At 41.3% G+C, this 144,179-nt stretch overlaps 1 protein-coding gene across 1 annotated transcript; it reads right to left on the reverse strand.

Moving 5' to 3' along the window:
* Nucleotides 1-33,831: 33,831 nt before the first annotated feature.
* On the reverse strand, nucleotides 33,832-113,393 carry LOC308116520 (solute carrier family 23 member 1; the record flags this gene model as incomplete). The annotated part of the gene is made up of 13 exons (XM_080474769.1): nucleotides 33,832-34,019; nucleotides 34,100-34,195; nucleotides 45,597-45,705; nucleotides 48,187-48,351; nucleotides 55,941-56,194; nucleotides 63,439-63,595; nucleotides 68,846-68,963; nucleotides 73,097-73,278; nucleotides 75,185-75,368; nucleotides 79,426-79,583; nucleotides 84,678-84,881; nucleotides 93,899-94,054; nucleotides 113,322-113,393. 13 exons carry the CDS (start codon nucleotides 113,391-113,393, stop codon nucleotides 33,832-33,834), a joined length of 2,043 nt encoding a protein of 680 aa, XP_080330895.1.
* Nucleotides 113,394-144,179: the final 30,786 nt, after the last annotated feature.

Raw genomic sequence — 144,179 nt, forward strand, 5'->3', positions numbered from 1 at the left:
GAGCCCAATTATCAAATTTTTGGTTCCAGATGTTCAGAAGTTGGAAGAGGCGAAGAGTGAACATTGTGGTTCCAGCATAGAGGGACTGAGTGTGCAAAACTACTTTTCCAGTTGGACTATTGGCAATTAGCACAAAATTCAATACTTCACGGACATGGCGAGGTATGACAGATCTGGTTTAACCCTTACAGTAACTCTTGTCTTTTGCTTGACTGCATACAGTCGTATCGATCAAAGAATATGATGGAATAATGTCAGTAAAACATTTCAGACAACCGTCCAATTGAGGGATAGTGGGCCAAACCGTTGTTGACGCAGGGTGGCTACGTCACAGAATCTAGACGTTCAACAGAGTCCACACAAGCGTTCCATACAATGCACGGATGGTTCATTAGCAGGCTTTTGTAGAGTTTGATGGTAGCTCATTTATTCAAAGCAGGTGTGGTGAGTCTCCAATACCAGGTGTGTGAAACATTGAGTATGAAAGAGGCCTCTACTAAAGTTTAGCATGTAAAAAAAAAAAAAAAAAAAAAAAAAGGTTGCGCACGTGATCTACTAATGGGGCACAATGAGGATTGTATCTGACAGATGAGGAAAATAACACACACTATTGATTTAGCCCGCTTGGTCTCGTGGATATTGGGCGTAGGTTCGAGATCATGCAAAATCCTGGGAAGAGTTTATGGAAATCGATTAATGTACAACCACTTGTGCGAAATGGATTTCACTTTCACATGTAGTGCTTTTCCACCGCGTGAGCATTCCTCATAGCGCTTAATCACATTCACCCACTCACACGCCAATGGAGCTAGCTGCCACACAAGGTGCTCAAATCCGTCCATTCGGAGCACTTTGAGGTTCAGTATCTTGCTCAAGGACACTTGACATGCTGACGGCCGGAGATGGGGCATTCAACCTGTAACCTTCCGTTTCTGAAAAAATAGGCATTATCTGAGCTGACCCCCTATGGCTTTTATATGACAACTTTATATTCAATATTTTCTGTCGTACCCTTTGTTAGATCTTCTTTTGGATCTCTTTTGTTGCTCTTATTTTTTCCTCAACTTACATATTTGCTGTAGTAGTGTTTGATAACTTCCTCCATCAGCACATCCAGCCTCATCACATCACATCTAGTGCTAAGGGGGGCACGGCTCATCATTCCCTGCAACGAATAATGGAGACTTGAGGGCTTAAACAGGAAACTGTTTTACATCAGCATAATCAAGGCTGTTTCTTTTCATACTTGTTTTACCCTCACTGAGTTTGACAGTTCTGGAGTTTTCTGAGATGACACCATTAACTCGGGCAGCCTTGCATGATACATCCACCCTCCACGTACTAATACACATAATATAGTCGTTTGCATTGCCTTTCTAATTAATCAAAGGGGAACCTTGAAGCCAATTTTTCCTATTTTCATGCCTACCATAAGCATAATAGTGCACAGATGTCTTGACTTGCCACACGTGAGGATTTAAATAGAGCATAATGAAAACGTAATCTGAATTGGTGTGCTTTAACTGGCTGTGCTGGAACGACATGTAGAGAAATGGAAAGTATTCGAGATAACGATAAATCAATCGGCTTGTGCCACATGACAGATATCCTACTTGCTCTTCAACGTGAGCGCTATCTCTTCTGCATCTCAGATCCATTTTTTTTTTTTTGTGCCATCTTGGCAGTGTTGCTCCTTTGATCATGAGCCAAAACAAAGAATACACTGCACATGGCTTGTCATTATTTATATTGTGATTAATTTTTTTTTTTTTAATTTTTCATTGCGATTCAGTGAATGGAGCGTTTGGCTGTTCTACTTGTAACCAAGCAACACTTTTGGAAATCAATCATCACAACGATATCAAAAAGGGTGCAGAGCTTCACAGAGCTATGATGGTTCCAAGTCAGTTTTTTTTTAGATACAGCTGATGCAGTTCATAAGCTTATTGTTAATAAAGGAACCTTCATCAATAGTGAACAAGCCAACACATGCTCTTACCTGTGTATATTGCTAAAAATTGTCATCTTGAAATGGTACGACAGGTTGATTTCCTTTCAGTCTTACTAAATAAAAATAACCCAAAAATGCCTGCGCTGCATTGAATAGGTCTTTACACTGACAATAACATTGTTCGGGGGAATGTCGAGACGTTGGAGAAGCAGGTTTGTTATTCAGGGGTGTGAAGGTTTGAGTCCCACTGTGGGTCCCTGAGAAAGGCCCTTGAATCCCAGTAGCTCTCTGGATGCTGCACTGCAGAGGGTTAGCTATGACTGTGATTGGTTGAATACTGAAAGTTCATTCATGCATCAAAATGCAACAAGAGGATTTTTTCTAAACATAATTTATAGCCAAATCCCATGCACATGGAAAAAAGTAATAATGATTATTTGTTGCAGAACAACTTAGTTTCGGTTAATAGAAGATTAGTTGTATCAGTTACTTTTCATGCAACGCAAGCTTGGTATAATAGGACATGTATACTTTGAGCTTGTAATACATACCAAAATAGGGCAAGACTTCACCAACCTCCATCGGGAACTTTTGTCCCTTTTTAGGTCTGGTATTCCTTCCCTTTTCCTCTCTTGAATGGTAAACTAACCTCCAGTGGGAGCACGGAGCAGCAGTAGAAATTATAACTAAATTGGACGAACACAAACTCTACCAACTGAACTCCAATCACAAAGATTTGATATATTCCCAAAAAGATGAAAGAAAGTGAATATGTATTTTTACACCAGAAGACATATTGAGGCCCTGAGGCCCACTGTAATTAAAGAAAATGTCATATACCCAAAAAGTAATAATTGATCAATAATGTAACAAGATTTTAAAGAGTTTAATAATACATGATGGGGCAGGACAAATATTATTCCCCTACTAGTATAATAATTTTATTAGGTCATAAAGTGAGTCAATGATTTATGGTGTGGACTTGAACTTGAACTGCTTCAATTTGAATAACAGTGAAAGAATGAGTCCAAAAAGTTTGGACTATTTGTTTATGCGTATCTCTTTATACAGTTTATGGTAGTTATGTATGATTGCTGTTGCCCATGTCATTTATAGTCTTCTGTTCTCTATAATCTGTAATTAATGATTACAGATTATTATCCGTCTATCTATATCTATTTCTACAATCATCAGTACAAAATAATGTATAAGCCTTAATCATGTTAAAATCTTATTTAAATTCTTGTTAAATCTTGTTACGTTATGTTATCGACCAGTTATTATACTTTGAGTTTGATTAAAATCATTTTATTACATTTGTTTTGTTACATTATCAACCAGTTATTACATTTCAGGTTTTATTACATTATATTTTATAACAATTCGGGTAGTTGATACATTTTGGGCTCTAACAGGCCCCATTTACACAAAAATATTTCAGGTGAAAAATGTGTCGTTTTTCTTTTTTTTGTTTCAGGAAAACCTTTGCATTTACATGGCAACTTTTTTAAACAAACGAAAAAACTGTGAAAACAATGTAGTTTTCATGTAGGACCACTAGTTGGCACTGTTGCTTTTATAATGACGCCACACATTTCCAAGACCATTGTGCAGCACCAGTGTTTGTTTTCAACTCATTAATAGCAAAGCACAAACAATTACATTAATTTCTGAAATGAGTTTAACAAACTTGGGAAGAAAAAATCTTCATAGTTTGGCTGACTTTGACAATAGAATAAATCCTTTACCCTAAAAGATGGCTTATGATGATAATCCTACATGTTGTTTGACTGAAATTTATTCAAAGTCTAAAATCTTGACCCTGAAGGAAAGCAGTGTCTGTGGAAAATAGGTAACAAACCTGAATGGCTGATTAGACCACAGTCACAGCAGACTTTCCACGAAGGGTTAAATAGTATCCAACAATAAAAGAAAAACAGAAAGGTTCCTATCTCAAGCTGGTCATTATCTAATAAAAGACAATTACACTTTGGTATTTATATGTTTGATAATGACACCACCAAAAGCACCCTGTTGCTCCTCCCACTGCTATTTCCTGGGAAATGTACCTCTCTCTGATTACATAATCATGTTTGATGGGAAAAAAGAAAACCAACAGTGCCTTGAAAGTTTGAGCGTAATGTTTTCACAAGCAGCAGAGATGCCGGCTGAAGTGCGGCTCTCCACCTGTAAGACTTGTCTAATCAGCACCCGGTCAGGGGATCAGGATAGGAGGCTAGGAACGGATGATCCCCTGTTGGAAATGGCCCAGCTCTGGGGCAACGAGTTCGCCCCTCATAGAAAATAGAAAGTGATCTAATCCCGGCATGCACTTTGTCACTTGTGAGGTCTCAACCCATTATTATACTATGTCAGGGGTTGTCGACTGCTAAAGAGACCAGGAAGACCAGTTCTAAGCCTGGCATATGGCTGTGTATATGTGAGGAAATCAGGTCAGTAAATCTAGTGCTTGGCAATGTGGGCAGTGGTTCCTCTGCAAAATCTCACCCAGGCCGTTTGACTCCACCAGCCCTGGCATTACCGGTAGCTGTCAGCTTTCCGCTAAAAATATGGTGCGATCGTGGAGTTAGGAGATCAGAAAGATGCAATTTGGGAAACACCGTCAAGTAATATCGAGCTTTTTCTTTTCTTTAAAACCAACTGTTACAAGTTAAATTAAAGCCACAAGCAGCATTGGACGGGTCCACGCTTCTCACGGGTCTCCGATTGAGAATGTCTGTGAGAATATATTTGTCATCTAATGAAACATGTAAAATTTGGTTTGTCAGTCGGAGCAGGGACAGGTTATGTAGAGAGTACTTCCTGTTCCTAGCAGGTGGTACTATGGGCGATGGCAATACTCGTCATACGGCAGTGATCAGATCTGGACTCTGATGCTATGTGTAAAGGTTGAGCCAAATCTGAGCATTTACAATCCACTTCTTGTTTCCAGCAGGCGGCGCTGTGGCCGATGGTTGTTATCGTCATTTGGCTGTGGTCAGATCTGGACTCTGGGCATGTCAAGTTTGAGGGACAACATTGAGGGTATTTACAGTATACTTCCTGTTTGATGACATATATTAAAGTTTGTGGCGTGGCCCACGTCCACGCCTTCAAGTGGAGCTACGGCTGAGAGTCATGTGATGATGACCCGATTGTGATGCAACGATTTGAGGCAGAACGGAGCACGTTCAGGTTATTTTCACTCCACTTCCTCACATTCATACCCCTTGAACTTTTCCACATTTTGTCACATTACACGCCACAAACATAAATATATTTTATTGGAATTTTATGTGAAAGATCAACACAAAGTGTCACACAATTGTGAAGTACAAAGAAAATTATATATGAGTTAAAAGATATTCCACAAATAAAAAAACTGAAAAGTGCAGCGTGCAAAGGTATTCAGCCCCCTTTTCTCTGAGTGCAACCAATTGCCTTCAGAAGTTGCCTGATGACTGCTGAATGATTGAATGTTGACCTAATGACTAAATAGAGTCCACCTGTGTGTAATCTAATCTCAGTACAAATACAGCTGTTCTGTGACGGCCTCAGAGGTTTGTTAAGAGAATATTGGGGAGCAAACAGGACCATGATGTCCAAGGAACAAGTCCACAAGTTGTGGAGAAGTTTAAAGCAGGGTTAGGCTATAAAAAGATTTCCCAAGCTTTGAACATCTCACGGAGCACTGTTCAATCCATTATCCGGAAATGGAACGAGTATGGCACAACTGCAAACCTACCAAGACACGGCCGTCCACCTAAACTTACAGGCCGAACAAGGAGAGCACTGACAAGACATAGAGCCAAGAGGCCCGTGGTGACTCTGGACCAACTGCAGAGATCCACAGCTCAGGTGGGGGAATCGGTCCACAGGACAACAATTGGGCGTGCACTCCACAAATCTGACCTTTATGGAAGAGTGGCAAGAAGAACGCCATTGTTAAAAGAAAACCATAAGAAGTCCCATTTGCAGTTTGCCAGAAACCATGTGGGGGACACAGCAAACATGTGGAAGAAGGTGCTCTGGTCAGATGAGACCAAAATTGAACTTTTTGGCCTAAATGCAAAACGTTATGTGAGTCGGAAACCTACCACTGCACATCACCCTGAACACACCATCCCCACTGTCAGACATGGTGGTGGTAGCATCATGCTCTGGGGGTGCCTCTCTTCAGCAGCGACAGGGAAGTTGGTCAGAGTTGATGGGAAGATGGATGGAGCCAAATACACGGCAATCTTGGAAGACAACCTGTTGGAGTCTGCAAAAAGACTTGAGACTGGGGCGGAAGTTCACCTTCCAGCAGGACAAACCATCCTAAACATAAAGCCAGGGCTACAATGGGATGGTTTAAAACAAAACATATTCATGTGTTAGAATGGCCCAGTCAAAGTCCAGACCTAAATCCCATCTCGAATCTGTGGCAAGATCTGAAAACCGCCGTTCACAAACGCTCGCCATCTAATGTGACGGAGCTTGAGCTGTTTTGCAAAGAAGAATGGGCAAAAATCTCCGTCTCTAGATGTGCAAAGCTGCTAGAGACATACCCCAAAAGACTTGCAGCTGTAATTGCAGCAAAAGGCGGTTCCACAAAGTATTGACTCGGGGGGGCTGAATACTTTTGCACGCTGCACTTTTCAGTTTTTTATTTGTGAAATTTTTTTTTTAAGTCATGTATAATTTTCTTTGTACTTCACAATTGTGTGACACTTTGTGTTGGTCTTTCACATAAAATTCCAATAAAATATATGTATGTTTGTGGCGTGTAATGTGACAAAATGTGGAAAAGTTCAAGGGGTATGAATACTTTTGCAAGCCACTGTGTACCCCACCTGAGGTCACGAAGGGGACATCTGGGATTCGCTCGTTGACACACACATTTGCTCAAAAGTGGAGCAAGCAAGTGAGGGAGATGACAGACAGACTTTCTTCACTTTTGCGGCCTCATTCGCCTGTACGGGGAAGCACATTAAGTTTTCCGCAAATGCATTTGCAGAACTGTATACTGTATTTATATGTGTCTTTTCTACCTCTGCAGCGACCACTCACACTGCTACTGGCAGCAGGCCTGCCACTGGATATAATCGGAACAAAATCTGTTCATAAGGCACAATTTGTTTTTCTTCTTTTTACTGTGCCACTCTTGCCCACCTAATTGCTTTTCAGGGTGAATAGATTTATTTATTTTTACTCATTCTGAAAGAAAATAAACAGGGTTAAACTAACCTCTCCAAACTAACCGAGGAACAGGATCACACTACTTTTGGCAAACAACTTACTCTGGGTTACTGCTTTGTAGTTGTTTTTATTAAATCATAACCGACAAAAGTTAGTTCACAAGTGAATCAGTAAGAAAACTTGTTCATGAAGATCATGCTGAGTCATGTCAATTTTAATAATCAAATTCCAGAGAAATCCATTGAAAATGAAAGTTTTTCTTTCAATTTTTTTTTTTAATTATTATTATTTTTACCTCCTAAGGCCAAAACACAAATTAACTTAACCATAGAAACTCATGAAGACAAGTAGGCAAACAGTGATACACATGTATCCACTGATGAGTCCAAACATGTCAACAGTGATAAATTACACTGTCAAAGGACTGAAACATTCTTGTGACGCATATGTTTATCAATTCTGTCATGCAGGATGTTTGAAATCTTTGCTCTACAAACCTGGAATGTAACGAGTTGTGATTTCACACATTAATGTCTGATCTGATGGGAAACTACTCCACTAAAGGCATGATTTAGAGGGAGAGTCTGTATGAAACGTAAGTAGCCTGCTTTTGGTTTGGGTGTGTTTTGCAAGCAACGGGAACTGTTTTAACTAAAAACGAATTAATCATACTTTATTAATTACCTTGAGGAAATTCATTTTTCTGCATTTACCTATACTATAAACGGGATGCAGTGGGCAGCCACACATTGGAGCAAGTTGGGGTTTACTGTGTTTTCTCAAGGACACCTGGACATGTGGGGATGGGAAATTGAACCTGCAACCTTCCAATGAAGAGGCGGCCACTCTATCAACTGAGCCGCAGCCGTCCCAATCATGGTACGTGGTAATGATCTGCTGGAAACTCTGTCATTGCTGGCTTCACGGAAGAGATTGAGAAAGATTGACAACTTTGTATTGCAGGGTTGTGGGTTCAAATACTGTCTGGGTCGGTCTATATGCACGGGTTTGCTCCAGGTTCTCCAGTTTCCTCCCTCAGTCCAAAAACATGCATTAAGTGGTGACCCTAAATTGCCCCCCCGGTGTGAGTGTGTGTGTGGTTGTCTGTCTCTGTGTTGGACTGGTGACCGGTCCAGGGTGTCTCCAGCTCTCGACCACAGTCGGCTGCATTCTCACTCAGCAGATATGACGTTGACAACTGACCCCGAGATGTGTCGCATTCCTCAATGTTTTAAACTGAGGGAAATGAGCCTTGACATAGATGCAGATGCCCCAGACAGATAAAAAGGCCGTTTTTCTTCTGTTGATAAAATCAACTGCACACCATGTAGTTTACATGGCCCGTCAAATAGTAACTCATTATGTTTGCATTTTAACGTGTTTCTGCTGACGCATTAACGCTGACGGCCTTCATAATAATGCCTGTTATTGTTTGGAGGTGAGTAGTTTAGAACAAGATTAGGCAAGGTAGGCAAATTGAACGTTAGTTGTATTTCAAAGTTGTTCAAGCCGCCATTAGCTGTGGACTTCATTCTGCTTCCTCTGGCAGTAATAGAATTTAGCCTGAGGGGACAGGTAAAAGCTAAAGCAACAGTTTCAAAATGTAAAAAGTAACCAAAAGCAACCAATGGAATTAACTGTGGAAAGACGCATCAGGTTTGACTCTCTCTGGCCTTGATCCTCCATAAAACATGGTGATTTGCATGCTAATGCCAGTAGATAGTGATTTTGGGGCGATCATTAAGAATATGACCATCTATGACTTTAACATAGTGTGCATTCTGTTGATATGAGAACGATCTATTGGAAACAGTATTGTTTCCATGTTTGCGTTCACCAGAGAGCGATCCAATGTGCTGTGCACTAAGGATTGAATAGGACCCACAATGAGGCGATTCACACTCCAAGACAAAAAGATGCAAAAGTTAACAAACGTTCATGTGGATTGATCCACGTGCAGATTTACATCAAACTGTATATTTAGCAGAGCAGAGCACATGTGTCAAACTCGAGGCCCGCAGGCCAAATGTGGCCCACGAGAGCTTAAAAGTCTGATTGTCTTAAAATGAATACCGTATTGTTCCCAATTGAGTGCAAGCCTTGGGGTGTGAGCACAGTGTCAAACATTGGATAAAATATGGTAATAGCATGTGCCTTTGTTGACACGGAAGTAGTTCTGCACTTGCGCATATTCAAATTAACCCCAACCCCACCCCCGCCGCCCCGCGTTCCACCCGACAGAAAGACAACCCCCCGGCCGGAGCAGAGTTAAGACTAAAAGAAAGCTTAAAAAAATGTAATTGACTGTTGTTTATGCACTTTTGCACCCACTGAAAATATATCATATTTTATCAAGTAGTGAGGTTCGTTTCTTCGAGCTCGCCGCAGCTTTGGAAAAGTGCGTTGACCATAAACTACATTTCCCACAATGCATGGCGATTAGATTACCGGCGAAGTAACGACACCCCGCCACTGGATCGCAGCGTATAAACATCAATGCAATTTTCAACAAGCAGAATTGAGAAATACAAATGATCTCCAAAAGTCCAGGAAGAGAAAACTTGATGCAGATGAAAAGGCGAATACATGTTTGTGCATCAAGGAGTAAAAACGGTGTGTCTTTTGTGATATGTCATTTGTCCCTCGTTGAAAATGATTTTCACGCCCCTTGAGTAGAGAGTGTATTGGCAGAAAAGTCTGGGTTTCCTTCCAAACACACAATCTTCACAGATGATGGATGGACAAAAAGCAGGACGAGGCTGGCTTATGACTGCGACAGCGGTCATGAACAAAGCTGCCTGCAAGGCGAAGAAACAGGCAGCAGAAGAAAATCCTCCGCGTCTTCAAAGACAGTTGTCACCATGGTGGGAAATGGACGATTTGAAGCTGCGAAGGGCCACTAGTGGGTGCTGTTGTTTGCAAGCACAGAGAACTACGTGCTACAAAACATTAACAATGGGAGTACATGGACATTGGTACTTACAGACGATGGAGTTGGATTGCTGCTCTGGGTGACTCTCAACTATAAGTCTACCAATTAACAAGGAGAATTTGTACTGGGAGTCATGACACTGAAGGCTGCCATTTTTGTTGCTGTGCTAAAGAACTACTTACCAAACTACGGAACTACTTGCACATGCACAGTAGCAGCGTTTCTGCCTTCTACATGGAGACAGAGCCTGGGCGATTTCAAAACTTGTGTTTTCCAGGAAAACTTCCTCCTTGGGAGCCATTTTAAAAAGCTGCATTTTCCGTGGTTCTAAGAACTGTCGTCATGTAAACGGACCACCCCCCCCCCCACAACACAACACAACAAAGGTTTTGCTTTTTCACTTGGAAATGTTGTATAATTGGGGCCTTATCTTCTAAATGGATTGCAAGGAAAAGTAGAATTGTTATGGAGAAATGAACCACAAACCAACTTCAATTCTGCTCAACGTAAATTAGTGATTGGGGCTTGTCTGGCAATGGTGATTTAAATTTTAATTACATTTCATGGTGATCTATTCTCCACGAAATAAGTCCTTTACCTATGAATGGAAAAGTTTCTTGTTAAAATCTGAGGTTCTATATAAAACCTACCTTTTTATTGAACTCACAAGTTTGTGACTTGATTGCTAAATGTAACTGGGTTAATAATGTGATTACTTTACTTTATTTTTTTATCTGATGAAATTCCATCAAAACTATTTCTGAAAATGTTTGTTACTTTTTTGATTAGTTTATGTATATTCTTTTCATGAATTATTTTATTACTGTACTACCCACGCCTTCACCGTCTATTTACTGTGTTACTCCATCATCCATGCAATGAAAAAGTCGTGCTGTCAGGGTAAGTATGTAAAAAAAGTGCATAATCCAACAGCTATAGAATTTTTTATAGTCATTTCACAGTATTTTGCACCAAACGGTTTATTTTATTCTGCCCTTTGGACTTTAGTGTATTCAAAAGAACAAAGAACAAAAGTGAAACATTTGAATTGCCCACATCAGGTACAGACATTTTAATTCTATTTATTATTTGTCACTGATGTTCTGCACGTAGCTTGCAGACTATACCCAGGTCTGGACCTTAAAATTTAGCGTGTAACAAAAAGCTCTCTGTCGACAGTAACAAAGTACACAGCACTGAATTTTCATGTCCGTGCTTCTCTGATTAGGACTGAAATTGGGCGTAAATATTATGGTTTTTTTTCGCCTTAATGCTCAAACAAGCTCAAGCTATTGGCCATTTCTCAAAAGACTTTCTGCTGTTTGGCACTGAGCGTACATTGTTGGACAGTCTTACCAGCATAAATGTCACAGCTGAAAATTTGACGGGCAACATCTGGTATGGTTTGTACGTATGGTTTCCATGCAGGTGATTATATTTTTTTTATTTTTTTCACTCTGCAACTGGTTTGTATGAGGAACAGGCAGAATGACTGATTGATTCACATTAGGTGCTGTTGTAAAACTGCCAAATGTAACTTTGGCCATATCCACTGAAGAAAAATTCAGTTTGTAGATTTCACCATTTGAAAAACAGAGAAGTCAGTGCAACTCATTTTTTTCATAATTATTGAATTTGAAGGAAACCCGCGAAATATCGCCATCCTGAAAGTTTTAATCTGGACCTACAGTTCTGAAAGTAGTGTGCCTCTTTAACTCTGTTGTGCAAATGATATCTGAAGGAGAAACTAAACCACGATAGAACAATGGGCTGGCAGCAATTAGACATAGACGGTCTGATTTATTAATTTACAGTGAATTCTCTACTCTGCCGAGAAGTTGATCGGCTGCAACCTCCCAGTTCTCCAAGAGCTGAACATCCCTAGGACAGGGAGCATGCGGCCTGGACTCCCTCTGCCCTGGTGGACCAGCCTGGGCCTGGTCCGTCAGAACCAAGACCTCATGCTACCGGAACAGTTTGTTCCTCACTGCAGTCTGTCTGCTGAACAGTGGTCCAACTCCCTCAAGCTGATACCCCCACCACCCATCAACCCATAACTTATTCATAGGGATACATCAATTTCACTTTTTTTATTTTTTGTTATTTTTTCTCAGTCTGATTGCCAAATAAACAATGTGGTCATTTTTAGAGTCTGCCCTAAGTGTTAGTAGATCAGCTTTTATATGACGGTACATGTCTGCAATGCAATGCTTCTCAGCTTTCAATTTGACGGTTTGCAAACAGCGAGAGGGAAGCCGATCTGATCCAGCAGCACAGAGAAAGCAGAGATGTTCTGGCCAGGCCAGGCAGCTGGCTCTCAACATTAAAACCATTGTTAAAAAGTAAAGACAAATTTGAATTATATATGACACATCACAAATGTGCCCCCCGGAGGGGGGGGGGGGGTCGTTACAACCACACAATACCCTCTATTCTTGGATTTCCAATTTTGAGAAGGAAAAACTCCCCAAAAACCTTTTAATGTCGAAAAAGGCAAAAAAAAAAAACTCCAAAAAGAGAACAGATGGAGATTTTTCCTCTAAGGAGAGGCATGTATCGGATGATTTATTTCAGGGATTTTACAGTGAAAGGACATCCTTTTCATGTGTGAGTTTGAGGGACTGATAAGCAGACCTGAGAACCAGCGAACTTGTGCTTAGCTTATAAAAAATATTCTGCTTTTGAGTTTATTCTTACACGTTTAAAAGGCGACATGGGCTTCCAACATTAGGTCAGAGGTCAGAGAAGTGGACTTCGGATCAGGAGTTTGCCGGTTTGAATCCCACAGCTGACGTGTCACCACCGTGTGTCGCTGAGCAAGACGCTTGACCCCCATCAGCTCCCTGGAGCGCAGTAATGTGGCTGCGCCTAAGCATCCTAAAGATAAAGGAAGGAATTTCCCCAATGGGATTAATAAAGCTTCCTTAGTTTTAGTGTGGTCATCTTTGTTTCAGTTACAAATCAGGTTTCGTGTGTCCAAGTATGCGCGATGCTTTATCTGTTGTGTGACGAAGTGAAGACGGCCTTATTAGGGACGTCAGTCGAGATAAGACTGGTTTCGGTGCCCAGTGACAGTATCTCAATTGTCTGTGGGTTCATGTTTAGCCCACATGATGCATCACTAAACGTTAGTGGTAAATTTTGGAACGGCTTAAAAAAAAAAAACGAAGACCCACTTCATTTGCCATTGGAATCAAATTCTTGAATTATTGACCAACAAAGCGGCAGTTCTTGCAAGCTGCTTTATCTAATCACTCCTGGCTCCAGAGCACTGGGATTCCTATGATATCTTCGAATTACCTGCCAGTATCCTCTGGATCACATGCCTGGTTGTCCGGCAGACTGACGGCAGGACATCAGATATGGATCCAGTTCCAGGAAATTTTCCTCCTGAGGGAATCATTTTTGCGTTGGAATCCTTGACAGTTCAACAGACATTTGAAAGAGAGAAAGGAAATCTGTATTTAAATTTGTACTATTGTGTAAATCTTATTATTATTATTCTGGTGCAAATCAAATTTTGATGTTGTCGTATGTATGTATGTATGTATGTATGTATGTATGTATGTATGTATGTATGTATTTCTAATGACTTAATGACTGACTTTTTTTTCCAGCGGTCATTGAGCAAAGTCAATCATCAAACAGATGACACTTTCTTCATGCGTTATTAGAAAATAACCGATCAAACACGTTGACAAGGAGGTGCAAATGCTCCAGTTATCGCGCCTTAAAACCATCAGATTCGACGCAGATGTTTCAGATTAGGTCACCGGAGGGACAGATACTGTAGATCTGGTCTTATCTACACCTTTGACATGTCGGCTGAGCGGTTCTCTTTGTTTGACAGGCATGTGCTGTCACTGACGTCTAAAGAGCCGAGTCAGGCCCGCCAAAGAGAGGTTGGTGACTTTCTAACCTTCTCGGTGATTTCCAAAAGACGTGATTTGAAGTATTTCTGTTCTAAGTCAATTATCTTCAACTGGTGAAAGACTGACTGGTGGCGGGAACCTAAACCATGCAGTGTCTGGTGCAAAACATCTTTAATCATCTGAAGTTGCCTCCTATAAATGTTAAAGCCAGCATGCTGAACCCATGATCAGAGGGGAATTATCCAAATTTGTCCAGCATGATAGGAATACCAGAGAGAAAAGATTATTCTCTGTCCAAATATTGACAGTGACAATAAAAGAAAATAGAATTTGGGGGAATGATGTGCTTTGAATAGATGAGTCAGAGAACTACCAGGCTGCAGCAGCAACAGCCAGCTGATGTGTCGCACACCAAAGGTGAAGCTTTAGTTTAGCGGACGGAGGGTCGGTCTTGGCCCACAGGCTTTATGTTTGACACCTCTGGCGCCGACCTCATACAATGTTAGCTTTTAGGGGTTGTTTTGTCAGGGATTGGGAAGTTCAGTGATTCGGGAAATCAAAAGCTTGTGGATAATATGAGCACATCTGTCCAGAAGATTAAGTTAAACAATAGGAGAGCTTTAAACAGCTTAACGCTTCCTTGAAACTTCAAGAAAACCTCCCCGGGCTGGTTCAAATAGAAGGAAAGGGAGGGGGGGAGGGGGGGGGGGGGTTAAAAAAGGACTTGTTGCAGTCGAAACAGCTCAGATGTGCAGTGTTGTGCAGAGGAGTTGAAACAAGCACTGCATGCATGAAACATATTTTGCGGCTGAAGAAGTCCTCCATGTAAGAAAGTTGGAAAAAAGTAAGCAACAGACATATCTACAACAGGCCACGCTTGTTCTCAACATTTTGGTAAAGGTATAAAGTATTACATTTTCATTAGTAGCTGAGCTTCATCCAGTGCAGTATTCTGGAGAAAATCCCAGCTGACAACATGCAAAGGTACCATGACGGGTTACTAGTACGTCACAGAATCTACATAGCGCTCGTCTTTCTAAACACTGTTGGTCTCCTTTGTTGGTTTACTCTTGTGTGGATGTGAGCTCGTGCTGAGACAGTTACACGTTGAGGGTTTTACCTTTGAACTAGAAATACAGTTGGCCAATTATTTGGCTGGAGTTGTAAACGCACTATACATTTTATATCATATAAATTTGGTTGTTGACATGATAAACAGGAATCTTGGAAGATATTTCTTTCCATTTCTTCACGAATACTAAATGTTGCTCAATTGTCAGAGTGGGTCGTCATACGATCACAAGTTTTTTGATCCGATCCCCATTTCGTCCTGTCCTTAAGGCCCCGAAAGGGACAGCCATGGCTCTCTTAGTTTCCCATCGAAAGGTTGCAGGTTCGGTCCCCATCTCCACCTGTCCACATGCCGTAGTGTCCTTGCGCAAGACACTGAACTCCAAATTTCTCCCATTGGATTGACAGGGTCTTGCATGGCAGCAGCCTTCATTGTTGTGTGAATGTGACTAACGATGTAAAGTACTTTGGGACTGTTGAAAAGCACTATATAAGTGAAATCCATTTACTGTTCACACGGCAGTTCTTCTGCACATGTGCAAGGAGATGTACAATAACAACGTTTGGCCCCCAGAGTGTCATGACTCCCACGCCATCTTGACCTGTAATGTAGTTTTATAGTTGAGAGTCACCGTAATGACAATCCAACTTGGTCGTCTGTCCGTCAACGCATGACGTGAGGCCTATACTACATATTGGGATTGTCTATTATGGAGGTAACTTCGGAGAGGAACCCTTGTTTTTCCACACTGGGAAGCTGGTTCACTTCTTCGCTGGCAAATCACCCTGATAACTTACTCTCAATGTCTAATGTGCTGCAGAGCCGGTTACATTCTGGATGAGATCACAGTGAGTATAAAAGCTCGGCCTCCTGACCGATCATATCTCTTGGAAAAGGACCTGCACATTCTTAGACGGTCCTGATTGGTGCACAGATTGTCCGAGGAACGCTTAGAAGAGAAAGTTTTTAGAGCAGTCTTTTTGACATAATAAAATAAAGCACTCAGGCATGAAGGATGTTTTTGTTTTTGTTATTGACTTGTTCCCAAATCTGTTTAGCTCCACGAGGGTGCTTTCCTGAAACAATGAGGTTAGTGATATTGGTCACACCTGACAACTGCAGAAACCCATATTCATGGAATGCACCACAACTTGTGCCGTGACTGTGAGGAATAGATATTCCAAAACAAAACACATACACGGGGAAACTTGGCCTCAAAACAACTAGATGGAAAATATAAATTAAATGAAGAGCTGCCAAACACGTTTGTGCATTAATAAAATGAGATTGAGTGGTCAACACTGACATGCAGTCCATTTATATTCTCCAATGTAGTAATATCGTATAATGTCACCAGTTTTCTGGCTTTGGATGCAGCAACAGGGTTACTTTTAGCCCTGTGGATGTTCATTAATTCTTCATATTTTCAGAGAGTAACTGCTCCTCTATGGTAAAGTCAGCAGCTCAGCCCGGCTTCTCCGTGTGTGATTGGTCAGATGAACTTGTAGTATAGGCCTCTGGCATGCCAACCATAGCATTTTCAGTGTTTCTGCTATTTCTGTGCAAATGGCCATTGTTTTCAGAATATTGCGTACAAGCCATACAAATATGGACGACACCAAGCAGGAAGCCAGCTTCTCGCTCCAAGATACAGACTGTCAATCTTTGTGTGAAATTGCTCATTATGACCAGAAAATAAACACTACGGATGAGTTTCACGCCGTTTCCACCAATCTTTCTGCGCCCGAAGCAGTGAGCTACGTTGCAGCACGTAGAACCTCGAAGCAGAACGTCCAGGGGTGAAGGGACGGCGTGGACGCCGTGCAGTTTCCTGTCATCGCAGTAGTATATAATAGCTCTCAGTTCACATAGCAAAGAAGCCCCTGCCCCTGGGCTTCTCTGGAACGTTGACCCCACTGATGTTATTATTGGTTCTATGAGGATGACTAATGATTACCCTGTCAGTCACAGTCTCTGTTTTTTATTCCTTTAAGTCTTTTTAGTCACTCTAATACTAAACTGCATCATTGTAGAGTTTCAGAAAGCAACTCTAAACATGTTCAAATCACAAAATGGTGTTTTTGTTTTTTTAACAGCAGAAGTATTTCAAATGCCAAAAAGAGGCCGATTTCGTATGACCGATCCCAATCGGATGGCGTCACACGTTGTTTTCATTGTCATATGCCACTCCTAACCTTAAAACGCAACTTTTCCCTTTGGCCTTCACCACCATGTCAGTTATTAACTTTATATTCTATGTGGTGTATAACTCCTCTTTTAATGTATTTTAGATTACCCTCGCTTTTACCCCTTTTAGTTTGTTTTAACGGCATTTGTTTTATTGTAGTGTCTGTTTTCTTTATGGCTTTGATAGAAACGTGTGGACCGTGCACCTTTGCATTTTATTTATTCTTTGTACAGCACTTTAGTCCAGTGTGGTGCTTTAAGTGTGGCTTAGAAATAAAGTTGTATTGGATTGTTTTCCGGTTGCTACAATCCAGCGATTTCATTTATACTAAATCAAAACCTGTTTTGATAACCAAGGTAAAAAAAAAAAAAACAGTATTTATGTCAGGGCAGTGAGAAAAATGATGGAGGATGCTCGTTTGGACATGGTTCAACACCTACTTTGTCAGATATTATCTCTGTTGATGAATCTCGCAGTAACGCCCTGTTCCATGTCGGTTTCATCCCAGTGCTTTGCAAGGCATTTGAAGACAAGGGTGTTGGTTCTTGCCTTTATATTAATTGTTTTTTTTTTTGTTGGCAAAAACAAGCTGTGAGTCAGGTAGATCATCACACCCAATACGTCAATCAATGTTAGTCTTATTCCAAAAGGAGTGTACATTTTTTTAAGCTCAACATATCCTAGCAGATACCAAAACAAACAAAAAAACAGAGTATGGTGGAAGATTGAATGGCGAATGAGCCAGATGGTCATCTATTGAACTAGAATCAAAAAATAAATGATGATGACGGGAAGAAGCACCAGGTGACATTGGTGGTGCAGGTTTAGGAGTTTTAAGGTTGTCATCCCACCACGCTCTAGCTGGCTGATGTAGTACCGGTCAAATCAGCCAACTCACTAGCAGATGTAATAATTTCATGGGAAGAAGTGAGCTCCTGAGATGTAATCTGGTTATGGGGGACTGAGCCAAACTTACAAAATCACATTTGGTACACAAGTTATCCATATGTGTTCCACATGTACTTTCTGTGTATCCATTGTAGAGACGGAAAGGCCAAAATGGCTCTTGCAATATCTGATGCACATTTTTTGCAGCATTAACCCATTTAGAAGTGGAGCTACGTTCCAAAGATCTTCAGGGTCTTTTGTCGACTGTTTTCCCTTGTCACTTCGCTGTTACAAGATAGTCAACTTGAGAATGTGTTGGTCATTAATCTCTTCCATTCTGTCGACAGCTCTAGAGTTTCTTGTTGTGTCCTTTGCAGCTCCTTAAGGAGAAGCATGCAAATTTTGCCTCGGGTCCTGATGAGTTCTTGGGGTTTAAGCAAAGTTCAGCTGCACAATAGGTTTTTCTCAAAGTATCAATGGTGCATCAAATGGAAAAGTAATGTGATTACTCACTGAAAGTCATTAGAGGTGTGTAGGTCCCATGTTCGCCACGTAATTAATTTGTAGTTTAATGCCACAGTGCTTGTGAATGGTACTGATAACTTCTAAGGATATTTGAAACAAATTGTTTGAGTTGGCCTCCAGCACAGGGATCATCAACCAACAGCTCTGCAGCAGCATATAGATCTCAAACCCATTTTCAGAAGTTCAGAAATCAGAATTTGAAATACTTTACTTATCCCTGGGGGAAGCAAGGGGCCAAATCCTGACCCCTGACATCAACTACCTCAAGTTACCTGCATTCAAGACGACCTGCAGTCGCCTGTAGCAAGACAAAGAGTCTGATCTACTGAAGGGCTGCGTGTACACAAACAGGTACTAACTGGATATTGTGCTCAGACACACATGGAAACGGATGTAGACTCACTGAGGTTCATTTCAGGCAGAAATTATGCAATCGATTAGCGCGTCTACCTTCACGAACATGGAATATCAAATGCGTGTCTCAGGTGGTGCAAAAGAACTGTGAGGAGTTTATGCTGAACAACATGCAACATGATGTACTGCGTAGAGTATTGGGTCCGATACAGCATGGAGTACTCATCCCCGATACAACCCGCTGAGTCCTATGTGACGTCGTGCGTCACCAATGTCGCCAGCGGGTAGACGAGAGAGGACAAGCGATGTCGGTTTGGAGATTCTTTACAATGAATGGGAATGACAAAAGTAAGACGGACAGTGAACGATAGTTTGTGCAACACCAGCAACATAATCACCAGAGATATTTGAACCAGCAAAGTTAGCCTGGTGTCACTCATTAGTTGAACTGCTCAGTTGGAGGCGTGTGTAGTGTTGATACAGACGGTGTGCCAAGGTGATTCGCAGCAGCGCTGAGCCTTCGCATATTGTTTGCCTGTGGAGTATGATTTAGGCTTAATAGCATTTGATAAGTACTCGTATCAGTACTCGGTATCAGCAAATAGCTAAAGGTTCCCATCGGTACTTAGACTCGTCCTAAATAAGTGGTTTTAGTGGATCCCTGCTGCTGTTCTTGGGACGAGAGTCATCAAAATTAAACTTTAGTTCACAACTTATAATAATAGAAAAGATCTCTAAATAGAATAAACTCTTACAAGATGTATTTAAAAAGCTTATACAATCCTGTTGTTTCATCTTAGTCACATTGTAAAAGTGCCTGGTTAAAAAAAACAAAACATGATTTTATCAGAAAAGTGAAGCATTCTGAAATTGTCATTAATGGTTAGTTCTGAAGAAAAATCAAATGGCCGGAAGGGACTGTTATCGTCCCCATAAAGGACTAAATAAACCACTCACCAAATCAAAGCCCATTACCATGTGCAAAACAAGAAACTATTATCAAATAACGTTTGGTCACCACGTTTTGGTTTCAGGGCATGCTTCCTGTCCTGCCCCCGTGTCTGCCCGCACATGTGCGTCCATCATTTGTGGCGCCGCTGCTCGATACTAATGAAAGCAGTATGTTTTGAGGAGTGACGCACAGTGAGGAGACATATTTTGTGCAATGACCTTTTACTGCATCCTTACATCCAGGGTAGATACACATTCCCTTTCCCCCCCCACACCAAATATATCAGTAAGTCAGTGAATGAATCAGAGTGGTCTGCGAGTACGCATGCTCACACCTAAATGTCAGTATTTTGGCAAAACCAAACAATTACTACAGAAAATGACTGCAATCCAGAAATAAAGCCAATTTTAATGAAACCATCTGGGGTGAAATGGAGCAAAGTGTCCAAACAGCTGTTTATCTGTGCTTTATAGGAGCTTTTATAAAACAGCATGGCTTTGAGGCTAAAGCAAGATTGCGATCTTTCATGGCAGCGTCACTGATATCTCAGCTTGGGTTTCCATGTTGCGCTGTGTTAGTTGTGTTTTATTTTGAAAAGAAAAAAATCTATGTTTTCTTTGAAATTTTACAATTTGCTTGGTGGTTTAGGGGGGTTGGAGCCTCTTGCAGGCCGGTTTGGGTCCATGGATCTTATGTTTGACAACCCTGGCTTACACAGTCATCTTCATCACTTGAGCAGGAGTCTGAAGCTTTCAGAGAATGTCCAATGAACATTTGTCATCAATCACAATGAAATTAAGTTACATTTAAAAAAAAAATGCATATAAATGAATGAGAATATAAAAAAAAAAAAAAAAAGCAAATATGGTTCCACTCATTTTTTTCTGATTTTTGTAGATTTGTAGAACATTTGTCTGAGGTTCATGAACGCAACACTCAGTGGTCCGTTCTTAAGTGTCCTCATCCTGTCATCCATGCTGTCAGGATAGCAGCTAAGGGGAAGGTTAATGGGGTTAATGTAAATGATGGAATTAGGCTTCTACTGGGAGAAGTTAAGTTGAGATTTAAGCGGCGCTGCCAAGAGACCCTCGCAAGTGTTGTAATGAGAGGATGGGCTGGTGTTCATACACGTGTAGGCTGGTATATAACACAACATGGAGGTATAGTCTGGCAAAAAAACTTGCTTTTAAGTCAATAACGTACTGGTGTTTTGTCTTCTGTCACGTACCGTAAACCGAGGACCCCTCAAATCTCTTCCTTTGTCAAGATAAGGATCTACAGTACATCCAACAATAAAGATTAGCCCTGCAGACAGTTGGGGAAATTTAGATTTTTCTGATCGGGAGACCAAAGAGACCCTTTGATCACTCACAGATGCCACAGGTTTAATCCCCTGTGGTATTCACTGTTTGTCTGTAAATTCTGCCTGTGACTTCACAGACCCACTCTGGAAGGAACAGCTAAGGAACAATGTAACTCATCCAAATCCACAATGTTCAGGGTTAAATCCCACAGGACAGGTTCTCAAGGTTGAAAACTAACAAACAAATGCTGTTTATTTTTCAGTTGGAGCTGTGCTTCCATAAGATCGATGGGTTTCTAGCAGACTCTAATTTAGTTGATGCGGGCAATGAAGATGCAGGGGCGGGTGTATGGACTCCCAGGTGGGGCCTTCACACGACAACGTTTTCGAGGGAAAACGGAAAACTTGTTGCATTTTGGGAGTCAGCTTACATGGCAACGGTGGTTGGATCCAGCAACTTTTTGAAAATGACTCCCAAGGTTAGAACTTTTTGAAAATCTTTGGACTATGTTTCCCCGCAAATGGAGGAAAACACCATTTTTTGAAAATGCTCCCACTTCATCTCCATTTCCATGACAGTGGAAACGTTGCTACTGCACATGTGCACCACGACCGTGGTAAATAGCCCTTCTGCACACGCATGAGTAAATGATCAAAAACAACAACGTTTCCTCCAGAGTGTCATGACTCCCAGTACATATTTTCCTGGGATTTGGTCATTTTATAGTTGACAGTCACCTGGAATAACAATCCAACTTGGTCGTCTTTCCATACGAATGTCTGTGTACTCGCCATTGTTATTGTTTATAGTGTATTCTCTGTGCGAATGTGTGTGTGTGTGTGTGAGTGGTTTATTTACAAAAATAAACAACAACATGCAGTAGTGGCCCAACATGAAACTTTCATTGTTTTCAGCTTTTCTTCTGTTTCCGTGGATTTGGACGTAGTTTTTAAAACCTTGTTGTGTAAATGCAAAAGGAGTTTTCAAAGCGTTGTGGTGTAAACAAGGGTTCTTAGTGAAAACAAATTAAATCAAGCTCCCTAATCACGTTATTGAGACATAGGTCACTAATTCAGCTACACTTTAAATTAGTTTTTGCTTTTTTTTTAATTCTTGAAAGATTTAGATCTACATTCGGTCAGCATAATATCACTTTTCCCAACAGCATCCTTTTGTATCGATTCGACAATTCTTGACATTTCAATGTGCACCGTGAAGCTGGCCAACATTGCGTTTTTTTGTTTTTTTCATTATGTTCTAATGGAAAAGCAAAGCTGCCAAAGTATTAATGCTCACAGATAAAGACTCACCAGTCACCGGTCAGAAAGAGATCAGCAACAACACCCAGGACGACAACAGAGTTTAAACCAGCCCCATTTGATACTACGGTGCCCCATGTGTGCCGAGAAAACACCCACTACACCAGCAGCAGGAGCTTGAACTGCTGCTACTAGGCAGGATGGATCCATGTTTTCATGTTGTTTACGCCAAATTCTGAACCGCCAATCTGAACGAGGCAGCTGACTCGTCAGTCTGTCCACCCTTTTCTGACTTCTGGCACCACGAAAGCATATTCGCCCAGAGAACAGCAGTTCACTGCATATCTTCTCCTTTCTAAACCATTCCAAACATTCTCTGAAAACAGTAGAGATGGTCAAGTAGAAGAATCTTAGTCGAACAGTAGTTCATGAAATACTCACTTTTCTACCTCATTCTCGTGCTTGGTTTGAACTTCAACAGCTCATCTCGACCTTGTCTGCATGCCTGGATACACTGAAGTGGCTGGTGAGATGCTACGAGACGCTACAGTGCATCTTCATCGATTTATTTAACTGGTAGGTTTTAATTGGGTCAGTGGCCTTCATCCTGCAAGCATTCAATGCCTAATTTATGAGAGCAGTTTTTGTAGATGGATATAATTCAGCTTAAATGTCTCAGGATTTGCAGGAGAAACATTGTCTTGATGAATAATAGAGCTTGCATTTAAATATATAAATCTATAAGGCCCAGTTTACACGACATCGTTTCAAGGGAAACTGTGTAATTTGTTTGTTTTTCTTTCACAAAAAGGTTTGATGTTTACACAATAATGCTGTGAAAACGATGTCCGTTTACACGTGAACAGCAGAAACACTGAAAATGATGTTGTTTGCATGCCAGGCCACGAGTTGGCGCCGTTATGTTGTGTTTGTAATGAAAGCACACACATGCGTGCAAAGAACAATATTCTATAAACATAACAATGGGAGTACACACACAATTGTTATGGCTATACCACAGATTGGATGATATTATGGGTGACTAGAATATGGACTGTGAGTCATGACACTCTGGTGGCCGCCATGTTTGTTAATGTTAATGTTAATGTTAATGAAGTGTTTCTCCCACCAAAGAAATGTTTCCATAAAGTCTTGTTTTCTCCGGTATTATCTGTGTGCTTGTGTGTGAGGTTTCGTTACAAAAACAAAACAACAGCACCCACTAGTGGCCCTTTGTGTTGACTGCACTGCTTCCTTGTGAATGAACATAGTTTTCAGAACTTTGCCGTATAAACGTGAAACTTTTCTGAAACAAAAACACAAAAAAAACGATGCGTCTTCACATGAAAAGATTATCGCGTAAACGTGGCCTAACAGTATGTTAATAAACACAAAAACAAGATGAATGATGAACAAAATGTGCAGCAAGAAAACGGAAGAGGAAAATATTGTCTTTTATCCTGATTTATTTATGCTAATTTATTCATATTTTTTGGGGAGTAATTCTATTTGTCCAGGCAAACAAATGGGCCATCACCAATCTTTTGGGCTCCACGATCGACTACACATATAAATACGAAAAACTAGGTCAAGGCGTCAAAAGAGGGTTTTATCATCTACAGCCAGGGAATCATCGTCATTCATGTGCTTTTTTATTGATTAAAAAATAAATAAATATGAGCACACTTTTAACTTTCTCTCCAAGGAAGATTGGAACAGTCTCAATTAAAATCATTTTTTCACTGATCCAGAACCAGAACTGCATCGCTTAACTTTGTCCAAGAGTCCGTATTAGTGAAGGCAGTCGAATGTTCAGTAATGACGTAACTTTCTCAACAGCCGTGGTGATGCCACAAGTGGGCCACACACACACACACACACACACACACACACACACACACACACACACACACACACACACACACACACACACACACACACACACACACACACACACACACACACACACACACACACACGCACACTGAACACCATATGTGAAGTCCATGTGGCTTGGGGGAAAGCCAAAGTTCGACACCGAGGGTGTCACCGGGTGACGGAACAGGCCAATTTGCGCCGATAGAAAAAAAATGAAGATGGCCGTCTCGCCTTGCACAAATCTAACAGGATTAGCAAATGCTAATCAGGATTAAGTTGTATCGACAGATGTGGGCATTCATTAAGTGGAGAGGCACCTTCAGCCACAATGTTCTGAACGTGAGGTATTAGAGAGGCTGTCAGGGCTTTACCTGCCCCGGGGTTTATCATCCTGTGGAAACGTGACTTTACTTTGGAGAACTTTTCTCTGTCCACGCAGACCAACTTTCAGCTCAGAGATTCAAAGGCCTAGACTGGCCTGTTGAGAATCCTGCTGCTCCATCTGGTGCGAAAACAAAGATTCTCTTTTATAAAACAGTTTAAAAGTCATTAATTTGCCTTGTGACTTTATTTCCTCTGATCCCAAAAGTTGCTCACAACGCCAACATTGCAAACAGTGGAGCATGATGACGCTTCAATGCACGGTAAGAAATTTTGCTCCTAATGCAACTGAGACCAACAGATCAGGGATTAAAGCGAAAGATGGTGCAGGTTGGTTTCTTCTCGGTTAAGCTACTTTGTACAGCTTTGCTCAAAGGTACAAAACACTGAAGTAATCCATAGAGGGTGCAAAGCTGGATGCTGTTATTTCTTAGTTTTAATTGGGCCACGGTCCTTCTGGACAGTCCCATAGTTGGTCACTGCCCCCCCCCAAAAAAAACAAAGTTAAAGAAATGGGATGAAAACATGTGCTGTAAGAACTTTTCTCTCAATGTTATTGAGGTAAAAAAAAAATTGGATTTTGCACTGATATTTTCTAGTAAATTAAAAGGTTATCTGTTCTTCACGGTTTTGTGCAGTGCAACCGAACTTGGTGTCCTAATGACTTACGTATGGAACTTATCTGCATTGGCGAAGAGGTTTTGGGGCGGACGTGTACCGCGGCTCGGATTACACTCACTGGCGGAGGGTTTTTTCCTGGGGAAAAGTGTAAGTTTCCCTTCGGTGGGGTGACAGCGACAGGTCAGGGTTGACCACTAAAACCCGGTGCCCGTGCCAATCATCTCATTGCCTCGTTATGCCTGAAAGAACCTCCCGCAATCCCTGTCCCTGTGGGGAGAACCCACTTTGAGAGGCCTTGACACCCAGCAGGCTCATTTCCAACAACGATGGCAGCGACATAAAGCACACGAGCTCCCATGAAACTCGACGCACGCTTACTTACCCTTGAAGTGCCAGAGCGGTAGAATTTGTTGCCGTTTAATGGCGCTTGAAGCCTGTTTGGATGACTTTTCCTCGTAAAAATAAATACATAACGACCACTTTAACTTCACTTTCTGCAATATGAAAAAGACCACAATGTGATTTGGAGGGATTAGTTGAGATGTTTTATGATGCCCGGAATTCTCACTACTCGAGGAAATGTGAATGTCAGGTGGATCCACTTGAGCACATTTTCTGAGAGGTGATCAGCATAACAACCTTGTAAATATATATATTTTTTTGGAAAAATTTTGAGTACTTTATTAAAAATCTTTTTTTTTTTTACAATCAGTTGAATTCAGTTAAATTTATAAAGTGAAGTGAGATGATTTGAACATTATGTCATGTAGTGATGACTTCTCGTACACATTCCACAAAATCAAGTCCTCTGTTTTCAGCCTTTTTAAGCCTTCGTGCACGTTCTTACAGATTAACCCTCACAGTGGCTTTGATGCTGATGATACTTCACATGTGCAATAAGTACGCTACACAGTAAGTTCGCTTTCTCTGTGTCACTTATCTCTCAGCTTTGCTCTCAGTGTTGTGCGATGTCTCTTTGAAATCATCCATTAGTAATAGCACAACTACGACGGACCACCTGGTTACCGAGGTAACCGTCATTGCTTCTTGTAGGTCAACAATTGCGATTTCAAAAAAACCCAAAAAAAAACTTTGGATGCAAACTGAAAGATTATGAAAAATAACATACTAATAAATATTATGTTACAGTGATAAACATTTGACTTTAATAGAATGAATGTAAATGGATCATACATCAATAAACCTGATTAAGAAATAACAATGTCCTAAACATTTGATTTGTATGTTTTGTCACAATCTGGACAGTAAGCAGTTTTTCATGTATTTTGTTTTGTTTAGCATTTTGTTGCAAAACGTACCAAAAAAAACCCTAAATCTATTCCCTTATTTCAAAGTAAGCAAAATACTGAAATCTAAAACTTTAAATTGTGGTCTCATGAAGAAATGGACATATAATCTTTGGGTCAATTCTCGGACAGGCAGTGTGACAGCAGACAGTAAATAATTGATATGTGTCCCCTGGGACCTTCAAACATACCAACAATGTAATCATGCATTGTTGGTTCATGATTACTTTGGATCTCTGTCCTCTTACAAAAACATGTTGTGCTGCTGAACTTTGTATAATCTCTCAGGAAACTTTTTTTTTTGGTTCAAACCACCAAAAAATGTCTTGAGAAACTGATGTCAGGTCAAGAAATAACGGCCCAGTATTTTATGATTCAGCCCAAGAGAGCACGCCACACAAATAATACAGGATTATTTAACCATCTCATCTACAAAGAGCAAATTACATCCACATCCAAAGCCTGATGCATTAATTGAAATGTATGGGAAGGTTGGATTACTCTGACTCACTAATTCTCAATTTAATAGTCACATTGATAAAAGCTTTGTTGTAATTTATATATTGATATTTTAATCAATTTCTTGGATTTTTGGGGAAAATCTTGAGTGAAATGTGTTATACTTTGGGAAAAAAAAAGAGCACGTATCTTACAAGAAATAAAGTTTAAATTAAAGCTACAAGCAGCGTGGAACGGGCCCTCGCGCACCCGCGCACGTGTCGCATGTCGAGGTTTTGTGCACGTCACCCCACTTCCTGTAACCAGCTGGTGGCGCTGTTCCCGATTGTTGTAACCGTCTTCGGGCTGCAGCTTTTATTCTTTGGTATTGGTGCATCCCCAATAGTTTAATGCAATTTCTTTTGGTAAAATGCAACGTTGCTTTGAAGTGACACTGTACCATTATGGAACCGCCGTTGTTCAAGATGACTTTCATGTTGGTTGCAGTGAAGTTCAGACTATTACTATACGCTGCACTTTTAATGAACTTTGATTTACATACATTTTCTGTTTGAAGAATGGGTTCAGCCTCAATCTAAATGGCTGTAATCAAATTGCTCAAACAGTTTTAACAATTGAAAAACTTTGAAAACTTCCATTGAAACCAGCCACAATGGTCCAATAGCTGTAAAAGAAAATTTGCCAAATTCCATTTCAAATATTTATTTGAAATGGCAATAACAGCTGACGTGACTAAAAAATATTTTGAATAAAAAAAAACAACATATCGTTAAACAATGAAAATGTCTAAATATAAATTAATTGTATTTGTTGGAGAGTTGGCAGAAATGTCTCTTCGTGATGACTTAAGCCCATTAAACTTACCCAGAATGTTATCCAGCTTCAAGTGTGTAAGGCCTTTCCTGGAACATGTGGGGTCAAGAGAGAACAATAAGTCCTAACAATTACAACCCACAGCTTTTTTTTTTTTTCTCAGACGCAATAAGAAAGTAGACAAAGACACAGATGTCGATGGTGAAGGAATGAGGCCGGGGGATGTCAGACATAAGGCCCGTGGGCCAAGACCGGCCCGAAAGAGGCAACCTGACCCGTCAAGCCCACAAAGCAAATCAAGTCAAGACCTTTATTTGTCACAGGCATAATTTGACAGAGAATAACATGCAGTGAAATGTGTTCAGCACCTGTTCCAGGCAGCGGTAACGCCGCCCTGATGGCAACAGAGAGAACAGTTTGTAGCTGTGTTTGGTTGGCTGACTCAGAATCCCCCTGGCTTTTAGGCTGCACCATTTGTTGTGAATGTCTTGCAGGTTGGTGGGGCGGGGGGGGGGGGGGGGGGGGGGGGCACTCTTTTCAGAACAAAGAGGTCCTATAAGGTGATAATACTCCCAGTCAAAACAGTCTCAATGGTACACAACGGTAAACCCGAGCTCAGATATTGTTAATGCTGCCATGAAAGATAGCGACTGCTGTCAAACTAGACACGCCGTGCTGTCAGCATGAGTTTGTAAAAGCGTGCATAATGCAACAGCCATAGAAGAAAGGTTTTTTTTGGACCTTTCACTGTATTTAAACCAGATTAAATTAAGTGTTATGTTGACATTATAGTCGTTTTTATTAAAGTCTTTTGCTTGCGCGGATGAGTTTTAAATGGCCATTGCACAACTGAGGTATTTTGACGCACAGCAAGTTTTCAAAAGTGTTCCTGAGCTCCTGTGGGGATTTTCATTGCAGGATCATGTCTGTTTCTAATGCAGTGCAACCTTTAGGGTCTGAAGATCACAGTCATCCACTTCTCTGGATTTACCAAAACTCTTAGTGCCGGAATCCACATTTCATCGTGAAATCTTTCCATTCGTTGCAGTTTTATGGAAGGTAGAAGGTGTTAATGCTGCCACGATCGATTTTCTTCTATTTTGAAATGGCCCAGTAAAGATATGGTATTTGTGTTATGGTTGTTGTTCATTCATTCATTCATTCATTTTCTTCCGCTTATCCGTTTCCGGGTCGCGGGGGTGACAATCTGAGCTGTCACCCAGATCACAATGCACCATTTAAGAACCTTCCTGCAGGTGGTGAGCCCACGGGAAGGTGGCGCCCGGCGTGGGACACGAACCCACTACCCTGAGATTGTGAGTCTCATGCTCTACCAACTGAGCTAGCCGGGTGCATGGTTGTTGTTGGTTTTTTTTAAGGAGAATTACTGCCTCGGTGTCTTTTTCCTTGCAGTGAAGACAGACACTGACTGGTCGTCTTCTGTAGTTCTGAAATATTTCCAACTCAAGCATGAATCTCACTGTGTGTCGTAACGCTTTCGGTATATGTGTTGTTGACAATACTTAATGAATCCCTGTAGGTAAATTGATCCTCTGCATTTAACCCATACTGTGCGATCGCTGATCCTGTTAGCTTTGTGCCAATTGAGTGGCAAAGCCAGACAACTTTCGTAATTTTTTTATCTGCGCAAAGTGGCTTGCTTCTTGACCCGGCGTTGGCCTTGGTGGCAAACTTGGCTCCCGTCCCAGACACATGGCTTCCACATACGGTCCTCGGTGTGTAAGTGTGTGTGGGTGTGTGACCCAGCTTCAACTGCTCTATATGTTACACTGATTCTAATAGCGACTACTATTAAGTTTCACAAGTTGGTAGAAAACTATGTAAAGTAAATCTGCTCGAGAAAAGTATTTTTTTAAGGAATTCCTTCAAAGTTTACTCAAAGATGAGTAATGATTTTAAAATATTCAAGATATGCTTTCTTCTGTATAAATAGAAAATGCAGTTATATAGTAGAAATACCCCCCCCCCCCCAACCAGAGAAATAAATTCAAATAGGGCTCTCAGAGGTTAGTCAACATAATTTATGATGCCTAAAATAATCATTTCAATGGAGAAAAAAAAATCACTGGAATGAAATTACATAAGTCAATTTGTTTTTAACTGTGACAAACAAGCGGCCTGTCACCCAAGTAAACGCTCGCAGCACATTGAATATTCACAAAGCCTTTTTGATTTGCGCACGATTGTCATTTTTTTACTACTTTATTGAAGCTTCTGTTGCTACCTGCAGGTCGGGTCGGTGGTGCGTCACCTTCAGTGAAGGCCGCGGCCGGTCTGTGGAGGCAACATGACAATTAACATTTGAGCATCGTGGAATGCAAGTGATATTTTGAGAGTACGCGTTTGTTTGTTTTTCAGGTGTTGGTGTGCCATGCTGTGAACGTTTCAAGGTGTGGTTGAGATTGTACGTTGTTGTTTCAGCTGCTTTCTCCTCCTTATCCAGTTGTTATGAACCTCTGCACGGAGCATTGCTGCACACAACTAGCCACGGTTAGCCATGGAGCAGCGACAAACACAGCTGGCCGCGGCCAACCATGGAGCACTGGAGCAGCGACACACAGCTATTGGCGGTTAGCCATTGAGCACCAACAGACAAAGTTAGCCACGGCTCGCTACAGAGCACTGGAGCATCAACCCACACAGCTAGCCGTCGCTAGACACGGTGCACCGATCCACACACGGCCAGCCGGCGAGCCATGGAGCGTCGATCCACATGAGCCATGTTTAAAACTCTTAATTCAGAGATAGATTGTCAATCCAGTTCACCGTACAAAGCAAGCTGCTCGTACGAGCAACGGCACAGCTACGTACCACAAAACAGAACTTGTCAGACAAAATTATGCAATATGGCGGCGTCCTAGGTTTCGGCAGGTATAAGGTCAATACAAAGGACATATACGCTTAATAATCCCCATACAAGATTAAAAGTGGGCATGTTCTGACTGAGAAGGACATGTCCCTCTGAGGCTCCGTCTCTACAACAACGTTTCAAGTGAAAAAGATGTCATTTTGATATTGGGCCACGAGTAGGGGCTTGCAGTTGTTTTTGTAATGAAACAACATGCAAGCAGAGAAGAAAACATTAACAATGGCGAGTACAAAGGCATTCCTATGGAAAGATGATGAAGTTAGATTACCATTACAGGTGACTCTCAACCATAAAACTGCCAGTGTCCATGTAAACAGAAATCGTTTTCAAAATGTTGCCATGTGAACCTGAAACATTTCTCAAACCATCAGCGTTTTCACTTGAAAACGTAGTCATGTAAATGGGGCCTCAGTGTCCCTATCTAAAGGATTGCATGTTCTCTCTGTTCATACATCGGTTCTGCATGGGTTCCATGACTTAATCCCAAAATACAACAACACATGCAACCACACGCAACCCTTAGTGAATGACAAAATATTAATCTAATGAAAACTGGTATACTAAATGAATGCATCTGCTTTGCCTTAATTTCTAAGGTGGACGCTTTCTCTTATTTCCCACCCGTCTGGACTGTCTTAACAAGAAAGAATTTTCACAAATAATATCAGCTTATCGTCAAAAAGAAAAGAAAAATAACTTGGGCAGGGTGTTGTGTTTTTATAAAGGGGCTGACATCTAAATACTTACATGCTGAAGTCAGAGGCAAAGTTTGGTTTGTGAAAAACTGTGGCCACAGATTAGAATCCCCTGAGGGTAATGAATTTCACCCTCCTGCTCTGAATTGTCAGTGGGTGTGAGTTTATGTCTGAGATTCTCTCAGTGATGGATTAGTAACTGACCCAGTGTGTAACCTGCTGCTTGTCCAATAGCAGTGGGCATCAGCTCAATCCCCCTACAACCATATATCGCAAATACAGATGAGCCACTACTACAACTGTCTGTCTACTTTAACCACATACACCAAGCAAGGATGACAAGTATTTAGTAAGATCAGAATTTATTCATCGATAACCGTTAAGTCTCACAGTTTACTAAGTTTTCATAAGTAGTGTACAAAAATGAGTCAAATCAAACACATTGTCTTGAAAAGGGGAAAAGGCACTTCTGTACAACAGGAGACAGAACGACAAAAACCAATCAGGAAGTGTGAAAGTCATGTTCAGTTCTTGATGAGGTAGTAATGATCCTACGGGTTACATTCCCAACAAAACAAAGCACAATGATGAGTATGGACTGTGTTTGATTCTCCACTGCCCCCGGTGGGCAGGTAGTGAACTGAACGCCGGGACCTCAGTTCATGTTTAATGCATGTTTGGACATTGCTGCTTCTCTTTGCTGGCTCAGGCACTATGACCTCAAGAACTATGGTGAATTGACTTCCACACACTTAAATTAAAATAACTTGATTTAATGTTAGATAATAATAAAAAAAAATTTTTTTAAAAACATTGATCCCCAAGGATGCGTAGTAGGAGAAAGATAAGAAACACCTTTACGTGTACAGAGACTATCCAGTTGAAGTGGTGCGTTCGGTTCCAAGCTCTGAGGTGGAAGGCACAGCTGCCTGACCCCGGATCAAACAAGGATACCTTATAATCTGACCTATGGTTAGAAATAGGACTCACTTGTTTCTATTTCAGTAATTGACAAGTTTAGATTCTGTCTCAAGACATTCAGTGAGACGTCACAAGAGAGTTCTTGACTCAAAACATTCGATTCAATTCATTGTTGAGAATAATGTCTTCAAAATGTCAAAGTTTGCAGCCTATTCTACCTAGACCAGTTCATTAGTTCCTGCAACGCTCAGCAAGAAAATAAATACTTCAAACTCTTCTTTTATTCAGGATTTGTTCAATATAACCAGGTGTTTTCATTCACAGCTACATATTTGCATGATTTGAATACAGAAAAGAATTATTTTCCAGGATTTGGATTATCTGGTTCTCACACTTAACTCCATCAGACGTCTATCATTTCACTCCACAGCACTTATTTTATCACAGATCAAGATTACGTGAAGAAAGATGTGTATTTTTGTATCACTGCCTTTGTTGGTTTTCTTTTTGGGTAGTGAAATGACAATTTGTACTTTGGCTGGCGACATTATGCGGGCGGACCCTTCCAAAGGACGCCCGGGATCTGTCCCTCCTCCCATCACCCAAATCAGATCAAAGCATAGAGGAACTGATCGATTCCTTAGTCGATTGTAATAACGAATAGTCCCCAGGGAATCGATGGGCTCAATAAAAAGAAGAGGCTTAAATTCAAGGATTGACCAAATGTGACTTTTGAGGTTTGTTATTTTCTCGGTGGCAAATTTCAGCTTAATAACTAACTTCATTTAGATTATTTAAACCATTAAATTGAAGAGTTGGAGCAACACTGATATTCTTTTGTAACTCTACCAACCATTTGATATAAGTGATCAAGGATTTTCAGAGTAAGAGCGCAAAAAGGAATCCAAAAGATGAGAATTGTTCTGGACCACATTGGTTGAATGAGAGGGAATGTTATGATAGAAAAGAGTCAAATGACAAAACTGTTGTTGAAAATTTCCCTTTGAAGTGTTGACTTGATGAACCATTATAGAAAATTTCTGAAAGATGAAAGATGGAAACTTGGCATTAAGACATTAAGAATATTGACATTAGTACAATAAACTATGGTGAGTGGAATTTAATTACATTTTTTTCTAAAAACTTTCTGATTTGACACAAACTGACCCTTTAAACTGTTGGGGGGGGGAGAAAAAGGCAATTCTATCAAAACTCTGTCAGCTCAGTGATAAATAACATTAAACAAACAATACAAAAACATTAAGTTGAATCTACTTGTGTGAAAACTGGGTTGTGGGTGTGGAGAGAAGCTGATTGAACATAGGTTCAGCACCACCTACTACCTGGCTTCCCGGGGGCCAGCATCAATACATCTGGAATGTACCACTTTATTGCATGGGTGTCTCTTCCTGGGTGGTCCTATAAGATGGGAGGAAGGGTAGGTACTGGAAACATCTAAATCGTTTCAAAATGCCACTGCAGAAGGGAATATCGTAGCACGACTGGTCACACATGTTTTTGCTTTCCACCTGCACCTTGTCCCGCCAGCTCTTGATGCCTCGCTCCTTTTCAGTGCCTGGGGGGAGAAAGATGAGTTCAGCCAAGGTTGATAACGAGTCGGAGGATTTATTGTTGCTGATATCTATGTCGGCATACCCGGAATGGTGTTATCCAGGATGAACCCAAAAAAGCCCCCAATGAACATGTGAGTGGTGAAGAGGACCACGATCACCTGGTCCAGCTCTTTAACGCCTGCATTTGGAGAAAAGACAATAAACAAAGCTGCCTTGTTAGTCCTTAATAGTTTGTGAAAGTGTGACAGCTATAAATCTGCCGCGGAGACTTCTCTTTGCTCTTGCCTTCTCCAGATGGAGGCCAGAGGTCATGTTTAAGGCTACCAAAGCTGAAAGAAAAAAAAAATACAAGCACCCACGAAACTGAACCCAAGCAGCTCCAAAGATCTGGCAGTAAATCTTGCAGGACAGGATAATAACCAATCCACACACAGTTCGGCTCCGCTACGTCTGTTGGATGGAGCTCATACCTGCAAATTTGTTGGCAAATGACCCACGACTCTGTGCGCCTGAACCCTTCAACCGCTCCTAGTCCAAATCTTAACCCCCTTCATATGTCCCAAAAAATAATATTGTGCTTTATGCAAAAGAGGCCCATTTTATGTAAAAAAACTCTTAAAATTAGATGCTCTACTGAACAAAAGTTCTTTTCAAAACCATGAATCACAAACATTATTCCATCCACACACCACATACATTCTAACATGATTTGACGTTTCTGTAAGAACCCATCAAATATCAAAACATAGTGCCACAATTAGAAAATATGATAATCTAAAAAAAACAAAGGATGGATGGATGAATGGATGGATAAATTATATCTTTTATATATTTTGAGCCACAGACATAAAATCCTAAAAAAAAAAAAGTATAAATTCTCAACCCTTTAAACTTCATGTTTTAAAATGTTGCTTCAAGATTTTTGCATAAAAAAATTAAAAAATCTATTTTCTACAAATGTTAATTACAATTTAATTTACAGGCAATGATTTGAAACAATATTGGTTCATTTGAATAATTAGCACATTATTTTTGGTACTGGGTCAAATATTAGTCGGCATTGAAGCGTGTAATTTCGTCCCAGTCGAAGCACCGACATGAGAAAATGCACAATTTTGCCTTTGAATGGGGGTCAATATACATTGTTCACTCTCAGAAAAGTCTAAGAATTAAACAATAAATTTCATTGACGAAGATGAGGTGATTGAAGACTTTTGAAAATCTCTGGTAATTTTAATTGTCAGCGTGAGCAAATGAAAGTCATTAATATTAGAATCAGAAAAACCCCAACTATATTTAAACCTGAGGGGCAAAAAGGTGGGCAAAGAGCGGCACAATAAAAAAGAGTGGTAGAGTAACAGTAACAGTAACAGTATGAGTAGTTGCTGCAGAGGTTGTAAGCGCAGTATTGTACATATAAAACATCAAGTATATGAAAAGCAACAGTTTTAGAATAGCAGAATGAGCAGCATCATTTGCAGAATTATTGCACTTTGTAAAGTAAAAGTAAGACTAACAGTGATACTGTAAAACTACACAATATAATGGCGCTGTAAATAAATTTTAAAAACAAGATAAAAAAAAGAATAAGCTGAAGCAATAAATAGATGAACTAACAAATATATAAAGTTTTTCTTTCACTTTATAAATCTGTAGTTTTAGGCTTAACCAGTGAGGCGAATATTTATATTTAAAATACACAGCTACCTTAGCTATTACAAATCTTGACCTAAATGAGGTTGCGAAAACTCTAAATTCTACAAACAACAAAAACAGATCAACAAGACTGCATTGCTCTTGCAACAGTGATCGATTTACTTGGGACGAGCCACAAACCTCAATGTGAAAAGTTTTTAACGTAACTTTTATTTTTATTTTCTTAAAGTTTCAAATGTGAAGACAAACTGCACCACAAACTGAATCCGATCAACCTCCATTAGGCAATAACTTCAGCGGATATCTCAGACCCTGCCAGGTAAAAATACCACTGGCTAAAAAGATGAATACCAGCAATGAAAAGTGAGAGATCCATCTTCTCTCATGGGAAAGAAGTGAACATTTCACCTTAACCCTCTTGAATAATAGATGTTCTGTCTGACTTTAGAAGGTTGCGGCATCTGAGATGAAGCTGAGCTGCCAAAGGGAAACATTTGACCAAAAGGTTTCTGCTTGTGCTCAAAGAAACACAGCCTGGCAGAGTGAATACTTCTCCATGACGGTGGGCAGCGTGTCAGCAGAATGTCTCACGAGAGCCAAGACGAGAGTGTTTTGACATTTTTCAAATCGATTTTTAAATTGTTTAGGAAAGTAGAATTTTGTGATGGCTGAAGGATTCGGACACCCTTCCATTGGGTTTAGTGAAACACTGCCTGGTGCTTAAATAGCATTACTGAATATACCCACTGAGCAAAAAGTGGTCCAAAACACGTCTAAAAGACGTCATCTCTATACATCCAGAAGACGTCCTTAGGGGGCCAGAATATAAGTTTTCTATACGTCTTTCTTGGACGTTGTTTTTATGTGTTTTCTGGACGTCATATGGACGTCAACGAAAATATGTTTAGAAAGAATGAGGACAGGTCATCAGCCTTACAAAGGACACACAGAGCCACACATTGGGGCAATTTAGCATTACCAATTGCAATCACATGCATGTTTTTGGAATGTGGGAAGAAACCAGAGTACACCGAGGAAACCCATGTACACACGAACAAGCCCCAAAAAAACCTCAAGCTGGATTTGAACCCGCAGCCTTCCGTCAGTGAGGCCAGAGCACTAACCTCATGTACCCCAACTAAAATTGGCTCCTAAGGGTTTACATTTTTCTTGTGTGGATTCTGGTAGAGGAACTTTAATTGTTGACTCGAAGGCTCTGTTTACCAGCAGCATTTTCAAGTGAAAACTCAAATCCTTCGTTGCGTTTTGGGTGTTTGTTTACATGAAAATGGTACCCTGAGACATCGAAAACGCAACTTTTTGAAAATGGCTTCCAAGGTGGAACTTTTTTTAAATGGTAGAAAACGGTGGAAATGCTGCTGCTGCTTATGCACCACAGCCGTGGTAGATAGTCCTTCTGCACATGGACGAGTAGATGTCCAATAACAACAATGTTTCCTCCAGAGTGTCATGACTCCCAGTCTATATGCTTCTGGGACTTGGCAGTTTTATAGTTGAGAGTCTCCTGTAATAGCAATTCAACTTGTTCGTCTGTTCATACGTGTGTCTGTATACTCGCCATTGAAGTATATTATTCTCTGCGCACGTGTAGTTTCAATACAAAAAACAACCAACAGCACCCACTAGTGGCCGAACATGAAAACGACATGCATTTTCTGCCATTTCTGTGTAAACGGATGTCGTTTATAAAATGCAAAAAAACCTTGCGTCTTCACTTGAAACGTTGTCGTGTAAATGGGCTAAGCTCTTGTGCATGTATTTTTCGGTCCATGTGAGCTTTGTGAAGGAACTGTGTCCTTTGCAGCTCTTCACCGGGGATCAGCCCCAGTTCCACTGCAACCCTGAACTGATTCAAAAGATTTATAAAGGAGAGAGGATTTATATACTTGACAGCCGTGTGCGGGATGTCCAGGAGCAGTGAGACAATGACACTGTGGTGATTCTAGGAACTGTCCCCATTCATTGGTCTCCTGTGTTTTTACAACCTCCATCACCATCGTTCCAACACGGAGCCTCGAGGAGAGGGTTACTAAAAAAAGGTAATTCGAAATCATTGTCCAATGGAAAACTTAAAAAAAAGGCAGGAACAGTGAAGAAGATTTGCAACGTGTGCTGAGCTGTGTTTTTACAACCTCAGTTGTGAAAGTCAAGTCAACTTTCTTGGAAACTCAAAAACAGCCATCAAGGCATTGGAAACCAAAGGGAGGCGAAGGGGTACACTTTCCAGAATTTGAGCTGGCTGGGCAAATAGAGATGTCCCACTGAATGTATGGATGCCTGCCAAAAGGCCAAAAACCTCCAAAATGCCCCTCAGCCATGCAAGCGCCTCATGAAGTCGCATCGAATTGAATCAAGATCTGCAAATGGCACTGACGTAGTTTGACTTTGAACAATACTCTTGTTCAATAACCCGGCCAAAAGAAGCACCAGTCAAAAGTTCAGAGCACCCACTGAGTTGATTTTAAGTCCCCGCAGCCTGTAACGTGTCAGGATGTCTGGATGAGCAGCACTTTGTTTACAAAGAGCGCTGACAGGCCTCCTCTTGTCTGGCACTCTCGGCTGAGTGTTGAGGCTGGGAAACGACTCGGGGGGGCAAGAGTGCTTTATCTGAGCTGGGCAGATTACAGCCAGTGACATGAGGGCTAGCCAATAGGATTGGGAGGTAAGCAGCCTAGACCTGAGAGAACCAGACAAGCCCTCATGCCCAATGTTGAACTCTGGATTAGCACTTTCCTGGGAGACACGAGCATCACATGACTCATGGGATCAAGGTCTTATGTCTGCAGAGAGGAGCTGTTTAATCTGGAGGATTGCTCTTTTGATGGCGCTTCATAGAAGATGACGCTAAGATTCCACACCCCCACACCCCACCCCCGCAGGCAATCGATGTGTCATCAAACGATACGAATCAATAGCATACAGGCTGCAACTGATCTTTGCTTTTTAGATCTCTGATTGATCATACCTCACTTCATCTAATTTCATCCTATTGGATTAATGCTTCATAAAAGGATTAGTGTAATTGGGATCACCCTGTTGTGTATGAATGCAGTATGTTTATGTAATACAGAGGACAATTGCCCTTCTTTCGTCATTTAACTTTTCGACTTTGAAGCGTTTTCTTCTACATAAGTGTTTTCTTTCCCACTCTTCTCCTCTCAGTACACGACAAAGCAGAAGTGACACTAATGAAGTCACAAATACATAATCCATCCGCTTTTCATCCACAGGCACTGCCAGTAGTGTAAACGGACACACATTTAATCCGGATTAAACCTTGTGAAATGCGTTCAAGTCTTGACTTCTGTCGCTTGACACCGAGGTCAAAGTTTCATACTTGAACGTTCTATATTTCAGTCTGGACTGAGAGGCGTAGCACATGACAAATTGTAGCACAATACATTTTGATTTTGATACATTTTCACCACTAAAAGATCTAATTACATGTTTTCTCCATTTTTAAGAGTTCAAGGTACAAATCGTCCCGGCTGCTGATGACTTCTATAATGACGACAAGCCTGGTCAAGCAGCTTTTACAGATACCGTCTCAAAGGAGCAACAACACCCAAATGATTTAACTGGAAACCTCGAGACTTGTTTTTCCCCAACGATGACAAGTAAAAGGTCATGTGTGAGTGTGAAAACCTTCCAGATCAAGAGTTTAAAAACCTAACCAGCACCTCCAACAGGCTGAAGTGCAACTTGCATCCAAACTCATGTTGTCTTGTTGTTCACGTTTCAAAGGCAACACTGATGCTCAGGGTCATGGGGATACTCTGTGTAGCTGTATCGGCTCAGGTGTTGGCTGTGAATCTCATGACTGACAGCTTGGTCACACACGTGTCCTTTAGCAACTAGGTCTGAATGATATTAGAGAGACATGCAATAATGTTGAGTAGTTCAATCTCAACATGACTTGTGAACACAACATGAGATGTGAATGTCTTCCAAATGACATTACTTTCTCTTCTTGGACCACGTGAGTCCGTAGAGCTTTAGAAGCACGGCAGATTGTTGACTCTGTTGTTTTTAGTCCTTGACTTTCCTAGTTTTGGCTTCTGTTCAGTGGCAACCAGCGAAGTGAAATACGATCTGTTTCCCAAAGAATCTCGTGCAGTGGGACTTCATCTGATCGGCCAAATATGTTGACCCGCAACATGGAAGCATAATTCAGCGCGGTGTTGTCAGCTACGTATTTTGCAAATGTTGATGATGGTGATAAAATTGCAAGACATCACACGGCCCTACTTTGCACCGTACGTTTCCCCTGCGAGTTGTCAAACACACTGCATTGCAGTCGGATGTGTGCGTGAATATGTGCATGAGGACAAAGAGTGTATCAAGTACCTTCAGGCAACAAAGACAGTGATGAAATGCGCTGAACAAGTCTATTTTACAATTTTTTTTTTTTTATCAGGTCTGAGGATGACACATTGGTATCAGAGCGGATCGTCCTTATCCTGGGATCTTCATAGGAGATAAAAATCAAAAAAGTAAAAGGTGGAACACTCAAACATCAGATGTGGGTGAAAATAAACACTGAGCTCAGGTATGAAGCTGTTTGCAATTCCGTGGAAGGGCTGAGGCTGCACCTTGGCAAGGCATGTTGGTGTGACATTAAACTGTAGGTGCGGGTGTTTTGGCATTTTCTAGTGGCTTGTCTGAGCGGGTCAGTAATTATTACGACACACAGTTTACGGTTCATCTCACCCCCGAAGTGGTTTGATCCCCTTGTGCTCATGTGCAATGCGATGAAGTGCAGGACGCCCAGATGTGTGCGACCACCTTGCACGGCAGCCGTCGCCACGAGTGTGGAAAGTAAGACAGCTTCTCGTCTAAAGATGGAATGCTTCCCTCTACTGCACGATCTTGTGCACTGTGTACAGCGCTATAGGAATGAACATTAAAATGTATTCAGGAATACGTACTGTCACATTTCTTTCCCCTTGGTTGACCGTGCTTCACCAGTGAGGGTTCAGTTTTGTAGTCTGGCTCCGCAGGTTTTGAGAGATCACTGACAGTGAGTAAGACCTTTTATTGTATTTTGGTTCGTTGGAACCGATTTCGCAACAGCTCATTGCGACGTATTGTGTTTTAAAGTTGCATTTTGGTTCTTTGGAACAGATTTCGCAACAGCTCATTGCACAGTATCGTGTTATAAAGTTGCATTTTGGTATTAAACGGATTAGGGTAAATTGGGATTCTAACTAAGTTGTGACCTTTGATTTGTTATGTTTATTACCTTCTGATTACCACTATTGCTGTTATGTGCTATCTTTAATTGCGTCAAACAAAAATAGTATTTGTTTTTGGCCTCTGAACTAGTTTTAGTTCAGCGAACTAAAATAAGAATCCTACAACCAGCTTTACCCGGAAGCCCGCCATTATCAAAAGTGGAATTAACCAGGATTTACTATGTTTGCTGTGCTTCTTTTTTCACTAATTTTGACACTGCGACATCAAAAAAACCTTGTCTTTGGTCAAAGTATAATCAGGAAGAGACGAACACGGGATACTTTTGTGCGCGATTTGGCTCGGATTGTGCTGCTGCATATGCCACATATGCCCTTCAGTGTTTTTTTTTGTTTTTTTCAAGAGACAGTCGTGTGTACGTGGTCACGTCTTGACGTTAGTTGAATTGACGTCACAGACATGCACACAAGTCTCTGACTGGAGGAAAGAACCTGATGGGCTGTTTACACACGGACCATGATCAAAACTACACCACCTCCTCCGAGCCGATCAGATTGTGCAAATATGATCAGACTGAGATGTTCATATGGTGCATATTTATTCTGATCTGCATATAATTTGATGCATTTTGGTCCATGAAACAAGATCTAGTGTCTCTTGTGGATAACGCTTTCTTTGATCTTATGGAATTTTGTCGTGTTTTTTTTTTTTTTTTACTTTTGGTTTTACCTTTTTGAAAATATAAAGAGTTTCGTGGTGAACAGTCGCAGTATCTGACAATTTGAAGCCAAACCTTCTGTTGCAAAATCCAGTGAAATGTCCAGAAAACTTCTCCTATAATTGTTGCATTACGGACATTTTTACAAACTCACGCTGACAGCATTGCTTTGAGGCTAATGCTAGTTTGCTAGCTTTCATGACAACATCACTGATAGCTCAGGTCTCAGCGTTGTCTTCGCTTACGGCAAAGATTTTTTTATTTTTTTAAATAAATGTTTTATTATTTGGAATTTGCTTGGTGGTTTGGATGAATTCGAGCCTGATGCAGGTCGGTTTTGGCCGACGGGCCTTTTGTTTGATAACCCATTCCCCCCGCTCTAATCTCAGAATCTATCACCGCAGGTTTATGTTTTGATTCTTTTTTCTTTCTTTCTTTAATTTGCTATAAGTTGGATGCCTGAAAGGTGGTCTGTGTTTTGACCTGGCGCTACATAAATACATTTCTCTCCGAAGTGATTTTCTACTGTGATAACAGAAACATTCTCAAACATTTTTAATCTGCACTAGGAAACACCTCGGTTTATATCTAACTTATGATTTTGATCATGTTTTAGAAAAGCCACCGGGTCTCTACATGAGATGACAGATATTATGTTATCACTGTGAACAGTTGACAGTCTGTCTGCAAAACCTTGTTGAAAACTACTTTCACTCAAACTGTCCAAATTGTGGATTCAGAAGGTTTCAATGTGTTTTTGAAGTAATGCTAAAAGGAAATAATTGAATTAGAAACCAAATCACAAGTTGGGTACTGTTGAAGTTAGAAAACCTATGCTTAGTTGAGTATGAATGAATGAATGAATATTTTTATTTAAGTGTCATGCACACATGTGCCCCACCCACATGGGCTTATACGACATTATAAACATTAATAGGAAGATGTCAGTCATGCTATGTGTTCAATATAACATAAACATTTCAAGGGAATCAAGAGTCTGGATACAAAGCTTTCAGTCTCATTGTCCAGGCTTTTTCGACATATCTTGCCAAATAAAGAATTTAATTTCTAAATAACCAACTCAGCATATCACCTTCTGCCAACCAAAGGAGATCAGGATTATTATGTTCAAAGCAATTCTTAAATCATTATGCATTGGAAAGTAAAACATGAAATGAAATTCATCCAACAAACATTAGTAACAAACAATACAGCGCGTGTTCTCTTGAGAGACCCCTTTGCAATTACTCACCTTCACCTCTAGAGGCAGCACTCCTGCCCTGAGCTGAGCACACACATAGACCTCTGTCCTCTTTTTAAATTACAAATTACATGAAGCTCTGTGGAAAAACACTATTTAAAATGAAGGTAACTTCTCAATTTAGGTTTATTTAACAGTTTCAGCTTCCACTGCTCTTTGTAATTATCAAATAATATCTGCCTGTGGTTTGTTATTTGACACCGTAAATTATTCAAAAACAATGGTTGTAAATTCATTTTTGTAAACATTTGAAGGACCTCATGAGACCAAGGGTATTTATGGGCTTTATCCCAGTTAAAGACTTTAATGGTGAGTCTATCCTCTGGTAAGTATACAAGGCGTAACATTTCAGCCCACTGCTTCACCACACAGGGTTCCCAGCCCATGTCTCCCTCTATGGCTGCTGTAGGGGTGAACTTATGGACCCCGAGGAAATTCATCATAGGTGTGCTATGGACAGAGTTGCTCTCTGAGTAAATGATCTTGCTTTATAAAATGAAGTACTGCAGACTTTCCCTTGTTTAAGGTTTAAATATCTGCTTGTTTTCTGACCCACAACCTGTAATTTCCAAAGAATTTGTGTAATTTACAGATTGAGATTAACTTTACGCATCATTTTAGAACAATTTTAGAACTAACCTTGAAAAATACATAATCCCAGGAGAGACAATGATAAATGTGATTTACACGACTCAAGCAAACAACGTCATTTTCAGTGTTTGTACCATTTCCGTGGAAATGGACATTTTGTTCAATATGTGACACTTTTCTGAGACGAAAACCCAAAACGGCTGTGTTTTGACTTGAAATGACCTAAATCTGGAACACAAAGAAACATAAAATGACACTTAAAAAACACAGTGAAAGAGAGTAGTTCAATAATAATGATAATGCAATAAATGTCATTATTATTATTAACCTGAAGTGAAACTAAAGAAATACACATGTTCCTAAAGTTGTTATAAATGTTCTCAGTATCTTTCCAGGGCGAGTTTTTTTTTATTTTTTATTTAGCACCAAAAGTAAATTTATTGAAGGGTAAATATATATTCTCTGGGTGTTTGATAGTAAATGTAAGTATTAAAACAAAATGCTTTACAAATGATCCAACTGAAGTAAAAGAAGTGATCAAAGAGTAAAAAAAAAAAAAAAAACATTTTCTCAAGTAACATTTGTCTTTTTGCCAGTATATATTACGTCTTTTGAGATTATAGTGCTTCACAATCATTACGTATAAATGAACCACTCTGAAAGGTGTTATATTATTACACGCTCTGATGAGTACTTGCTACGTAGCAGCCTTTAACCAAGCGTCTCCACCGGATTTTTCTCAATTACTCCCAGAGGATGAAACTATTTTTTTTACTGGAGCACATTCTCTCAACGCTTTTTTTTTTCATCCTCACTTAATTTTTCAACACTTTTCTTCCGTAACAGCAGCAGCAGCAGCAGCTCGAGTGACTCCACTATGGAGGCCCTTGACATGTCGATGCAGGTGTGAGCGGGCTTCACGGTGATGTGGACCAAATGTGAGACGTCTCTGGGGGTCCGCCGTCACAACTCGAATGTCCGGGCTAAAAGCCTACCTTGCCTGTCTTTTACCAAACTTTCTGATTGCTTTTGCACTTCTGCTCTCGCAGCTGAATGTGCGCCTTGTTGCTGAAATGTCCACTGAAAATACAGTTGATATTGCTTATAATGCGTCCCTAAGACCAAAGAAATCAATGCAGACATGGTCGTTATCCATGTTGTTTTTGTAAAAACACTCAAGCGGGAGTCTTAAGGCCCCTCCATACTCTCATTTAGAACCCATAAGAACAAGAAGAAAATTCGACAGTGAAGTCAGCCAGCGGACTGATAAGAAGCTGTCGAACTCATAGCCAACGCCCCCTCATAGCAGGCACACGCCTGTGAAGCAGCGTTTTAACTTTTTAACTGCACAGTTTATTTCTCGCCTCCAATGCTTTCTGAATACATTTCTCTGAATTGTTTCAGTGATAAGAAAGAAAGTGTTGGTCGCGATGTTGGTCCAGTTTTAACTGCAGGAGCTGACAGCTTTTAGTGATGCGTTCAGGTGCGTCACGTAAGTCCGCCTCCAACATGTTAACGAGCTGCGGGACTCGCACAGTGTGGCGATGTTACAAGCTAAAAATGATTCAAACGTGACTGATAGTCATTAGCGAGCTGGAACACGCATGCGCACGCACCCGGCAGTGTCAAAGTTTCAGCAGTGTGGCACCGACACAGTTCGGCCAGGACAGTTGGCACAGCCGAAACAAATTTCTTCAGCCGGAGAGAGCTGGCCGAGGGAAATGACGTCATTTTGTTCGGCAGGACCCCGCACTGCCGAACTCGCTTCTTGTTCTTATGGAGTATGAATGAGCCTTTAGGCCCTGTTCACACGACATTCTGAATGAATGTGCATTGTCAAAAAAGTGTTGCGTTGACATGGCAACATTCTGAAAACGATGTCCATTCACTCAGTAACGACCAGTAAAGTGATTCTTTGAAACATGAACGTGTGAATGTTTTTGCCATTCCTGAAAAGCTAAAAATAAAATGTGTACGCGTATCTATGCATTCGTATTTTAACTGTTGCGTGCCTTCAGATATAGGAGGACCTGAAATGCTTCAACTAAGCATTGAAGAATGAGAAAGTTTTTTGCTTATCAGACATGTATTTTTACGTTTGAGTCGGAGAGCGCTGTGCTGAGTCTGAGCTGGAGTTACCCGTGTCAATGATGCCGGGATTGGAGTGAAACCAGGTCGGCAGCACGAGCCCGCTGAAGGTGGAGAAGCCGAGGATGAGGAGGTTCCTGGAGGAGTTCAGATCAACGTACTGGAAAGAGAAGAGAGGAGAGATGTGAAACAGTTCAGCGCGGTTCAGTTACGTGACGCTCTGATGAATCCCATTAGCTTGTTGTTCTGTCTACAGCTGGATGACATTTCTGTTTTGGAACTTCACTGAAATGTGATTATGTGCGAGTCTTTTGGAAAATCGGAAAAAGGACTCAAATCCTATTTCGGTATCTAATTCAGATTTTTGTTGCCACGACATAGCGGGGTCAACCCGGCCTATAAATACCCTCCGAGAGGCTGAATACTTTTTCCCAGAGAGGTTCTTTCCTCTCATGGGGGAGATCAACACTCACACTAAGTCTTGCTCCACTTTTAGCAACTGTCCCTTCAGCTTTCATGTGTTTTCCCATTAAGTGTTGTGACAAAGTGAAACACGATACTGGAGGTTTCGGCCCACGTTCTGAGCACTTTGTTACTGTACTCATTTTGTATACTCTGTACATTACACTTTAGTTTTTCAAACCTGTGACTCAGACTCCAGGGAGCTGTCGTTTTTCAATGAAAACAGAATAGTTGCGAGAGAATATAGGAGGGAGCACGGTATAGCGTTTCATCCTTGCACAAAGGCTGACAGAGGAAACCCTTCAGGAGGCGAGACTTTCTAGAACAGTGATTCAGCGCTGGGAAGGGTTAGTTCTACATCAGAGGTGTTTCCTTCCAACACGTTTGCTTTTTACTCCTGATCATTAAGTGCATGATTAGGAATTTTAGTAAATTGCAGTTTTTGGACCGTTGCGTCTGTTATGGCAGAAGGGGGATGTAATACATTTATTCTCAAAGATTATATGCTTTTTGTTTATCCTTGGATCTCTACATGTCTTTAGGAACATCAAAAATAAGCTAGACAATGAAGAAGAGTACAAATTGTGACTGTCTTTTCAATCACATAAAGTCACATGGTTACTTTCGTATTTAGTCGCGATACATTGAAACTCTTCAGACTGGGCTCATTCTTCCTGACACTGAGATTTGTACTGTGACTTTGTTGTCCGTCAAGCGGGAAGATTGAAGAAACTTTGAGCAATTTACCATCAAAACTCAGTTAAAGGGAAGGTTGAAGGTCCGTGCAAGGCATGCCAGGACTTTGATATGTTAATCACTGAACATTGCAAACATATGACATTAGGTCAACACATAAAAGACTGCCGTGAAAAAAACACAAAGTACTTCAGGAGACTGCTTGTTGCAAATTAAAGACGTCATTGGATAAGCAAATGAAATTATGACTTTATTATTGTAATCTGTTGCTTTTTGTTTGTGCCACCCCCTTCTTGAAGCATGGTCCGACAGAAAGTCTTCATCTCTGAGTCTGGTTCTGCAGGTTTCTTCCTCTTAAAATTGAGTTTTTCCTTTCCACTGTCTCCTCTACTTGTTCATGTGGAACTGTTGGTTTGTCGCTGTAAAAGTGCCTTAAAAAGTCTGTTGACAATTATTTCTTACATAAAACAGCTATTGGGCCTCGAGTCTTTAATCTCTAATGTGGTCCTTGTTGAAAAGAGTTTGGCTGCTTTAGTGGACCCAACCTGACTGGTTGAAGCCGACATTGAATGTGTCGAGTTGGTCAATTTATTCATCCACGTATCGAAATATGAATTTTTGATTTGAACCGGGTCTTTATGCAATTTCAACTATGATACATCTGAAAACTCTGTATTCTAATGGCAATCTTGTCAGCACATCTTTGTGGGTGGTTTTAATGCCCAACAGTGATAAAGACCTTCCCCGGTACTCCTGCTTTAATCACATTCAGATGTCTTTTGCCAGGAAAGAAGATTACATTTGACCCAGGTTCACTTGCTCGCCTGTCGATTGGACCGGTTCCAAGCTTCGCTGCCCACTCAAAGCTCATCGCAACGCCCACATTGAGCTGGTCCATGTGGGCCTTCAATCGGCGGGCGGGATCTGTTTTTCGAGACTTCTCATCAAGATGAAATCACGGTATTTAAAACTATTTGACCTATTTTACAAATTCTATGCATTGCACCGTTTTACACAAATTCTCCTCTTCTTTTCTATTGAGAGTTTTCTGCTCTGCTCAATTTGTCTGATTCAGTGTTTTCCATATTATGGGACAAAACAGGTCCAAAAAAACGAATTTTTTGGGGGGCGAAATAGTTTTACTACAGTATCAAAGTGATCCGTATTTTACAGAGGAAAGATACTATTCCAATAAAGTTTGTATTAATGGCACTGCAACTGTCCATGGTTGCTTGTATTTTGCTTATGTACTAGTATTGTACAGGGTCGGCGACGGGGTAACGCCGCAGGGGCCAGCAAGACTCAGCAAGACTCAGTATCTAGTTTAAGGACCTCTCAGCAGGGTTGATGTTTTGTTACCCAGTGTCTTGATTTTCCAAGAGGGGGAAATAGGTCTGAGTAGCTCATGTAGCAGGTGCTTTGAATGAGAAACAAAAGTTCACCTAATCAAATATGATAGACGATAGAAGTGAAATCTATTTACCTGGAGGTTGGATATCCCCACCGCCGCAATCATCCCAAACATAACAAGGAACATGCCTCCTATTACAGGGTCTGGGATGGTGATAAAAACTGCTCCGAACTTCCCAAAGATCCCTAAGATGATCATCAGAATTCCCGTCGTCTGGAGGACCAGTCGGCTCCCGACCTAGCAGTAAAAGAGCACATACATCATTCACAGAGTGGCAGCAACTTATTTCACCGGCAGGATCGGCGAGGATATCTCTCTGAATGCAAATTCTGGATGTGGGCAAGTGAAAAGACAATCAGCTCAGAAAAGCAAAAAGTTTTAAGCTTGTAAAGGCCGTATACAGCACCTTTCTGCACATAGCATTTCAAGAATGTTACATGACATGAATTAGTCTTCTTTTTTTGCCAGAAAGTGATGATTAGATCTCCCATAGCTGCCAATCATTTAGCAAGAAAAATGTATGTCTGAAAAGCGACGCTAACTGGTGCCTTCATGTTAGTTTTTATGACAAATAGCGAAGACTGAAATTAGCAGTTCTATGGAGGGGTTGCGATGGGACCACCTAAAACCAGGTGTTTTGCATTCCATGAGACTGCAGGAAATAAGCTAAGTGACAAATGTTCATGATCAGTAAACTTCACAGTTGCGCAATAGGCTTTAAAAAAATGTACCACTGGAATGAGTTTACTTTCATCAAAGCACGGCTTCCATGTTGCCTCTAAGACGACATGGATTTCTTGCAATGTCTCCATCGGGATAATTTTTTTCATGCACCATGGCCAACCGGTAAATCTGACAAATATCTTCAGCTCCATTTACACAACATCGTTGTCCAAGTGAAAACTTGGATGTCCGCTCAGACGATGGCGCTGGGAGCCCTTGAAAATGCAAGTTTATGGAAACGGCTTCCGGCGTAGAGATTTTTGAAAACGCTGACTCCGTCTACGCGAAAATGTGGGAAAATACAACTTTTTGAACACTTGGACACTGCGGCTGTTGTAAATAGTTCTTCTGCACATGCGCGAGTAGATGGACAATAACAACAAAGTTTGCCTCCAGAGTGTCTCGGCTCCCAGTCCATATTCTCCTGGGACTTGGTAGTTTTAAAGTTGACAGTCACTTGCCCATATAAAAGTCTGTGCAATCCCATTGTTAATGTTTATAGCGTATTGTTTATTGCTAAAACAGCCAACAGCTATTAGGGGCAGTGGTGGCCTTGAGGTTAGAGAAGCAGACTTGGGATCAGGAGTTCACAGGTTTGAATCCCACAGCTGACAGGTCACCACCGTGGGTCCCCTCACCCCCATCATCTCCCTGGAGCGCCATAATGGGACCATAGTGCCAGATCCTAGAAGCAGGATGGCTCAATGCGGAAAGAAATCATTTTCGCAAGCGGTTTAATAAAGTATGATTAGTTAGTTGGTTAGTGCCAACCTGTGGATTGGCATGCTAACTACATCGTTTTCAAACGTTGGGGCTTTAAACAATTCGTTGAATGTGAGTTAAAATTGGGTTAGAACCCTTAGAAACATAGAGCCACTATTGGATGCCACCGATTATTGATTCTTGACCACCTTAGAATTTGTCCAATAGCTGTGAGTGTTGTTGTTGGTGATGTGTGTGTCTGTGCTATTATGTAGGTGTGTTAAGTCTGAGATGGATGACCATGATGAGTGTACTTTGCCTTATCCGTATTGTTTTATCCGTATTGTCAGCTGGGATAGACTCAAGGGTCTGCAACCCGGGCTTAATCCCAGCTGGTTTAGAAGACAAAAGAATGACACCAACAATGTTACAGTGACCTCAATCCTTCAAATACCAAAGTATAAATAGTTAGTGAGTCACCAAGAATCTGATGATCTGGTTACACTTCCAGAAAATCGCTGCATATTATTTATTTACTCATGTATTGTGCCCCTATCATACAGGTAACTAAAAATCCCTTCAATCACTTTGACTATTTAGAAATCAGTTCCACTTAATCTGATTTGATGAAAAACTAATTGTTGGGTCAAATAAAGCAAAGCTTTAACTCAGGTCACCTGTCAACTGAGACTTTGTCATTAAACCAGTCCTGTTACTTAAAACTATCATTGTCATGATCCCTTCCGTGAAGGGTTCAGACAATGAGGCATTCAACCTACAACAATGCCATAGTCAATCAATCAAACTGTAAATTATAGGCTTCACATCCAGAGCACCACACAGCAAGAACAGATCCTGAAAAGTCATGCCTGAACTTGCTTGCTGGATGGTTGTAAAACATCGGAAATACTGTTTACAGTAACTCGTGTTTTCTGATTTAATAATGATTGTGGTCATGTAAACTTTCTAATCTAAAATGGCAAATACACCATTTCCAGCCCAATAAAAGTAAAAAAAAATATATAATAGCTCTCAATGGTACTTTGGTTTCTGAACTTTAAGGTTGTGGTAACATTAATGGGGGTCCCTGTATCTGCATCAGAAATCATGGCGCCCGTCCCATCCCATTTTACTGTGTCAATCAAATAAAGTCTGTAAAATGGCAATGGAATTACTTCACCTGCTCAGGATAAAAGAGCTGGAAACATACTCAGACAAGGGTATGGCAATGCAAATTCTGTTTCAATCATTGGTCGGCGTGAAGTTGTTGACAATGCTGAACAACATGTATCCATGGCAGCGTGCGTGAGTGCTTCATGATAATATACCTTCAGCCAGAATAAACATTTATTTCATTGATCGAGGTTGGTCAATATGAAACGCACAACCTTCTTCGATCCTGGTTGCAAACTTACAATTATTGAACTAAACTAGCCCAGCTAACTAACTAACTAACAAGACTAAGTAAACAACAAAAATACAACACAATACAATCACTAACAACACTACCAATCAAAACCCAAATAATGGCATTTAAATTCCTATCAACCCCAAACTCCCATGGTGCATTGCAGCACAACGTTTCAGTCCGTGCAATCAGCTCTGTGATGGCTAAAATAGTATTGATGGTAAGAAACAAATGAGTGCAGTTGATTGATAATATATACAAATAATTACATAATCATAAACTTACTTTACAGTATACACTGCAATATGCAAATTCAAACAGTCCATATACTTAATATATGGATGGATAAATAAATAATAAATAATAAATAAATTAAACCTTATTAGATAACATACTGTACTAAATTATAAATATATTCAAATGATTTTTCCTTTAATTTACCTATTTGCCATTTATGACTCAGGTCAACTTCTCATCTCTATTGGCAGAACCAACATCTCTATGGATGAGTTTTATGAACAGTGTGTGACTACAAACCTTCTGAAGAACCTCACTGCAGAACCCCACTAAGGAAATTCACTGTAGCACCTCACTATTGAACCTTACTACAGAACCTCACTACAGAACCTCAGGAGAAGGAAACATGGCAGTCCAAGAGAACAGCAGAGAGGTGGATGCAGGTTCTTCAGGCCGCTGACCTGAAGAACCTGCATCTATTTAAATTCAGGTTCTAGTCAAATAGTTAAAAAAAATCGTTTAACACACAGAAAAAATGGCTAAAAAATAATTCACCACACCAGGCAGAGTGAAGGAATCCGGGTCAGCCAGTCCTGCTCGTGACGTGCCCTTTATTTATTTTCCAGGAAGTTGGCAACCCTAATTTGACCTCATGTTTAAATCTATCCTATGGTAGACGGATTAGGCGTAGATTTTACACTTGTACATAAACTCATTAACACCTGAAGCGGCCCCTAGCTGGCAAAGCTCACAGCCAGACGGACATTAATTCCTGATCAGCTAACATTGTTTGTGCATTCCACATGGCATTTCACTTGGGTGTACACAGCTGTGAGGGTCACATGTATGGATAATTCAAGACTAAGCGGCTGACACGAGTGAACTCTCACTTGGAGTGCATGCAGCGACCGTGACATCGGGAATAATTATTACCCATCGGGGGATATTCTTTTGATTATTTACAACCGTTTAATTGTTTTTTACTATCTCTTCAGCAGAACCAATAAATAAAAGAACAGACTCTGTCCTGGATGTGATCTGACTCTGGCATGCCTCTTAACAGGCTTATACAGGTGTCGAGCACACAAACTGTCCTTTTGTGTTTTTGTTGTAATGGAGTGGCACCAAAGGCAGCAGCGGGGATTCTGCCACAGCAAAATGGCAGAACGTTGTAAACCTCAGCTCGGTCTCATCTCAAAGGGCTGCGATCGATCAGGTATGTGGCACGAATTCAATAGCCCAGACCAAAATTTGGCCCAAATTTGAGAGGGCATGAACAAATGTTGCAAATAAAAACATGTGAGTGAACTACAGGAGGGTAAAGGCTAAGCAAGAGCTATTCTGGTGTAAGAAACCCAGCATTTAGGAGGTGGGGAGACCAAACCGGAGCGTAACACAGAGTGAAAGAGTGGATATTCACGAGGCAGCAGAAACTTGAATTAACAATGGAGATGCACCGATAACACTTGTTAAGTTACAAGTATGAGTATGGGTACTAACCTTTATCTACTTGCCGACACTGAGTACTGCTATGAGTACTTATTGAATGCCATTAATTCTAATTTATACTCGATAAATGATGTGCGAAGGCTGTGCGTTGCTGCAAACCACTGGTGCGCAGCCTCCGTGACGCCGCTACGCTACGCTCCGACAGCCTTACAGTCTACAGTACCATAGGGCAGTGCGTAGCGTCGATCTACACACTGTGCACCGCGTACTGTAGCCTGTAGACCGAGGCACCGAGCTCGCTGTTTACCGCCACGCACTTCATCTCACTGTTAATGAGCGTATCAGTCATACTTTAATCGTGTTTAGCGTGTAGCATTGCTGATTTGTGAGCCCCAATGTAGCATGTAGCATGGCTCTGAGTAAAATCCTGCTGAATCAACTGAGCCGTTGATTTATAATCTACGTTCGGTCTTACTTTCGTCATTCTCATTAATATTAATATCCAAACTGCTTACACTGCTCATTCTATCTTGCGTACCCATAGGCGACGTTGCTGATACATGATGTCACGTAGTACTCGCTGGGTTGTATTGAGGAGCTTTTTCTAACTATGAATATATGAGTACGCCAGTACACCAGTATCGGGTATCGGGTCCGAAGCTGCACTTCGGACCCGATACCCGATACTGGTGTCGGCATCGGTGTCTCCCTATAAAATACCTGTAAAAATGTTTCCAATAAACCCTTTTTTGGGGGCAGGTGATTTAGTAACATCCACATTTCTTTCTGGTTCTTTCACATTGAGAATTACTTCACATGTGACGGTATATTTGAGCTATATCAGCGTCACACTTCACACTTAATGAAACATACATTTTGTCCACATTTGATCAACAGAGCGTCTGAAGTGAAAAACAGCACCTGCGTATTCTCCTGTGCAAAAACACAATACATGTCACAGTATGGTCCTTTCTTTTCAAATCAAATTTCAAGTTCATGCTGATTCTTTTTTTATTATGAGTATAATACTCTTGTGCAAATAACACATTACGTCAGGGCCCTGAATAGAGACATTCAGTGAAAAGTGTACTTTTGGTCTTTTAAACAGGTAATGAGGAAATGAATTTGTGGGTGAATGTGTTCATTTAAGTGTCCAAATGAATAAAAAAAACAAAACTAAAGTAGTTCAAAAGGATTGAAATATTCAATGTAAGTTTCCAGGGTTAAAAAGTAGGTTAGAAAAAAAAAAGTGGGATATGGAATTTTGGTAATTCCCCCAGCTAGCTCAGTAGGTAGGGCATGAGACTCACAATCTCAGGGTAGTGGGTTCGTGTCACACGCCGGGCGTCACCTTCCCGTGGGCTCACCACCTGCAGGAAGGTTCTTAATAGGTGCATTGTGATTTGGGTGACGGTGCTCAGACTGTCACCCCCGCAACCCGGAAACGGATAAGCGTAAGAAAATGAATGGATTTTTGGTCAGTTTTACATGTTCAAAAAGGTAATTTTGTATAAAAATGACACGGTTGGTTAGTTTAAGTCTGAAAATTAAAATAACCAAAATTTTAATTTGTAAACCTTTGTAATAGCCTCCTATAAAAATAAAGGCTTGCATTTTCCAAGTCAGTGTCTAAAAGGGTTATAGATGTTATTTGAGTTTTGTTTTAGGGCCGGTTTACGCAACACTTTTGTTGCATTTTGGAGTTTTCTTTACACTAAGACGGTGGTCAAAGGAACTGAAAGCGCAAAGATTTGTCACGCTCTGTCCCGAGTCGACGGCGCAAACGGTGCGGGGGAACATGCAAACCACAGCTGTAGTAAATCGCACATGCGCAAGTAGATGGGTAATAACAACAATGTTTACCTCCAGAGTGTCATGACGATCAGTCCATATATTCACCCGGGACTTAGTAGCTTTATCGTTGACAGTCACCGTAATAGTAATCTAACTACATCGTCTGTCCATGTGAATATCAGTGTACTCGCCATTGTTAATGTTTATAGCTTATTGTTCTGTGCGTTTATGTGTGCGTGGTTTCAATCGAAAAAAAAACCCAACAATTTGTAGTCTGACATGCGGACTACATTGTTTTCTGTGTTTCTGCCATTTCCGTGTAAAAGGACTTCATCATCTTTTTTTGTATTTGTTTTTTTTTTAATTAAAATTGTTTGCTCCATGAACTGTAAATGATTAGGTAGGACAAATGTAGAATGTTGGTCAGTGTGTACTTTAGAAGTAATTCTATATAGAGAAATTACATCAAATATAAAAAAAAAAGAATTGGTTTTGCAATAGCCTCAAACAACAACCAAGTGTTGAAATCTCTAAGTTGTCCCCAATAAAGGGTTAAAGATTTGGTACAAATAAATGCAGAATGTTTGGCCAGTTTTACTCTTTAAAACAGTAATTGTGTATTTAAATGGCACATAAAGTTTATTTAAGTTTCAAATGTTGCTTAGATAGCCTTTACAAGTCAATACCCTATAAAGGTTTCCAACAGTGGTGACACACACATTTTAGTTGAGAGGCCTCGTGCAGCCCAGTTTCATCGTGAGTGGGCCGGACTGGTAAAATAGTGCCATAATAACCTTTAGATTTATACTTATAAGTTTTTCTATATTATGGTACAGAGTATATGTGATGGAAATGTCTATATTCTCACAAAAAACTAAACATATACTTCCGACTAGGACTACAAGTTGAACATAATGCAATTTTTAGTGAAACAGGGAAATGTCCACACAGCTTCTTACAGCTGTTCCATTATACATGTTTTTACACACTCACCCCGACAGCATGGCCTTTAAGGTTAATGCTAGTTTGCGTGCTATGATTTCAGGGTCTTGGTGTTGTGCAGTGTCCTTGAGGAAATTTGTTTAAAAAAAAAAAAATTAATTAATTAATTAATTTAGGTTTTCTTTGAAAATGCTAGAATTTGCTTGGTGGTTTGGTGACAGGGTTCGAGCTTCTTGCGGGCCAGTTTTGACCCACGCTACACCCCTGATTTAAAGCATCTACAAGTACGTGTTAGCGTCTTAATGCAATAGCTCTGCACTTCCAGAGAGTTTGAGTGTGTCTATTATAAGAAGCAATGTAACATAAGTGATGGTCCACTTTTCAGAAAAGCCGTGTGACGGATTGAAGGGGCTCATATCTCATGAAGTTAAAAAGAAAACTGTTACACTACCCTAGTGTGTAACATGGTTGGAATATTTGATCCAATCAGCTTTCCTGTATGTTTTTCATGTGAAGGTGGCAAAAGCAACGGACTTGTTGAATATGCCACCTTCAGAAAGTCTTGCTGTACCTTTGTTATGCCGAGTGCGGCAATGTTTTGACTGTAGGAGGTGGTGCCATTCCCCGTCCCCCACAACGCGGCCAGGATGCAGCCGATGCCCTCCACGGCGATGCCTCGGTTGATGGCGTGCGTGGGGGGCGGAGGGGCCCCGGACAACCGAGCACAGGCGTAGTAGTCACCGATGGATTCCATGGTGGACGCCAGGACTCCCGCCATCATGCCCAACACCGAGGAGAGACTCACCGTGGGAAGGCCCCACTGACCTGTGGACGCAGGGCAAGCATACTTTAGTTTCTTAAAGGCTTAAGACTTAAAGCTTCGTCCGGCTCCAAGTGGCACAGTAGCTCAGGGCTTCCAGCTTGTTGTGACTGTCGACGGCTACCAGCTGACCCAACAGGTCAACGGGGTTGGTTTCCTACATTAGAGGTGCTTCCCGACTACCACCTATTGAATGATTCAAGGGGTTGTTTACAAGATCTGCCGAACAAGTGTAAAACTCCTCGGGGCCGCCGTTTCCTCGGTCAGTTAGACAAACATCTGGAGCGGTCCACATGTCAAGCTGAGATTTTCTTTTCTGGCATTTTGCTAGATACCAATACCTTGAACTCAGTCCAGCAGGTGCTGGAGAGCAGACATGATGAAATGTGGCGCCATTTCCTCACATCTCCAACAAGTGATCCCAGATGGCAAAAAAAAAAATTGTCTTTTCTTTTAAATCCGTGAAATAAAGTGACTTTTGATTTGATTTGGTTCACGACACACGGCCCTTTCACCCGAGAAACACCCTGGGCACGCGAGGTTATCCGTCAAAGACAAATCATCTTGTCCTGTTTGAGAGAAAGAGCAGAACGTCTGGCCGCCCCGTTGCTCTTCGCCCTGCCTCTGGTGCTCCACACCTGGGTTCTGTTTGGCTGTCAGATCTTATGCTGGATCTGTTTGGGAGGTATTTTCTCTCTTTTGTCTAGGGGTCTGGATTAGTCCGATGAGAGCACCACAATTGATGAATACAAATTTTCGGAAGACTCTGCGTTTTTTTTCTTTGTTGAAAGTTGAAATTTACAAAGAAATAGAGACATTATGTCATGTAAATGATGCCTCCTGGTGCAAAACACGGTTTCTCTGTCCTCTATTTGCAGAGTTTGTTGAATGTTTTTTTCCCATTCACCCGCACAGAGTCCCGTTGGTGCAGACCATACATCACAGTGATGTGCTATGTCCACTGCTTGGACGGAAGTCCCATAATCCCTGCGACATAAATCGGCAACAGCTGTTAAAACCTCTGGTCGGCAGGTTTGGACACACCTGCACTTGCTAAAACAACATTCGTCGTGAAAATTGATCTCAGTCCCACAGGTAAAGCACTGCTGAGTACGCCTAAAATACAGTGCAGTGTCTCTTTGTCCAGGTAGGAAGCATCTCAAAGCAACTGAATTTCAAGTGAAAGCACATTGTTTTGGCTTTTTCGTTTCAGAAAACGGCGCCGTCACACACATGCAAATATCAATGCACTGAACATTAACCATGGGAAGTACATGGGCATTCGCACGGAAGGACAACAAAGTTGGATTGCTTTTACTCATTAATTACTTATTATTACTCTCAACTATAAAACTACTAAAAATCCCAGGAGAATATGGACTTTGAGTCATGACACTTTGTCTGTAAACTCAGATGATAACTTTAGCCCCGGACATACAGTATATGTGGAGTTGGATGAGATGGGTGTAGAAGATGGACTGATGGACTTCGTTTTTGACCACTGAGTGAATTAAGAGACATTTCTCATGTAGTGTGAGAAACTGGGTACACGTTAAAGTCAAAATGGGCTTTCTTATGTTATTTCTTCTAGAACAGAAGTCTTATTTTTGAAATTGTCCCTCGCTCTACAGCAGGGGTGTCAAACACAGTTCAGTTGAGGGGCCACATACTGCACAATTTCATCTGGAGTGGGCCAGACCGGTAAAATAGTGCCATAGTATCCTTGAAACACAAACTATAAAGCTTTGCTCTGACGCAAAGTATACTTGATGAAAATGATTATATATTTTTGCAAAAAAAAACAAATACTACAATTTTATTGATATCTTGTGGTGCATTGCAAGAAAATGCTTTTTGACATCTGTCTCAGTGTTGTGTTGTGTCCCCTATTCTGAAGCTATTTGTAGAAAAATAAGTGCATTCTTTGAAATTTCTACAATTTGTTTGGTGGTTTTGAGCCTCTTATGGGCCGGTTTTGGCCCACGAGCCTCATGTTTGACACCCTTGCTCTACAGTGTGATTCTGACATAATTTCCACTGATTCTCCACAAGGCAGTGCTGTTTTTCTGCCACCGGGTTTTTTTTTTTTTTTTTTTTTATCTCTAGATGATTAGTCTACATTTCTTTGTTTGCTCAGGGTTTTGCAATAAAGACAAGGTTTGGAAAAGGAGTAACACTAAGCCAGCTTTACGTAATCGGAAATGCCCCTGGCTAAAATCCGCTGTGGGGAGCCGGCGGGAGCTCCAAGTCTTTGCAAAAGCTTGATTTATATTGCTCGATTTGAGAGAATACTAATGTTTCTTGCGCAGAGACATTCATCAGTCTCCTTCAGAATTGACTCCTTCACCAGAGTTCCAGCATTTATTGTTTTGCACAACGTGCCTGCAAGAGGCTCGGGTTCATTTAAGAGTCACAAATCTGCTTCGTCGTACAAACAGCTTGTTGTGTGCAAATATCCCAAAGTGCACAAAGCAGATTTAGCTATTACTTCTCTAAATGGGAGAACACACATTAAACTGCCCTCGCATCAAAGCCTTCTGAACTCCAAACCGCCGCAGATTGCTTCTGACAGACATGTGTGTTCAATACTTTGCACAAACTGAAGATAAGTACACAGTCTACTGACGCAGGCATGGAGCGTATCACTGCCCCAATGTGGAAACCGTGATTGTTTTTGAAAACGAAAGTTTCAAAGATCAGTATTTTTTACATAGACCAGCGTGTATTCTGTTTGTCCTGTATACAAAGGTACACAGGTTGTTTGGTTTTTTTTTGCCCATCCTGAACACATCCATCAGTCGGTTGCACACAGAAGACACTCTGCTGATATGCTGGGAGCGAAGCGGCGGCTGATAGTTATTCACAGCAAAACCTTTGGACACATTACCAAAAGAGAACTTGTGCAAACCTCGGCTGAACGACAGAATGGCCTGTTTGTTTTCTTGTTGGACGGCTGTCAAAGAGAAAACTGTCCGACGAGCCGCATAAATTGCAGTGACTAGAGTATCAAGTCGTATGAAATGACTGAAGGAAAATGCTCTTATACGACAATAGCGGATGGATTGAACGCTTACAATGGGACGGCACCTGCACATATTGTAAAAATGTGTCTTGTACATTCAAGTGTGCATCAACATAGCGAACATGATACCATAATGCGGGACCCCTTGGGCCAAAAATAACAACGCTTCACATCCAAACCGCACGAAGTGGAGAGAACAAGCAACATTAGCACAGTTACAATAATAAACCCTCTCAAAAAGACCACCATGTTGATAGATTTACAAAACAGTTTGTGCTTCCATCCGTCATCCACATTTATGATAGTTATGTTGAATAATAGTTGAATAAAACTAGCAGTACTTGGACAAACAATAAAATCTTAAGAGTGGAGCTCCACGGTGGTGTGGCGCATATGTCTGCAACCTTGATCACTAACAGCTGTCTTTGACACCTTCTACCAAATAAGATTCATCTGGAGCCAAAATACAACTTTTAAAATTACAATTCCACAGCAGATAAAGTGAAATGGGGGGTGGGAATGCAACTTTCTGAACACGCTCTGCCTCCGTCTCAAGTAGACGGTGGAAACGCTGCTACTGCGCATGCACACCACCGCCGCGGTAAATAGTTGATTTGTTCTGCACTTGCACGAGTCATGACTCCCAGTCCACGTTCCCCCGGAACTTGGTGGTTCTACCTGTTTTATCGGGTGACCAACCTGACAAAACAGGTAAGAACCATCTATCCCGACCAGTTTGTCGCTTACAAAGAAACAATTACGTGAAGTTACAAATGGGAAAATGAACATAATTCAGCGACGTGGTAGTTTTATTGTTGAGAATCACCCTGGAGTAGCAATCCAAATGTGTCATCTGTCCATGTGAACGTCTGCATAGTCGCCATTGTTAAGGTTTATCGCGTGTCGTACTCTGCAAGCATGTCATTATAAAAATAAACAACAGCACTGACTAGTGGCCCAACAAGAAAACTACATCAGCCCTTCTGCTGTTTCCATGTAAACAGAGATCATTTAAAAAAAATTCTGAAAGGAAAACACAAAAACTATCCGTTATCACTTGAGACATTGTCGTGTTAATGGGGCAGTAAGCTAACCATCATTACCTACCTTGGATTATCACGATGGGTATGAGGGGATTCAAAGGCAGATATTTTAAAGACATCATGACCTAAAACCAAGTCTGTAAATGTGAGTTTTGAAGAGCTTTCTGAGGAAAGGTACAGATCCTACAGTCAGAAAGACCGTGTCCGAGGATCTAAAGCTGCTCGTCTTTGGATGGCATCAATAACTGCAGCAGGCCTGGACAGTGGCGTTTCTATCTGTGAAGACTTGGTGGGGCAAGATTTTATTTAAGGTCGGGTGACAGCACTGAATTTCAAAGTAAAGTGGGTGCACAACTTTTTAGCCACAACATTATAACAACCATATCGGCGCTGAGCCAATAAAAATGATGAGCCTTGGAGATCAAACACACAAAACAAACAAATTCAATTAAAAATAAATAAATAAATAAAAGTAGTGAATTTTGGGAATTGAACTGGGTCATGTTGCTTCAAAGACAGAAGTTCTACTGCTGGACCACCAGTTAAGCTGCATAACTATGAGATTCTTAGAACATCTTGGTCACTTCATCACAGTTTACCACCAGTTGCTTTCAGTTTCTCCACTAATGTAAGAGTTTCAAACTAATCGACCGAATTCATTTTGGTTCTTAACTGTCTGTTAGCTCTCGCTGCTCACCACCTGACATTTGTTCCGATTCTGTGAAGCTCCGCCTCCATCAGCACCAGCCAATCAGCTCTGAGCATCTAAATGATGTTGTTCGTGAGGCTTCAGGCTTCAAGCTCCACGAGGCATTAAAATCACGTGAACTGAATGAACGGAGCCACAGCCTGAGCGTGCGCACTTACACTTTACTGCATGCAATACACACTGCATGGTGACGGAGGGGCGAGCCCCACTAATGCACCATCGGTGTGGATCAGGAGGAAACAACCTGAAGCAGCAAGAGGAGACCAATAACCAGGGAGTTCAGTCCTCACACAGTAATTATGCTCTATAGGAGGAAGTTTTATTCACAGACAAGAAAATATTGTAGATAATCTTAAAGAATTAATAACCTACATTAGATGCAGTCCTTTCTGATGACACCAGGTGGGGCTCAGCCCCACCTGCCCCTAATGACCAGTCGCCACTGGGCCTGGATGTGCTTTGAAAGTTGTACGGAGCATTTCAGAGCCCAGTGGAAAATGGACAAGAGGGCAATGTTTCAGGCTGTAGCCCCCAGACCATGGAACGGCATGCCCCTGTCCCTCCGCACTCTTCAATTCCACAAACTCTTTTAAAAAGCATCTGAAAACGTTTTTACTTAAGCAAGCTTTTAGCTAAATATTTCCCTCACTTTTACTGTATTTTTATATAATTTGGTTGTTCTGTCTTACGCCCCTCATTCCATGTACAGCACTTTGTGATTTTTATCTATGAAAAGCGCTTTATAAATAAATCTTACGTACTTAATGTGGAGAAGCTGTGAAGTGATGATGTCTGTTAAAGCCTGGCTGCTGAGGCAGTTCAAGAGAGGTGAGAAGCAATAAATAAGCTCTGCAGGCAGTCTCAATCTAACAGTCCAGCCAGGAATATGAGTCTCTTACAAAATAAGAAAGAGAAAGAAAATAATCTTGAAAATATAGCATTTTTAACAGTTTTAACTGTTTTGGTTCATTCTCACTAACTTGCATGTTTTAAAAAAACAACAAAAAACATAGTTTAAGCTGAAATTTAAACATTGTGACCCATTTCAGTTGTTTAAATGATAAAAAAAATTTTTTTAGTCCTTTCTGGCAATTGCACAATTTTTTTTTACATTTTCCCCTTACACTTTTTGTGAGTTTTAGGTATTTTTGCCATATTTACAAATTGTTTAAGATTAAGATATCTTTATGTACATACAACGAAGTCATGTTGGCAATCTTAACAGTGATAATGGGCAATGAAAGTCACAACTGTACATATGACAAGTAAAACCAAATAAAGATTAATATATACACAGCTATTAGCCCGGGTGTATGAACAGTAAGGTGCTTACATCCATTTTAGCCATTTCATTTTATTATGCTGTGTTTAGCAATTTTTTGTTTTTTTGCCATTTTGGGCAAATAGAAATGAGTCTGAGTCTGTTGTGTAAAGTAAGATGTTTATAAAGGTAAAATTCAGTGAAAGGTCCATGAAGCCACGACAGAGGGGCTGGAGAGCCTCGTGGCTCCAGGTTAACTAATGACCCTAATAGCATGTGTTGTGATGTCTTGTTAGTGGCTGGCCGTATGTCCAGGGTGCATCCTGCTTTCGTCCATTGTGAGCTGGGATTGAAAAGCATAAAGTGCTATTAAAGATGGATGGGTAAAGGTAATGCGACGATTAAAATGATAATGGCAGTTTGACAGGTGCAAATGCGGTCATGAGCGTTGGCTCGTCTTCTGCGCTGACATGAAATGTACTATACAAGAAGGCATATCCCTGAAAGAAAAAATCATGGAATGCAAGTAAAATCGACGCACAACAGATGTAAAGGAGCAAGCTGCATATTATATTTGCAAAATATCTGTGCTTCCGTGAGCAATATTGTGACCTGCCAATGGAGGTTTTATCAGTGAGGGAAAACTGTGTACTGAACAGCTAAAAGCATTATACTTAGAATGAATTTGTTTACCAATTCTTTATCCTTCTTTAGGGGTTAATAAAAAGTCTTTTTTTTTTTTCTAAATTTCAATTCTTACTTGAGAGCTGCGCGGTGGAGCAGTGGTTAGCGCTCTGGCTGCTACTACACATTTGCCTCGTGGTAAATAATACTTCTCCACATGCATAATAACAACAGTGGGGAAGTCCAGAGTGGCACGACTCCCAGTCCATATTCTCCGAGAGGATTTTCTTTCACGGGGTACAGTATTGAGAAGTTCTCACAGAGTGAATGTGCACTCAGCTGCTTTATGTCTACGCATGTGGCTCTCATTTGTGCTTTTGGCAGGGACACGTCGTCATTCTATACAGAAAACATGCAAATCTTTGGCCTTATTCATGGCCACCAATTAAACATGTATGAGTTCGGTGTGTGGGATTAGTTGGGCGAACAAGAATGCAAACCAGGAACAAGTTTCACAGAAAGTTCGAACCCACAAAATGTCTCGTTTAAAAGCCAGCTGCAGATTGAAGGTATGGTGCCGGTGCACTTACCCGGGTACGGCACGTGGAACCAGGGGGAGTTTGTCACGGCGTCCAGGCTGATGTCGGTCCGGGCCGAGAAGCCGTACGAATCGGATTTGGAGGGCAGGACGTCAAAGATGGTCAGCAAGAAGCAGATCAGCCAGCCACCGCACATCCCGAATAACGCCTGGAGTCGGACATCAATATCAGATAGACATCTATATGTGAAGATTCTTCATGCTAAACTCCAACATTACCTGACAGCCACCAACTTTGATTAAGCTGTTAGATAGCTATTAAGCTTAGAGATTATTATCTAGTTTACATAAAAAAAAAAAACAATTGTTCTGTCCACCTTAACCTGAGAGCAAAACTTATTATTGAAGAAGGGGTAGGAATAAATATGTTGTACCTCTTCTTACCCCTTTTCAGACATGTTGAATGTGTATATACACACACACACTCTGTATTATGTATATCGTTAGACATGTTTGGATTGAATTAATGCTAAAATAAATAAACAAGAAAAAGCTGCCGTGTGCGAATCACCTCTACTTTCTGTTCTTTATGAACTTTAAGGTTAAAGTTTCTAAACAATGCCAGATAGAGGCCCCTGCATACTCCCAAAAGAACCCAGAAGAACCAGAAGAAAGTTCGGCAGTGACTTATTACTTGTTTTTAAAAGTAACTAAGTTGGAATACAAGTAACTTTTTAGTTACTTTCAGCAGCTGCCAACACCCCCCACCGTCTCAACATAAAAAAGGAAACCGGTTTTGCGAAAAACTAAAAAAAAAAGGGGGCGGGGCTTCCTGCCAATATAAAAAATTACAAAAACAGTGTAACATCTCTGCAGTTGTGTTCTTGTTGCAATGATATGGTTTTGTGATTATGTTTGTTAGTTCCTATTTATTTGTGTCCCCTGAACGCACCATTACAGGGAGCTGCCCCGTGATTGGCTGAGAGTGGACAGGTGAGCGTGCAGACACACTGCATGCGTCCAGTTCTGTTTAATAATAAAGAGGCTTTTCAGACAAGAAACTCGTCCTGCGGGACGCTACAATAGTAACGCACAGTGACTTGGGGAAGTAACTGTAATCTACTGGTTTGGAAATAGCAGATTACTCATTACTGAAAAAAGTGTTCATATGTGACTTATTTGTTACTTCAAATGGTTTCAGAAATACATTTCGCTGAACTGTTTCAGTAATAAAAGAAAAAGTTTGTGCGATGTTAGTCCGGAGTAATTCACACTGTCACAAAAGTCACATTGCTGAAAGATTTCGGGACCTTCACACTCCAAATCTGCATTTATACACTTGGAAGAGACTTTACGTCAAGCAGCGGCCACGTCACCAGACGGACCAGTCGACACTCTGTGTTGCTCAGATGTCCCGCCAACGTAGCCTGAGGCCTGGGCTGGAGCCTGAGCGTGACGTTAACGTGTCAGCAGCAGAAAACCTGTGCCTTGATTGTTTTCTTTGTCTCTGTCTTCAAACGGGGGATTTACCTAAAGAACCCCATTGATTGTCTTTCTTTAATGTTTCCCCATCAAGCCCCCTTCGCTGAATGAAGCTCCCATTCTCTTCAATCCTATAATGCGTGCACTTCGACACACCGCAGGCACTCGTGAATCTGGATTTGAATGTTTCTGCACAGGAATGTGTGTGTTGAACGCCGTGGAGAAGTCCTAGTGTACCTCGAGGGCACAAACCCTGTCAGCAGTGTCAACTTGTGCTTTGATGTGACCCTGACAGCTCATCCAGCAGGAGCCGCTGAAGATAAATGATTTGCTTTACGTGCCGTGAAGCAAATTATGCTTCCTTCATGATTGGGGGATGAACACACACGTTTACTGCTGGATGGAGGCTAACCTCCGACAGTGTGTATTTGATTAAGAGTAGAAATCACGTCAGTGACAAAAAACAACCGGTGAACAGCTACGAATATTAAAACTACCGTTGGGGTTAACATGTTGGAAGTCTTTGCAAATTTGTTGTGATATTTAACGAAAATACAAAGGTGTCAAAAATCTCAAAAGTCCAACTGAATGCTGAGCTATTTCAGAGTTTCCTCCTCTGTGGTTCAGACTCTGCATCTTATTAAGTTTTCATCTTCACTATTCTAATAAAAGTTCAAGGGGAAGGGAAACGTTTTTGAATCGTCTCCTAGAAAACGTCCAAGCGACTAATATAATGATGGCTGAAAGTTGCCTCGTGTATTTCTATGATGAAGTCATCCGTGTCATGGATCTTGCGCAAACGCAGAGGCACACGGCAATAAAGTTCATTAAAGCTTCAGGCTGAAGGGAAGGTGTCTTGAAGGGATAATCCGTCAGGCAAGTCCAAAAACACAAAAACATCAAACACAAAGAGAAACACAAGGAATCACAAAGAAAAAAAGTGGGATGCCTTGACACGAAGCTACCAAGATAACCTGGCGCAGACCCGTGAGGTGGAATGGGTTTACATACACTGGGGAAGGGAGGACACAGCACAGGTGTGACACATTAACAGACCTAGAACAGGCACTTGGTTGAGCGCAAACCTTCGCCAACGCCACATTTGTCACCATGGAAACCAAGGGATGGTAGTCACGATAAGAGAGAGGACAGACAGTACGGACAAGTGTGCAGCGACGGAGATGAGACAAGTGAGAATCGAAATAAAACAGGAAGGGACAAACAGGTGAGACTTTCAGGGGACCTGCCAGTCGGCTTTATTCCTTCAGCTTGTGTCTAACTGGCAAATACCACTACGATCCTGTTAACATGAATAATCAACCGAGCAGATCATAAAAGATGTTGACAAGTGTTTGGCGAAGCTGAATAGTGGAGGTTGTAAAACCGAGTTATTTGTGGTACTCCCTTGCCAAAGGTAATCAACACGAAACACCGGACGGCCCAAACCCCTTCAACCTGTAGCTATGGTGAAAGTTCTTCAGCCACAGTGCTGACACAGAGCTGATAGAATTTGAGATTCACGATGCTAACACAGAGAAGCGTTTTGACTGCTAATTTTCCCCATTGTCAAGTTTTTCTTTACACATTTAACATCATTTATCATGTCTTCAAGAGGAATCAGACTCCTCTGCTGTCCGAAACAACAGTCACCGTAATACCAAAATAAAATAATTTCTTCTATGAAGTTCAGCAGTCAAAACTCCCTGTCAGGTAGTGCAGATTCAATGCGTAGCATCGATCTACTCAGTTGCTCGCTGCGTACTGTACCGTACGCCGAGGGGCGGATCTTACTGTGTGCTGCACGTCACATGAGCTCCAGCTTGCTGTTAGTGAGAGTATCAGTCATATTTGGATCCTGTTCAGCAAGAGCAAGCCCCGAAAAACTCTTCAGCATGTAGCACAGAACAAAATCCTCCTGGACCCACTGATCAGGGAAACTAATGAGCGACCTCGGCTAAACTCTGCTGGTCCAAATGTCTCCGGTGATGAAGTTGCTGCAGTTTTACGACCTAACTTACTCCTCCTCTTCATATTTTGGCAGAACAGATTTTACAGTCGGTCGTACTTTTGTCATTCTCAATCATGTTAAAGAGCCTCCAAACAGCAGACGTCACTCGTGCTCTCGCTCTTTTGTACTTGCGAGGAACGTTGCTGATGCCTGAGGTCACGTAGCACACTCGCCGGGTTGTATCAGGGACCTGTAACGAGTACGAGTACTTCGTGCAGTGTCGGAATCGATACCCCATTCTGGTATCGGTATCAATGCATTAAATCTATATTTAAATTCAAAATATTACTAAATCATCACAATCGGGCCCCTTTGGGGAAAATGTAACATATTGGCTCCTTTTTAAGTCATCCAGCATGGTTTGGGTGTCCATCCATAAATTATGGGTGTCCAAAATGGATTTGGGAGTGGGGGGGGGCTCTCAAGAGTAGTATATTTCCTTTTCCAATTTAATTTTGGAAGAAAAAAATTAGATAGATCATAGGTCCATGTAATTATTACCACTTGTGTGGAATCTACAGATATAATTCCTCAGCATCTGGGAAAGGAAAATCCTCCTCTCTGCTTTAGCATTTGAACGCACCAGGATGAATCAGGGAATTACAAACCAATCAGGGGCCGCCCTTCAAAAGGTATAAACCACATGGTATCAACTGACCAATCACGTTGCTCGTTACTGGGCGTTAATACAAAACCGGAAGTCGGTTGTGCGTTGTGTTCTAGCTCGCTATAACTCGCTATATTTCTGCAAAAAAAAAAGATGAATTCAGGCAAAATTAGACGGTGATGTAGAGAGTAATGTGAATAATTCCCTTCACAAGTAGTGATGGGAATTATACACATTACTTAGGGTCTTTGAGCAACACCTCCACTATTTCTTCGGCCGTCTTTTCCAAAAATTGACCGTCCAAATGACGGCTGGACGGCTCGCTGCCACAAACCACGTCACCCATGTTTCCACCGACCAGTATTTGAATGTGGACTCACTCAGTCTCTCATCTCACCTGGATTTCTGCCTTTCCTGTGATAATTAACACAGAAACTCAATGTCGACTGTCAGGGAGATGAAATGAACTGAGGACCAAACAAATAAATGTCAAATAAATGTTTATTTTCCATGTTTTTTTTATATATGTCCTTGACCCTTGCGATCGGCCAATTATCCACCATCTGTTTTGATTAGTGTTTGTGGTAATAAGCTCATAAAATATGAAGAAATGCTTCACTTTATCAAACGTGTTCTGTTGACCCCTCCATCCTCCCTGCAGGTTTTTCTCGCAGGCTTCTTCATCGTAAACTGGATGAGTTCAAGTTCAAAATAGCCCTTGTTGTGGATTTCTTACAATATCTGCTTAATGCTGCTTGAAACCACAAACATTTATCTCCTGCTGAATGCTTTCACATGTTTCCAGTGATTTATTTTCACCCGATTCGACAGGAATGCTCTGGGAGTTCTTGACCTGAGCTCATCCCGTACACAGATCCTCAAGTATTATTTCCTCCTTCAAGCTGACGTGCAGATATATATCGAACACAGGTACAAACATCTTCATTTTAACCACAACCCCCCCCCCCCACACACACACACACAATAAAACGTGTCACTCAGTTCACGCAGGTTGTGAAATTTCAAAGTAGCCTATGCGTGTGTCTTTTGCCGCAATATAGCATGAAAGTCAGAATGAGATAAGAACATTGTAAAACCACAGATGTATATGATTTGCATTTTCAAGCCTTTAAATTGTTAATTCAAGTCAAAGTGGACTGAAAGGATATTGCTTGATTCCAGATGTGGTCTTCAAAGAGCATGTTTCATTATGGACGTGAGTTTTGACAGAAGACAACATGGTCATAAACTGTTTTTATGGGGGGTCAAATTGCATCACTTCCTCTCCATCCCCCTCTGGACAATGAAGTAAAAGCGGGATGAAGCGGCACGTAGGGTACCCGTGTGGTTCGACTGACTCACAGAGAAGAGTTTGAAGAGTGGGTACTGGAAGACCTTCCACTTCTTATCCTTGTACGCGATCATCGGGACGTCGACTTTGCTGAGATACTGCGAGAACAGGAGGATGAGGCAGACGGTGCTGCGGGAACACATCAGACAACGACGGGATGAGTCAGTCGCTCTCATTCCCCTGCAGGCTCAGCCGTTACTTACACACACTTTCATACATCACGGTCCGAACGAGTGAAAACTTGTCATTGTACACGGCATGCGCGCCTGCAACACATGATACTTAAAAAGTTCTGTGTAAGTGGGAGTTGTCGGGCCTCTGTCTTTGAATGGCTTTTCATGCTGGGAGTGAAAACAACGTCGGGGTACGGTGAGCGACGTCTGCCGTCATTTGTCATTACTTGGATGGGAACGTCCGCGCGTCGGTGAAGCCTCATTTTGCGAAGTTAAGGGTAGTTTCTTTATTATTTCATTCCTTGCTTGTTTTATTTGAATACATCTTGCCTTCTTGCAGCTTCATTGTGATCTGAGCAAGTCACTCCAATCCAAATCAAATATTTTGACTGCAGCGAGAAGGCCCATCCCTCTCGACATACCACAGCAGCAGCAAAGTCAATCTAAACACTTAATAAGGTTTTCCATAGGTCAGAGAGGAGAGGGGAAAAAAATAAAAAATAAAAAAAGACCCGGGAGATGGTGATGTGATACTGGGAGGAAGAGCATGCAGTGTGATGGATATGGTTGTCTATTTTAGCTATATGAAAGTAACAACTCCAGCAGAAAGGTTGGGATTGTGTATCATTATGTACATTATGTTACAAACTATTTAAAAAAAAAATGTATGTACATACTGGAGTACATAGTACATACTTGTATTTATGTGAGAAACACTGAAAAGTACAAATTATGAAAAAGGAACCCAGTCAAGTTGATGATCACGATTGGTCTTTTAGGTGGAATAGAATCATGAAAACCTTTTAAATCCATCATCTGTCGACACATTTCATCATTGCAAAACAGCAAGGCAAACGTTCGGCCGATATTACGTCTAAAAAAACATAGAAAGAATCATTTGTTTGAGTTGAACCCAGGTTCATGTGGGTGAAGTAAAAGTGACAGGCTCATTTGTGAGGGCAACCTTTGTTTTGTCTTCTTCCATCCATCTTCTGCAGACGACAACATGGACAGGTCACCTGTCCATCGCAGGACAAACCAGCGGAGTAGCCAGCGGAGAAGAGGCATGAGGGACGACATGCAGGCGCTAATTAAACCCATTCATTTATTCATGCTGCTGCTGCTTCAGTTTGCAGTTTTGAAATCATTCGCCGGTTTTTCCTCACAAAATATGCATTAAGCTCTAATTTCATCCAGTGCTTCAATCAAGCCAAAATTCTTTGTAACTTTAGCCTGATGCGCCACCATTATTTCTCCCCCCGTGAGCTTATCTTTGTGTATATTGTATTATATTGCATTATATTGCATTATATATATATTTTTTTTCTTTTTCTTTTCTTACATAAAATGATAAACCTATAATGCAAACGTTTAAATCTAAGTTTTGAACAAAATGCTGACTCACAGTAAAATGTGCACAGTGACTTCAAGTGGTTGAATCAGTCCTCATTTCTCCCATGACTCAGCGTGCCTCATGACAAACCTGGCCTGACTCATGCGAGCTGAATCACAATAAGACACGCGTGACTTGTACTCTGATGTATGGTGGGATGTCTTTTACTGTCGAGACTCCTGCGAGGTGGGGCGGGGGAGAAACGGGCCGCCGCTGAGGCTAAGTCGGCTGTGACTGATTACCGTCCACATACGGCACCGGGGGTTGGATGGCGCAGGACCGTTTAAAACCCACAAGGATTACTCGATGTAATGGCTTTAGTCTGCATTATGTGGAGATGGCAGCAGTAAATGAAGACAGATTTCCTGGTGTCGGGTCGGAGTGCAAAAAAAAACAGAAGGAGAGAAGATTTTCTGGAAGAATGACTTACAGTCAAAGCAGATGTCGAGTTGAAGTGAATTTACAGCAGATGTCACTGTTTTGATGGGGAAACAATTTGGGTGCAAACAGGCACATGAATACTAAATGAATTGGCTGTGCAGAGACACGGGAATTACATTTTGTTGGCTTGAGTCGAGAGGACTTTTCTTTCTTTTTTTTTTAGAAACATTATTTTTTCCCTTTGTCTGTATCTTATTATGCTGCACTATATAATGCGATACAGCACTGTGAACACACTCTAGGAAACAAGTAATAATCTGTTTGGACAAGTCGATTTTTAGCTGTGGCTGTTGTTTTCAGACATCCACTTTTTATTACTACATGTTTCCTTCGCTCTTGATCTCAATGTGTCACTACAATAGCTCAGTATCAAAGAAAACAACAATGGCCTTAGACTAAGGATGGGCAAAAAGAAACCTCATCCTGACTACCATAACACTGAACTTCTTCTACCAGTTAGACAGGAAGTCTGATGAAAAAGACTTATTGTTGGGCTCTAATCTTAATCAACAGACATGCATGTGATATCACCCTGAAATAAACTCGTTTTAAACGAAACCAGGTTCAGACTTGGCTTCTCCTTTGGTGAGACTGATCTTATGTGACAAGCTAAGAAGTTTTTTCCCCGATAGGCGTCATGCCTCCTGTAGCAAGTCATCTTTCAAATCCCCGTCTCCCCCTCGCCCAGTGTGAACGTGTCCTGGCCTGATCCTGTGACTGTAGTGATGAAGGTGCAGTGAAAGATACGCCATATCACCAAAATGAAACTCTGCGAGGTCAGGGTGGGCTTGGTCTTTGACCTTGACCACCAACATCAAATCAGCCTATTCTGGCTCAGGACTCAGCATGTGTGACGAGACGCGCGACATTCCTTCAAGGCTCTGAGGGGATGTTAAAGAACGAGACAAACAGCTGGACAAAGCGAGGACATAGTGTCTCCGGGCTCTGGAGGCAATTAAGTCAATCACTGAAATGTCTGGTCTGGTTGAAACTGTATTTTCACCCAAAAGTTAAGAGCTCATTTACAGCAGTGACCTTGGTTTTTCATTTGTTGTTTATTATGGCAGGTGAAAATGGAAAACTTTTGTTGGATTCCAGGTTTTCGTTTACGCAACGACGGCGCTCGGAGTAGCTGAAGACGCAACTTTTTGAAAACAGCTCCCAAGGTGGAACTTTTTGAAAACGTTCCGACTTGTGCAACCCTGATCCTTTATTTGTGTGTGTAAGGCGGTCTTCACTCGTCGGTGTGCGGTGGGAAGCTGGATCCGGGTGGAGGCCGCGCTGGAGGCTCATCTGTGTGCGTTCCCCTGCTGGTGTGGCAAGATGGTGTTTCCAGCCTTGTCTGCACTCCCCGCTGGCTCCTGTCTCATTGTTTGATTTCATTATATCCTGCAGTGTTAACAAACAGCGCTGATTTTGGGGTCATGCCCTCCGGGGGACGGCTGCACTGCGGCTCGGGTTTGAATAGTTTATTAAACGTAGCGTTTCTTCCTTTTGGGCGCCTCAAAACAACAGTTCCCTCTTTAAGAATGGAGGACAGCATTCTCCCTTCTTCTTTTAATACTTGGCATTTCTTCCATTAGTCAAATATTTGTTCTATTTTGTTCCTATTCCAGTGGGGATTAGTCGTGTTTTTAATTTTGCTTTATTTCACAGTTGCTTTTCTCCTACCTGCGCAGTGCTCGGGTAATAAGTTGCTGGCTCTTCTTCTTTATTTTTTTTCTCATTTGGTCTCTCTGCTGCCAGTGAAGGCCCCATTCGTTTGCATTTCTTTAGACTCACCAGAACTGGACTATAACAGAACTCTCAAGCTCTTGATTGGACGTCAATCGGAACATCTTGGAAACCGAACTCCTCCTCCTGTTGGTGGCATATTGGTGCAGGATATGCTTCCATGTCACTCTTTAAGTTTCTGATTACAAAACCGAGAGCCTCGATGGCGATAGTTTCTCTTGTTTTCACTGGCTTATGTGTGATAACCAGGGTGTGATGTTTTAGATTGGAATGGGGCCAGACAAAATATAATGACACATGTTTCAGACATGTTAACTGAAGTTAACTGAACAAAAGAAAGAAGAAAAGCAAAAGTCAATATAGCAGGTAAGAACAAACGCTTGAGGCGATACGGACCACTCATTCACTGCAATCAAAGGATGAATAAAAAAGAAAAGAGTGAGAAGTGGGTTTTGACACTTCCGTAGGTCTCGAGAGGCCCGCTCCAATTTCCTGGAAAAAAGAAAAGAAATTCAACTCACAGAGCAGCAATTCCCCAGTGACCGCCGGACTTCTTTCCAGCTTCGATGAACAGCGACAGGCCGATGAGGTTGATGGTTGGAGCGATCGCCAGGGGGCCAATGAATCTGAGCACGAGGCCCACCAAGCCGGAGAAACCGAGGACGATCTGCAGCAGAGACGACACCAGGATGGCTCCCTGGATCTGTGCGAAGGGAAGAAAAGCTGAGAAATCCTGCACATGTCCCACTGCTCCGCTTCAGATTAGAGAAAATCTTCTAAAGAAAAAAGGAAAGGGATTACCCGGTATTTAAGCTTTTTTTTTTCTTTTTTTGCATCAGACAGATATTACTGATTTATGTTTGTGCACCCTCTATTGATTTCATTAGAGTTCAATTTAAAGCCCATTATTGTTTACTATACCAAAGTGTTACCATCCACAGACCAGAACTGAAACTCAAAGTTCGGTTTTATATGCAGAGGACAGTGTCATGTCTCATTTCACAAACAACACTGTCAGGCAGAATCCTCTCTCTTTTCTTGCCGTTTGAAATACAGCAGGAGCTCCACTCTCATTCATTGATACACGTATAAAACCATTTGGGGCCAAACTCCTTCCTATGTGGAATAGAACTGGTAAAGGAAATGGGCTTATATTCTTTGAACGCTTAGGTGTTCCTTTTATCGTCATTATAATCAAGTTTACTTGAACTTCAGACATGTTGAACTTGCTCTGTACCTTCTCTTTGTTCTTGGACTGGAAAAAGCTGATGGTTGGACGATTGGGTCGAATTGAAACTTTCCAAACTTTGTCACATTTTGTCTTTGGCCATTGGTGGTGTGGTGAGTCATCCATCCGAGAGGCTTAGAGCTGATTCGCTTGATTGCATTCAAACAACGACTCCAGCTAAACTTTACAAATTGGTTTCTTTTTCTTAATCGAACTTCAGACTTTTTCTTTTTTTTTCTTCTTTTTTCTAAATTAGTGTTTCAAATCTCTTGGCATATTAGTCAAGGAACACTCTCGGTGTTACAGTGTTAAAATTAGGAAATAGATAAACACTGGGCCTGAAGCTTTCATTAATTTTACAGGCACAGGACACGTATTTTCAAAACTGGTGTCAAAGGGACAAAAAGCAAGTGTGTTATCGTTGCTAATTTTGTGATCAGATATAGTTACTTGCCCAATAAAGGGTCAATGGATTTCCTAAATAGATTAGACACCAGCTGTAATGTGGACAAATGTCAACATTTTAATACCTATATCAGGGAAATATGACAATGCAGGATATTTCTGGAGACACGGACACGCCAGGAAAGTCAGCCGCGGTGACGAGGAGCGATCTATCACTGTGCTGGGTCAGTCAAAACATAGGAAGAATGAAAATTTACTGCTGCACATGTGGGGAAAACCTTGTTCAACCCGCCCAAGTGGCTTATAATTTCTGTCACACGTCCGTTTATGAGTCACCACCTGAGGCTTTGTCTTCAAACACAAAACCAAATCCCATTTACCCCCTCATTAGAGACAGCTATAAAGTCACGAATCAAGTGAAATACTTTTCTGCGTGGTAATGCATGTATGCAGAGCTTCATCAATCTCCGTAGGAAAGCTATTTGAAGGTGGTGCCCGCTATTACTGTAAATGTCACTCTATAAAATCTGCGACTGTGTGAGTGGAAGGGAAAGCAGCAGGTTTCGCCAATAAAGGCAGGCTACACCGAAATGAGACAGTTCACACGCTGAGTCAGTCACAGATGGGGGTAACGGGCTTTAGGAACAACTTCATGCCTCAAAGCTAAGATCAACCACAAAGAGTAGAAAAAGAATCATTTAACGAAGGGCCTGTTTACACGTCAACAGTGTTGTTGTGCTTTGGGTATAATAATGTGTTTTGAGAAGAAGAATGAAGTCATAAAGATGTGATCACCTGTGAATGAGATAGCCTTACGGAGCATGCTGCCATGGAGACTGTGTGAACATGCCATTTGAACACGATAGTGAATTTTTCAAACCAGAGGCTTATATTTGTGCATGTATTTATTATTTTTTTTTTTTAAGAGTTCCCATCCCCCAGTTTTCTTTCCTGTGACAGTGGATCTCTTACATACCTCGCGTATCCGCGACATCCAGACCTCGTCAGAGTTTTCCGACTGCAGCGGGCTGGTGCCGTTCTGCATCTGTACGGACATCATCACGGGGCCGCTGGGCGCCGGGCACTGCCACTTTGGCAGAGCGAGGATGGCCAGGGTGGGGGTGATGAAGCTGAAGGTTCCTCCCTGAAGGATCGGCAGCCTGCAAATCGGTGAGACGTCAGTGCTGCTCGAAGGAAGGCAGAAAGGACACAGCCTCAACTCTGAAGGCACAAATTATACAAAGTTCCTTTGTCGTGTTTGGCATCGAGCTTCAATATTCAAAATGATCATTTTCCTTTTTTTCGGGAATCGTTATTTTTCATCAAAAACCCTGCCGATCCAAATGTCTTCTGGTGTTTAAGTTGCTGGTGTTGAACAAACGATCTTTTACATCCTCTTGTAAGTAAGTTTTGTCGTTCTCATCGATATAGAAAAAATAAATAAAAGTCATCAAACCGCAGACATCTCTCTTGTTTACCTGCGGGCAACGTTGCTGATGCATGATATCACGTAATACTCGCCAGGTTGTATCAGGTTACTTTTTACTACGATGAGGAGTATGATTACCCTGCGCAGTATCAACTGGTATCAGTGCATAATTAACAATTTTGGTGACTTTTAAGTTGAAATTTCATCATAGCTGTGTGCATTGTGACATGTATAGATGCTGTTTGTTTGTTTTTCTATTTTTGTATGAGAAATATTTCTCACATAAATTAAATAAATCAGACATAGTAGTATTTTCATTTATCCTCACAAATGACTGGTGGACGAATCACTTTCCAAGAGGATTTAATTCTTTACTTTTCTGTATTTATAGTTTGCCTGATGGACCCTGAACCTATTCAGGATGAATAAAGATGCAAACCTGGTTAACATATTGTTTAAAATCAACGTTTGCACAAAGTGGTGTGGACTCTGCATGTATACAGCGGGAAATATGTTCTCTTCCTTCATTGCCTTGATGCGGACACACATTATTTTGCCTCCATGACTTTGTGTGGGCTTGTGCATCGTGTGAAAAGTGCAATAAAAATAAAGATTATGTTTCTTATTATACAAAGTCAGAGCGTTTTGCTGGGATCCTTCTCGGTCCCTTTGAGCTTTTTGCCAAACTGTGTAGGTTGGGAACCGTTGCGCACTGCAGTGTACTGTCGTGAACTGCACAGCTGCAACAATTCCCACATAAATGTGCATTTTGGAGAAATTCCTGCACAGAGGTCCACTTGAGAAGGGATTACGGGAATCAAAGCTCCAATCCGAACACTAACCCTACGGGGATCTCACATCCCAATCATAAAAGGAAAGGCTCGCCAACACTTGTAAATCTTACAACTCAGTCAGTTGGAGTGACAGAGAAAAGTCTGACTCACACTTTAACTCTAAGTGAACCACTCAGCACTCTTTGAATGAACCCCAGGTCTTGCCAAGGCATGAATATTGTGATTGACAAGCGCTAATACGTAAACTTCAACTGTAAACACTGACAGGGACAGTGCGGCCCTGGTACACCTACCACTTAACCTGCTGTAAATCCTGACTCACACCCGTACTTCAACGAACAGCACAAACACACACACAAACACACACACACACACACACACACACACACACACACACACACACACACACACACACACACACACACACACACACACACACACACACACACACACACACACACACACACTGTGTGTTTGTTACTTTCTCTTGTTTTACTTTCATCAATTTGCTGCAGGTTGTTCTCAACCATTGGTACTAACTTGACTCACTCTAACACCACGACCACAGTCTGCACCCAAAGTCCCTGTAATGAGTCAAAACCTTGACGTGTGTCCACACACTGGCCTGCTCGTTGATGTATTGCAGACATTTTCAAACTCGACGATGCCAAGGCCCACTTGAATATCATAAGCTTTTCTGAGGCCCGCCCAAGACCAAAATCTAAAACCTGATTGAAACACCAGACAGAAGATAATTTATTCTGCAATATGAACATGGACTAATGGAAATGTAGTGCTTTTCTAATTATGCATCCAGATGAACGAAATCTGATTTGCACTTCTTTCAACAGAATCATTGTTCTGCGCAGTCCATCGCAGCTGGTCTGTTGGAGTCATTTTATTTTATAAGTCCACAAATGTCCACAGGATCTCACCCACATCCAAGTAACATTTATTTCAGAAACACATGGAACCAATTAGGTGCAAACACTGATTAGAAATCAGTCATCACACGTCTGCATTTTCACAGTATTCAGCCCAGGCGTCAAGGAAATAACTGGGTAAAATATCTGGACCCTCTTTACTTCTCTCCTTTCGATCAGAGGTCACACTATCCCTGCTTGTTTTTAAAAGCAACCAAGTTAGATTACAAGTAACTCTTTAGTTACTTTCAGCAGCTGGAGACAACAACCCCCACCGTCTCAACATAAAAATGACAACCGCTTTTGCCAAAAGCTCAGTTCTGATCACTGCCTGGCCTCCTGCTGATACATATTTTAACCTTTGGTCGACATTCCTTTTTTGTATTTATATCTGACTCACGCTTTAATTATCAGATTGTTACTATTACTGGTGTTTATTTACCTGGTGATGTAGTTGTCATCTGTTGTTGCATTATTTATCTATTTATTTGCACGTCCTGCTCTATGCGAACTTTTAATTGACCAACACTGGACCTGACACAGTGGCGGCCTGGTTAGAGGTCAGAGCGGCTGACTTGGGATCAGAAGTTTGTAGGTTCGATCGCCACTGTGGACCGGTCACCACTGTGTGGGTCCCCGAGCATGACCCTTGACCCCCCCCAACGCCCACCCCCCACCCCCAAAAGCGCCTGAGCATGCTGTAATGTGGCCCCACATCTGTACCCTAGAAATAGGATTAGTCAGGGTGGAAAAATAAATTTCCCCAAGGGGATAATAAAGTTTCATTAGAGCAGGGTTGTCAAACTAATTTGACTTCAGGGGCCACATGCGGCACAATTTGATCTCAAGTGTACGAGACCGGTTAACATTAACGTCATAGTACATACATGATGTGATCACAAAAAACTCAAACTTGTCTAAAATGTAGACACATTTCAACATCTGTGTCGAAATCCTGATCACTTGAACCGACTCATCACACAATACAAAGTAAAGTCAAATAAATATTGAGCTGTTAAATTTCAACACAACATCTCCACTGCTCACTGATTTATCTTATTCATATTCCCATAACACTTTAACTATCATGCTAACTTCCTAAACTCATTCGTGACCTTACGAGTAAATATATATCCTAAAAAAAAAAAACAAGGAAGCAATGAATTTTGGGTGCAGCAAAGCAGGTCGGACCCCTCAAGTGTACTGTGCTCTATTTTTTCAGGCCCCAAGAGCACAAATAGAGATTTGTAGTTCAGCCACTTAACCATGACAACGAAATCTACTTGACCCTCATACTCACCTATGGAACTTTGCGATCTGTTTTTCGATTATTTAAAAGAGTAAACTACAGACACAAGCAATTAGCTCTTGTTTTTTTGTTTTTTTTTGTTTTCCAAATCATCCAATAATGAATTTGTTTGTTGTGTGGGTGGGACGGATCTTGTAATCCGTCCAATCATAAGCGACACTTTTCGTATTGATGAGAACATTGGGAAATATGTCTTTGCATTTCTCAATTTTTTTTTTTTGTGTCACTCACTGATGGCAAATATTGTTTACACGACAACGTTTCAAGTGAAAACACATTATTTGGGCATTTTCGTTTCATAAATATTTTCCGTTTACGTGGCAACTTTTCGAAAAACGATGTTCATTTACCCCGAAAACAATGTAGTTAGCATGCCGGGCCACCAGTTGGTGCTGTTGAGATTTATTTTTTTATTTGTTTGTTATGAAACGACACACACACACGCTCGCAGAGAACAATATGTGATAAAGTTTAACAATGGTTAAGACAGACCAGCAAGGTGTTAGGTTGTTATTACGACTGACTCTTAAACATAATACCCCAAAAACACAATGAAAGTTTTGCATTTTCACTTGAAAACATTGTTGTGTAAACAGGCGTTAAATCAGAAGGTCAGTTCTGACCGTCTTTGACGAAATGCACCACAAATTCAATTGACTACAATATTCTTGAAGACTCGAATTATTACAATTCAGATGACTGAATTATGGACGACACTAAAACAAAACTACCACTGCCTGGATCAGTGCAATGCCGTCTCACCGTGTCCCAACAGCTGTTTGCAGCAGCGTGCACATCCCCGACACAAAGAATATGGTGGAGATGAGCTGGCTTTTGGCCACGTTGTTGTCCTTGATGCACAGCGGCTCGGCCAGGATCAGCGGGATGGCGATGATGCCGCCGAAAGCCAGGATGTAATGCTGCGGAAAATTAAAAAAAAACATCCCCGCAAGTGTTAGAACTAGAGGAAAGGAACCGGCCGCACGTAGGGAGCAAATCAGGGTTAATTGATGGCTTTGGAAAAACTTTGGGACTGATCATTTGTTTTCTGTGAATGAAATAAAAGACACAAAACAAGAATTGATTTTCAAGTCAATTATCAGCACAGATGTTCTAATTGGAAAAGTGAGATTCATTGCACACCCAGTTTAATTTTCTGATTTCATTGTTTATTTGATAGATTCGACATATCCTTTACCAGGGGCAGCAAAGCACCCAGAGCATGATGGTACCTCCACCATGCTTTACAGTTGGCCCGCTACAATACATTACATTACTGGTGTAATTTGGTTTGCTGAAGTGTGTTATTTGTTTCCTTTATGTGCCTTCATTTCCGTAGTTATATAATTACTGGCCTTGGCAACTCAGCCTAAATTTATTTCCATGTTCACCGTGACGTTTTTAACCTTCTAACATTTCTATCATTGAGTGTTTTTTTTACTCCTCAAGTGTGTTGAGAGGAGTTTTTTTTTTTTGTTGTTGTTGTTTTTTTTTATTTCAATTTCTTATTCACATCAAGTTACAAAATCCAGCCAGATACTGTTAAGCAGACTTTGGGAAACTGCCGCTCCTGAATTGTCCACAGGGGTTGCACTATTTCTTCAAGAGTAATGAATATATTATTGTGAGTGAAGTAGCACTGCAGCACACTGTGAGGTGAGGTTGTAACAACATGCTCGCTGAAAGCTGAAGAAATAATGTGTTTTGAGAAGCGACAGGCTTTTGCCAACACTAACATTAATAATATCATTAATTTACGAGGATTTTACATATTTCTACAAATTTGGGCAGTGGAATCATTTGTTGAACTTAATGGATAATGTATATATAATAAATTAATTAATGTATATATAATAGGCAGTGATGTAGTCCAGAATATATGCAGGTATACGATGTATATCCACTTATTTTTCAGTCTACAATGCATACACACAATTCCTAATCGCCCCGATGCATCACTCTGCAATACCTGTGAGCCAGATTTCCTTTTTATCTTTTCCTAGGATGATGAAGCCATGACCCACGCTAATGTAAATATCTGTTTATGAGGGCTGACGAGCCAATCGGAGGCAGAGTAAGGTGCTGTGAATATTGCTAACCGATACATAAAATCTTGTGTTCTAAAAAAAAATGGCATTCCTGGAGTGCTTTAAATGTATGCAAAAATCCAGGGTAGGCCCACTTCTCCAGGGACCAATACACCACTGATAATGAGGAGACAGTACTGGCTGCTCATTTTTTTGTTGAAAATTTCACTCTATTCGACTGTATTTGTCATTGAAACTTTCTTAAGTTTTGGCAATAAGAAATTAAAGAAATAAAAAAATTGATCCATATTCAAAGGTCCAGTTTAGGCCCAGATGAAATGGGGCCATATGTGGTCCCAGGTCCAGTAACGGTTGACACTTACGCAGCCCTTGTTTACACATTAAGGTTATATATATATATATATATATATATATATATATATATATATATATATATACATATATATACAATATATGGAGAACAATATGCTGCAAACATTATTAATGGAAAGTGCAAGGACATTGGTATTAACAGACGATGAAGCTGGATTACTTTTCAGGGTAACTCTCAACTATGTAACCACCAAGTCCCTGGAGAATATGGATTGAGAGTCATGACACTCCATTGTTGTTCTTCTTCATCTACTCGTGCATGTCGGCTTCTTTTTCTTTTTTACCACAGACATGGTGTCCATGTGCAGTGGTAGGAGACGTGGTGAGCCCAAGCATTTTCACAAAGTTCCACTTTGGGAGCCGTTTACAAAAAACGGCTTTTTCAGTAGCGCTGAGCTCCGTTGTTGTGTAAACGGACACCCAGAACGCAACGAAAGTTGGCATTTTCACTTGAAATCTTTGCTTTGTCAAGATGTAGAAAAAAAAAGAAAAGATGTCCAGGGAACATCTGAACACTTTGACACGGAGATTCGTTGATGCCACCAACAGGGCTTTCATGTCTTTTTGTTGACGACTGACAGTCTTTGGATTTGCGTCTGTTGAACCCACCATTTCTGATGCTCTGTGACACCGAACTACGTTCACTCACTGGAAGGAAGTCACTGTCCACCGAGGACCTTTAGGCGCCGACTTCCTTTCTGACATCACAAGTACAGGGCCAACCTATGTAATTATGATGGCGCGGTGCCACTATCAACACAGCCCTGTTTGTCAGCGTGTTTACAAGTAAACATGGCGACTAATGAGTGGTGTGTCGGTTTCATGTGTTTATGGGCACAATACTGGAAAATGAAGGTAATGTGTCATTTGGGCTGACGGAGGCGTGAGGTCAAGCATTATATGCTTGCTCCTAAAAAGCTTCAATTCAGAGCTTTGACCATCTCGACAAGGGAATGCGGGAATGTGTGTGTGCTGACAGGGTTGAGGGAGGTAGGGTGGGGGGGGGGGTTACGGGCTTGCTATTGATTCGAAAGAATTTCAAGAAGGGGGGGGGGGGGGGGGCTATGAATTAAAGACAGATGTTAATAGGTCTCACAAGATTTATGAGGGTTTTTTTTTTTTTTTTTTTTTCAAACTTACAACTCGTATATGTCAACAACAGATGTCCGGGGTCAGTTTAATGGTGCACGGTAGTGAGGAGGATTTATTTCCAGCCAAACTTTATATCAAACGCTGACAGAAAGGTTCCACTTTTCAGCTGCATAAACCTCCGGGTGTTTAGCGCACAGGTAAGGTAATCTGTTACAATCACCAGTTACCCGTTGAAGAATATAATCAGTAAATTACTCTGACTGCCATAAAATGAATATATAGAAATAGTTTTCATTACTTTTGGATTACTTTAAAACCAGTCATATAGAGACAAGAGAGTGCTGGAGATCTGTCACTTGTTTGAGTGTATTTCTTTCAAGAAACATTTAACATGAACAGAGACACTGAAAGCCCAAAGAATTTCTAAATCGGGTGGCACTATGTTGAATTCAATTTATAAAATCATAAAAAATTCTCAGTGAGCTTTTTGAATGAAGGATCCTTCACCGAGGAGAAGGACTGAACATCAATAGTAAGAAATCCAAATGCAAGTCTGTCGACAACACTGTGGGACAGTCAGGTTTTGCCTGTTTGATGGGACGATGCCGGGCCTCTGGTCCTCTGGGCAAATCGTTATTCAGCTGTTTTCATGAATGGGATCACAGTTTGTGACAATATTAATTATCTCTGTATCAGAAACTCTATGTAAACTGGCTCGAAAAAGTCTGTCAAAACTTCTGAGAAGGTGCTTTTTAGCACCAATAACTAACAAATCGCATCTATTAATATTGTGAATTTGGATCTAAAATTGTAATTTTCAAAATTTCTAAATGCATGGAAACCCTCTAAAGCGTAGAGCTGCATAAAGTCTTTGTCTAAAGTCTGATGAATGAGTGTCGATTGCGAGTGTTTTGCCGTCTTTCAAAGGTCCACTGAGTGAACATTGCAGTTCCCAGAGCTTAGACAGTGAAATGAGATTACTTACTCATCAGCAGGTAAACATGTCAGTTTCTGGTTTATGATTTGAATTAATGTGATATTCCAGCTGTGAGGCCCAAATAAAAACACCGGGAGGGTAAAGTCCTCTTCTGCCGCTCTTCGCACAGGGCATAGGTTGATGACGTGCCCATGAGCAAACGTTTGCTCTAGCTCGCTGGGTTTCTGTGTATTTCTGCGTATAATAGCTGTGGACGTTTCTTTAAGAGGAGTCCTGGGATGTTGGCAGAGAGCTTGCACTGTGAAGTTCAACGCGTTCACAGATGTCAAGTCAAAGCGATGTTGGTTTATTATCCAGCGGTGAACGCGTTGTTAGTGCAGGTGCTTCTGTCACTGTCCCATTCTGTTGGTTTTGTGTCATCAAGCGTCGCACTGCGCGTGCACTGTCACGCTTCTGTTGTTGATCAATTTTGATTTTAAAATGTGTTCTTCCTAAGAAATGCTTCTTTAAAAAAAACAAAAAAAAACCACTAGTGATTGGATTACACTTCTTTTTTTTTGTTCCTGTGCTGTAATGGATTCCATATTTTTTTTTTTTTACGGAACGCCATTGCATGCACTCCATTACTCCCCCAAGCCTGAAAGGACAGTGACACAAATACATTTTTGATCACCATGTTCTGCTTATTCTCACCACGTTTCCAAACCTTAGATATGATGGGAAAAGTAAGCATTCAAATCCCTGTAAGGTTCTTTTAAGGTGACGGAAATGTCTCCACCCTACGTCTTTTCCGAAACCCACCATCTGACCGTGCTTGGCACAGCAGACCCGTGATAAATAAACCTGTTCATTTATTGCCTCTTGTTGCGTCCACCGTGGAACAGCCGTGAGCCAGAGGTGTTACGCTTCCAGGCCAGTCGGCGGATGTCAGTGATCTCTCCGATGGCCTGGAGCGTTGCCTTCAAACCTGGCAAGCATGCTCATCTTAACACGAAGGGGAGGAAGCTCAACACATGAGACAAAGATATGTCATGAGAGTCTGTTTGGTTTTCTGGTTGGCAGATGTGACCAGCCAGTAATTTCATTGGTGAAAAAGTGAAAAACTTTCACAAGCTGAGGGAGCGAGTAACACCTGTTCACGGCATGTTGCCTTTGTAGCAGGAACACATAATAGTCACTAAAATGTCTTGAAAACGGTGCCATGTGACTCCAATGAGTGACTCATACCTGACATAAAATTAGCAGCTTTTGCACGTCGACCATTTGGCATCTTTTAGTCTTCTTTTAATGTATCCAATGGGTTTTATCTTTCATTTTTTTTTATAGTTTAGAAACGTTCCATGTCCTTGCTTTAAATACTAGTTAAACTAATATCTGTCTGTTAGTGGATGCCATATTGCAAAAATACTAAATAGATAAAAACTAATATTGCACAGGGGTGTGGATATATGTACGCACGCACATATACATGTACGCTTGTCTCCCCAGGCGAGACATACATGTATGTCTCGCCTGGGGTCTCACCGGGGCGTGTTTGGGTGGCTCCTTCTGCCTCCTTCACTCGCCTTCTCCTCCTCCCTCCCGCCCCCTGTTGCCCTCACCCTCCTCCTCTTTTCCCCTTCCCTTGGGGGGCCTGGGGCTCTCCTCGATGCGTGGGGGCGGCTAGGATCCTGGGCGTCGCATCCTGTGACCTGTGGCCTGAGGTGGTGACGGTCTGGGGGGCCCTGCCACACCTGGACAGGACCTCGGGACTCTTTTGGTAGCCCTACCTGCAGGGGTGAAAATCACTCCGACTCTTGACGAGACCTACGGACTGCAGAATCCCCACCTATGATGATCACTGATTCTCCGAGAACTCGGCGAGATGGAAATGTGAAACCGAGGTGTAAAAAAAAAAAAAGAAGAAAAAAAGACGAATAAAAGAAACGTTCCTCCAACGTCCCATCAACAACATCTAATATCTTTCAGTCTTTCTTTAGCTTTTGGCTTAGTGCCAACACTTAATCAAGGAGAAAACGGTGGCCGTGTTTAACATATATAGTCTCAGCAGTCCGAGTGGGCCATGGAAAAGGCCTCCACACATTTGAGAGAAACTCGTGTACAACACTGGGTGTCTGACAAAAACCACCAGCCTTGGATTGAAGGAAGACTGAGCCACAAACCGAGGTCCCGTTCACATAATGATTCAAGTGAAAAGGCGTCGTTTTTTTCGCGTTTACACAGCAATGTCCATTTACCCGAAAACTGCACTGCTGAAAAAGGTTTTGGTTGTATTTGTAATGAAACCACACACTCATGCACATGGAGAACTACACAATATAAACATTACAATGGCGAGTCCAGAGACATTCGTATGGACGGACGAGGAAGTTGGATTGCTATCACGGCGACTCTCAACTAAAACTACCACGTCCCAGGAGAATATGGACTGGGAGGCTGCCATTGTTGTTATTGTCCAGCTACTATTCATTGCGGCCGAGTTGCGTATGCACAGCAGCAGTTCTTCAGAAAGGTTGCGTTTCACCCGTTTCCATGGAGACAGAGTCGGCCCATTTTCCAAAACTTTTTATTTTGTTTGTTTGTTTTGTAAATGGTCCCTCCTGTCATTTTCTAACAAGGAACCTCTAAATATAAATTAAGTGAGCTCTTATTTCTCTGCAAAACTAGATTACACAGTGATCTGCATCTCAGCCACAAGTATACAGTATACAAACATAATTTGTCTAAAGTAAACTAACACCATACAAACAATTCTGAAATTCAGCGCTTTTATGAACCACAGCTGACATTAACTGTGCTCCTTAAAAACTGAACATTTTGGTTGACGACTCCAAAGAGACATAATTGAAGTCAGGAGATCGGACACATAAAGATCAAGCAATGATTGAACTTGAGACTGTTTTTGTTATTCACAAGAAGGATCTGCTCATGTGAATCACAAAACAAGAGCGACTGATTGGCCCCCATAAAGAGATTGAGATTTTACAGATTTGTAGGTATTTGCTCATCCAGTCCCAAAAGCTTTGAACTGAACAGTCTCATATTCAGACAGTTAATTGTTGTTTCCCTCAGCCAGACCTTAAGTATGTCAAAGTTTCAAAAGCCTGAGGAGAGAATGCCCAAGACTGTGAGGAGGATAACTGTTGGTTGTAAACCGGTCAGATGACATCAATTACTTCTTAGTTGTCTGGGAGAATTGAGGTTTGGATTCAATAAAATGAGGGCGTGCGCCAGCCTGATAACCCTGACGCCCTCTGGCATTCACATGGAGTGGCTGGGGAACTGTGAGATGCAATATCAAGATGAGACAAATGCGCGGAGTTACAGCTCCCACATCTGTCCACTGTTACGACTCTGACGTAAAAGTATATTTACTTTGTTTCGCTCTTCCTCTGAAGTGTTTTTCCACTCATTGTTGTTCACAGGAGAGCGCAGGTAACGGGACACTAAAGTTGCGCCTCCCTCTCTTTTTATGAGAACTAACCTTTCTTAAACTAGGGTTTGTGGTAATCTGTAGGTTTAGTTTCTTTTTCATTAATTAATTAATTCATTAACCCTATATTTAACCGGGAAATTAAAAAAAAAAAAAACATTGAGATCGAAAAATAAACGACAAATAAAACTGAATTAATATGATACAATAGTTAAAGTGTGATAGTGCAGAGATCCATAAAGAAAATTTTGATGATAAAATGCAGATTTTTAAGGCAAATAATGATAGAATAAAGTGCAATAAAATTTCAAGACAATTATTAAACAGTAAAAAATGTTAAGAAGGCGTATTCACCCAACAGTAGAAAACCTTAAGAACACGAGCACTGATTTATTGATCCTCGCTCTCAGGAGAGTAATGACAGTAATAAGTAGATAATAGTCATCCTCGCTCTGAGTGAGCGCCACCCAGCTCTGGCGTGCAGTTCACAGTGGTGAGTGAGATGACCACATCGCAGACCTCAAGGTATTCAAAGACTGCAGACTTCTCAATGAAGCGCTCACATAAAGGACGTCGCCAGAATCGATAAAAATGTTGCAGACACGAGACGGTTTTCGAGCACGTAGGGCGAAACATGATCTATTACCAGAATAAAATCCAATCTTGATTCGAGGTTTGCGAAACTGAAATTGCAAAATGTGCTCCTTAAAAGAAAGTTCTGGGTCAAGAACAGAACGTGTTTTTTTTTTGTTTTTGTTTTTTTAATACAGCAATGTTGTGAACCATTTATGCAATAACCAATGTGAAAGAACGAAACACCGGGACGTCCTGTCCATGGGAATCGGGCACAATTCCAGAGTTTCAAGTATGTCATTAATCTTCTCAGACAAAACAACAAAGCCACCTTTGTGATCCGTCACTAATTACCTACTGTCGCTCCCAAAAAAAACTTCAGAGCGCTCGTCACTCTGTCATGACCTTTCAACACTTCAGTCTCTCTTTCTACATGTATACATCTTTTTATGGGCATTTTATTGTGAGGCATTTGGGATTTTTTTTTTTTTTTTTGCAAAATTAACACCAACCTTTAACTTAAATAAAAATCGTTTCTATCTTAAATGACTTTCAGTCCAAGTTTCTGGTAGCCCTCAAGTGATTTAAAAAAAAAAAAACGACAGCAGATGTTTCAGTCTTTCTTTTCATTAACATCAGTTCTTCATTTGAATGCTAAAAAGCATCGTCTCTTGAAAAAGCGTGAGTCTGCATCCGGAGTTATCGTTCTAAATTGGTTTAAGTCTTGTCAGCAAACAGGATGGTTCTCTAATCAAGCCAAATTTCTCATCTGCTGTAGTCTTTCTGATTTATGGCGTTCCCCACAGCACCATTGTTGGCCCACTTTTGTACACGAATCAATGTTTCCATTTTTCAAATAAAATATAAAGGTCACTTGAATTTTCCATATTTGAGAATTATGGTAGCTGTAGACTATAGTGCTATGCTATCCTACATAAATACAATGCTTGCCTCTCAGTATTCAGTGTGTCTTTCAAATGGGAAATTAGACATTAACACTCGTGTTACAGTTGAAACACAAAGAGAATCACAAAACCATCTTGAACCTGTCAAGTCTGTACGTACTACCTTTAGAGAAGAAAATGACTGATCTCACTGGAAATGGGGGTTTGTTTGAGCAGTAAATGTCATTATTAAGGCTCAAGAATAAAAAGAAAACTATTTAAAGTTGGCAGTAAATGTCCTTCCTCCTGTATCGTTGTAATCCGAATAAACTGAATGTTGTCTTTTGAGGAATCGGATCTGTGTTTTAATTTTTTGTTATTTTAGATCAATGCATTTTGAAGGCAATGTAGATGTAGGCTTTTTCGCAGGGTTAAGTTTGTTTGAAGAAAGGTGGAGTTAAAGATTTTAAGAATAAGGTTAAGCTTTAAAGCCCTTTCCTTCAGTTGGCTCAGATTTGAGAGAATCGTGTTCTTGGCTGGACTGTTAGACATTGAGACTGCCTGCAGAGCTTTTTTATTTCTTCTCACCTCTTTTTTTTTAATTCCATCAGCAGCCAGGCTTTAACAGACATCATCACATCGCACCGTCTCTACATCGACCTCCTCTCCATTTTTTGTGCAAATTGTGAAAGCAGAGACAGAAGGGGTGAGTCGAGACGAGCCTTTATTTCTCCACGCGCAGAATGACAGCTGTCATGCCAGAAATCCCCGAGGTGTGCTCCATTTCAGTGCTTCACATCAGTGCGCCCTTCCCGTGGGCTCACCACCTGCAGGAAGGTTCTTAATCGGTGCACTGTGATCTGGGTGACGGTGCTCAGACTGCCACCCCCACGACCCGGAAATGGATAAGCGGGAGAAAATGGATGGATGGATGGATGGATGAATGGATGGATGGATGGATGGATGGATGGATGGATGGACATCAGTGCGCCACACCTCCTTACTCCCTCCTACGTCACCTAACCCCGCCCCCTTGTAATGTGAGCTCTTCTTCCCACACCACACAGGCGCCCCCTCCGAACATTCAGAGGGGACTTTAAGCCCTGACAACAAAACACAAGCAAGCAATGAAATAAACAAATAAATAATTAGTCCCACAAAGCATGGGCCTTGTTTGTTTATCCCCCATGTCCACTGCAAAGTTCCTTGGCTCTGTCTCCAGGACACAAAATGGGCCATCATATGGAGACTGAATTGGCTAATGGTGGGCATTGTGCAGGAATGAAGACTTATTTAGCCGCCATCGGGTTCTTCGGGAGATAGGACCAGGGAAGGCATGAATGAGCCGGAATTGAGGAAATGTGGGCTCCCTCTTTGAAAACCAGCTGCTCGGCAGCAACCGACCAGGGTTCTAATGGCTCTGGCAGGAACTCTCCGGGGACCTGCAGTGGCTGACCAAACGCAAGCTCAGCAGAAAATGACTGGAGATCTTACTTCGGGGCCAAACGCAGGCCCAGCATGACCACGGCAGTCAGTCGATCCAGTTACTGTGTGAGGGAGGCTTAGAGAGCGGTTTTCATGGTGCTATGGAAGTGCTCACCCTGTCCATTCACTCGTGGGTTTAGCACTGTGGTTTGGTGAAGTTTAACTCCCAGGACCGAAGCCACCCCTGTCCACAGCTCGGAAGTGGATGCTTGAGGCTGCAATGGGCCACCCATGTGGATATGAAGGTGTGTGCCACCTCAGCTGATGTTGTCAATGAGAGAGAAACAATCGCTAGCCACCTAGTGGTCACTGTCCACCATAGTGAGGAGGTGAGTAAAGCCTTGGGAAGGGGGAAGCAGACACACCAAGTCCAGATGAACATAGTCAAACCTTCTCTAGGGCATCACAAATGGCTCCAGCGTGTGGCGACGTAGTTTGGCTCGTTGATCTGACACACAGGAGTTTGCCCAGGCCCTGAAGTCCTTTCTTGGGCCTGGTCAGTGGACTCTGAAGTAGCAAGAGGTGTTGGTGTCTTGGACATGGCGACGGAGAGGGGTTTGTAGTCCACAAAAGCGGTGATTCTCCGGCCCCCGGCATATGGCGAGGAAAAGACCAGAGAGTTCTCTGTCAAAGAGGCTATCTTTCCTCCCACTGTCGCGCAGATGTTTGCTGAAGAATGTGAGAGGCTGCCAGGCTCCCGCCACCCACTGTTCACATAGCGCTGTCACTGTGTAATCCGAGTAATCGGTGATGAGTGCCACCGGCACTGCTGAGGAAAGATGCGCGAAGATAGCAGTGTTATAGGGTGCAACCTTGGCCTTCTCAAATGCCAGGCTCCTTTCTGGGGAAACAGAGCCTCGTACATGGGGGGGGGGGGGGGGCACATCAGAGGCGCAATGAAGCGCTTGTAAAAATTTTCCATGTCGAGTACTTCTCACAGAGGCTTGATGGTTTGCGGCATGGCCTGGAGAGCAGCAGGACGGCATTTGAGCGGGGTTCTGCCTCAAACTTGCAGAAACTGATGCTAATGTGTGGTGTTTGATGGTGTTTGTATTCAATAAAATGGTGAAACTGGAAGCCGTGTCTGTGCCTCTATGCCTCTGTGCCCACCTGCAGTGGAGAACCCCAGAGGGCAAGGATGTCTTACTACAAGGGTCTATATGTCACACTTGTAATACTTCACATATGTAGGACAACCGTATACGACTGTGAATGAGGATTACTTGGACAGCACTGACACACTAAGCACATGTTTTTATTTGTTATAGTTCAAAGATGAATGACCGCGTAAAAAATATTACAACAATAATGGAAAACACAATCGGAAAGTATTTAAACACTGTGAATGGTGTACGAAATGTTCCACTAACATAACTGATACCTTAACACTGGTCATAAACAACAAACAACAAGGCCGAACACACTTTGAATTATCACAGCATGATCAGCTTTGAATATGGTATTCATTTTTTTCCTCAACATTCTCGCCGGTTCAAACGGGGTCCTTAATCGGCGAATGAGAACAATAAAAGAAAGCACACTTCATGTTATAAATTGCTGACTCACGACCAACTAGCACTTCCGTCCTCATCCATGTGTTGGCACTTTCTTGTAACTCACTAAACAGCTTGATTCAAATGTCAAGGCTCTGCTCCGAAATCAACTTGTGACTTCAATAATTCAAATTAAAGTGTTGTGACTTGTTGGGATATTTGTTATAGGAAGTCTTGTATTTAAAGTGAAAACTAACACTATATTACTGAGGTGAAAACTGGGAACTGATATGAGGTCTCGTGTTATGATTTCTTTCAATGTTATTGCTTCAGGAGTTTGTCATTAATGGATCGTAATTATGAAACCTTGCCGCTATAAAACAAATGGATCCCCTGAATCCAGACCTATCACGACAGTGCAACACATTTGACTCTGTACAATTAGACTCTTTATACATAACAACGTTTCTTGTGGAAAATAATTGTTTTTGCGTTTTGGTCTCAATAAAGGGAAATATGAACTGGGAGTCATGCCACTCTGCAGGCTGCCATTGTTGGGTTTTTTTTTCCATCTACTTTTTTTCCAGCTACATCTACACAACTATTTCATGCTTAGTAATAGCACTTCAGAAAAGTTGCAGTTTCCCCCATTTTCATGGAGATGAACTCTGGGCATTTTCAAAAAGTTCCACCTTGGGATCCATTTCTTAAAAAGCATCAAAAAAACAAAACCCTGTTTTCATTTTGTCAAGATGCAGGACTTAGAGTCGGCTGATAAATGACTTGTTTTTTTCCAAAGATTCCTCCTTTCTTTTTACTTTTCCAAAATGATGAGTTACTCACCATTTTAGAAGACAAGAAGATCTGGCATGCTGAAATAGGATTTTTCTAACGTTAGTAAAGACAATTCATGCCACTTAAACGGCAAATCTGATGAAATATAAAAAGAAAAGTTCCACAACATTTGATCACAGCATTCACAATATATATAATTAACACATCAGGAGCCTGATTAGGAACCAAAGCAGATGCAATCACAACATTTTATAACTTCGTACAGAATTCCAGCAAGGGATGTATCCCATTTTGATTATGATTTATGCTATAAACCATTAAACGGGTGCTTTTGTTTGATTTGAGTTTCGCTACAGAATATACTTTAAATAAATTACCCTTTATGGTAGTGAGTTACTTTACTAAAAATTAACTCTATTCGGAACAAAAAAAGTCCCTAATCACTTGATGTTGCAGCGCAAGAGAGTGATATACAGAAGAGCTTCCTCTCATGAATCAAAACGTTATCAATCCCCGAAGGAATTCTGTGCTGTTTGTGACTTCACCGAGGACTTTATTTGGGATGCTGGTATCACCAGATTTAAGCTTGACAATCGTCAACCAATTAATCCTGAGCACAGGTTTTTAGCTGCAAATGGACTCAGCTTCCACAAACCTCGCGGACTTGTTCAGCCACAAGTACCACCAATCTACCGCTTTTCTTTCAGCCGTTGTCAGTTTCAATAATAATGAAACCCTCTGAAAATGCACGGCTTCCAGCGGCATGCTTTCCTACATCTCGATGCCCTGTATTCCTTCTGTAAATGTCACACCAAGGGAAAATAATTTGAACAGAACATCTTACTCCGTTGCCCTATGAGTCAATTCTGGCTCTCAGTTGCCATTCACAGGGGAGATGATTTATGGGAAGCGCTAGAACCGACTGATCTCTTACTATGTGCGCGCTTGTTTTGCACAACTACCATAAAAACGTTCAGAATCTCAGCAGCTTCAGTGCTATTTGTTACTCATCCTCGGTCAGCGAATGAAGATATACCGGTAATTGACATTAAACTGACACAGACTGATCGTGTCAGAGCTTGTTATTGGCAGGAGTTTTTAAAGTTCAAAACGAGAAGTTGCTCAGTCCCATTATCTCATAAACAATGTGCGTGCGTGCTTGTGTGTGTGAGCGTGTTCATTATTGTTTTAAACTGTTTCAGACCTAAAGTTAAGTTTTGGTGTCATATTTTCAACATTTATTATTGTTTAGGTGAAAAAGTATACATTTTCTAAATCTAGTGTGAGTTGATGGAATGATGCCCATGTCAAAGACTAACACAAACACACCGCGGGGTCCGAGAGGAGGCGAAGAGGGAGTCGTGATGGACGAGCAGAGGAAGTGGGTTACATTGATTTGAATTTGTGAATTGTGCTTTTGCCTGAAGTGGCAATCATTTTTTTCCCGTTTTATAGTTGTTGTTTAGGCTATACCCATTCGTTTAGTGTCCACCTTCATTTTGTGATTATTAAATCATCTTTAATTATTATTAAGGGCGGCATGGCTCGGTTGGTAGAGCGGTTGTCTCGCAATCGGAATGTTGCAGGTTCAATTCCTATCTCCACATGCCAAAGTGTCCTTGGGCAAGACACTGAACCCCAAACTGCCTGTGTGTGTTTAGTGTGAGAGTGAGTGGTTGGTGGTGGTGGTGGTCGGAGGGGCCCGATGGTGCAAAATGGCAGCCTCGTATCCGTCAATATGCCCCAGGGCAGCTGTGGGTACATACGGAGTTTACCACCATGGAGTGAATGAATAATGCAATGTTAAGCGTCTTGGAGTGTCCAGAAAAGCACCATATCAAACCAATGCATCATTATTATTATTATTATTATCAGAAGCATACTTACCAAACCAGTACCAGAATTTAGCATCGAGGCCACCTGATAGTGAGTCAAAAAATGTGCATGTCTGACCGACCTTGTTTTTCCTTAATGAATCATTTGGCCTTGTGTGTGAATGTCTTTCACTTCTATTCAACACAGATTCAACATTCAAAGACGAAAAACAATAATTGAATCCAGCCCAGGGTGAATAACAGCCTTCCTCAGTCATGACGCAAACAAGACTCCTGGGTTTAATTTACCTGAAAGCCGAGCAGGATGCAGAGGTACCAGGGTGGCCTGTCATTAAGGGAGTACACCAAATCAACACCTGTGTCCCCTGGCTCCTCCAGAGACTCCTCCGTGTGCGGCTCCCCGATGTTGACCGTCAGCTGTGGCTGTTCATCACCATCCTTGCCCTTGGGAAGAAGAGCAAAGAAAAACAAATAACACATTAATCCTACTGTGTCGTCTGTGAGCCATCACACTATTGAAGAAATTCTTCTTTAATTATTTCCAGACTATCGGGACACTAATTCCCACTCCTGAATGACTATAGAGGAACAGATAAATTATAAATTCAAGCGTGCCAAAGACCAGGAGTTTCTTCTACATCAACTGAGCTATTGGTTTATTTCTCACAAATGAGACATAAATACAGAACAATAATTGCAATTAAAAAAAAAGGATGCATTCAACTCATTCTGTCAGAAAACACAGTCTTTGATTTCAGTGTTAAAAGGTCTTATTGGATTTGAAGCCAAAGCTGTGTCATAATAAAGGAGAATAGGATGTTTGCACACCACATAAACACTGAGCGCAGCTCCCGTTCGCTCACAATTACTGAGTGATCAAAGAGCATAATACTGAATTGAATTTATTACATGCTTAGGTGGGTATGGGAGCGTGCCGGTATGTGTGTGTGTGTGTGTGTGTGTGTGTGTGTGTGTGTGTGTGTGTGTGTGTGTGTGTGTGTGTGTGTGTGTGTGTGTGTGTGTGTGTGTGTGTGGTGAGTGATAGGCAGTAATCCATGTTTTGAAAAGAAACCGTTATTATTTGCATTAACTCCAATCATGCAGTGCTTGCCACAGGATGTTTTGCAGACAGCGGTGTCAGAGACATGCAAGAGTCACATTGCAAATATTAGAATAACAATTTGGTTTAAGTGCTCTTACAGGACTGAAACATTTACATTGAGAAGCTCAATGTAAGTTTTGTGAATTGAGTTTGTTGTTTTCCATTAATGCATCTTGGCGGTGAGAGGCAGCGTATGTTTTGCTGGGAGGCGCTGAGGGTCTAACCCTCTCTCTGATCTAATCGTTAGGGATGCACCGATATTGATACCAGTAAGATCCTTCTGACTTTTGGGGTTTTCGGCAGGAGGTGTCAGAAAGGTTACCACAGGGATAACTGGCTTGTGGCGGCCAAGCATTTATAATGACATCATTTTTTTTTTGTTGATCCTTCTATGTCGGCTCTTCCTCTCATTGTGAAGCAGAATTCACCAAACATTGGATTGTTCACCCACTAATAGGGAAGGTGAGCTGGGGTTTAGAGCGTCGTGAGACAGCTTAGTTTGACCCGACTGATGATGTGCCGTTGCAATATCAATCGTAAATAGTAATAAATAAATTATAAATAGTAATACATTCATTTACGTATGGAGTATAGACTTAATGAGATTTAATAAAAACTGGTATTGGTCCTCGGTATCAGTAATTCGCTAAAGATTAGTACTCTAACAAAAAAGTGGTAGTGTTTCATCCATACTGATTATTCTTCTACTTTAAGTCAATAAAGCTAAATCACCTGCAAACTGAGCAACGCAACAAAAAAATGTGTGGGGGAAAAATTGCATGCAGTTTTATACATGTGATATATGCACACACCAAAAATCAAATAAACAAGTTTGTTTGCGTCCAAAAATCTTACATGAAAAATATAACTGCTATTAATGGCTGTCAACATACGAAGTTAAAACCTCATCTGAGGTACTTACAGTACACTGGCGCGAGTCAAATACTTATCAAGCACGTGATGTCTTAAACTGTGCTTATTCTTTTCTTTTCCTCCTGCTTTGTTCCCCCCTAGAATATGTGAGGTATGCTGAGAAAAGGCTTGGATTGCTATCCGCCGTGTCAATAACAGGTAACTTGACTCAGCTATATATCGCGGATGTCTCAGTAGGCTGCAGTCAAAGTTATGCATAGACATGGGAGAGTATTGGAGAGAGTAAACATGTGGCCTTGTCTGGATAAGGTTTCCACACAAAGATGAGATCTGATGATTCAAATTATTTTAAAGGGTTTTTAGAAAAGTTACTGGTATTTTAGTTGTCATGATAACAGTGAAATTTGGTTTTGCAACATAGTTTTTTTTTTTGTTTTTTTTTAGGTTTTCACCCAATGAACAACAAGTAATGGTCCTCTCTTATTGTCTATCGTCACTCTGTTATATGATGTTTCTGATATCGCAGAAACATTACATTTCTGGATACACTCAAATCTGAGTTGTTTTAGGAATGTCTCGCTAAACTTTTAACCAACAAGGAGTGGAAAAACGATCCAATTCTTTTTTCACGGTTCCTTGCAGACAGAGAAATGATGAAAAGCAGCTGGAAGGGTGATGCCGTTTGGCTCATGAAGCATTTCTCTGATACTGGCAGACTGTTCTTGCTGGAACAGAAGAACGACAGCAGGTAAGGAGTGCAAGGGAAATTGAGGCGATGACCCTTTTTGCACCGTAAAGACAACTGGCTGCCATTTTTAGAGTCCAATTTATCCTCCAAAAGCTTGTCAAGCTCAGTCAAAACAATACTTCTGTGCACCGCAATGCACTGTGGATTTGTCTATTGCATAACGATCTGGATGTAATTTACTGCGGCGGTTACATGTAAGGAGATAGTCGATTTGCGGCCCATAAATGACACATTACCACCATTGAGACACTTAAGACAGTCGACTGTTTCTGGGTCCTTGAGCAGCAGCTACCAGTGACATGAAAAGTAAACGTTTGTCAAAGGGAATGACCCGTCTGACCCCTCTCCCTAACTCAAGCCCAGTAGTTGTCATGTTCCCAGAACGTGAAGCTTCTCCTCCTTCTGGGATGACGCGAATGTGTTAATAGAAGGGCATATTACTTCAACAGGCGTGTCGGTTTACTGTGAGAAATGACTCGGACCAATTTGTTTGAAGGCATTTTCCTCCCCCGAGTCCGTTCAGTCGTTTTTGGTAAATCAACAACATGTCCTACTACTCTGAAAGCTTTGACAAAAATGTTGTGGGCACTTTAGGTTGAAGGGTGTCAGTCAGGGGGGTGAGCAGATTGTCCTTCTTTCCTGAGGATAGAGGTTCAATTCCCATCTCCTGTTGTCAATGCGCCTAAGTATTTTTGACATTGAACACCAAGTTGCATCGACCTTGAAGATAGAATCGTGCGTGAGAGCTTCAGCTACAGCTCTCAATATAATCTAGCTTGAAGTTGAATATGTTTGATCATCTCAATAAGAACATCTTTACCTTTGAAAAGACACATTTTATGACAGAGATGGATCACATTTGATTGTAAGGAGTGTCTGACAGCGTCCAGTTTACTATTTCACATTGCAGAGTGCTTCTATGTACCGCTTGCAAGGCCATTTGTTGATCCTGTGGCAGATTCTTGAAAGGAGAGTGTCGGAGCCATTCATGCTTACTGCTGGCAGGTTATTAAGGGCCCGAACGACTCCCAAGGTAGAACTTTTCAGAACTGCTCCGGCTCAGAGTCTGTGTAGACGGGCAAAAACGACACCTTCTGAGATGGCGGAAGCGCACCACCAACGTGGTAAATACGCCTTCAGCACATGCACGAGTAGATGGACAATAACATGGCGGCCTCAGAGTGGCATGACTCCCAGTCCAAATTCTCCTGGGACTTGGTAGTTTTATAGTTGACAGTAACCAAAATAACAATCCAACTTGGTCGTCTGTCCATATGAACGTCCATGTACTCGCCATCGTTAATGTTGATAAGCGTATTGCTCTCGGCAACGCATGCTTGTGTGGTTTCATTCCAAAAAACGAAACAAAAAAACAACAGCGCCAACTCATAACCTGGCATGGTAACTACGTCCTTGTAATTGTTTCTGCCATTATGTGTCAACGATGTCAAATTCAAAACGTTTCTGTGCAAACGTGAAACGTTTCTGAGGCGTCGATTAACTGACTGCACCATCATAACAAACACTCAAGGCTGCTGGACAACATGATTTTGATCATCTCGGCCTTCAAATCCGTGGTCTTGTGTTGGACAGTGAAAAAGGTCGACGGATGTTCTTTGTCACGGTTGTGCAAACCACAGATAGACCGACTAACAACTGGCAGAAAACAACACGTCAAATTTGACATGTTATTTTTTCGGCCCCGTTCTGCACCTCCAGACGAGGCTCTCTCTCTCTGAGCATGAATGCCACTTGAACATCTGCTTCATTTTTGTTTTCCTGACAGCCCCCGGTGGCGTACACAGATGAAAAGATGTCATTGTTATTCTTACCTACTCTCCTTCTCTTAGTGGTTGTTACTGTCAATTCAGTGGAGAGCAAAATTGTGCTGTCAAACTTACTGTGCTTCTTACTGTTTTTAATAAAATCCATGTCACACGGCGGAGCAAGTCATACACTTACGAGATCTCAAACTGTAATACCTCTCGGTGGCTCAAAATGACCCATCTGGTAAAAGCAAAACACATTTTTGCAGTTTATGTCAGCCCCAGTGGTTGGAGAATGTGTGTGTCAAAATCTGTGTGTGTAATGAAAGAGTGACTTCACTGTGCTCTGGTAATGATTTTTATGGGAATTATTTTTTTTGGGGGGGGGGGGGGGGGGGGGGTTGGCGGTACCTAATAATGTAGGATGTGAACCAAATTTATATCAAGTCACCTCTGAGGAGCCATCCAACATGTGACCCCAAGGGCAAAGAGGTAAACTCCCCTCTAAAAACATGCCACATGGGACAGGTCAGGTTTTAGCTTTACGTTGACGCGCGCGTGTGTGTGTGTGTGTGTGTGTGTGTGTGTGTGTGTGTGTTTGTGTTTATGTGGTGAAATGACCACAACAACACATTCAGATATTAAGAACTTTAGCAACAGTACAGTCGACCAGGACCCTGTCACCAGTCGTATGTATAAGCGAGTATAATGAATGCATAAGCTACATCGTGTGATTCCCCAACGAGCTGTTTGTGTGATGCAAAGGGGTCATTTCCCACTTAACGGAGTCCACATGGGATGGATCCGTTTCCAAAAGGGTTCGTACCAACCCTCTGGAGGATGAGTCCGTTTGAAGTGCCAGTGTGTCAGAACGTGACGCCGGCGTTTCAAATGCGGCCGAGGCGTTCATGGGACCGCCTTCCGGGATGGAGAGGTGGGGACATATGACACAAGTCATTAGAATGACAAAGTGTAGCAAATTCTGCAGTTAACTTGTAGGGAGAAAAACTGTTAAAAGTAAAAAAAAAAAAAAAACGAAAAACAATCAAGTGAACAGAAAAATGCTTCAGAGTACCGGTTCCTTGTAAAAAGTAGAGCTTTGTTTTCAAGACATCAAGTCATCATTTTTATCGGTTGACTTCAGACCTCAGTGTACAAAGGAAAATGGGAGAGAGTTTAAACTTCCATGTCTAATGTGGCCCCACGTCCAACCGCAGCTTTTGCAGACATGGTCGGGGTGAAACGGCAATAAAAGCCATCGTGACGAAGGCAAAAGTAATTCTTTGACTCTAAACGCTATAGTAAAAAACGGGTACGTCAAGTTAAGAGTTTGACATTTATAAGGTGTGTGAAATAGTTGGTGCCGTTGCAACACAGCGAGGGTTTAAACCCTGCCTGTGGATTTCGCATGTTCTCCCTGCATGAGTCCTCTGTGGGAGCCCCGGCTGCCTCTCTGAGGCGAAAACACATGCTGGCCGGGTTAACTGCAAATTCATCAAAAGAGCGTGTTGTTGTGTGTCTATTTTATGTTAGCCCTGACAGGACCTGGCACGAAAACATCACAATTCATTATGCCTTTTTGCTTTATTACTACCTTCGCCAATGAAAGTTGGGGCAAAGGTTGTTTTTTTTTTTTTTTTGTCCGTGTCTCCGTGTGTGTGTTTTTTTGATTATTAGTTTGTATGTATGCATGTCACCAACTTTTCGCAAAAACTATTGACCTGCGTTGCATGAAATCTTCAGGGATGATTTGTCTTCTTCAAAGGATAGTTCCATTAAAGTTCGAGAGGGATTGGGCGAAAGGTCAAGGTCTAGGTCACGCAAAGGTCAGAAATGTATTTTCATCATATTGCAGTCAGTTTTAATCCGATTGATTTCAAACCAACATGATGCAGTGACATCATTACGCTGGTGAGCGGTTTGGGGTCAAACGTCAGGGATTGTAGAATGTGTCAAACAGTGATGACATGAAGCGACTCAAGCCACCATGGCAAACAATGGAAGGAGTGGTGTGGTGCAACGAATAACTTTGTAATCCATTGGTTTTGATGGTGACAAATGTGGCGTTGGTGATGGCGTGCGCTCTACCGAGTGCCTGTTCTCGCCTGAACTGAAATAGGAAGATGTGTCCTATCAGTCAAAGGCATTATGGAATTCATCCACATCATAATGTATGATACAATTTTTTTAAGATTTCCCAAGGGATTAAATCCTCATCAAACTAGTTTGTCGCTGGAGTAAAATGTGTTAGTAAACCGTGTTGTCCATACAGTAAATTATCAAGGAAAAACAGTAAATAGTACTCAGAAAGTTATGGAAAAGAAATAAACAACACAAACGTCATTGATCACCTCATGGTTTCACTATTACAAGTCAACACCACCACTGCCACAGTGTCGGGTCCAGTGGCAGTCCAGTCCTCACACCCACGGTTAACCTGTCAGCGACGGTACCTTATTTATCACCCTGTCAATCATCTGTGTCGCACTTTAAATGGCACTGACCTGCATGAGAGGTGCTGTGGAGATGAACTGTGACTGATTAATTTATTGGACCGATGTCCAGGTTGTTCTTAATATAAAAGCATTGAAGGCGGACTGAGACGTACGGGACAATTTTAGCCATCGTAGGAGATCCTTTGTTTTGTGTGATGCCTTATGGCAGGTTGTAAATTTGTAGGCTGAAACATATAGAACTTTATAGTTTCTAGATGTGCAAGCCCTATTGAGACACAAGAAGCACTGTGATTGCAACCAAGGATTCGTCCAAGAAGTATTGATTAGAGGACGACTAATATCAAAACAATCTATTACTGATGCATATTGTATACCTATAAAGGAGTTTAACATAGTTTGTCTGCTTTCTCGGCTGTTCTGTTGCTGCTTTACCCGGTTGAAATTCCACCAATTCCACCGACCTCTCTGCAAGAACTGCAGCCCTCTTGCTTGATAAGTCTGTGACAAGAATGAACTATATTTAACAAGTCTTAAAGGAATCAAATATGAAACAGTTCGTGAAAGCGCAAAACCTCCAAAGCAGGGGTGTCAAACGTTCTGGAACGTGAAGCTCCAATCCGCCCGCCAAACCAGCAAGCAAATAATTTTTCTTTATTTTAACAAATCCGTTAACACAACAGAGACTCGAGCTGAGATATGAGCATGAAAAGCTTTGTTGCTATCGAATCACCTCAAAGCCGCGCTGACAGGGTCTGTAAAAACTTGCATGATGCAACAGAAGTTTTGGGGAAATTTTGCTACTTTCATTGAAATTGGCATCATTTGGTATACTCTGCGCCACAACGAAGGAAAAGTACTTTTTTTTTTTACATTTAAAACCGATTATGGCACTATTCTTCAGGTCCAGTACAGTTGAGATGAAATTGGTTTGTAGTTCCTGAACTAAAACGTGTTTGACAGCCCCGCTGTCGGGAGAGGAAAGTATTTCACTTGAAAGGGAACTACTGCGCTGGAGAACTGAAAAGCAGTCCAGCGCCTCAGTAAGTTGACAAGCAAGCAATTACTCATCAGTCACCAAGCAGAAAAACATAAAGGAAGTCACAACGGCAACACTTTCCCAGGGAGTTGATTTATGTCTAAGTACTAAAGTACTCCGGTGTGAGCATAGTTCACATATGCATTGACAGTAAAGTTCGTTCTTCAAAGCTGTTTCAAATGCCTGCGCATGTGCACCCCCACCGTGGCCACCGTGTCTCACGCGAGATAGACGGATACAGCGGCCTCCAGAGTGCCATGACTCCAAGTCCATATTCTAGTTTTATAGTCCAAATTGACAGTTTCACATCAATCACCCATACTAGTATCCAAGCTGTCATCTGTCCACACCGATGTTGCATCCTCTCCATTGTTATTGTTGATGACGTATTGTTTTCTCTCTCTCTCTCTCTCTGCCATCTCGTGTGTGGTTTCACTATAAAAAAAAAGCCAGCTGCATCGTTTTCAGAGTGTTGCTGTGTAAACGCGCGACTTTTCTGAAACGAAATCGCAAAAAGATGCGTTTTCCCACTTGAAACGTTGTCGTGCTCTAAAACGCTGTTGACACCGGTGTCTATGGTCCACTGGTTACTTGTCCAGTGGCTATGTCATGTTTTCTTTTTTTATCAAAGAAGTGTAACAATACGCTGATTTTCAGTAGCCTTCCCAACACCTTTTGGTCTGCTTGCACACCAGTGGATCGAGTTTACACACACACCAAAGAACTCTGACCAGTAGACTTGTGACGTTCACGAACGAAGCGAATCTTTTGACCGGCTCATTAACACCAACGATGGGAGCCGAGTCGCGTTTTGGTTTGGGAGACGTTCGTTTTTTGTTTTTTTGTTTTCTCTCTCTCTCTCCCTGAGTTCACACACAGATGCTCACACACGCTCCTCCTCGCTCCTCCACTGAGCGAGACGGCGAGAGCATGGGGAGGAGCGCAACGACTCCTGCAATATTTGCATATTATGCAAATATTGCACGAGTCGTGCCGAAAAACAAAGAAAAACAAAAAAGCGAGTGCCTCAGGGTCGGCAGTGCAGTCAACAGCGGCCTGAAGGAGGCGGAGGACCGTCCGTCGTTTGTTCTGCAAAATGAGCCAAAGAAAAAGGAGCGGCATGTGGGTGCACTTTTCCCTTGAGGCGGACGGAGAGGCGAGGTGCAATATTTGCCATTTAAGTCCGTCTCCACAAACAATTTTAAAAGCAAAGCATTTTAAAACTCAACACCCCACTGTTAAAATCTCGGAGGTGAGGAGAGAGCATGGCTCTGACGATGAAGTGGAGAGTACCAGTACTTCAGACCAGTGCCACAGTCACTCAAGCCACAGCTGCAGCAGCAGCCTCTGTTAACCACTGGGCCCACATCTTTGCCTGGCAGGCACCTGGTTAAAAACAATTCCTGCTGCGACCACAAAAGCAGCAACTATATGCACCTCAGGACAGTTCACTAGTCCGTTGTACAGTTTGTATTAGTAGTACTAGCGGACTGTATGCACATTTTTGTCTCTAATTTATTGTAGTTGTATCTATTTTTCTAATACTTGAAGTCTTATTGTAGAAGTCTATTGAGTTTTCTATCAAAATATTCTTGTGTGAAACATTTCTCTCTCAAATTTGCACTAAAACAATACAAGGTGTTACTGACCAACAACTTAGTATTTTTTTTTACTGCACCTTTAATCTTTATTATAAGCCTTTATTATATAATTTTAAAATATTGTTTTGAGTTTTTCTTCATTGTTAAAAATGTTCTTGTGTTGGAAATTCTGCACTAAAAGCTTTTTGTATGGAACTTCATTGTAGCCTGCTTTGTTTATTAATGTGTATTTATAAGTGTTTAGGTGTTGCATGAATAACATAGGGCAAAGTAGTTTTACACACATACACACACTTTATACAAAGGGTAAATAGTGATCTCACTGTCAACTCAGAGGGATATGGCAGTGGAATATTTACAATGAATCCATATCAGACCTTAAAATCGTGTCCACACATGTCAAATGAAGCTATAATCGGCATTTCAGAATAATTCAAACTGAAATATCGGTGGGAAATCTGAGTTTGAAATGATTCTGATCCAAATCTCAGCCCATCATTCCTCCCTGTGATCATTTCCAGGATAAAGCGAATTAACCCCAGGCTGGCTTCTTAAAAGTGAGTAAATATAAAAATGAGTCTTTTGAATGGTTCTTTGAAATGAAGCGGATCCCAAAGATCCGGCTCCCTCTAAAGAGCCATAAATCACAATCTCTGCTGACCAGCATTTATGTGCAGGAGAGGAGAGGGTGAGTGAGAGGACAGCAACACCTCACGGAGGTGAGGACATTCATTTCTATGGGGGCATTATTGTCGCGAAACTATTTGTCAAGGCATAAGGAGCCTGTGAGCCTGCGTCCAGGGCAGCAAAACCCAGTATGTACGACTTCGAATCCTATCAAGGCAGAACTGTAGCAAAAGTCAGTGTAAAAAAAAAATAAAATAAAAAATAGAAAAACGCTAATTGTGAAACTGCTTCCATGTACAGATTCTGATACAGATGAACAGATTTTTTACACATTTAGAAACCTAATTACAGACAAATTATAAGACGACGTCCACATTAGTTGTAGACTCCAGTCTGCACTATATTACAAACAATCCCCTTAAGAGCGCTCTGAAGATCGTAAAATGCTCTATTTTGTGCTTTTAAAGCTCCCTACATTCCAAACATGCAGATTTAGTTCATTGAGCTCATTAGATTGATAGAATGCATTGGCACAGATGTTTGAATGGCCTGATCAATGCAGCCACATGAAATCATAGAAGAATTTAAAAGTGAATCCAGACATGGTAAAAAAAAAAAAAAAAAAAAAAAAAATGTAACCAGTTTTGCACCACTTCTGTTTTGCACTTTCCTCTTAATTAAAGGGTGAGAAACTCTCGCGTCACTTTGTTGAGTTATGATCGTTATTTTGCTGCAAAGTGACATGAACCCTCCGTTTAAATCCTCAAGTTGCAAATTCAAACAATCAATCTCCGTCTCCCTCAGTCCCTCACTGTATTGCATCACCAATAACGAGAAATAACGGGGCCTGGACTCTTTCACCAACATTCTCTCCGGATGCCTGACGTATTTCACGCCAGGGCCGAACGAGCAGACTAAAGTAAATTTATTTCGCACCAAAACTCTACGACCAGAGGCCGAGAGCTGCAGGGGGTCGCCTGCGAGCCACTCCCTGCACCGCCCGGCCTCCCTCGTCTTTGATTCAACCTCAGGCAGCAGAGGAGGACTGGTCATTACTGACGGTCTGCTGCCATCTAGTGGTCATCTCCCTGCACAAAGAACTGAATGTGTAAAAAGAGTGCCGCCTCCCCAAAAAAAACAAAGCAGGAGCACCCATGACATCTTTAACGTTTTTCTTTCTTTTCTTATTTTTTAAATCGTAATTTTAGCTTTAAAATAATCCTCTTTCCACATTTATGGTATTTAGGTGGCTAAAGTAGTCTCATAGATACAAAGCATGACCCATGACCAGAGCAGTTCAACTTATTGCTGTGCAAATAACTGAAAATGAGTATTTGATTACATTTACCAGTTCATTTTCACTTTAAACGTAAGATATTACCACTATCTTTATTCAAATCTCAAGTATATATACAAGTGTATATAAAGGATTTGACCTTTTATGTTGAAACAGACCGGGAAACCGGCCTGCTGGAATATTAAAGCATGTTTTTGCGTCTGTCGGGCTAAATAAAGCCGACTGGGAGGAAAAACACAGTGTCGTACGAGATGTGTTCAGACCTCACCTGCCTCTGGAAACTAAAACCTCAAAAAAAAAAGATGAATACGTGTTAAATATTTGGGTGGTGGAAGGCTTTCACTGTGACGGATGAATGGATGGATGGACGGATGCCATCTTCAAGAAAATGTGTTTTTATCACGTTGGGAAAAATGGATATACATACAAAAGCATTTTGCTTTTCTTGCTCCCTGATGGCAATAGGAAACTTAGGAAAAGTGCTCCAGAAGATGTTAAACCACAACAACACTGACTTGAATTTTAAATGAGTTCATACGAATGTCAAGATTCTTTTTTCAAGCTTTGAAACGAGTTTTTCTCTGGTGGATTTGTTCAAGTCCTGAGAGGACAAACGGCGGAGTCAAGCGGGAGACAAACGGATAAAGTAAATGTAAAACACGGGAGTATCACTACCTCACACTGCTGGGCGGAGACAGATTAAGTGTGGCGAATCGTCACTGAAGCTCCCCAGCGTGATTACTGAGCGCCTCAGCATCATGTGCTGAGAGCGGTGTCTGCTGCATCACAAGTGTGACGGGGGCCGGGCGGGCGAGTGGGAGCGACTGCCTCACTGCCCCAGTGGATGACTTTTTCTTTTATTAGCTTATTTTAAATACATTCTAGGGGAGCTCTGACATCACCTTTTTTTAAAGGACAACTACGAGAACTAACTTTTAGCGACTTCCTCCAGATCACTCAGGGATTCCATGAACTCCATGAAGATTAGTGATTTATAGAGGTTGTACTTATATTTGTGACTCGTTTATCTTATTTCCATGCCCCCCCCCCCCCCGTCAAGTTTCTCCTCCTTCTGCCACAAAGCGTCACAAATCACACCCTGCTTATCTTTGTTACCTCAGTCAGGCACGATTCCAATGGGTGAAAGAACTGTTGTTGGCGCATGTGTGACATTTAATCTACACCTGGAAATGACGGCGGGGCTCTCGTACCCGACCTTGGAAAAAACAAGCTGATGATCGATTTAAACTATAATGAGTACAGTGTATTTGTAAGGTGAAATGATTGCTCGGACCAAGTTTCACCCCAGTAGGTTTCATTAAAATTCGTTTTATGTTGATATTATTCATTTTCAGTACTCAGTATTTGGTTTAGTGGCAAAAATGATTATAGGGAGGAGGGTTTTCTTTTTTCTTACATTCCACTGTATTTTGCACCAGAAGGTTTTTATTAAAATTGGCTTCATGTTGAGACTGTAGTCATTCTCAGTAGTAATTGTTTGGTTTTGTGAAAATATAGGCGTCGGGTATATTCGCCGCCCCAACAACAACAAAAAAACTTTAAAGTTTAAATTTCATCATAATCGTGCCACTATTTTCCCAGTCTGGTCCTGCACTCTGCGTGAAATTGGGCTGAATTGGGCCCCTAATCTGAACTCTGTCTTTTGGATTTGCCTTAGCTTGGATAAGCTCCACTTCCCGAAAAGCCTAACTGGGATTATAGAGATACACGAGTATCTTTATGCATAGAAAAGTCCCCCGTGTACCAGAGAGTGGCGGTGAGCACGTTCACCGATGAAGCAGGTAGAAGTGCTGCGTGAATGGATGGATCAGTAATGACTGAACAAGTCTGATGCCAATCTGATGAGGTAATCTGTTTGGCTTGGGATCTCAACAGGTTCACGAGAAAATGAATCACTGAAGCTCATCCTCAACCCTCACCAAACGCAAGAAGAGTCATGTTTCATGAGCCAGGGAGTGCAAGTGTGCCTCCTCTCAACGAGGTCACTGAACCTTAGCGTTTGACCCCGGCTCCCTTGCTGCCCTACCTTGATAATAAAAGCAGTATTTCTCCCATAACCTTCCTGGAATGCCCATTACTGAGATTAGGCTTCGTCTGCTGTAAAAACACAATCAAAGCCATTTTGGTGGATGAAATATAGAGCTGCGTCTCATGCAAAGAGTCAGGGTTGATTGGTTTATCTGTGGTTTTCATAGTGCTGTGTGGAGTGTCAGAGAATGTCACACTGAACTAGAAAAAGTTGAGCTTTGTTCATTGATATCTGCAGTGAAAAGAGGCTGAATAATCCGAGCAATGATTTCTGAAACTTTGGCTCAGGATTGTTAGAGAGGCTGAATGAGCTGCCATTACAGAAAGATTCTGGGACAATGAACTTCTCATTGCAGAAGCAGGCAAAACTAACACAACACCGGGGCTTACCATCAAGTATTTATTAGTCAGATGACTTATTTTAGCTGAACATAATCCGAGTCTCTCATAGTTAGTGAGACTATTTACATTCTTTACAGAAGTAGAAGCCCATTGCAGTCGTGCAATAATAGTACTGATACAGCATTGCATAACTTTAGAATCAGGGGTCATCAATTCCGGGCCTCGAGGGCCGGTGTCCTGCATGTTTGAGCTTTCTCCCAGCTTCAGCACGCCTCCATCTGATGTTGATGTCATTATCTGGCTTGTAAAAAAAGCCAAGTAACAAGGCCCTTATTGGATTCAGGTGTGTTGCAACTGGGAGAAACCTAAAACATGCAGGACACCGGCCCTCGAGGCCCGGAATTGAGAACCCCTGCTTTAGATGAAGGAAATAATCTGGCTGGGTATTACCACATGAGACTTAACACTTTTTTTTATTTAAATGAAAATTGAGAGTCTTGGTATTCAACCACTCTATCTTCAGCATTGATGACTTAATAAACACATGTACCATGGATGTACCATGATGAGGTTCAATTTCTTTGTTGTTTTTTTGTTTGTTTATTTATTTATTTTTTGCCCCCTCTGGATTAAGAAAAACAATCAAAAAGGACTTAATTTAGGCCCTTTTGTGTGGACAGACAACAAAGTTGCTATAACTGGAGACTCTCAACTATCAAACTGAAAATCCCAGGAGGATATGGACGGGGAGTCGTGACACTCTCAGGCCAAACGTTGTTATTCTCCATTTTAAAATGGCCGTGATGCGCAGTACCAGGGTTTCCAAAAAGTTTCTTTTTTTCCATTTCCACGGAGACGGAGTTGGAGCGTTTTCGAAAGGTTCCACCTTGGGAGCAACTTTGAATTGTCAGTGGCTCCGAGCACAGCCTCTCGGGCCGCAGTGCTCAACCGTGGCACCTTTAAATCGCTCAAATACAAGACAAAAATGATTTCCAGAAAGTACTAATAGAATTTGGTCATTACAACTAACCTAAACCTGACAAAAGGGCTGGTTCTCGGAGGGTGAAAAGTAAAATCATGCCAAAACACGAAACCATATCATCCGAAAGGTCTAGATAAGTGGATAAGTGTCATAAAGATTTAACGTTTCTACATAGCTCCTGTTTGGAAATATTGACCTGTGAATTGTTAATTCGGTTTTAGTTTGGTACGATGTATGTCCTTGCAACTAAATGAGCCACGACCATTTCGTTACTATTTGACGAACTGCCGTGAGACTGGGTTGGATGAAGGCTGATCTCTGATGCAATCAGACCATGTTCAGGCTAATAACTTTGCACTTCCTGTTTCATGGCGTGATTGGCCATTGTCACGCCCCCTAAATGACCGTACGAGTAAAAGTAATTATATGGTTGTGATGAGGGCCGGTCTCTGATGCAATTTGTCAAGTTTGACACCGATCAAACGATGTCAAGGCCTTTTACACGTCACTTCCTGTTTTTACACTACACTCACTGCTTCATGGCGCATCATCATAATAATAATAATAATAATAATAATAATAATAATAATAATAATAATAATAATAATAATAATAATAACATTGTTATTATTATTATTGGTATTGTCATTATTATTGTTATTATTATCATTATTATTGGTGTTGCCATTATTATTATTATTATCATTATTGTTGTTATTATCAGTTATTATTATTATTATTGTTATTATTAAGGCTATTATTATTGTTATTATTGTTATTGTTATTATTATTATTATTATTATTATTATTATTATTATTATTGTGGAATAATGCAGTGGGAAAGAATTAGGAAACAAAGATGTTCCATACTTTTTGTTTCTTATCCAGAAAGATCGGACTCACGTTTCTTACGAGGATAACGTGGGTCACAGAGAAGTTGATTGTTTATTTTCAGTTTTACAGTTTCCATTACTCAGATGTAAGAATGCAAGTTCTTTCTGTATTTTTTTTTTCACACATGACAGCTGGGTGATGATCCAAAGGAAGGGCTTGTCGACGGACTTGTTTATTCAGGCCTCTCTGCTCTGTTTTGGCTGAATATAGGAATGTTGTTTCAGGTGAAAAAAACAATAAAAGAAAACAAAAAAAACACAAAAAGACCGCTCCAAAGGGTCGGACACCTATTATTCTTCCATTTTTAATCAAGATTTTCATACTTACTCAGGAGAAACACTCCGTTTATCTAACTTTTAAACAGGATTTGAGACAGTAAATATTAAGGTTAGTGGAAGCTTGACAGCTGTTTGAGAGGGCGACTGAACTGCGTCTTTGACATGCTTGAAGATCAGCAGCTGACTGACTTCATGCTTAATGATTTCCACACGGTCAGATTAACACGTACGCACAGATATACAAGTAGTATGTGAATTGTATAGCAACCTTGGCTCCAATGCACCACGAGACCCTCGTATATATATATATATATATATATATATATATAGTCTTGGGCGTATTGTGTTGTTTCTGCAACTCCTAAGAACTTCTTATTATTTTTTTAATCAATGTTTTCGTTCAAATTTCTACAATTTGCTTGGTGGTTTGGTCGGATTAGAGCCTCTTTTCGCCCACAGGCCTTATGTTTGACACTCTTGACCTAAAAGAAGGTTCATGAAAACATGCAAATAACATCAGTTCTGGTGTATTTAGGAGACCATAAGAGACAAACACTAATGTTTCCTAGTGTGTTGTGCTCCAACGTAGAACTTGTGCAAGACAAAAGCAACTGAAATGGTTGAAACAAACCATCAGTATAACTGCCGTTGTTCTTTTAGTAATTGTCGGCTGCTCAACATGGTATATAAATGTAATAAAGCTGAAGTTAACCTCCTCACGCCTGGTTAAAATACATCCAAAACAAAGGAGGCCCAACACTTCTTGGGCCTCCCTTGTTATTTATTCAAGTTGAAGGTTTACAGGTGTCAGCAAGTTACTGTAATACAACCGGCCTGAATACAGAATGTCAGGATTCTAAATGCTAACCCCCAAAGTTTTTGATTGATCGGTATCTGTAAATCCAACCGATCACCAATTCGAAAATAGACGACGCAAACTGCTCAATGGCCAGTTGTAAATAACACGTCAAGTTGCGTAGCAATGGAAAGAACAATGGAGAAAGCGAAGGAAGAAACGGGGTGTCCATCTTGGGCTGCGCTGCACACGCAGCATCGTGTGTATTGTTTTTTTTTTTTAAGGACTTTTCTGTTTAAAACACTATGAAGTGGAATCGGGACCATGTGATTGGCTTCACTGAATATTGTTTACGTTGTGGTTTATTATAGTTTATATTTTCATGAAACTGGTTCGCTTTTAAGTAGGAGTCATGTTTTGAATTTGAATTTCTTGTCACAACTTCAGGTGAAGTTGTTGATCCCAGTCCAAGTGGATCAGCGATTCCAAATAAATACGTTCTCTTCTTTACAAGAAAGCACAGGGTGGAATTGAGATAGAAGAATTTCCATTCTATAAGTGACTTTTACAATCACTGTTGCAAAGCAAAGCTTCTTCCAATGAAGTTTTTAGCTTTAGACCACTCAGTTGCTACTATAATATATTATACGTATATTCACAATATAGCAACAGCAATGTCGGATTGGGAGAGTATCGGTATCGGCCGATACTTAAATCTAAAAAAATTGTCCAATGTCAACGGGACATCCCGAGTTAAGAGGCTCATACTTCAACAGCAATTAAAATCCGATTCAGTTGCTGAAGAAAGAAGGAAGTCTTTAGCTATAAAACTTTTTGTGAAAGAAAGAAATGCAAAGACGATGCATTTTCACTTGAAACATTTGACGTGGAAACGGGGCCTTCGAAAACCCAAATACAGAACCGGGATAAAACTGGTGGACATCCACTTTAAAAGCCATAGCAGAAAGGAACTGGATGTTCACAGTTAAGGTACCATGAAAACGTTACGTTCTAAGAAGAATTTGGCTTCAGTTTTGGGACATTTTCCTCAGGTTATCCTGTCATCAGAAACCCTAAATGGACAGGCAAAACCTGGCTCCTTACCAAACGAAAAACAAAAGCTCCCTTGTGTCGATTGAAGGAGCGCCAGTTATGTAGTTATATATCAGGTATCCCTGTAATTTCTTTCCTCCATTCGCAACGTTGAAAAACAGGCCGGAGAGAGGCTAAATGTTCACTGGTTTAATCTCAACGTACAACTTGTCATAGAGAATTCCTGACAGAAAAGTGACTGAATCAGAAATTCCATGAAGACATGTGCCACTGTTGAAGACGAGTCCTCATTTGCTTCCGTTTCATTACGGTTGGAATCAGTTTTGTGAGACGTCTGACGCACTTCACCCAATTCTCTGACATATCTCTCATTTGATCAAACGCAACGGCAAGTCGCTTCGATCTTTTCTTTCCCTATATTGATGAAAAAAATTTTAATATTGCCAAATATGTCACAAAAAAAAAACATCTGTATGGTACTGGATAATAGACCAATATTTTTTTTTAACCAAATCTTACCAATTGCCGATACCAATATTCAGATGCAGTAGTTTATACTGACAACGTTAAATCACAATTAAATGATGTTGCTTTTGTCAAGCTGGTGATGAGACTGCTGTTGTTTTGTACCAAAATAAGAAAATTAGGATTAACATTTAGTTTTCCTAACATTTTAAATGGTTTCGTCTAATCCATCTGAATTAGTGGGTTGCAGGTGAGTCACAGACTTGTGTATTAACGAGAGACAAAAAGAAATCGGCATATTACTATCAGCCTTTCGTGTGGCGGTTTTAATATTTTTTAGGTATTGTTTATCAACAGATACTGGTGTTGCGACAATAATATCGTGAATCCCTAATAATTTTACAGTTCAGATACTTATTAAGTTGCATTTACCTAATTTAAAGCTAAAGTAACAAAGATCGGTCAAAAAAGTTACACAATTAAACCGATATAACTAAAAATAAAGAAATCGATATAACTAAAAATAAAGAAATGACAAGTATGTATAAAGATTAGATAAAATACAACATACCACGAGCCAACTGAAAAGAAAGGTGAGGATCAATTGAATCAAACAAGAAGAACTAAATATTACAATTTAGCAACTATTCTGAATACTGTCCACGTGATATAAAAAAAAAAAAAAACTGTTGTAACTTGTATTCTAATTTCAAAGTTTTAAAAAAAACTGCGGTCATCATCTGCACTTGAAAACTCTAAAAAAAACAAACAAAAAAAACCCCATTATTATTCAACATCTTTCAATCTTATCTTAGGTGGAGGTTGTTGTTGGGCTTGTACAGTATATACAAATGTCAGAATCGATATAATCCTTCTTTTTTTGTTTTAAACATCGTGTTCATCCATCTGTGGAGGGGCTTGTTTTGTGCTCCCACAGCGCTTCAGTTCCTTGGCATGGGGAGGGAAACGGGACAAACATTAACCCCAGCTGTGTACACTTGTACACCCAGTGCCGCCTGATGCTTTTTTCCAACAACAAACGCAACACTTGCGCTTCAAAATTCAACCCGTCCTCAGATAGATTTCTTTTGTTTCGACGACAATTCTATTTTACACTTTGAAGTTCGGTTCCGCTGAAATATCCCGTTTGTTGTGGAACACCATGCAGCACCCTGGTCATTCCACATTCCACAGTGGCTTATACAGTTCAGCTCCTGATGCCGCAATGTGAGGAAATCACACTGTACTTCTCTTCACCAGGCTGTGTTTGCTTGTATAAAGTGTGTTTTCTCGACACTTCATTGATGCCACAACTCAGATAAGAGTGAATAGAAATTCTGACTCACCCCAAACGCAGGATTGACTGTCCCCTGCTCCCCGAGTCCCAGCTCGATCCTCTCCTCGGTGGTCCGATGCATCGTCGACTAAATGCCAAGGTGCTTCGTGGTTGATTTCGTGGGCTTCCCACAAAACACACACAGCGGGAGTAAATCTCCAACCGGCCGCAGATGCCCAACGTGAACAACCGGCTCAACGTCGCCCGGGAAACTCAAGTGTGGCCGTGGCAAAAGCGAGCGGCTCAGTTTATTTTGTAATCTCCCCTCTCGGCGCCGAAAGGTTTCTGCTCTGCTGCTCAGTGAGTGCGAGCTTTACTTTACTCGCTCTTACTGTCATGTGCCTGCTGTTGTGTGACGACGGATCCGATGAGAGGAGACAAGCACGTTTGTCACATGAATCTTTGATTTGTCACAGTCATCCGCCCAAATGGAAGGTTTCGAGGTGAGACATTGGGAGAAATGTGTGAAGGGGCCCCCCCCGGGGGGGGGGGGGGTCTTCTGGTGTTCACCACTACAATGAACACCTTGTGACCGCCGCACACAGTAGATGCTTGACAATCCTGAGGCTCGCATTGATAACTTTAATGATGCTCTATTCACAGCCGCTCAGTTTATTGGCAGGTTTGGTTGAGGGCTTCTTGAAAAACTCTTTAACACAATTTTCTGATGTTGTTCCTATTTTTTGTTTTGCTGTTTGAAGAGATCAAGTTGAAGAATTCAAAAATATTCACGAGTCAGAGCTGGAAAACTCCTGCTTCTGTGCTTTCGTGTGTGGGGAGTTTGCATGTTCTCCCTGTCTGGATTTCCCCCGTTACACTACGTGATTGTTGTCACCATGATGGACGTGCAGGCAGTGCATTTATTGCAAACGCTCGGCCATCTTCAGGTTTTTAGACATCGCATGAGCCGGAGAATCTAAAGCTGATACGTGATCTCTAAAAGGGATGGGAATGAGAAGCACAGTATAATTTAACATTTTTGATGTTATCTGTTAAATCCAGGACGAGACCAAGCTTCTGGACTAGTTAGAGGCAAAAGAGATCTGAGCTTTTAATTTATTTTTTTTTACGGATAAAGCCGAATTGCAGAGGTTCTCTTATGAGAAAATTACGGCGTGAAGCTTTATTTTTTTTAGGTCAGGTTGAGTAGGCTTCTGTTTAATTCTTGATTTTATTCATCACTGGATAAAGTAGGTCTAGCTTTTCTATTCTCATGGCGTGAAGTCATCATGATCAAAAGGGTTGTTAAATACCAGTAACAGGGTTTCCTCATGGTTGAACCCTCCAGATTTTCATTTTTCGCCCAGACCCTTTCTGTGAGACAGAGACTGCCTATATGACTACGTTTAGTCCCACTTCACTTGCAGATTCACGGTGATCTGTTTATGCTTCTGTAGCTTTGGACTGTAGCTGTTGATGTCCCATCATTTTATTATTTTTTTTCTTCACAGGTAGTGTGAACCTTGTACACAGAGTGTTTTTGCTACAGCCACTAAGATAGAACATCTCATTTCACAATAGATGTCAGTAGATGTCAGTTTATAGGTTGTTTATTGTTGTTGTTGTTGTTGTTTTGTTTGATTTGCTTGATTTCTTTTTTGTTAAATGGAAGTGAAAGAGAGCAGCAATTTCCATGTATGTATGTATGTATGTATGTATGTATGTATGTATGTATGTATGTATGTATGTATGTAAAAACCCACTTGGTAAGCTGTATATCTGTTTCTTTTGGAGGTTAGTCGAGCACAAAAGCAATGGTGCCAACTACCAAATAGGCTGGAGCAGTATTATAGTAGAGATGTGGGATAAATTAAACTTTCCATTTTTAAAACTAATCTTAAAATCCATTTTCATTCCTTTAATGCAGCTTGAGACTCTGCTTCGGTTTTTATTCTTGCCATTTTCTTAATTCGTTTTATTGTTTCACAATTTATGTTGTTAGGTTTTTGTATGTAGGGCACCTTGTTTCTGCTGTGGTGGGTGGCGGCTGCAGAAAGCCGCCCCGAGGAGGCGGGGCTCACCAGCGATCTCACCCATTACTGGTTGACACCGGAGTGACTGGCATGAAATTAAACCAATCAGCATCATTTATGTCCAAGACTTGGGGCGACTTTTTAAATCACCCCGAGTTCAGTGATTGGCTTAAAGTCAGTTCTGATTTGTTCTCACATGTTTCTACCAGATGTTCAGATGAAGACAACAAGCGGTGAGTCCCTGATTATTAACTCTGTCACTTCTCTTCTAATTCACTCCTTTGAAAGAAGAAATTTGGCTGAAAAGCTGCAGGTCAGGTTCAACTTTCTCCAGTAGTGTTATTTTTAAATGCACACAAACAAAAATGTGTTCAGAATTTTGCAAATGTGTGCAGGTTTGTTAATAATTAGAATTGGTTACATATGCTCATATTTATTAATGACTGAAAATATAAGAGCTTTAAAAAGCACACAGTTTATTTTGCACATCTTTTTTTTTAGGTTTCTTTCAAAGAATTCTAAAATGCTTTGAAAGATGTTGTTTGAAAAATATTTAGTTTTTCCTAAACTCAGACTAACTGTCATTTCAAGTAAACCAGCCCCAAAACAAATTCATTTTCTAAAAGGGACTAATGAAGCGTCTTTGTTTACAAGTATGTTAATAAATGAGTCTTAATAAGTGCTCTCTATTCACTAGCTCTTTAAAAGAACTATAATGTTTCATCACTGGGGTCTCTCACGATCTAAAAAAGGCAAGACTGTTGTAATGTGGTTTATAAACCTACTTACTTAAATGAAGTTGAATAATAATCACGAGCCCCACCTAAGAAATCTATAACCTGCTGCCACTGTTCTTACTGTTATGTCTCCATTAAAAGAAACCAAAAAAACGTTTCCTCATTTGGTTTCAGTGACTCCAGAGTACCAGAGTGGCATCTTGTAGATCTGTAAAAATGTCTTCCACAAGTGTTAAATGCAGATGTGATCTGGTGACCATGAAGGGAAGAGCATATGATTTGCATCATTTCAGTCTCATCAAGCCACTCAAAGACCAGTCATGCCCTGTTGATGACGACATGGCCATCTTAAAAAAAGACCCCTGCCATCAGGGTCGAAATGTTCTTCATAACATGACAGTGGTCACTCTCAACAGCTCTTTAATGACTTGCAGTAATCTTTTCGTCACAGGGATCTACTGACCCCAGACAATGTCGGCATAATGTCACGGAATCCCCTCATGACAGGACTAAATCATCAAGGTTTTCCCTTTCATTGGTCACCCGTCTGTATTTATAAGGAGCAATGCTGTGCTTGATTATCAATTTCACAAGTGGCTTGATGTGAAAAATAGAAATTCAGTCTGGATACGTGGCTACAAACACCGACACTTTGAGTAACAAAACAATATCTCCATACCAAATGGGAACCCCTTCGACTGGCTACGAGAACGTGAAATGGATTCACTGTGGTGTTGTGGGCGATTTGGAAGTCCTCTCATGAGGGTGGTATCCATTGTGAAAAGGTTCCCCCAGGGTGAGGGAGGTGTTGGTCCATTTTTGTATTGTAATTTATCCGTCTTCTATACCCATTCCAACGTGCCTCCAGGCCTTCACGGTGAAAGTCTACCAAAAAATAGTTACCACATGTTTTCCTTCCATCCATCCATCCATCTTCATTTTGAGCAATGGGGATTGAACATTTGCACATGTGTATTAGTTCTGCAGGTGCCTGTAAATTGCCCATAGGCGTAAAAGAGGCTGTGGCTCATTAGGTAGGCAGTCATCTTTCAATCAGAAGGTTGCAGGTTCAATTCCACATGTCAAAGTGTCATTGAGCAAGACTCTGAGCCCTAAACTGCTCCCAGTGGGTGGCTCGCGCACCTTACATGAAAAGCCACACGCATTGGTTTCAAGCTTTACCCTTTGGGATTAATACATTTATTCTATTCTATCAGTCTTGGTCTGTGATGGCCTTGGGAACTCACCCTAATTTGGATAATGCGATTATGCACTGTTGCCCCGCAGCAGATTCCAACCTGGAGGTTTTTAGTTTCAAGGTTGCATATTTTTTCAAGTAATATCTTCCCACAGTCCCAAAAAAATACATGCATTATGTCAGGTTAACATTCCTAAGTCCTAGGGGGGGAATTCAGATATTGTACACTTGTTGGAAGCTACTATTTCACTGTTATATATCACTGCTGAGTTTTAGTCAGATAATAGTTGAGGTCAAATTTGCAAAAGCAAAACCAGTGCCATCTTTGGTCGACCTTTACGGATCTTGAATGTGTGTTTCTGCACGACTCATGGTCCATTGCCTATTTGTTGTGCATCTAAGCCCGAGCAATATATTTCTATCAATGCTCTCCTTTAGTTATTGTTCCATCGCGGTAGTTTGAACCATACAAAGCGACGAGACTGGGTTAACTTTTTCTCTGCAGTGCAAAAGGACCCCAGGATAAAAAGATAAAGGTTTTTACTCAAACAGATCTTACAATTCCTATAGTGTAGTACCCTGCCTGTTCCCCTTCCAGACTCAACTTTATTTGATTATAAATCCCAGATATTACGGCGGCTCATGGGGCACATACCACAAAGCATCTTCTGTAATCAGACCAACCACGAGAAGCCCCTCTGTTACTGAGTCAAACAAGAATGCAATAAACTAACAGAACCACCGCAGAGTCATGAAAGACAAATTTAATTGACATGATTGAACCTACTTTCAGAGAGCGCTGATCCTGTGTCTGGTTATGCACAGGCATGTTTCATGTTGTGTCCTGGCTGTGCTCCCTGACATCTAGTCTATGGTTTCCCTTGTGTCCTCTTCTACATCTGCTGCCCGTTATATCACTTGTCTCTGAACTTTGTCATTTTTTAAAAATCAAGCTTTTTTTTTTTTTGCTCAGGTTCAGACCAAGAAGACTGCTGACTTTATTGTTACCGAGAAAATTAAATAAAAGATTTATGAGGAGCTACTTTTCAGTGAGCTGGATCAAAGAAGATTTGTGGAAGGTGGAATAGAAGGGACTGAAGGCGCATAATTTAGAAAGGTTGAATGGTGTGAGAATCTTTCCTTGGGCCGACCCTGATCATCAGAGGCATCCATTGTTTATCAGAGTGAATGGCCACCCATTAATCTTTCGTTTTATCACTGGGTTCAAGCAACTACACCATCGGCACAAAGAGCCTCCTGGGGCATGGTCTTCACTTTCCCCGTCTTTGAAAGTGCAAACTGAGTTTTCCACGGTTTGAATAATTTGAACGTCTGAAGACGCCAGAGGTCAGAGTTATGAGTTACACAGATTTCCGGATACTGACTACTTCAAATGTCCCACTCATGTGCCTTTTGATTCTGACTTCACGATTATCCTGTTCGCAAATCTGCTGTTGAGAATCACCACTGCAGGTGTCTGAATGGATTCGACATGGTACCGCTTGCTTTGAAAAGATCCTTTGTACCTTCAGCCTCTCAGCTCACCGTTCTCAGCAGTGTTGTACTGAATGTCTCCAGTGATGTCATGAGGGGCAGCTGGTCCATTTGGCTCATGCGAAAACTTTGCTGATTCAGATACTGTACACACTCGAAACGCAACAGTAAAGGATGAAGAATGTCATACTGTAAAGCAGTTGAATAGGTTAAAGACTAGCAACAATGAGGTCGAGCTTGTAAACAGTAACTAATGAGATATGTGAATATAATGGATCTGATCTTCATTTCAAGGCCCTGATGAACCATGGACCCATGTGACGCTCCAAACAAAAAGCCTCGGCCCATGTGCAAACAAATGATCAGCATGTGCTACTGTCACAGCTAATGTTAACCTGTAACTTCAGGCTTTATTGTGAGACAAATGACAGCTCGGACACAGTGTAAAGGAGTAGACATATGTCTGTCTCGTTCTGTCGGTGAACAAGATTTCTTTCCCTTGCCTTTACCGAATATGTATGTTTGCAACCATGACCATGATATTTCTAAAACACAAACCAAGTACTTAAGTGTTGACCTGTAGAATATTGAGGCCTTAAGAGAAACAGACTTGAAAGCGGACTGAACCTACAGCAATGGTCACAGCACAAGACTATTAGTACTTGGAAGCAAAGACCCAATCAGTCGCATTGCTCCTTTCAAACTGTGACAGTCGTCTTTATACCGTCCATCAACATCTCTCTTTCAACGTATTTGTGGTTATCTGGGCCTCGGTGTGTGTTCATTCTAATTATGTGTGTTCAGGCTATCAAAGACAGAGTTACAGTGTCTCTGCACAGGATGGTTGGGTTCATATGCAACAGCTTTTTTGAGAACATGTTGTGATTGTTGCTGACAATCTTTTCTGCCCAAGAAAACTCAATGTTGATACCCACTTCATTCGTCCTGTATATCAGTGGTTCCGAACCTTTTTGTTGAGGGATCCTAAGTTTTACCATTGTAAACCTTGGCAATGCCTCACCACACTCTGTACAAAAGAAAAAGTTGAAGGAAAGTCATAAGACACTGTGAAATCCAGTTTCTCTGTTACCTTCACCAACGAAAGTTGGGCAAAACTCTTGTTTTTGGCCACATGTATTCATTTAGTTATTTATTGGTTTGTGTGTTTGTATTTTACCAACTTTTCGCAAAAACGATGGGATGATTTGACTTCATCCAAGGACCAATCGATTAGGTTTTGGGATCCATCGGGTCAAAGGTCAAAGGGTCACGAATTGTGACCCATCAACTGCAGCAGACACTTGAAATATTAATTTATTGGATGCAATACATTACCAGACACAGCAGCTCCTGGAGAGGTAAGATACTTCCTCCATTGTGGACACACTGGAGGTCCGCCGTGAGCCGTCAGTTCCCCGGGAGAGGAGGGAGTATTCAGCAAGGAAGCTGCCGTTAGCCGCCAGCTAGCACACTGCTAACTCCACTCTGGACCTCGCAGCTAATATCTCGGTTCGGCAAGTGTCCAAAAGACCTGTGTGAGCGCATTGAGTCGGGTAGTGGTTTATCTCTGTGCCCCCACTCAGTGTTTCACACAGGGATGTTACTATCTGACAGGCTAGTGAGCATCAATAGGAGCTAGCGGCTAACATGCTTGCCATGGTTCCGCAAAGAACTGTAGAGTTGGCGGAGGTATGCACTGTGCCGAGTTCCTGTTCTAGTTATATTCTGTAGCTCTCTGAGGATAAAGTCTTTGGGTCTACGCTCCATCTCAGTGTTTGGTGGTCTGGATCTGCTTCCGCTTGCAGCTTCAAACTTTCATTCCTTCCATTGTTTCTATGAAGCCATATTCTATGTAACTCTCTTGGTACGCTCTTTTTTTCTTTTAGACCGATTCATCTTTCTGTTTAACCCGACACTCCGCAATTTTAGGAGTAAAATAATTTTGACATAAATTAAATAAGTAATGACTTGGTTTTAAGACATAAATTTTTTTTTTATACCCATTAAAACCAAGAGGGCTTTGCGATCCCTCTGCGAATCGTAGGCAGCCCCCTGTGGGGGTCAGGCCCTCACGGTTGGGAATCACTGCTGTAGATCAGTACAGGCACAAAACGTAGGTATTTGTCACCGGCCTGGTTGTGTGATCCCTGTCCAGTTGACCCAGTTGTAAAAGTCACAAGAAAAAGTAGTGATTTTGGTCAGAGCATTCTTCAGTCCTGTGTTGTGAAGAAAATAATTAGATGACTGTACCAAGAAAAAAGGCGGGAACACAGTAACAGAATTCATAACTTTGTTTTAATTTGCCATTTTTCTCAAAGTTAATAGGTGGCTTGGAGAGTTTTAGATGTGTTGTGGTTGTCCCGGTGGTTGACTGTTGACCTGTCCAGGGTGCATCTGCCTTCATGCATTGTCAGCTGGGATCAGATCCGGAACCTCACAACTCTAAATTGGATCTAACTGATGAATGGATGGACTTGTGATATTGGTGCTGAGAACTTGGATGTAACACTTAACGCTGAACTGTCACAGTTTCCGCTGCATTATGTGTCACAGGACTGTCCAACTGACTGAAAGCATCTGCTCGAGATGTTACGCAGAACTGACGACCTCTTAGCGCTGCCTCCTCTCTGGCCTTCATGTCTTTGCTTTAAAGAGAATACCATTGCTCACTCTGCTTATTAGTCCTCCATGTGTGGAAAGTGTCTCACTCTGTCTAGTTTGCAATGCAGGGTCAAAATAGGATTCCAAGACATACCAAGAGGAAATCCCACAACAATAGAAATTGTGAATGTATTATTGCTGGTTTTGGAAACAGTTTAAATCCTACTCAATTGAAAAATAACCTCATAGGTAGTCAGTATTGACAGATTCATCTCCTGACGAGTTTCCTGTTACTGTTATGAAACAAAAGAGATATTTAAAGTGCCTTCGAGACTCTAGTATTACATTATACCAACCTTTTAGCAAAAAGAACTTGGCGGTGATTTGATTTAATTGAATTTCATTTAAGACAACATGATCAACGTTATTAATTTGTTACCCTGCTTTTAGATAATCTATAGGTGCTTTATCAACTTTGTGCATGATTACAGGAAGCTTTCATCTTGTGTCAGTTATGCTGATGATACTGTGTTTTTGATAGAAAGTTGTGAATGGCACAACTATTTCTGGAGCCAAACGAGGACAAATCAAAGGTGTGGCTCATTCAATACAAGGCTTAAAAAGAGAAAGTGGCTCCCATACTAAGCACAGTGGATTGAATCTGCGTTGAGTTGTGAGAAAACTTTAAATAAACTTAGATTGGAACCTCAACGTTGAAAAAAACTAGATTTTATCACATATTATTTCTCCCTGAGCAACACGTAAACGTGCAATGCCTTCATAACTTGCAGGTCAGATGTTGTTAACTGCAGTTACTTCAGCTGCACAAGGGTTAAAGACTAAAAAGAGAGTTGTTAACCTCTGTTTCTAAGTCTTCTTATTAGTTAGAGCAGTGGTTCCCAATCTTTTTCTTGAGGGTCCCAATTTTTTTTCATTGTGAACTGCTGCTCCCCCCAATTGGGAATTGTAAATTCCTCTTGATTTTAAGTAGTATAACTTATCATTTCTTTTATATTTTACAATGAGGTGAGTCACAAAACTAACTACTCCGTTTGAACATTTCCATTAGAAGTATTATCACTTTTAAATGTTTTAAAAGTAGTATTTAAAAGAAATAGACGGAAATGTAAGCTTGCAAAGTTATCAGCGAGAAATAATTGCAGCACGTCACCTAAAGAAAACAATGAATTGGTTAGAAATTCAAGAAAGAGTGTTGGTGTGAGTGTGATGGACTCGAGTCCTCTCTGACCTCCAACCTAATTTGGATAAAGCCGTGTAGGAAGTGGATGCTTCAAAAGGGGAAATGATTCTGTTTTAAATATACAAAAAAAAAAAAAAAAAGTTCCACATGACACTTCTTTTTCAGCTGTGGTTTCTGTGGTTCACAATGAAATATATTGTTTTCATTGAACTGATACAAATTAAACAAATAGACTAAAGTTTACGAAGCACCCAGGATCCAAAACATCATGCCCCTGTTGTTGGTGGTTTATAATGACCCAGGCTCTGCCCATGATGAGCCTTGAGGCACATAACACAGGATTTTAATGAAAGTCAAGTTTTTGTGTGTGTGTGTGTGTGTGTGTGTGTGTGTGTGTGTGTGTGTGTGTGTGTGTGTGTGTGTGTGTGTGTGTGTGTGTGTGTGTGTGTGTGTGTGTGTGTGTGTGTGTGTGTGTGTGTGTGTGTCCTAAGTGTAAGTCTATTGGTTCATCTCACATAATCATGTTGCTTCTGTGTGGAAGATGAAAAACTATTTCTGATTCCAGGCACTGTGTAAAGCACCAGCTTTGAGCCAACAGTTGGGAGGTCGGTATCAAAGGTGATTAGTCAGGTCAGGTTGAGCAGGGAGAAGCGACGACGACCCGAAACTGGAGCTCAATAGTGTCCAGGTAACTTGGTGGGCAGATCTGAACTTTGATGTCACTTATTTAGAATGGGATCGTATTTGTGAGAATATGTAAAAGATTAAATGACACAAAAAAGGTGATTAATCCAGTTTAAGGTTGTTGTGTCCTGCTTACGCGACAACGTTCAAGTGAAAAGACATAGTTTTTTGTGTTTTCTTTTCAGAAAAGCTTCACATTTACATGGCAACTTTTTGAAAACAATGTCAGTTTGCACCGAAAAGACAGAAAGATTGCTGGTTGTGACATGACTCTTCTTTACACACTGGGAATGTCTCATTTATTCAGAACTACTGGTTAAAGTTTTGTGACTGCCTTGAAAAAAAATTCCGAGACTAGTTTGGAGTTCTGCCTAAAGTCAAAAATGCCTCAAACCACACTTTATGGAGATCAACATTATGGTGTTAAAACAAATCATAACAAGAAACTGGAGTCAATTCCTCTGTCTAGAGGAAAAACCAGTATCATCAAAATCTCTTTAATTATTTGTGCAGGACTGAGAAATATTTGGTAAAATGGGAAGAATATGTACAAGATACAACTTATACATATTCAGTATAATATTATAATATTAACATTCTAAGTATAATATAATGTATATTATTATTATAAGTATAATATTATGATATTCTACATTTTATATCATAAATATAATATGACAATCACAAGCATAATAATAATAATAATAATAATAATAATAATAATAATAATAATAACATTTTTAAAATTGTAATATTTTTTAATTAATGTAACTATTATATAAACATCATCGTCAATATGTGATGGCATATTTACCATCACTGTTATTAGTGAAATAGTGAATACTAATAACCACCACACTTGTTGTTATTGAGCTAAGAGTTGTCTATGTATCTGAAAAGTTGTTCACAGTAACCCTCAAATAAAAATTGTATGAGCACTTCAAGAAGCCATGAAGATTACTTCAAAACAGTGTTGTTTCATGTTTCCCCACATGGTGGCAGTGCAGCCTAACATAAAAATGAAACATTCTCTGAACTCCTGAATACACAGACAGACAGAGAGCGTATTAATAGATCAGTGTCCTGTCTGAACCAGTAAGGACACTATTGTCTGCAGCTATAAGCACGGTGCAGTGACACTGGTGTTTTTAAGCAGTGTAAATACATGTAGTGAGAAATGAGACAAGTTGTATGGGGCTCAACATGAACCTGAAAAGGCTGGTAGGATTCAGAAGAAAGCGCAGTAATATCAACATTGTTTGTTGGAGAATATCTATCTACTATACCTTTATCTTTTTTGATCTACCTGGAGAGATTGCAGGTCCATCGGGGACAGCCAATCACATGCCTATAAACCCTTTACAGCCACCAATTTACCCTGACCTAAAAAGAAGGTTTGCAAATTACCGTGAGAAGCTAGACTAAATCAACGAAAGCTCTGGCAGAACATGCAAACATCACACACAAAATCAGCCCAAACCCAGACTCAAATGGGGGGGGGGGGGGGGGGGGGGGGGGGGTCTTCTCACTGACCGAGACTGCCAAACCAGTGTTGTCGTCAAGATCACTTAATCTAAGACCAAGTTGAGAACCAAGACCGGAGAATCCCAATAATACCCAAGTGTTATAGTATTCAAGACCGGTCCTACAACACTACTCCAACAGCACTAGCAACAATAGTCTTTGCCATGGCGGGGGGTATTTTTGTCAAGTTGTTCAGTCATGAATCATTGGTCAGTGTAGAATGTAAAGGGTAGTCAAAGTGGCGCCACTGTGGCAAAAACAATCAACTGTATAAAAAGGATCAGCCTATTATATATATATCTTTGGGCTGTGAAGCTGAAGACTGGTTACGATGACCCTTGCAAAACCACACAATGAGTGAAACCAGAGAGTGGAATAATTAATTTAATGAAACGGGCTCTGGTTTTGCATCGACAATAAGGTTTTCCCTGCTGTAAGGCCCTCATTACCAATCTATGGGTTAGACATGTGTGGGATGTTTTATAAATCATGGTCTGCATCACAGAGGATGATGTGAGAACGACTATTTAAAACCGTGTTCAAAATAGAAAGTAAACAACAACCTTTGGGCAATGACTCAGCAGACAATGGTGTTATTGAAATCGGACTAAAAATGTTCCAAATGCAACTATTGATGTGATAGAAATGTAGCCGAACAAGGCTATTTTAATCTCATTCTTTTCTTTTGGTGACCTCTTAATTAAATGTGCCATTCAGGGGACGTTATTTAAAGCTCTGTTATGTTGTCAAAAGCAGGCCTGGCCGTGGTACATGGATATTCTGTGTGGTGTGTGTGTTGGGATACAAAACTGCCCGGCCTGTAATAGACAATCTTGTAGGATTCAATCAGGAAACGTCTGTGAATGTTGAATAGTGTCAGGGGAGGAATTGAGCGACCCAGCACCTGGACTCCATTCACACGACAGCGTCACGCAAACGGATAGTTTTTAAGTTCGGAGACGTTTCATGTGTACAGGGCAACATTTTGAAAACGATGTCCGTTTACACGGAAATAGTGGAAATGCAGAAAAAAAAAAAGTGAATTCATGTTGGACCACAAGGTGCCGCATTTCTTTGTTTTTGTAATGAAACATCACATAACATGTGCGCAGAGAAAGAAATAGGCTGTAATCATTATCAACGGGAGTACACAAGCATTCGACCAAGTTGGATTGTAATTACTGTAACTCTCAGTGTGCAGGCACACAAAATTATAGCATATGTCGCTAGGGAATCATGAATACCATTTTATTAAAGGACTAGTACAAGTACGGGTACAACCCTTTAGTTACTAGAGTACAGATTCGAGGACTTTAAAGCCATAAAACCCTATGTATACTCCAAATTCCCATAAAAAAAATCTCCAAACTGCTGACATCACTCTTGCGTCCTTTGCAGCGACGTTGCTGACGCATGACCTCACGCAGTACTCGCAGGGTTGCATCTGGGATCTTTTACCGAGAACGAGTACCAGAACAGCATCGGTACCAATACCTGATATTGGCATCGGCATCGGCGCATCCCTAATCATAGCACGTATAGGCACAATCATTCCAAGGTTATCATCTAAATATGAGATGTTTAGGCTTCGTGGAGGTCACTGTGTATTTTATATTATATATACACTCCGTATGAAGTACTCGCCAGCTCTAAAACTCCCTGATGTTTGAGCATCAGTGTGTTCTCAGGTGAAACAAGGACACACGCTAAACCACAAACAAGCCTTTCTATTGACCCTGTTTTCTTTTGTCTCGCTGGCTATTTTGTCAGATTGTGTTTTGATTTTATGTAACCCCGTGTTTAAAACCTGGTCGTTCCACTTTTTGATTTATTTTGCTAAGCTCAATACTGACGCAAGCAAACGCACGGACCTTTGGGAACAATCAATGTCCCCACACAGACAAACACTTCCTGCGATGACCCCTAATACAGTGTGTGTGTGTGTGTGTGTGTGTGTGTGTGTGTGTGTGTGTGTGTGTGTGTGTGTGTGTGTGTGTGTGTGTGTGTGTGTGTGTGTGTGTGTGTGTGTGTGTGTGTGTGTGTGTGTGTGTGTGTGTGTGTGACTGAGCCCGTGGTCAACAACAATGACCTGAGGGTACTGTGAGTTCGACTGACCCACTTCACGACCGTGTTTTAAGCATTTAGCAGGCATTAACTTCCACCGAGTGACCCGGCGATGACGCAAATTAGTATAAACTCCAATTCCTCCACCATCAAAAACTGTGGGGGGGGGGGGGACCCCAGAAGAGATTTGTAAGCAATAGACAGACAGCAACCCACTAATGAACCGATGCACTCGATGGCCCTTTAAAAAGCACTTTGAAGGCCGTAACCACTGGAACATCACAGTCGATTTCCACTCGCTCCCAAAACGTCGGCCACGTGCAGAAGAAGTGAGAAAGATGAGAAAGAACCTGGTTAGAGAGATCAGGGCGATCTTTTGTATTCAAAACTGTTTTTCAAAGTGCATGCAAGCCATCACCTACATACGTTTCTGAGGCTAAGGGATTTCATAAGATCTCCAGATGTTTTCACGTCCACCGAGGCCTGGAAGGTGCAAACGGGGTGAAAGCTCAATCTTTTGCAAGACCTCCATTTTTTCATGTGATCTGGCCATTCGGCCAGTCCTATATAATGAACACAGACATTAAGCAGAGTTTTCTGCCTTCAGAAACTATTCCACAAAATGTCATCTAACATTTACTGGTTTTTATTTGCAGGATTGACAGTGTGGTTGGCATTAATGGGCTTTTTCCATATAATAATAACAATACATCAAAATTATTTTAGCGCTTTTTTGAACACTCCAAGACGGCTCACATAGCAAAAAACAAAAAGAACGAAAAAGAACAATGAAAATAAAATAAGAGTTTGGTCCGTGTTCCTGATGGGTTGAGGGAGTGAGTTCCAGAGGGCGGGGGCATATCAGAGCTTCATGTTCCTCCTGGGCTTATATTTTCAATAAAAGAATAGACGTTGCCTGAAGAGCGTATCGCATCTCTAGGGAACAATCAGGAAGTGTTTGTCCCACTTGCTGAAGGTTAACACCAAGGCCCTTCTAGGTACTCTCACTCTCTAATGGGACCCATGTTTGGTTCTGTGTCTTACTAGTTCTAGTGTCTAGTGTTACTAGTGTCTTATGAGTTTCTTCAGGTACTCTATCTTCCTCCACAACACATAAAACAGGATACAAAAACTCATGTGGGGACAATGGTTGAGAATATTTCATCGTATACGTTGCCCATTGACTGGAAGATGACAAAGCGAAAGATGATAAAAAAATTTAATAAAATGGATATACATATTTCTGTCTATTTGATAGCAAACTATGATATATGTATGTTTTCGAACATGTAGGTAAACCTTGATGTCTACCTACAGCATTGTCTCTGTCCACATAATTACCCCTCTCTGATTTTCTTAATGGGATTGATTTCGGGACAACTTTGTTACTATTTTCTAAGACTTCTTCATAGAAAAAGGGCCCTTCATTGAATCTTGATCAGCGTTTCAGTCCCCCGTCCACTCTGACAGCATCAAGTCAATGCGGAGCATCCCCAAAGCATCACGTCATGATTTGGATTCCAGCATTTCCGACAACTGCGGCACAGCTGGTTTGACCCCGAAAAAGATCACGAGCATCACTGGATGGAAGATTAACTCAATCCTTTCTTTCTTGTTATCTACTCCACCTAATTCTCTCCCTCCCGTTCCCTGTGCTGCCTTCACAAAACCGCACGTTCCTCTCGGCTTCTCCGCTAAAGCTAATCGCTGCTGTGACCCGTCTTTCCCTCCCTCCCTTTCCCTCACTCCTGAATGAGCGCCCGTCCGATGACGGCATGCTTTCCCCTCCCATTCAGACTTCTCCCGCCCATCCCCCCATCTCTCTTTCACCCAGCTGCCGTTTTCCTGAATGAGCTCTGAAACCATCATCATCATAACCCCTCCGCTGTTGCCATGATAGAAGGCAGCCAGAACGATCCGGTCCTCTGCAGACTGACTGTGCGTGTGCGCACGCATCCGCTGCTGCGGTCCAGGATTACAGCATATAATCTGCATGGTAACAGCAGCCAACAGATGCTGCTGTAACCCTGATCTGATGGGTGAGTGAGGAAGAGAGAGTAGGAAAGGAAAGGACCGGCAGGGAGAGGTTACAGGCGGATTATGATTAAGAATGGCTGCCTATTCATTCATAAAACCTTTACCTCCGTTCATTGAGATCGCCTGTCAGCTCAGTGCACAGCTGCGGTCACCCCGTTACGTAAGGCGCAGGGATGGGATGAGGGAGGAAGGGAAGGGGAGGGTCGACACGAGGCGAAGTGAGGTGAGCTGTAAAGATAGCAGGCGACTTATATAGTGGTCCATTTACTTAAAGACCACGTGAAATATACCATATGAATCTGCTCGGTCAATTTAAACAAGATACATGGTACAGTAAGTAAGATTGAATGCAATTTTTGTGTTTTCTTTAGCAAGAATCAAACTGCTGGAAGTCTGAGAAAACAAAGCTTCTGATCTCAATATCTATCTCATCCTAATTGTCTTTATATTCTGAATGAGTGCAGGGCTAGTAGTAGAGACTCACTGCAGCTGTGTGATGAGTTCACACAAAAATAATAGAAAATATATAAAAACTGAGGTAATGTCGATGAAAACAGTATGTCACACGGCTCGGCGCTACTTGATCCACGGAGCAGTTTCTTCGCTGGTCCAAATGTCTCTGGTGATTAAGTTGCTGTTGTTGTACGAACTATCTTTGGCTCCTCGTCTTCATATTATAGCAGAAGATCATTTACAGTGTGTCTCACTTCTGTCATCCTCATCGGTATCAAAGAATCTCTGAACCGCAGACCTCGCTCGTCCGCTCTTGCGTGCTGGAGACGTTGCTGACGTGTGATGTCGCGTAGTACTCGCAAGGTCGCATCAAGGAGCTTTTTCTGAGTACTCCCTGAAGTATCGGACCCAATACTGTTATCGATATTGGTGCATCCCTAGTATGGAGTTCTGGTTATAAAACATCTACTTTCCAACCCGTTGGCTCTCTGTCCTCACATCAGAGGAAACAGGTCATTTCTGGGCTGTTTGCATGATCTACCTGTGGATGCTCAGTTGACTGGAGAACATGAATTAAGTCGTGGGTACATACGTATACCTGATGAAATGTGACCAGTACAGGGTGGACCCTGCCTTTCACCCAATGACAACCTTAATAGGTTCCTACTCGATCCAAAACTGGATGAAACTGGTACAGAGGATATAATTGGTGATATTAGGATGGAGTGAAAAGAAGGAGAATTTCACAAAACACAGATAATTTAAAAACCAATAGTCCTTTCTAACTTTGTAAAAATAAGTCATCCAAGTTGTTCACATTATTTTAGATAAGCCAGCTGCATCATCAGCTAAAAGCAAAAACAGACAAGTGAGTAAAATTGGACCTGATTCTAATTCCCCATTTTGACTGCTCGGTCATGCTGACTATCGCCACCAGAATCTGATCTATTTACGGATAGTTTGATGATGATGGTTTCTGAGTTGCTGAGGAAAGGTGTGTATGGAGCACGGTTACAGTTCACTGCGTCTGTCGTGACGGAAACTGAAAAAAAAAACAGACCGACTGTTTACACCGACCATTCATTTTAATGTGAAGGACTGTTTTCAGAAAGAACATTACCTTGCACAGGGATCTAGCCATCGCTGCAGCAGCAGCCGGGCTGGACAAAGACACGCAGAGGCACTTCATGTTCTCTCAATAAATGGAGACAGAACGAGGAGTGCGTTTGGTCATGTGCATTGCCATGAGGTGAAATACAGTACGAGCAAAGGCGTGGGAGGTGCAAAGAGAGAGAAAGTGAGTGTGTGGAAACGATGTTCAGCTTCGGAGAAAGCCAAGCAGCACACGATGTACACTGCTTTGCTGTAAGCTGTGAAGGTTAGGTTGAATAAGCGGGGAGCAAAATACTGGGAATGCTAGGAAAAACAATTCAGAAAGTTAAATATAACTATAACTCCACTAACTTTGCTAATATTAAGTAATAACTAAATTCTGATGTGAAACTTTTATCCACTAACATTTATGTCGTTTCAGACCCCATTTGCACAACGTTTCAAATGAAAAGACATTGCTTTGGCGTTTCCATTTTAGAAAAGTTTCCTGTTTACACGGCAACACAATGAAAACAATGTAGTTAAGCATTCCAGGCCACGCGTTGTCGCTGTTGCTTGTTTTTGTAATGAAACCATACACATGCATGCAGAGAACATTACGCTCTGAACATTAAAAAAATGACATGGACATTCTTATGGGCAGATGATGAAGTGAGATTTACCAAGTCCCAGGAGGATATGAAATGGGAGTCATGATACCGTGAAGGCCGCCATTTTTTTTTTATTGTCCATCCACTCTCTCGTGTGCAGAGGAGCTGTTTACCACAGCCATGGTGCACATGGTGCACCAGGTGAGCAATGTTTCCTCTGTCTACAAGGAGACGGTCCCAGAACGTTTCCAGAAAGTTTCATTTTCGACCGCTTACATTGCGGTTGAGCTTGAGGATGTTCCAAAAGTTCCACATTGGCAAACCGTTTTCAAAAAGTTGCATTTTCAGTGGCTCCAACTCACTTTAAATTGTTGCCATATAAACGGGCCCTCAGCCTCTCCTGTGTCATGATGTTGTGCAGGAAAGTTATTATTTATTTTTCCCAAACGTTTTAGGAGCTATACACACTCATCCACTCACATCCAGGAAGTGTAAAGATTTGTCTTTAAAGATGCTGTAAAAACTAATTTGGAATCTGTTAATAATACAGATATTGTTGATTATGTCAAAAGAATATGACCTTTCTACAACTTCTTCTTCTTCTTCTTCTTCTTCTTCTTCTGGCTTTTGCCGTTAGGGGTTGCCACAGTGGATCATCTTCGTCCATCTCTCATCATCTCCTGCCTGCTCTACTCTTACACCGACCATCTCCTTGTCTCCCTTCAATACATCCATGAATCGTCTCTGAGGTCCTACCCTTCTCCTCCTGCATGGCAGCTCCATCTCCAACATCCTCTGTCCATTATCTCCACTATCTCTCCTCATCACATGTCCAAACCATCTCAACCTGGCCTCTATGTAAACTGCGCTACCTTAGCTGTCCCTTTGATCTGCTCGTTCCTGATTCTGTCCATCCTGGTCACTCCCCATGAAGATCTCAGCATCTTCATCTCTGCCACCTCCTGCTCAGCTTCCTGTCTGTTGGACAGTGTCACGGTCTCCAGACCAAACATCAGAGCAGGTCTCGCTGTTGTCTTGTTGAGCTTCCCTTTCACTCTTAATGCTAACCTTCTGTCACACAATAGCCCCAACATTCCTCTCCACCCACTTCTTCCTGTCCATTGTCCATTGGCAGAGAGGCTGCACTAGTCACTCACTCCTGCTGTCTTACTGTGAAGGCCACACCCCCTCCCGAAGGCCACACCCTATACTGAACACTCACTGCTGCTCTGCCTTTGCCGGTCATATCCAGTGTACGGATGTGTTTGCGCATGTGTAGTCAGTTCCCTAATATAAAAATCATTTACGTAAAAAGGCAGATCGCGACGCTGTCTTTAGACGTAACTGTGCTATGCTAAATGCTAACTGTATGTTCACAGTGTATTAGTGAATTGATACAGCGCTGCAACGCTCTCTCGCTAGTTGGTGGGGTAACAGGAAGGATGACAGCGCCAGAGATGATAAAGACATTTTCACAACTTTTTTTTTAAGGAAAATCAGCAGCTTTTAAAAGATGGGAGACCAACACCTGAACTCCCAGACCTTCAGCAAAGGAAAGGTAGGAAAATTGTTTGTACTTTCATGTCAATTCATGTCAACTACCATCCTAAGCTGCCTTGCTGCACTCTCCTGGCACCACTTTGCAATCTCCAACCTCTTTCAGGTGGCCACTCTTCAATGTCACCCTATGGTCCTCATTTTGCAAAGTCTACAACCATCTGTCCTTCTGCATTCCTATCTTTCACACCCTTCATCCCCAGCACCGCCTCCACTGTTTCCTTCACCACCATGAACATTGAAGTCTGCTCTAATCACCACTCGTGTATCCACGTATCCACAAATGAGTGATTTGTTTTTCTAATATATATTCAAATCAAAAGTTCTTCATGCTGCTCTGCTTTAGGTTGACATTAACATCACGGGCTGATTAGTGATAATTGATAATATTTCTTCATTTCTGTACAGATCTCATGTTCCATGAAATTCTACATTAGGTCCTTTTTATTTGGGGGGAAATCATAAAATCTGCTGCCGTTAATATGCAGATGACACCCAGCTTTAATTATTACCACTAATACCACATCAAGATAAATGGCTGGATGATGGCTAATATTTATAAATCAAAAGAAACACTCCTTTGAAAGAAAACACTTGAGAGTAGAGAAGAATGGATTAATATGTTGTTGGAAGTTTCAAATTCACTGATCCCTGGAAACTTTCCGAAAGTACAAAGACATTATCTCGTTTACACTCTGCAAAATAAACCCCAGTGGCATGAGAGAAGTTTGGACAATGATGACTCTGATGAAAACAAAAATCATTTAAATTTACAAATTTCTTTTACCAGGGAAGTAGACACTGAAATTAAACCCTAGCATTTTTTTAGTTTGTCTTTTGCTAACATGGGAAAATGTCAGGATTTATCGCCTATGTTTCATCCAGCCACCAGGGGTCAGTCAAGCTATCTTGCCTTGACCTTTGGGAAGCTTTCATCATCTTAGATTGTATACAGTCTATGAATCTCGATGAGTCCTACTTGACCCAGAATTATGTTTTTCCACCTACAGTAAAAAAATAAAAAAACCACCATAAATAGAAAGAGATATGAAACAGAAAGGGAGCGGGATGAGAGAATGAAAGACAGCCAACCAAGACATGAATCATGCCACAGTGACTAATGCCTTGCATAACCCAGTCTGAGCATCGTTTCTATCAACGAGTGCCCACAAAAACTGGGTTTTGTAAGCCACCCACTGTGCCCTACACGCAATCCAGTCCTGCAGATGCACTGACACAATTTGTTAACTCACAGGTAAACATACAGTAGCCGAGCGGGTCCTCAATTATGAAAGATGTATTCAGGAACATCGTAGGAATCCAGAAAACATTGCCCTCACGTGTGCAGGTAAAATAGGGAAGATATCTATTTGTGCAACTTGGATTCTTGGTCAGTTAAACAATTAAATGCAGCCATTTTGGCCCTGTTTATGCAAGAAAGTTTTCAAGTGAAAACAGACAATTTTTGCGTTTCGGGTGTCCGTTTACCGGACAACAGTGCTCAGAGCCACTGAAAACACAACTTTTTGATAACGGCTCCCAAGATGGGACTTTTTGAAAACACGTCGGGCCGTCTCCTTGTGGACGACGGAAAGACTGCTTCTGTGTATGCACACAAACGCCGCGGTAACTAGTTTGTCTGCACATGTGAAAGTGGCTGGACAATAACAAGCATGGCGGCCTTCAGAGTGTCATGACTTGATAGTTTTATACTTGACAGTCACCGTAATAACAATACAACTTCATCGTCTGTCCATACCAATGTCTGTGTACTCTCCGTTGTTCGTGATGTATTGTTCTCTGTGTGTGTGGTCTCATTAAAAAAACAACCAACAGCTCCCACTAGTGGCCCAACATGTAAAGTACATCATTTTCAGAATGTTGCTTTGTAAACGTGAAACTTTTCTGAAACAAAAACCCCAAAACAATGCATTAACGTTGCGTAAACATGGCCTCGAACTGTCTTCATCGGCCTTCAAACAACCTTTTTGCTGGGCCCCCATTGTAATCCATCATGACCCTAAACTCCTACTTATTCTGTAAGAGATTACATAATCAGAGGAATACTGGTCGGATATTGTCAACTCAACAGTGGACTTCACTAGAAAGTGTAAAGAATATAATATATTCAGTTTGCTGAATGTCAAAAATATGATTATATAGAATAACAAATAGAAATGATGACTTAAAATGTAACTAAAAATAAAATACACCCTGTCAAACATGACAGATATTTGTAAGGTTTTTCAATCAAGTTACATCAAACACCCTTTAAATCTAGATGACCCCTTTCTAAAAGACAATACTCATAAAAAATCTCTCTTCCTATATTTATATATATATATATATATATATATATATATATATATATATATATATATATATATATATATATATATAGTTTATAGCAAAACAATCAACTTGGACAGACTATTCCAAAAAGAGAGAGGAAAAGTGGGCTGTGGATGTCAAATGAGGAAAGGCTCATTATGTAATGGAAGTGCACTGATTTACACTCATGGGAAGGATTTGGGTGGAAGTGTCTTATTAGATTTTTCATGAATCCAAAAATAGCAGTCCCATTTTCCAGAAGGATAACTGACATGGTTGAGGTGGTGCAGCAGTCAGGACACCAACCGCTGACACATATTGTCCCATAATAGGAAAATTCTGAAATATGGAAGACATCCTTAATACAATACTATACCGGTTCCAAATGTAATTTAAGGGAACGTGGAATTGATCTGCAAATTGAGTCATTCAGCGCAGTGGATTTCTTTCCTTTATTTTTTGGGGGGGCTGTGCATCTAACACATTCGCAACATGACGTAAACAGCCATGTAACAATCTCGTCATAGCAGCAGCAGCATCTGCAACACATCGACTGAAGCCCCATTTACAAGACAATGTTTTCAAGTGAAAACAGTGACCTTTTTGTTGGATTTTTGGTGACAGGTGACACCAATAATGTAACTGTTTAAAAACGGCTCTCAAGGTGGAACATTTTGAAAACGCTCCAACTCTGTCTCCATGTAGACGGAGAAAACACCTTCTACCGTGCATGTGCACCAAAGCTATGGTAAATAGTTCTTCTGCACATGGTTTAGTAGATGGACAGTAAAAAACATGGCGGCCTCCAGAGTGTCATGACTCTCGGTCCATGTTCTCCTGGGACTTGATAGTTTTATACTTGAGGGTCACCCGGAATGACACTCCAACTCCATTGTTGTTTATATCATATTGTTCTCTGTGCACCTGTGTGTGTGTGTGTGTGTGTGTGTGTGTGTGTGTGTGTGTGTGTGTGTGTGTGTGTGTGTGTGTGTGTGTGTGTGTGTGTGTGTGTGTGTGTGTGTGTGTGTGTGTGTGTGTGTGTGTGTGTGTGAATTCGTTATATAAACAAACAACAGCGCTCACTGCTGGCCATACATGGACACTACAGCATTCTCAGTGTTTCTACCATCGTACATCCTTCTCAAAACATTGCCATGTAAACGCGAAACCTTTCTGAAACAAAAATGCAAAACTGCATTTTCACTTGAAACTTTGTCGTGCAAACCAGTTCTGAAATGTCCAAGGTGTGAATATGTAAAAGTAAAAGTGAAAACAGTCCAATAGCCTCTTATGATTCCTGTAATACCAGGATTTCTTGAAGTGTCAGAGCTTTGTTCAGTACAGCAGCTATCCACAACACACTGAAACAGTGACTTGTATGTCAAGTTCAGTAGACGCATCCCTGAGAAGGTTTTTCATCGGCCTGTACAACACATAGATCTATATAAAAGCCTGTGGTTATTATGAATATAAAAAACTGTCTTGTAGTTCACTCCCTGTCCTCTTTCGACACGGGTTGTCACATGGTGACACATGACTCTTATCCCATCAAAGAAGCGTGTTTGATGTTATGTGTGCATGCACAGTGGCTCTTATATAAATACCCTTCATGCAGTAAAAAGGTACAAACAGTTCCAATGTGCTACTATGAAGTGTTTGCGTTAAACTGTTGTAGGCTGGATGCATAAACTGGAACTCTTCTCACCAGCCGTGGTTACAGTACATTCCTTCAATATGCACATATGAAAGAGCCTCCGGTGGGATGAGAAGATAGGAGGTTATATTAGGATTTGTGTGGGCTGTGGGTAATTCCTGGAGTTTTCTCTTTTTTTTTTTCTGCACAGTATCTGCTGGCTTCCCTTATTTAAAGGAGATGGCCTACTTGTGATTGTGACTCCCCCTGCATCACCCGCCCTAACGCACATCCCTTTTACGTCATACTGCGGAGCCATCCAAAGTTCCCTCATGGATTTCGTTGGTCCAACAACCAAAATAAATAGCCTATGGGAGAGGATGAATCAGACCACCCCTCCACTAGCAGTGAACTACCCCCCTCCCACCTCTCTGGTTTCTCTCTTGCGCATTATGATGCTTTCTGAGCCGTGTCTCCTCCTGTTTCCCTTTCACTTCCGTCACTGCTTTTGATTCAGGACTTCTCTCTTTCTCCCGGCCGCCCATGCAATTTTTTCCCCCTGACTTCTTCCCCTCCTGTCTTATCAGTCATTTTACCCACCAGTGACTCATTTGTTAAACAAACCTTCAAGCCAACTGCGGAAAAGTACAGGGTGGGCTTTCATTTATAACTTACTCTCCATTCCTGCTTCACAAAGAATGTGTTTTTATTAGTTTGTTCAAGGGCCACACAACAGCCCCGTTTGGTCTGAAGTCGGAATCTGGTAAAATGACAACCTAATAACCTATATACACATAGACAACTTTAAAATTATCCTTTAGGTTTGTTGCAAAAAAGAATACATGTCCTAAATATCTTCACATTTCCTGCACTTTTTAAGAATAGGGTAACTTGTTCCTAGTGACTAAATGAAGACTCATCAACTCGTCACTCAGACAAGTCAAACTCGGTTTTTCCAGCAAATATAATATAATGTGTCTCTTTTGAAGCTTTTACTGATAATCTTCAAAAACTTTTTGGGATCTTCAATCCTACTGGTTAGCATGTAGCATCACAGTGCGCAGTGTGTGAATGTTCATTAACTCCCCGAAGCCTTTACACCTTCAACAAAGCAAAGTGGAAGTAGATCTCGTTGGGTCATTGTCATGATGAGCTGGGTTATTGTTTCAGACCAGCCGGATAACAGTTTTAAATGATGTCAATCCAGCCTGGGGAGCTAGCACCGCGAGTAGCAGCACATGTTGAGAGATGATGTGGTTGCACATTGCTCCAGTAGTAGTAGTAGTAGTAGTTTTTTTTCTGACATTCTGAAAAACGGAGCTGGTTTATCAAGATTAAACAACCAGACATTTTCTCAAGAAAAAAAGTACACAGTTATGTCATGGCAAAGCTTTGATGCTCGCTTTTAGCAGTAAGCTAGTTAGCACGGTATCCGTGATTTCCTCAACATTCTCAATATCTGCTGCTCAGTTTTGGGTCTCAATGTTGCATAGAGTCCTTCACTCTTAGGCCCCATTTACACAACACTTCAAGTGATAACGCATCGTTTCTTCATTCTCATTTAAGAAAGAGTTCGCGTTTACACAGCATCGTTTTGGAAAGGATAAGGCCCCATTTACACGACAACGAATTCGAGTGTATCCGCAAAGCTTTCTTCACTTTTGGGGGGTCCGTTTACACGGCACCAGTTTGCGGATGCACTGTATCCTCAAAGTTTTTAATACGGCTCCCAAGGTGGAAAGATTCCTTCACGGTGCAAATCCCTCCTGCAGAGACTGATGGAGGCTACAGAGCCTGTTACTGCGCATGCACATCTCTCCCCCTCCCTCCTGCTCATTCAGTTGTAAACAAACATGGCGGCCGTGTAGTTGTTCGACCCGCGGTCTATATTCTAGTTTTATCGTCCAGATCAGTAGTTTAGTAGTTGAGACTCACCCCTGATAGCATCCGATGCATCATCAGTCCATGCGGATGCCGGGTGCTCTCCATTTTCTTCACGTTCATAGTGTTTTGTTCTCTGCACACACGTCTGTGTAGTTTCATAACAAAAGCAACAGCGCCCCCCAGTGGCCCAGCATACTAACTACATCGTTGTCTCTGTGTCCGCTGCTGCAGTGTAAACGCCCCCACTTTTATTTGCGGATTAGGTGTTATCACGTGAAACGTTGTTGTGTAAACAGGGCTTAAGTTTTATGCGGAAACAACAGAAATGTTCAAAACAAAGTAGTTTTCATGTGGGGCCACTAATGTGTGCTGTTGTTGGTTTTTATAATAAAACCACACACACAGAGACAATACGCTATAAGCATTAACAATGCGAGTACACGGACATCCGTACAGCTGGACAATGAAGTTGGATTGCTATTACAGGTGATTCTCAATGAACCTACTAAGTCCCATGAGAATATGGACTAGGTGTCATGACACTCTGGATGCCGCCATTGTTGTTATTGTCTATCTACTCATGTATATTTAACACAACCATTGTGCACATGTGCAGTAGCAACATTTCAGAAAAGTTGGGATTTCCCCAGTTTTCATGCTGACGGAGTCGGAGTGTTTTCAAAAAGTTTCACCTTGGGAGCCGTTTTAAAAAAGTACTTTCATTGTCGCATAAACTGACCTTCAAAATACAAAGTTTTCTCTTTTGCTTGAAATTTTTGTTGTGTAAATGTGGATTTAGTGAAATAGTGAGACCCCCAGTGGTCAGAGCAGATATTCACTCCGTTAATGTCTTCTTTGTTGTTTTTACACTTTTGACTGTCAGGTCGCTACTAACACAGATTCTCGTTGACACGGCTGTCCCAGTCCTGTTTCCATGACTCATTTGTGTTAAAGATAAACAAACTGAGAAAACATCAGCAGTAAATACTTGTATGAAGCAAGAAGCATAGTCTCATTTTCGTCAAGCTCTTTTCTGTCAAAATAGATTTTCCCCAATAAAACTGAGCTGCTGCTCTCTTTCATGCATGCATGTAATCAATTATGCTTGGCGACATCTTCTAATGTCACAAACCTTCATGGTGTTCATGCTCAAGCCATCAAAGATCAGTTCCAACGCTGATATTTTCCTATTATGGGAAGCGCAGCAGGTTGTGGCCTACATGGTGTCTGCTCGACAGAAGTAGCAGGAGGGTGTTGGTATACACATGGCGAAGACTGGACGAGACGTTTACCAGCATTAGAAAGACAAACTGAGCGCACAATAATTGTGATGTGGTGACTTTTTCAGACGTGGTGGTGCTCTGCATGGGTGAAGTGTTTGTCTTTAGCCTCAGTGTGTGACTGGCTCAGGCAAGAGGCTTTCCTGTAAACCTGCAAAAACAATTCCCCCTACTGCTCCCGGGAGCTTTACCGGATATTATCTGAAGACTGGCATAATACCTTGTATAGTTACAATTGGCTCATTGGATTAATTTGGGGTCTACCCAAATGTCATGGTTGGCATCAACTAGAGAAGATCTGAGCAACTAATTTCCTTGCCAAACAAAAACAAAAACTTTAAGATCAATTGATTTTTCAAAAAACAAGAGGAAAAGTCAGAATTGAGCAGAAACGTGAGTATCCTAAACATTTTCATGAAAATATTTAAAAGTTTATATCTGTGCGAGCGGCCTGCCATGCTTAACTACACCGTTTACAAGTTTCTGCCATTTCCATGTAAACAGACATCATTGTCAAAATATTGCTGTCTAAACACAAAAACAATGCAATTTAACTTGAAGCGTTGTCGTATAAATGGGACCTAAGTTGTAACTTGCAGCAAGAAGTTGTACATGTACAGGTTGAGAGCTCAGAGACAACTGAAAAAGCAGTCACAATGCAATGTTTTTAAGGAGACAGGTTACATGTGTGAGTTCATGTATTCCAATTGCAATGAATGAGAAGATGTTTTTTCCAAGAACATTCTGATACAGGGAGCTATGAACATTAATCAGTTTAGTAAACATTGCCGGCAGGATAGTTTTATGGTCCCACCTGCAGTTCTAGAACAATGGTCAATTATTATAGTCATCAGTATAATTCAAGACATAAGAGTTAAACTCCGTATAGTTCCACCAGTCACCCTTTTATATTTTTTATTTTTTTCAATGAAGTAACTAACCTTGAAGACATAAATTGCAGTGAGTTAGCATATGGAGACATTTTCTTGCTGTTTCCATCCTGAAATGACTTTTACTTCAAGGACCAGCCATTTCTCAGGATATCCACCGCAGTATTCCTTCTCAATCCAGCCCATTACCATCCCGAATCATTAGCGATAGTTGAACTGGCATTAGTTGTAAATAACTTTTCATCCCATATGTAACATATTGACCATGTTCACCCCACATCTCCTGACAAATCAAAACAGCAATGATTTGTGAAATACGGCCAACAAGATGCATAAGCAGTAACTGAATCAACTGCTTGTGATGCTGAATTGTCCACACCTTGTCCCTAGGCTACTGGTCATTATTTCACTTTGAATGACATGCTATGATTATCACAGTTAGGTAAGATTAACAAATGACAATGTGCTTTTCCCTTCATACCAACCACAACCAGCAACATCTTTTACTTTGACACACCAAACAGGAACGCCATAGCAGGACCACCTGACACACAAAACCCTCTTTACTCCTGGTTGCTAACTTCCAAATATTAAACTAAACTAGATCTACTGACTAACTACATAAACTAAGCAACAAAAACACAACACAATCATTACCAACACTAACAAGCCTAATATAACCCCAAATAAAGACATTTGAAACACCGGACACCCAAACTCCCATAATGCATTGCAGCGATCAGCTCTGTGACGCCACAATATGTTTCGGCTGGCAAATATTAATCTAACAAAATCAAGATCGTAAAACACCATTAAAGAAACTTAAACAATTATTCAAGAGCGGTCTCCAGACTCTCCCAACAAGATATGGCTCATGACACGGCAGCGCATCCGTTGTTTGTGTTGGAAACACGAAAACATGAAAACAGACGGCTGAGCTGTCTGCGGTGCTGAAACCACTCCTGCGGTGCGTCTGCTCCCCAAACTGACATGACAGTACGAACAATTTTCTGACCTTTCCTTTGCTGAAGGTCTGGTAGCTCAGGTGTTGGTCTCCCATCTTTTAAAAACTGCTGTTTGTCCTCAAAAGCAAGCTGTGAAAATGTCTTTATCGTCTCTGGTGCTGTCATCCTGCCTGTTAACCCGCCAACTAGCTTGAGAGCGTAGCAGCGCTGTATCAATTCCCTAACGCACTGTGAACGTACGTATAGCATTTAGCATAGCACGGTTACGTCCAAAGGCAGCGTCCAGATCGGCCTTTTTACGTAAATGATTTTCATATCAGGGAACTGACTGCGCATGTGCAAACACATCCATACACTGGATATGACCAGCAAAGACAGAGCAGCAGTGAGTCTTCAGGAGAGGGTGTGTCCTTCAGGAGAGGGTGTGGCCTTCAGGAGGGGGTGCAGCCTTCAGGAGAGGGTGTGTCCTTCAGGAGAGGGTGTGTCCTTCAGGAGAGGGTGCGGCCTTCAGGAGAGGGTGTGTCCTTCAGGAGGGGGTGTGGCCTTCAGGAGAGGGTGTGGCCTTCAGGAGAGGGTGTGGCCTTCAGGAGGGGGTGCAGCCTTCAGGAGAGGGTGTGTCCTTCAGGAGAGGGTGTGTCCTTCAGGAGAGGGTGTGTCCTTCAGGAGGGGGTGTGGCCTTCAGGAGAGGGTGTGGCCTTCACAGTAAGACAGCACAGGAGTGAGTGACTTGTGCAGCCTCTCTGCCATACCAGGAAATAGTGGTGTTGAGTCATTTGGGCTATGAGAAGCACAAAACTGCTGACACTTTCAAACCTATAGGTACTGTAAGCTACAGGAAATTGAAAAATAAATTCTAACGATATAATAATTAAAACAAATAACTAAAATGAATATTTCATTAATGCCATTCAGCCTTTGGTAGGCACTGCCTACACTGCCTACCGTGACCTCACGTCACTGTTAGCAGTGTCTTAGCATCTCACACCAAACCCAAGAACAAACTGTGACATACAATTTCAACCGTGCTGACAAGTTAACCTTTGCCTTTTGAGTCGCACTTCTCACACTTAGTTTGGGATATATGGCTTTGTGCGAAATTCATGGAAAATGACAAAAGTTCATGCTACAGTGATATTATATCATGGATGTAGCACATTTAAGTAGAGGAATGCAATGATGAGCATCTCAAACAATTAATTAATCAAAAACTGACAACAATGGAGGGTATACCACAACCAACAAGGTAAATTACTTGTCATGTAATCTTGAGCATCAATTACAGCTTGAAAGTAACATCTCATGCTCGACTTATTTTCTGCTGAGGCCTCAAACTCTTCTTAAAGATTGGCCTTCAGGTCATTCAGGTTCTGGGGTACAGAGTTACGAGCCTCTCCACGGCCACTCAGCTGATCCCAGAGGTTTTCTATGAGATTCAGGTCTGGAGAAAGTACAGGCCACTACGTTGGAGATACCTCAGTCTCCAGCAGCCGTTCACTGATGATGCCATGATGAGGAGCATTGTCCTCCATGACGGCGAAATTAGACCTGTGTTGTTCATGCAGGGGCACAATGTCTGGATTAATGATGTTCTTCAGGTAGTATGGGCTTGTCACTGTACCATTCAAATTGTAGTTCAGTCCAGTATTGACTAGACACTCCTGCTCATACTGTAACAACAACAACCACCAAAGGCTCGTCTGGTGAGAACAGTGTCTGATGCATCATTTGTGCTCTTTCATCAGAGAACAGCACTGAGGCCCACTGGTCCTTCATCCTGCACTCTCCCTGGTCCATGAAAATGATGAGGAATGTGTCTGGTGGTGTGGTCAGTTGTCTTGCAGGTCATCCGGCACACAGACTACACTGATGTAAATGATTCCCAATGGTCTGCTGTGACACTTGGAGCCTCTCACCTCCCTTAATGGTACCTGGAGTTGAGTGACAATCATCATGTGGTGCCACAGGGCTCTGTTCACAATAAAGTGATCATCAGTGTGGGTGTGGTCAAAAGACGCCCACTTCTATGTCTTTCTGTAACTCTTCCAAGTCTCTCTGTTCAACCTGCTGATGACGCCCTGTGACATTCTAAGCTCAGTGGACTCTGTTGTTACAGTAGGCATGGTCTTGGTCTCATCATGTCAAAATGTGAACAGCATGATGAGAAGGGCTGTATAAAAAAAATACCTATTCAATTTGAACCAGGACATTTATGGATCAATTCATGGATTAAACACCTGCAATTTAGGTCTTTGTTGGAGAACAGCAAATTGGTCAAAAATTACAGAAAAATGTGCATTCAAAAGTGTAGAAAAGGTCACATTGAGTTCACCGGTAAAAGTTAGTGTGTATTTTAGGTTTATCCTGAAATTTCACCCGAAAAAACATTGTCCCGAACGTTGTGTGATTAGCGAAGGTGTTTTTTGTATTGTTTTAGCCCACAGTTGGTTTACATGGTTAATTAAAAGACTTAATCGTACTTTTTGCTGTATTCCTACCATTGTAGGCCATTTGCAGCTGTAGACAGTTATTATCGAAACTAATAGGTAGGTAGGGCGGTTGTCTCCCAATCGAAAGGTTCAATTCCTATTTCTACCTGTCTACATGCTGAAGTGTCCTTGGGTAAGACAATGAACCCCAAACTGCCTGGGTGAATGCAGTG

Source organism: Lipophrys pholis, assembly GCF_963383615.2.
Source record: "Lipophrys pholis genome assembly, chromosome: 11".
Lineage (NCBI taxonomy): Eukaryota > Metazoa > Chordata > Actinopteri > Blenniiformes > Blenniidae > Lipophrys > Lipophrys pholis.